The sequence below is a fragment of the Cervus elaphus genome, chromosome 21 (assembly GCF_910594005.1).
Source record: "Cervus elaphus chromosome 21, mCerEla1.1, whole genome shotgun sequence".
NCBI lineage: Eukaryota > Metazoa > Chordata > Mammalia > Artiodactyla > Cervidae > Cervus > Cervus elaphus.
In genome coordinates this window covers 80,971,711-81,088,702 of record NC_057835.1, presented here as the reverse complement: position 1 = coordinate 81,088,702, position 116,992 = coordinate 80,971,711, and the positions used below count along the sequence as shown (strand labels likewise).

The 116,992-nt window shown below is 42.7% G+C and overlaps 4 protein-coding genes across 6 annotated transcripts; 1 reads left to right on the top strand and 3 right to left on the bottom strand.

The window, feature by feature from the left end:
• Window positions 1-707: 707 nt before the first annotated feature.
• IMPA1 (inositol monophosphatase 1) lies at window positions 708-25,081 on the bottom strand. 3 transcript variants are annotated; one of them, XM_043879331.1, is made up of 9 exons: window positions 25,059-25,081; window positions 19,829-19,891; window positions 19,320-19,453; window positions 17,496-17,600; window positions 16,211-16,256; window positions 13,902-14,010; window positions 10,768-10,876; window positions 3,293-3,444; window positions 708-2,282 (listed from the first exon to the last, which is right to left on the bottom strand). In XM_043879331.1, the coding sequence occupies exons 2-9, from the start codon at window positions 19,889-19,891 to the stop codon at window positions 2,167-2,169; spliced, it is 834 nt and encodes a 277-aa protein (XP_043735266.1). In that variant the 5' UTR covers window positions 25,059-25,081; the 3' UTR covers window positions 708-2,166. The 3 variants fall into 3 exon arrangements, with proteins under 3 accessions (XP_043735266.1, XP_043735265.1, XP_043735268.1); XM_043879330.1 differs by lacking the exon at window positions 25,059-25,081 and adding an exon at window positions 22,722-22,819; XM_043879333.1 differs by lacking the exons at window positions 708-2,282; window positions 10,768-10,876; window positions 25,059-25,081 and adding an exon at window positions 22,722-22,819 and having other exon boundaries at window positions 3,295-3,444.
• A 1,829-nt stretch (window positions 25,082-26,910) lies between these two features.
• Window positions 26,911-32,543, bottom strand: SLC10A5 (solute carrier family 10 member 5). The gene has a single exon (XM_043879329.1). The coding sequence runs from the start codon at window positions 31,554-31,556 to the stop codon at window positions 30,240-30,242; it is 1,317 nt and encodes a 438-aa protein (XP_043735264.1). The 5' UTR covers window positions 31,557-32,543; the 3' UTR covers window positions 26,911-30,239.
• Window positions 32,544-35,925: 3,382 nt separating this feature from the next.
• Window positions 35,926-55,849, bottom strand: ZFAND1 (zinc finger AN1-type containing 1). The gene is made up of 8 exons (XM_043880020.1): window positions 55,769-55,849; window positions 52,592-52,634; window positions 51,629-51,668; window positions 48,691-48,818; window positions 48,514-48,605; window positions 47,295-47,416; window positions 36,477-36,632; window positions 35,926-36,381 (listed from the first exon to the last, which is right to left on the bottom strand). Exons 1-8 carry the CDS (start codon window positions 55,821-55,823, stop codon window positions 36,211-36,213), a joined length of 807 nt encoding a protein of 268 aa, XP_043735955.1. The 5' UTR covers window positions 55,824-55,849; the 3' UTR covers window positions 35,926-36,210.
• Window positions 55,850-67,193: 11,344 nt separating this feature from the next.
• Window positions 67,194-95,493, top strand: CHMP4C (charged multivesicular body protein 4C). The gene is made up of 5 exons (XM_043880324.1): window positions 67,194-67,562; window positions 87,421-87,598; window positions 90,568-90,682; window positions 93,838-94,000; window positions 94,576-95,493. The coding sequence occupies exons 1-5, from the start codon at window positions 67,211-67,213 to the stop codon at window positions 94,638-94,640; spliced, it is 873 nt and encodes a 290-aa protein (XP_043736259.1). The 5' UTR covers window positions 67,194-67,210; the 3' UTR covers window positions 94,641-95,493.
• The last annotated feature ends 21,499 nt before the right edge of the window (window positions 95,494-116,992 follow it).

The window sequence follows — 116,992 nt, the reverse complement described above, 5'->3', positions numbered from 1 at the left end:
CCGTGAGATTTCCCAGGCCGGCACACTCGAGTGGGTTTCCACCTCCTCCTCCAGGGACCTTCCCGACCCAGGGACTGGACCCGGGTCTCCTGCGCTGCAGGCGGCTTCTTTACTGACGGAGCCCCAGGGAAGCCCAGGTGTACGTTACGTGGACTTCCACCCCAGTATCCTTGCCTGGGGAGGGATTGGATCTGAGAACAGGATTTCTCCGGCTGCGCTGGGTCTCAGTCGAGCACGCAGGCCCCTCTGTCGTGGTGGGCAGGCGTCCCTCTGGTGGTGGACTCAGCTGCTCCACAGCAGCGGAGATCTTAGCTCCCTGACCAGGGCTGAAACCCGAGTCCCCTGAATTGCAAGGGAACTTGGAGATTCTTAACCACCAGACCACCACAGAAGTCCTTTATTTTCTTTTTTTTTCATATTTATGTGAGGGATTAGATTTTAAGTGAGAGATCTGGGCGTTAGCGTGGAGGAGAGACTGGAGGGGCAGTAGTAACTCAAGATTATTGTAACAATTCAGGAGGTAACTGTCCAGGTGTTGCAGTGGAGATGTGGAACTGGAGAAAAATTCCAGAGAGACTTCCTGATACATCTGAACACAACTGGTGGCCAACTGCGTAGGAGGTGAGAGGCACGGGAGGGAAAATATCACCTGTCTGCCTGGGAAAATACTATGAACTAAGAGAAAAAAATGTAAGGAGAGGAAAGGATGGGAGCAGGGATTGAGTTTATTTGGAGACACGTTCAGCATGAGACATCTGCAACACATTGAGAGAGATTTTACTTGGCTTTTGGAAGCATAAGTCTGGATCTCAAGAGAGAGAATTCTAGAATGATGCTATCTATTCAGGGAATTCCCCAGCCTTTGAGTGTGGCTGACTTAAAGAGTCACATCTGCTGAACAGAAAAGAATGGAAGTGAGAGTGACGACTTGAGAGACCAGGTTATAGGAGGCACAGCGGTCTCCTGCTTGCCTCCTCTCTCGGTTCACTTCTTCTGGCGGAAGGCCGTCGCCACGCAATGAGGACCCTCAGCTACGAAGACGGACAGGAAGGCAAGCCTCTGGCCACCAGACAGCAAGGAGCTGCTGCCAACAGCCACACAAGCGAGACTGAGGAGGAGCTTCAGCCCCAGTCAAACCAAGATGCTGCAGCTCCGTTCAACGTCTTGACTGCAAGCGCATGGAAGACCCTTGGGACAGGATCCTCGCGAAGGCGCCCGGGACTGCTGCTCCCAGACTGTGCCGTGGTAAGCAGGCACCATTGGACGCTACTGGGCTCGGGGACCACGTGTTCTGTGCAATAGGAAACCGACACAGGCGGCCACGAGGGTGCGGGGAGAGCGCTGTCTCTGGCCCACTGGTTTCTCCTCGGCTCCAACTGCCGCCACTGTCGATTTAAAACAAACGCACAGCGAGAGTGGTGGGGGGAGTTTTGTTTGGTGCAGTCACTGGAATGGCATGGTAATACGAAATGTTAACAGGAACAGTAACGTGAAATATAAAAAGGATGACCAGATGTTCTTACGTCCAAACCTGAAGTAAAATTACAGAGTGATCAGCTCATTACTTTCCATAGCAACTAGGAATTACTACCTTCAAAATACTCATTCTTTCAATGCTTATTTTTGGATTGCCTCCCATTTGACAGGTACCATGTTTGGTGCTACACTGATGAATAAAACAAGGTTTTCTGCAGAGAAAGAAATCTTGGTCTAGGCAGTATTCATTATATACATCTTACAAATTTACTATGGCTTTTGAAACTAAAGAAAAAATTTTCCAAAAAGTTAACTGTCTCATTAAGAATGCATATGCACAGAAATAGTAAGCCAAAATTTCACAGGCTCATAAATACTTAGAAACTCTAAATTGCTAACTGGCTATTTCAGCTGATGTGATAACCTATCTCACCAACTGCCTGTGTACTTTCCCAAAGTACATTCTTACCACACAGACATTTTTAAAACAATGAACTACTTCATCCACTCTTGCACACCTACTCTTAGTAAAACACAGAACAAGTTGTAGTTTTTAAATATGGACTCTGAAAGCAATTTACACCAATCATATTTTTCAAGTGAAACAGAAGTCCTGAATTTTGTAACACCACGAGCACATCAGAAAACCTGGGGAGACCAACTGTGACTGAATGTGTGAAGCTGTCAGAGTTAATCTTCATCATCTCTTTGAAGAGGTATTATCTGAATTTCTTTGGCTATCCTTTCTGCTAATGTTTTACTGCTTGAAGCAATTACTCTTCGTGACATCAAATCAAATGGTCCACCTAAAATCAAATATGGAAAATGGTTATATCTTGTAAAAAATAATTCCTATAAAACAAGCATAGCAGTATGTACTGTGGTTGATCATAACATTATATATTTTCTATTATCTTGAAAAAAAACTACACTGTGTCATAACCACAATGTTTAAGCTTTGCTAATACATAAATGAGTTTCTCAGCATCTTTTAGAAATCCCAGTTTTGAAGGAAGTAGGGGGTCTGACACACATCATCTTTATTTCATGTTTGGAACCTATTGACAGAAAACCCGAGACCAGGGATCTGCACGCTGCTCTCCTTCCCACCTTCTTAATTCTTTGCTGCTTTTCTCCCAGACAGCTGGTGAACTATTTTAACCCAGGTTCACTCTTTACTTTTAAAAATTTCATCATCAGTGCAGAGAAAGTATGAGACTGCCCTGGGCCAGGGCAGAACGGGTGGTGGAGGAGGCGCATGCTGCCACCACAGCCACCGCTCGAAGCGCTCCTGGTGCAACCTCAGACCCGGTGCCCTTCCAGCCTTTCTCTGTAGCCTCTCAAGAGTTCCTGGTACTCATAGTTGAAGAGGCTTGAAAGTGAGAGTGAAAGTCGCTTGTGACCCCATGGACTATACAGTCCCTGGAATTCTCCAGGCCAGAATATTGGAGTGGGTAGCCTTTCCCTTCTCCAGGGTATCTTCCCAACCCAGGGATTGAACCCGGGTCTCCTGCATTGCAGGCGGATTCTTTACCAGCTGAGCCACCAGGGAAGCCTTGAAGAAGCTTAGCCATTTATTATTATTAATTACACACTACCATTAACTTCTCATTTTTGCCTCTGTTTCCCAATATATGCTATTTTGATTCTGCAGAAAATTACATGGTTTGTGTTGCCTTGAAGAGCTGAAGTGTAAACATTGAAAAAATATTAAAGGGAAACATTAAAAGATACATCTAAAAAAAAGAGGCCATATTTGGAGGACAGTCCCATAGATATGGAAAGAAAACAACGCATTCTGGTTCCGCGGTTTTACCTGTGACATCCAGGAGCACACCGCCAGCTTCAGTCACAATGATGCCAGCACCTGCGACATCCCAGCAGTGAATCCCCATTTCATAATACGCGTCCGCAGCCCCAGCGGCCACCAGGCACATGTTCAGAGCTGCTGTTCCAACACCCCGGATCCTAACAGACAAGACGGGAAAATATAATTATTCAAGTAAGGCATTCCTCCTTAGCTTCAGTTTCAAGTGTGGACTGAGATCACTTGAACCAATCTACCAAATGTTAAAAAAAAAAAAAGGTGGCACTGAATTTTAAAATCAAAACACGTGAAACCTAATTATCATGATACACTATATAAATGACAGAATGAATCCTAACAAACCAGTCAGGTGTGAGGTAGACATTAAAGCGATGACACTTTGGGAAGAAAAACACTGAAGAAAACGCTGTAACTCTGCTGCCACAGCATGCATGCCTCGTCACTGTGGTCAAAACCCGGGGACGACGGCCCCACGACACAAGGAGTCTGTCGGACCTTCGTGCGAGAGCGCCCCTGGTCACCCCCAGTGGCATGGGCATCGGCACGTGTGGCCAGAAGGTGGCAGCCCTGCCGGGCTCTGCTGACATCGGGGCCTTCTCACTGAACCTTGTCCTTGGAAATACACCAAGTCAGGGTGAGTACAGACATCATTTTATCAGCTATTGTAATAATAACTGATTCAGGAAAGAATCATCAATAAATGCTAAAATGATTGATATTTACACATTGAAGTATCTCCCTATAAGATACACAATAATTACAATGGGAAAGATGGCAAGATCACTACTAAGTGATCAAAGTTAGCATCCAGTAATGGGACAAAGGGCGGGCCTGGTGGCTCAGCTGGTAAAGAATCCGCCTGCAACGCGACCTGGGTTCAGTCCCTGGGTCGGGGGATTCCCTGGAGGAGGGCATGGCAACGCGCTGCAGTATTCTTGCCTGCAGACTCCCATGGACAGAGGAGCCTGGCGGGCTACAGTCCATGGGGTCACAGAGAGTTGGATACACACACACACACACACACACACACACACGCACGATGGAACAAAGGTACCCTGTGTCTCCAGACAGAATGCACTGAGGAGGAGGACATAACAGTACTTCTGTTGCATTCCTGCCAAAAATGCATAACCCAAATCTAATCAAGGAAATCCAACAAACTCAAATCAAAACACATGCTATAAAGCAACCGCCCTACATTTTTAAAAAATGTCAAGGTCATAAAAGATAAAGGCTAAGCAACTGTTCCAGATTAAAAGGCATTGATGAGGGCTTCCCTGGTGGCTCAATGGTAAACAATCTGCTTGCCAATGCAGGGATACAGGTTCGATCCTTGGTCCGGGAAGACCCCACGTGCCAAGGAGCAACTAAGCGCAAGCACCACAACTCCTGAGCCAGGGCTCTGGAGCCTAGGAGCGGCAAATCCTGCGCCTCTGCGGGGGCTGTGCTCCCAGAGCAGACGAGCCCCCACAGCGAGGAGCCCCCGCCGCCGCAGCTCGAGAAAGCCCGCGGGCCACAACAAAGACCCAGTGCAGCCAAAGTATACAAATCTTTTAAAAAAAAAAAAAAGGCTTGATGAGAATAACACTTAAAGTGCAGCATATGATACTGGCTTGGACCTTGGATTAGAATTCTTTCAAAACTTAATTGTCACTATATTAGACAATGTATCAAAGCTAATTTCCTGATTTTTATAACTGTGTTGTGGTTATCTTAGAGTATGTCCCTTTTATCAAAAATATACACACTGAAGTATTTAAGAAAAAGGAGTCGCCATGTCTGTAAATTAACTACTTTCAAATGGTTTTTACTCAAACGTCTTCTTTTAATTGTTTGAAAGTGAAAGTGAAGTCGCTCAGTCGTGTCTGATTCTTTGTGACCCCACGGACTGTAGCCCACCAGGTTCCTCCCTCCATGGGATTATCTGGGCAAGAATATTGGAGTGGATTGCCATTTCCTTCTCTAGGGGATCCTCCCAACCCAGGGATTGAACCCAGGTCTGCTGCATTGCAGGTAGATGCTTTACCCTCTAAGCCACCAGGCAAGTCCTCTGAAAATAACACAGTCAGGTCTGTTCACTGAGACCCTTCGTTATTTTTTAAGAAATAAGAGGATTTCACATGTCAGTGATATTGTATGACACATGGAATCTAATTTTTAAAAAATTGAGACAAATGAATTTATTCACAAAACAGAAACTGTACAGATACTGAAAGCAAGCTTATGGTTCACAGGGGAAACATGGGGGAGGGATCCATCAGGGCTTGAGATGAACACACACACGCACTATATGTAGACAGACAACCAACAAGGGTCTACTGTCTAGTACAGCGAACTCTACTCAATATTCTGGGACAACCCATGTGAGAAAGGAATCTAAAAAAGAATGAATATGGATGTACATAACTGAATCACTTTGCTATACACCTGAAATAAACACAACACTGTAAATCAACTATACTCCAATAAAATTAAAATTAAAAAAGAAATAATGTGATATCTGTTTTGTATCTAAAAAATAAATATAAACTAGTACTGTGCCTAGTACACCCTTCATGCCAAAGCAATTTAACAACAAAAAAGGACCAGAATTACATGATGCCCTTGATTTTAAATACATTTTACCACCTACAATTTTACTATATATCAAAATTAAGAACTAGCAATTCCAAAAATGTCCATAGATATATAAACCCAAATTAACGTTATGGCTTTTTTCAGTTTATCAAGAATGGTGTACTTTCCTCCTTTCTCAGGGGATATGTGATAGTTCATACCTCACATCACAGAAAGAAAACACCAAGATCTTCCACAAATCATCTCTTGGCATTCTACTCAGACACTGAACCCTGGGCTGGAAGACCAACGCTAGATGAAATGCTTCTGTCTACTTCTGATGTATCTCAATAGCTCTCTGGCAAAAGGTCTTTTGATCAGTAAGTATATTCTTTTATGGGTAAGTATTACTAAAGATAGTACTTAATCACCAAACAATTGAGGCTGTGGCCTAGATTTTGCAAATGTGTTCTGTCTGAATCCCATGTTAGTCTGATCCTCCTTTACAGTTAGGATGGTATAGAGCTAAAAAGAACCTATCCATCTTCAGAATCACAAAGATTTGAGTTTGCTTCCCTGCTCAGCTGCTTAAAAACTGTAATTTTGAAAGAAGTTTCTTCTTCAAATTTTAGTCTTCTTGTCATCGAAATAGGGATACCAACTTGGCTACAGCTGCAATGATCAGAAACAACAGAAGCAAAGCACCCCGCCGAGGGCCTAGCAGATTAAAGGGTCTCAAAAGAGGAGCCAAGTCATGATCAAATCATTCCCTAAAGCAACACACAAGAAACATCATTGAAGTAAACAAATATAGTGCATTTCATTAAATGAATCTCCCCAAAAAGGGAAATGGGATCCATAATGATTTACTTTGCCTCATAAATGTCATTTACAATTAATATACAATTATACTTCCACTTAAAATAAAGGAGGTGGTGAGGTTCCCTGGTGATCTAGTGGTAAAGAATCCACCTGCCAATACAGGGGATGTGGGTTCAATCCCTGGTCTGGGAAGACCCCACACTCCATGGAGCAACTAAGCCTGGACACCACACCTACTGACCCACGTTCCAGAGCCCGTGAGCCACACTCCTGAAGCCCGGGTGCTCCAGAGCCCTTGAGCCACACTCCTGAAGCCCGAGTGCTCCAGAGCCCGTGAGCCACACTCCTGAAGCCTGGCTGCTCCAGAGCCCGTGAGCCACACTCCTGAAGCCCGGCTGCTCCAGAGCCCATGAGCCACACTCCTGAAGCCCGGGTGCTCCAGAGCCCGTGAGCCACACTCCTGAAGCCCGGGTGCTCCAGAGCCCGTGAGCTACACTCCTGAAGCCCGGATGCCCCAGAGCCCGTGAGCCACACTCCTGAGCCCGTGTGCCCTACAGCCTGTGGCCCACGGTGGAGAGCAGCCCCCGCTCGCCACAACGAGAGAAAGCCTGAGCACGGCAACAAAGACCCAGCACAGCCAGAAATAAATAAATAAGTCTTTAAAAAGTAAAAGAAATGAAAAATCCTGAGAAATGAAAGAGAAAATGACATGCCAATCCCTGTCTCCTACACCTAACAGGGATTCCTAACAGAAATTACACAGAAGAAGAGAACTAAGGGAAGCAGAAACTCTGAAACCAGGAACCCAGATCACAAAGTGAACAGAAATGGAAAAAAGTAGACACAGCTGCACGTAACTACAGTGAAACATCAAACATCATTAATAATAAAGTGTTTGGGTTTTTTCTGGCTGATAAACTTTCTCTGCAAAAGGAAAAGTAAGCACAGAAGTGAATGAAATAAAAGAAGGAAAAAATAACATAAGAGATAATAGAACTCAGAAATGAAGAGGAATAAAAAAAGACAAAACCTTATCAAAAATTAAGACTGAATCACAAGGTACCCTTAAAGAGAAGAGATGCAAATGAAAACTTGAAAAAGGGCAGCGAGAAAAAAAACAATAAAAGAAAGTAAAAGGGGCCAGAGAGAAAGTAACAGAAGAGAAGATACAAAGGAGGTTGAATGTTCCTGCTGGTGTCTTTGAAGAAGAAAATGAAAGCAGCATAAGTGAACTAATATTTAAAATTCAAGAAAACTTGCTAGAAAAAAAGAAAGAGAGACATTAATCTATCGATGAAAGGGAGAAAACCATCCCACAACAAGCAACTCTAAGAATTCCAAGATATATCCTTATAAAAGTGTCAGCCATGAAAGATTAAAAGAAAAAAAAATTTCTCAGAGACTCCAAACAAAACATGAAATAATTCAAAAGTCAATTAATCAGACTGGCATCAGATTTCTCAAAAACAACATACAAAGCAAAGCAACAGTGAAACAGCATTTTTAAAGAAATATTCTTCATACTTTCTTTCACTAAGGATGTTCTATCCAGCCAAGCTGTCCTTGGAGTTTTAAGACCATAGGAAAACAGTTAGGAATATGCCAGAAATCATGGAATACCATGCACAGGTGCCCTTCCCAAGAAATCTACTAGAGGATGAGCTTCACCAATACAAAGGTGATAGGTGTTAAAGCAAAAAAAAAGAGACCAGTCTTGAAAATTCCCTGAGCAGACCAAATCAGTTTAGTCATGAAAACAAAGGTTAATTTAGCACATTTTACAAAAGTAACTAGACCTGGATCATCTCTTGCTTATGCTTCTGAAAATTACAAGCAAACTTAAATTGTTTCTCAAGGTGGATATGAGTTAACCACTAATCAATTCCCTATCATTTAAGAAAATTCTATTATAGTCAATCATTTTGAAGAATAACTAGTCACTGCCTTCTTACTGTATAAGCTGCTTTACAACAATGCATGGCTGAGCCTCATCCCATGTTTTGGTCTGGGTGTTCCTGGTTTGCAAAGTGTCTTTTTGTGCATAATAAAAATTGAATTCAGTGATTCAGTGGTTTTACTTATTTCTGAACTTCTGACACCAAGAAAACTTCACAGGACAGTGACCATTTTATAAAGGAAAAACTAAGACCACAGGATGGGACTATGCGTGAAACAATATGTAGTAATAATATGCCTGATAAATTAGAAAGAATGCAAGTTAAATAACTTAATAAAAAAAAAAAACTAGATTGAGAGGGAGAGAAAAAGAGAAAAGCAGAGTAAAATCACTGAATGTTATATAGGCAACAGGCTAAGCAGTTCTGGAGTCTTTACAGAACTAACAGAATGGTTAAGTAAGAAAAGAGAATATTAAGGGCATTATAAACAGTTTTAATATAAAAGAAACCCATGAGAATAAAATTGAATCTTTTATAAATAGAAAAAGAGAGAAAAAAAAGAGGATACACTAAATAAGTACAGAGTACTTAACATAAAACATAACATAATATACAAATCACAATACAATTACAACATAATACAAAATTGAGACCAAACAAAATGGTCATATAAATAAATGAACAAGCCTAACTTTTTTATTAAAAAGAAAAGATTTTCAAATTGATTATAGAGCAAAACTCCACTCTATGCTGTATTCAAAAGGTGCACTTAAAATGCACTGATTTCAAAAACACTAAAAATAAAGGTGGACAAAGATTAACCGGACAAATGCAAACAATTAGACTTCAAGTCCAAACATCAAAGTACAAACTGTACTTTTTTCCAGTGTATATAGAAGTTCCACAAAAACTGATCATATACTAGGCCCAAAGGGAACATAAAGCTCCATAAAATTTATTTATTACAATGTAATAAAACTATAGATTAAAAAAAAAAAAACTAAGAAAACACAAAAAGCATTTCCCCATGGAAGTTTAAGAATACAACTCTTGGGTAAAAGGGGAAATACAAACAGAAGTTACAAATTTTGTGAAAAATAATTGCAATGAAAACACATCAAAATCTGTGGGATACATTTAAAGCAGCAATCAGATAAAAACTCACAGCCTAAATACTCACCTCAATAAAAATCAAAGCATAAAAATAAATTCTCTACTTAAAAAGGAAAAAAAAAACCAGGAAACAACAAAATGAATGACAAGAAAGCACAATGATGAAAACAATAAAGCAGGGAGGATAAAGACAGCAGACCAGATTAATAATCAAAATCCTGGTTCTTTCTTTAAAAAAAAAACACTGACAAACGGCCAAGTAATTTAATCAAGATTTAAAAAAAAAAAAAACAAATAACATAAAATAAGAAATGATAAGGGGGGGAGAAAACTACTGACACAGACAGGTCAGAAATGAACTGTAAGAGTCTACCTTGCCTACCTTGTGCAAATAACTTGAAAACTTAGAGAAAGTGGGTAACGCTCAGGCTACGGAAATGTTCCAGGTTAAAGGTGGTGAAATAGACACGACAACCAAATGTAATGCTAACCCTAGACTGAATCTTGCCCTGGAGGAAAAAAATGCTATAGAAGACATAGATTAGCTGACAAAACTAAGTATGTGTGGATAGATAAAGCTATGAAGTCAATAGTTGTACTGTGGCTACAGAAGAGAATATCCCTATTCTTAAGAAATAACAAACTGAATTATGTAGGGGTAAAGAGCCACACACTAAGTAATTTATCATGAAATTGCTGAAGGGGAAAAAAGGAGAATATTTACACAAACACACACACATACACAAAGAAAGAGACAGAAAAGAAGGAATGAGAAAATGATAAAGCAGTGGGTACAATGTTAACAATAGCTGAATTGTTTCTTATAGGTTTTTAACTGCATACTGCTGTTTCTTATAGGTTTTTATTTCTGCAAGGTTTTTAAAATTTCAAATTATTTTCAAATAAAGGTTTTTAAAAAAATCACATTTTAAAATTAGAATTACGGTACTGACTCCATGTCTATTAATTAAAAGTTCATTTCTAAATAAAAATTCATTCCTTAGAATGTCAAATTATCTATAGCATTAATATAATAGAATATTCAACTTCAGGGGTAAAGTAAAAAGAGCTTACCCATGGATGGGAAGGCAAAGAAGCCTTTCCATATTAGAAAGAATAATTCTCACAGTTTCTGGTGTTCTGGAAGAGCCCAACTCTGTCACCAAGAGAGATTTGGTAACATCTAAAAGAAAAAGTTTCAAATAATTACTACAGTTTATAAATAAGAACCTGACAAAAAAATTTGACAGTGTAGCTCAACAAATTGGACATTTTTATCCTTCTTCCTAGTTGAATCATATTTGTTTCTTTCTAAGGCTTTAAATATTTATGAATTCTTCTTCTCTTCTAGTCATTTTATCATCATTTTTATAATCATCAAAAGGCATCTAGCTTCTTAGCCTACCTCCCCAAAAGTGCAGAATATAACCAGTTTGCCTACACGCATGATACATTTAGCCACCAAATGCCTTACATATGTTTTTAAAAAGTAGAATTTAAAAATAATTTATATATAGATTTGAAATAAAACAAAAATTAAAATTAAATGGTACCACAGTTAAGTGAAGAAGAACTAAAGAGGCTCTTGATGAAAGTGAAAGAGAAGAGTGAAAAAGTTGGCTTACAACTCAACATTCAAAAAAGGAAGATCATGGCATCTGGTCCCATCACTTCATGACAAATAGATGGGGAAACAATGGAAACTGTGAGACTATTTTCTTGGGCTCCAAAATCACTGCAGATGGTGACTGCAGCCATGATATTAAAAGATGCTTGCTCCTTGGAAGAAAAGCCATGACAAACCTAGACAGCGTATTAAAAAGCAGAGATATCACTTTGCCAACAAAGGTCCATCTAGTCAAGGCTATGGTTTTTCCAGTAGTCATGTATGGATGTGAGAGTTGGACTGTAAAGAAAGCTGAGCACCTAAGAACTGATGCTTTTGAACTGTGGTGTTGGAGAAGACTCATGAGAGTCCCTTGGACTGCAAGGAGATCCAACCAGTCCATCCTAAAGGAAATCAGTCCTGAATATTCATTGGAAGGACTGATGTTAAAGCTGAAACTCCAATACTTTGACCACCTGATGTGAAGAACTGACTCATCTGAAAAGATTCTGATGCTGGGAAAGATTGAAGGCAGGAGGAAAAGGGGATAACAGAGGATGAGATGGTTGGTTGGCTTCACCGACTCAGTGGACATGAGTTTGAGTAAGCTCCAGGAGTTGTGACGGACAGGGAGGCCTGGTGTGCTGCAGTCCATGGGGTCGCAAAGAGTTGGACATGACTGAGCGACTGAACTGACTGACTGACTGTTGGTAGAAATGTAAACAGGTGTAACCACTATGGAAAACAGTACGGAGGTTCCTCAGAAAATTAAAAATGGAGTTGCCATATGATCTAGGTGGACATATATCCACACAAAACTGTAATTCAAAAAGATACATGCACTCCTACCTTCACCGCAGCACTATGTACAACACCTACGATATGGAAGCAACCTAAATGTCCATCAACAGATGAATGGATAAAGAGGATGTGGTACATATATACAATGGAATATTACTCGACCACAAAATAATGCCGTTCGCAGCTACATGGACGAACCTAGAGGTTATCATACTAAGAGAAGTGAGAAAGATAAAAACAAACAGAGTCTAAAACATGACACAAATGAACATACCTATGAAACAGAAAGCGGCTCAGATACAGAGAATGGCCTTGGGGTGGCCCAAGGGGAGAAGAGGTGGGGCAGGGGAGGAGTGGGAGTCTGGGATTGCGAAATGCAAGCTACCACATATAGAACAGATAAACAAGGCCCCATACAGCACAGGGCACCACGCTCAACATCCTGTGATCAACCACAACGGAAAAGAATGTGGAAAAGAATACAATGTGTACAATGGAACCACTCTGCTGTATAGCAGAAATTCACACACTGTAAATCAACTATACTTCAATAAATTTAGTCATCTGACCTCCATTTACTAACTTGACAAATTATCCAGTGCTTTCCATTTTCTCTTTGAAGCACTGTGACCAAAGCTCAGGACACACTCAACCCTCCTGGCTCACAGGCTACTCTTGGGACACCTCACACTTCACCTCCGCCCACAGCTGAGATGTGCCCGCCAGCTTGTTCCAAGCCTTGTTTATAACTGTGAACTCTTCTAATGATCACATAACCTGTTTAAGTGAAAGAAATAACAGAAGAGCGGAAAGAGTTCTTTCTATGAAAGCTGCCACATTCCTTCAATTCTAAGATGCACATTTTTTTCACATGTTAACATCTCGAAAATTAGAATGTATCTTCTAATCTCTGGGGTCTTAGAGTTCAATAAAAAGAAAACAAATTCAAAATCTGCCCTCAAATTAAGAGTCTGAGGAGAAAAATTATAAAAGCGGAGGAGGATTCTAATAAAGTTTTTGCTGCACATAAAAGAATCTGAAAAAAAAAAAAAAGAAACGAAACGAACCTGCAAGTGTAAACTGTGGAAAATGTTGGGATTGCTTTAGGGAAGGTAAGTGCCTCTAAAACACAGTGAGCTGCCCCAGAGAAAGCAGACTTAAAAAGGCCAATCACTATGCTCATTACAAAAAGTTTTATGCCTCATTTAAAAAAAATTTATCGAAGTATAGTTGATTTACGATGCTGTGTTAGTTTCTGTTGCACAGCAGAGTGATTCAGTTATAGCTTTATATATATATGTGTGTATCTAGGTATTCTTTTCCGTATTCTTCTCCATTATGGTTTACCATGGGACCCTGAATATAGTTCCCTGCGCTATACAGTAGAAAGGTGCTCTTTACCCATCCTTATATATAATAGCTTTATGTCCCATTTTTAATGATTCCCAACTTGAAGGGCCTTTTCTCTTTCAATTTACTAATAACTAGTCCCAGTGGCATCAGAGCAGAGGAATTCTAGAAAGAATCTGAGACGCAGGGCTGAAGCAATGACCCAACAGCGCCGTGCGGTGGGAGGCACGCTCGCTCCCCAGGGCCCCTGACAAGGCCGCAGCCTTGCGTACACGCCATCTGCTCGCTGTACTTGCCTCCCCAGCTTCCATGACCGCGTCCACAACTGTGGTCACGATGAGAAAGTACAGAGAAAACACACACACTTATGAGTCAGGTCACACTTGGAGAACACCAAGGTTACCGTACGAGTGTGTGGTCTGAATCACACCAAACATGAGGGTGAACCCACCTTCTTGGTGTGAAACCTGCAGTTTCTGCCCATTACAAAAGGCACCTCTTCCTTTCCGGCCAGTGTACATCTTATCCTCCAGGCAACTGTACACAATTCCAAACTCCATCTGTGGAAGGAACAACGCAAGCTTTCTTTACCAAACCTGAGCATTTTTCTTCATTCAATCAATACTTTTTCTAAGAAAGCAGCAAGAATATCTGGTACGTTAATGTTTTTAAACGGCTAGACTGTGGGCTATTTGAAATGCTAATTCCCAGCTGAGCCGAGGAAGAGGTCATCAGGTCTGAACCCTGAGTCTCCTCCCATCAGTTTCCAAACTCAGGGCGTACATTTTGACCTCTCTCCTTCCCGCCTCAGATGAAGGCAGATCTTCCCTGTTTTCTAAGGTGACTCCTTCCTCCTGTGTCACACTTCTCTGAAAACCTGCTCCATCAACGGATCTCTGTCTCTTGGGCTCTGATTCTGGTACTTTCTCGCCAGAATGACCCTCCCTCACCAGGCCTTCATTACCTTCTCCTGTTCTCCTCACTGCCACAGAGTGGTCTAGACTTTGCGTCTCTCATTCTCTTTCTACATCACAATCTGGCTTCTGCTCTGATCATGCATCTCTTGAAACTCCCTGCAAAGAGATCGTGAATGGACTCTCATGGACCAAGTGTCTTCTCTGAAGATCTGGAGGCTGCGGACCACCAACAGTTAACCCCATACTCTGTGCTCCTGGTGCTGTCCTCCTCCCGCTGCTCTCTCTTGGGGTCACTTTTTCTTCTGACTTTCCTCTCTGCCTAACCCCCAACAGTTGTGTGTCTCAGCCGTTTTCACCCTTCCTTTTCTTCCAATTCCCTTTTAGCTCTCTTGATTCTTACAGGCTTTTTCTTTCCAGTCCACAAAGTCAACTACCCTTATAGGTGTGGCTCCCACCAACCCCATCAACGCAGGTCAGGAGCTGTGCTTCGGAACCTAGGCTTGCAGAAACCTCACCCACAGAGGTCACGCTCCCTCGCAACCTGATCGTGCATGCCTCAGTCCTTCCCCATGAGTCAGTTTTATCTTGTAAACACTTCCTGATTTTGGCTATTTCCTCAGTTATTCTCACCACCTCCATCTCAGTTCAGAATTGCCCACCCCTCTGGTGTGACCTCGAACGGTGCTGGAATTATCTGGCACTCTGCACTGAAAAACCTCTCCTGGTTTCCAACCACCTCAAAGCCACTAAGTGTTCCGGCACAGACAGACCACATGGCCTCATGGCCTGACCACAGCAAGCTCACCTCGCCAGTTCTGCTGCAACCATTTCCAGAGTTTCACTCACAACGATCATCTCACTGTCGCCCATACACATCCTGCCCATCCCCAGACTGTTCTTTCTGATTAAAATACTTTCCTTTTCTTCTTTACCTGGAAAATTCCCAATATGACCCAACTCACATGACCAAATTCTAACACCCCTTCAATTTATTATGAAGATTTCCTCAAACCGCTGCTGACAGGATGCGTTACACCCTCTTCACGTTCTTACTTTTTATTTTTTCGTAGTTCGACGTCTAACTTTTGCACTGAACTGGGAATTCAACAGTCCAGAATGGATAATAAGAGAAATGCTCACTTATCTCCTTTTGAAGGTTCTCACTGATTAATACAATCCTGTGCCTAAGATTTCATTTGCACTAATTTATGGTTTTTTTTTTTAATTTATGTTTTTATTTTCAGGGTTTTCTTAACTCTTTTGTGTACATGTTGATCAAATATATCGCAAGCTCCTTGAAGACAGTTATGTAAGGTGTTATGTAATGTTAAATATCATTCATTTTTTTATTAATCAAATACTCAAACAGCATGGAAATGCAATAGGTGTAGAGTGTACGCTACTGGGCTTTAGATATAGTAAGTATTTAGGTTCCTGAATATACTCTGTATTTTCTCATTACACTTGGCCCCTACCACTTCCTGGTCTTTCCCTTCACTAAATGTCTACTAAAGCATTCCTAGCTCAGCACCCAACTCTTCCATTAAACATTTCAGATCCTATATCAACTTCTATCATATTCACATATATAATGGTGATTAAATACTGAATCATATTTCAGTTACTTGTGCATATTTTTTCCTTGTAAAATCTTCTCAGAAGACACTACATTTTCTTCACTGGGAAAAAGTATCACAAGTTTAGCAGGTCTGTACTTTATTTCAAAATAATGGTACTACATATATTGAATAGAGACAACCTAAATTTATCATGGAGACTCGTTTACTCTTTCTCAGAAAACAACAGGAAGGCATTTTACCAACCATAAATTTAAACAACATACCTTTTTATTTACCACAAAGCCAATTGAAACAGCTACAAAAGGAAATCTTAAAAAAACAAAACAAAACAAAACACAAATTTACCAAGGTAGAACTTATTTTCAACAAACTTTTTTTCATGATATAACTGCTTACAATTTTTCTCCTATCAATAGTCTCATCCCTTCCCAGAACTGTGTGTATAGTATGCAACCCTCTGTATAAGTGCAGGGCAGGGGTAGAGGAATACACAGATGCATACATGCAGAATGCTTCTATAGGCACGAGACAGCTCTGAAAGGATTCACAAGAAACTGATAACAACAGCTGCCTCCGGAAACAGATTCTGAGAAGCTGGGGTTGGAAGTGGGAAGGCCACTTAGCACCACATGCCTTTCTATACTTTTTGAATGCCAAGTTCCACGAATATAGCTTAAAGGTCAACAAAAATGGGATCATACTATCCACTGTACTATAATCTTCTGTATGTTACCTCATATCATGAGCATCTTTCTGCAGTAACATTCTATCATATATAGATCCTACCTCTTAGCTTTATGGCTTTAACAGTTCTATTCGTAAAGATACATACAGCCACATACGACAACTTCAAATATAACAACTATGTGTCATCCCACCAAACTCAACTACTTGTTGAAACTCTTAAATCCATCAGGCTTTCTTCTATATATCTGGACTTATATACTTAATTTGTGTCTATATATATATATTTTTTTTTTCCCCTACATATTCTTCTCAGCATATACTGAATTACATACTTACTTTGTGCCAGGCACTATGTTAAGTTTTTATATAAATGTACAACTCATTAAGCCCCATTAACAATTCTATGAGGCAGGTACCATCAATGTGCCCATTTTAGGGAATGAAAAAAATAAAACTGAGGCTTAAAAAGATTAAGTTAACTTGCCCAAGGTCACAAGGTCACATGTTCTAAACCCATGCTCTTTCTAAAGTTTTTTCTCCTGGATTAAGTGTACTCTATAAAGGCACACTCTAGTACTGAGTTAGTCAGTTCCTTAATTGATTTCAAAGCAGCAATGTTGCTTGCATACATCTTTATGTGGTTTCAACAATGAGAAAAAGAATGGTGAACAGAGCACTTGACTGCACATGTCTATAACATTAATAGTTCATTACCTCATCCACAGCTGAGGAAAATTATGCATAACATATTTTACAACTACAGAATTCTCTAAAGTATATGTGGTAATGAAAACCATATTGAACAGTTCATTCAGTTAATACACGAACAGTAATTACAATATTAAAATTTTAAAAACATACCCGTGTACAAAGTTAGTTGTTCCATCAATAGGATCAATGATCCACGTAGGGTTGTCAGTTAAGATACTTTTTTCCCCAGCTGCCACAGATTCCTCACCAATGAAACTAAAAGCAAATATGACAAATTCTGAATCTTTACAGTTTTCAACAATTTTCAAACCTTTAGTCTACTATAATACAGAACAAAAGTCTACACAACTACACTTTTCTATTGTTTTTCCCGCAGACAGATGAAAGTGAGAAAATTTTATTTCCCCCAGAACAAGTCATGTGAAATATGACAGAATTCAAAATTCTCAAATGTATTACTAAGATAAGAAAAGACACATGCTGAAAAAGGCTTTTATTGCAGATGATAACTTACTAAGGAAATGTGGAGGTTTAAGTCTACCAATTCTCTCATAACCCTCTCTTCAAGAGGTAGAGCTTAATGTCCCTTGCCTTGAGTGTGAATCTGGACTTAGTGACTCGTTTCTAACCAAAAGAACAACGTGTACGTGACAACGTGCAATTCTGAAGACTCTTTGACAAAATGACACTGAGGTTTCTGTCTTATTCACTCTATTTTTCCACCTTCCCCTTCCCTCTGTTTTCTAGGTGAAGCCGCTCACCACACTATGAGCCGCTCTGTGGAGGGGCCCACATGGTGAAGAAACTGAAGGAAGCTGCCAGCAGACAAGCCATGAGGAACTGAGGTCACCAAAACCATAAGCAAATGGATCCTTCAGCCCCGGTTGAGCCTTGAGGAGATCGACAGTTTGACTATAACTCTATGAGACCCTCGCCAGAACCATGCAGTCCAGCTACTCCCGTATTCCTGATCCTAGAAAACTCTATGTTATCTAGAGCTGCTAAGTTTTTAAAGAGTAACTTGCTATGCAGCAATAGATAATACAGAGAACATGAAATAAGTTAAAGAGAAAGAAAATCACCCACCAAAATCACTGTATCAATATGCATTCCTAAAACACACTACACAGTAAATGTCAGGTGAACTCTGTAAATGATGTCTGAATTCATTGGATTTCTTCTTTCCTTTCCTACTTTCTCTGTTATTTATGTCCTTTATTCAAAACTGAAAAGTCCTAATAATCATTACCATGAATTTCTTTTGTCTTTTTCTCTTAGCTATAAACCTTTTTACTAAGAGAAAGCATATGCAGATTTAAACAATTTTTTTTCTCCTCAGTGGCTAAAATACCAGGAAAGGCCAATGGCATGATGAAGATGAACTGGCAAATGACAATGTTAAAACTTTTAAAACGATGACAGTATTTCAGTTATATTTCTGTGTCCGTAAGAGAGACAGATTTTAGTATTTTCTCTCAAACTCAAAGCTACCACTCCTTTAGCACCTAAAAATGTTTGCAATATAGAGAATAAAACTGAACTTTCAAATCTTCTCTATGACAGACATTTGTCACATTAACTTCCCAGCATCCAACACTCCTCTTTCTATAAAGGAATCCAAATATCCTCTGTTCACTGCTCCCTGGAAGTTTGTGCTTAGGGAAAAAAACCTAAGTTCAGCAAGTGATGTTTTTGCATATGATTTGTAACCTTGAGCTAATGGGGTAAGACATCCAAAGAGAGTAGTCAGGAGTGAGGCAGCTTCTAAACGATGGCGCCTAACACTGACCCAACCCTAACCAGCTCTGCCTTCCTTCCTGGTTGCTCAGTCCTACTCTCAGGGATTCTGACACCCTCCAAATAAACTCCAGTTCAGCGTAAATTAAGGACAGTCAATTTCTGAGTCTAAAGTAAAAAGTCTTGGACTCCAACCTAGATTTCATTTTTATCACATGAAACTGACATAAGCAATACCTGTGAGATGGATATTTTTCCTTTATGGATGAGATAAGCATTTTTTCAACTTTTTGGTCAGTAGCAGTTACCAAATCAGCCGGAGAACTTTTAACCATAATATTCATTTCATTCTTGAGAGCTTCACGAACCACCTAAAAAGATATGTTTTGGTAAGCAAATAAGAAAAGCATATAAGTCATTTTAAATCAAATTAAAAGATGAATAATAGAAATGATCTGAAACAATCAATCAGTCTGGAATGGTATTCTTAAATATTTCTTGCCACAGTGTATATAAAATAAACCCTTAGTGGTTATGACTTTCTACGTATAAAACCATAGACTCTTACAACCAATTTTAGATATACAACTGTTACTACAAAACGTTTAATGACATAAAATGGAAGTATTCACCCATTAAGTAAACTGAAAACAAATCCAGATCAATAAAAATACATTGTTTTGTTTAAGAAGGCAACCACATACTGCCCACATCCATCACATCATAGCTGAGATTTCAGTTCGTACCTCACCAGCTTGTCCTGCTAGGGTTACTGCATAATCCATGCATTCCTGCCAAGGATCAGCCATCTTCTCAACAAATTCAAAACATACAAAGACAAAGCAGTTACAAATTGCTTAAAAAGTCTTAATTACAGAAGTTCATTCACAAAAACATCTCAATTTGCAAAATACTTCCATTCAGGATTCACCCTCCTCCGGATTCTAGAATTCTCTTTTTTTTTTTTTCTCAATATTCATTCACAGGTCCATTAAGAAACATTTTTAACCTAGCCTCATTCACTTCTATTGTAGAAACAGTTTCATAACAAAAAGTATTCTATGAAAGTGTTTCTCAAAGGGCCCATACCATATCACACTTTAAAAAAACAACAATCATCTGAGGAATGGAGAAGAAATGACACAATAAATATTCTAAAAGATAGATGCATATTTGGGTTTAAGAATAAAGTAAAAATTAGAAAAAGAATACAGAGAACAGTCAGCCCTCAGTATCTGCAGTTTTGGCATCCATGGATTCAACTGACTATGGATGGAAATTAAAGAAGTTTTAAAGGGAAGGGGGAGAAAGCACTAATTGAGTATGGTGCTTTGTACATGTAAAATTATTTTTAAAGATATTGTAAAGATGAAGAACTTAAAGCTCAGTGAATATAACTAATCTGCCTAAGGTTTTGTAGACAGATGACACAACCAGAATTTGAACTCAATTCTGAATCGAAAGTCCACTGCTCTTTCCACTGTGACATTCTGAGGAAAGAAAATTCCAGGACTAAAAAAACATATAAAGCTAAAAATGAATTGCCCCAGGTTTCAGAGAGGGCAAAAAATACAACAGTTTTGTCTTCGGAACTGTCCAACTTTCCACTGACTTTTTACAGAGAAGACTAAAATAACTCACCACAGGCTTAACCACACTCCAAAATCTGTACCTAGGACAGTGAAGCTTTTTAAGCTGTCAGACTCAGAAATGTGTGGCATCATTTATAAAGCAACCCTAATTGTTTAATCTTTACAGTTGAGAATAACTGACAGAGTTTCACCCTGGAGACTGGTCTGAAATCCCAATCATGGTGTTCACAGTATCGGAATGGGGATGAGAGGGGATGGGGGTGGGGGCAAAAGACAGATACTTTCAGCTGTTTCTGCTAGCTCTTTCTTCTTATTATATATATTATATGCGTGTGTGCTCAGTCGTGTCCGACTCTTTGCAACCTTATGGATTGTAGCCCTCCAGGCTCCTCTGTCCATGGGGTTCTCCAGGCAAGAGTACTGGTGTGGGTTGCCACTTCCTTCTCCAGGGGATCTTCCCAACCTAGGGATCAATCCAGGGTCTGCTGCAACTCCTGCCTGGACTAGCAGATTCTTTTACCACTGAGCCACGTGAGAAACCTGTTTCTTAATATAAGCATTTAAATGATTTTAGAAGGAAGCCACTTTTTGAGTTACTCAGAGCAGTTCAAGAATTGTTTCTAAGATCTTCTTTCTTCTTTCCATTCTTACTCCCGTCCCCTTCTTCTAGGCTTCAACAGAACTGGATGTTCTCACGGTGAATCTGCTTTCTAGAGGGAAACTGTGCTTAAGCCACTCATATCTCCCCCTTCTCACAGCACTGATATGTGTAACTCCTACCAATTCTTCCAGGCTCATTTCAAAAGTTACCCTTTCTTCTGGGGGTTCTCCACCCAGAGGCTGTACTTGTTCAATCAGTTGAGAGCTATGCATTGACTATTTATTCAACGAGAAGCACCTAACAGGAGAACACTGACCTGGTCTTAGGTACCAGAAATGATTTCCCTAAGAACACGATTCAACCAAGATTTGAAGGACTAACTCAACTGCAGGACTCCTGGTATGTGAAGAAGAACCAAAAGGCCTAAGTGACAGCTCAGAGATTAAGAGGAACAGGAGGAGGGATGTGGCTGGGGGTCGTGCCATGGTGATTACCCCTTAGAGGCATGATTTCGATTTGAGAGCCATGAGGCATCATTACTTGTGGGCTGCAGAACAAGACGGACGGGAGGGTTGAGGGAGGAATGGACGGTAGGGAAACGCTCTGGGAGGAAAAGGTGAGGGCACTCAACAATAGAGTGGATACGGACCATGGAGAAGGGGGAGAGTTTAATGAGGCCCAGATTTCCCACTTAGGCAAATGAATGGATAACGGTGACATCAACCGAAACATGGAACGATAGAAGACAGGCAAATCTGAGATCTGGGTAAGAGATGGGGAAATCAAAAGTTTAATTAGGAGAGCGTGAGGAGCCTTTGTGAAGCCAAAAGGAGAGGTCCATTAGGCCGCTGACCACACGGATCCTGACCTCAAAAGAGAAGTACGGCCTGCAGATACAAACACGTAAGTTACGTGAGCAGGCAGCCACTGAGCGCCGCCTCTGACTGACATTCTGAGGAGGCCGCCCCGCCCGGAAGCCCACCGGCCGCCGTCCGTCATTCCTGGCGCACTCGGGGGTCTTCCCCACACTTCTCAGCTGTGTGCGCGCCTTTGCCTTCCAACCAGTCTTACGACAAGCCCAAAGGCAGCACCGCCTTCGTCTGCTCGGAGACGAACCCCTGAGGCGCGGTGGACGTCTCTGCCCCGCTCGCCGCCTCCTGCCGCCCGTCCGCGGCGGCGCGACACGCGGTAGGGGGCTGGCGGAGACCACCCGCCCCGGACACGGCCGGGCCTCTGGGCTCCTCTGGGATCGGCGAGGCGAGAGCCAGTGGGTCACCCCGCACCCGCCGCTCAGAGGCCCCGCGGCGCGGGGGTCGTCCCGGGCTCTCAGCCGGGGCCTCCGCGCCGGGCGCCCCCGGCCGAGCCCACCCCCCGCCCCGGCCCGCGGGGCCGTGGGCGCCAGCCGCCCCCATGCCCGCCCAAGTGCAGCGGGGAGACCGGGCTCACCTCAGGGCGGCGGGCGCACCAGCCTGTCAGACGCTCGTCGCTTCCGCAGCGAGAGGGCAGCGGGAGGAGGGGAGCTGGAGCGTCCGCCCGACAGGAAGTCCGGTCCTGGGCGGGGCCTGCTCATGCCCCGCCCACACCGTGCACCCCTGCGCCCAGCCCCCAGCCCCCAGCCCCCAGCCCCCAGCCCCCAGCCCCCAGCCCCAAGCTCCGCGGCTCAAAGCTACCAGAGGCGCCCCGCCCTGCCTAGGCCTTCGGGGTCTGGCACCTTCTCTTTCATTTGTGCTTCTTTCTCCTGTCCATACATTTGTCTGTAATTAAAAGAAAATTCCTCTCTATTTTGCCATCTCTCGCGTCTTTCATTCCTTCCCGTTTTCCTATTTCCATTTCTTTCTCCCTGTCTTTTATTCCATCCTGTGGATGTCTCTAGCTTTACAGCTTTTGTTAAACCTATGCTGCGTGAAAGAGGAGAGTGAAAACGTTGGCCTAAAACTCAACATTCAGAAAACGAAGATCACAGCATCTGGCCCCATCACTTCATGGGAAATAGATGGGGGAACAGTGGAAACGGTGAGAGACTTTATGCTTTTGGGCTCCAAAATCACTGCAGGTGATGACTACAGCCATGAAATTAAAAGACGCTTGATCCTTAGAAGTAAAGCTATGACCAATCTAGACAGCATATTTAAAAGCAGAGACATCACTTTGCCGACAAAGGTCCGTCTAGTCAAAGCTATGGTTTTCAGAGTAGTCATGTATGGATGTGATAGTTGGACTATAAAGAAAGCTGAGCCCCGAAGAATTGATGCTTTTGAACTGTGGTGTTGGAGAAGACTCTTGAGAGTCCCTTGAACTGCAAGGAGATAACCAGTCCATCCTAAAGGAAATCAGTCCTGAATATTCATTAGAAGGACTGATGCTGAAGCTCCAATACATTGGCCACCTGATGCGAAGAACTGACTCACTGGAAAAGACCCTGATGCTGGGAAAGATTGAAGGTGGGCAGAGAAGGGGATGACAGAGGATGAGATGGTTGGATGGTATCACCAACTCAATGGACAGGAGTTTGAGTAAGCTCTGGGAGTTGGTGACAGACAGGGAAGCCTGGCGTGCTGCAGTCCATGGGATCACAAAGAGTTGGACACGACTGAGTGACTGAACTGAACTGATGCTGTGTAAACCTACACTATATGTTTGCGTGTTGTAGGGGTTCATAAGGAGCCTCTTCCAAATGTTCCACTTTTGCAAGAGGATTATTTTGAGCTAAAGGCAAAGGAGACCTGGTGAATGCAAGAGAAATTACTGTCCCTCCCTTAACTACCCAGAAGAATTTAAATTGGGGGGTTTTCTCAGAAAACAGTTTATTACTGGAGATATAATTTATCTAAAGGGCCCTTCTAAATGGTAGGGCAAATATCTAATTACCAAACATCTACTTTTCTTACCATTCTCCTATCCTTGGAAGCTCCCAGGACCCATCCCATTCCTTAACTCAGGATGGTATATCAGTTCAGTTCAGTCACTCAGTTGTGTCCGACTCTTTGCGACCGCATGAACCTCAGCACGCCAGGCCTTCCTATCCATCACCAACTCCTGGAGTTTACTCAAACTCATGCCCATCGAGCCGGTGATGCCATCCAACCATCTCATCCTCTGTCATCCCCTTCTCCTCTCACCTTCAATCTTTCCCAGAATTAGTGTCTTTTCAAATGAGTCAGTTCTTCGCATCAGGTGGCCAAAGTACTGGAGTTTCGGCTTCAACATCAGTCCTTCCAATGAACACCCAGGACTGATCTCCTTTAGGATGGTATATAGTCCTCATTTTGCTTTTCTGCCTCTGACCCTCTCCTGCATGTGGGGTCTCTGGCCCTCTTGTGTTTGTGGAATTCTCGTAAGTATAAAACTAAATTTGATTTTCTCCTGCTACCTCTGTCTCATGTCATTTTAGGGCTTCCCTGATGGCTCAGCTGGTAAAGAATCCGCCTGCAATGCAGGAAATCTGGGCTCGATCCCTGGGTTGGGAAGATCTCCTGGAGAAAGCAAAGGCTACCCACTCCAGTATCCTGGCCTGGAGAATTCCATGGACTGTATAGTCCATGGGGTTGCAAAGAGCCAGACATGACTGAGCAACTTTCATTTTCATGTCAATTTAATTCTTAGTCCAGCCAGAAGAACTTAGAAGGTTTCCTAGAGTCAAGTTTTCTTTCTTCCGAACAATATATTCTAGTTAACCCATGATTAATAGAGAGTTGAGAGATAGACAGATAGGTATTTCTTGGCCAGAACCAACTGCCCCTATTAAGAATTCTTTTGGTTACTTACCGTTTACTGAGGACTTACCAAGCGCCAGGCACTTGTGTTTTCACATGCATTATTTTACTTGAATGTTGCGACAGTTCTGTGAGAAGATATATTCAGCTGCATCATATGGATGAGGAAACTGAGGCTCAGGGAGGTTATTTATCCTCAAGTCACACAGCAAGAGGAAAGCGTAGAAAACACTGACTCCAAAGTCCACACTCAGGGAATGTGGAGTGTTGGCATGATGAGGTTGCATCACATGAGGTGCAAGGACTAGTCTACGGTCCTTAAAATGTTTCCTCTTCTTGAAATAACACATCTGGCATGATACAGTCTTACCATCTTAATGCATATGGCAATGCACAGATACAAGATGTCACAGCAGGATCAAGGAAGCAGGTTATTTGGCTTTTTGTATTTGCAGTGATTTCTTCTCTTAGCTTGAGCAGAAGATGGGATACTGTGACCAATGTATTGCAAATGAGAATTCTCAAAGGTGAATGACATGAAGCATGGGACCAATCCTCAAACCTCACAAAGAGCCAGAACTTTGTCTCCTTCGAAAGAAGGATGCTGTATCTGATTTGACAACCTTGATTTGTCTAATAAAAGTTGCTTTTGTTTTCTTGATGAAAAAAATAACTTCAGCAATTAGATTTTTGGCTCTTCATTGTCAGTTATCTTAAAAGAATAATCTTGCCAACTATGTGATGACAAGTGTTGGGTTTTAACCAAATAAAATTTTCCAGGCATTTGCAGAAATGTCATGAGTCCTCTTTAAACCTCATTTAAATAAATATGGTCCCACTGCTTTGGCAAGGCTGCTAAAATCAGAGTACTGGAAGTGAAATAAGATGGATGGACTATCTCACTCCTTCAAATTAAAACTATTTCAAGCTCCCTACCTCAAATGAGTAGAAAGTACAGCCTTTTTCTAGGGGCCTCAGCTGCTACTTTACAATTGTCAAGTAACTTGGAAATTTCTCAGTCCAAGGAAGCTGTTCTGCTTTCAGATGCCTGACCGAAAGTGAAATGAAGAGTCCTCTAGGGCACAGGGAGGTCTGGTGCTCAGATCTGGTTTTGGCGGCATTGCACACTGGCTCCCCGCTATCCACAAGGCTTTTGTCCAGCGCTGAGCAGTTTAGATAGCTGCGGAGACCTGGTGCCTGGTGCATTGCTCTTGGCTTCCCAAAGGGGAAATTTTTAAAGTTACAGTCACGCCTGCAGGCTTTGTTCCGAACCCTCGATTGTGTACTGCTGTGCCAGAGTGCTTGGGGGTTACGGAGGGCTCAGCTTCCACTGCCTCAGGACAGAATCTGCTCCCTGGCATGGTGTCCAGGTCACCACTACAGGTTTCCCTAATAAGGAGATCCCTCTTAGGGCTATTGATACCTTTTCCTACTAGCTGATTTCCATCCATGAGAACCTGGAGGAGAGGTGAGATCCAGTGCCGCTGACACCTGCCGAGACCTGAGTGTTCGTGGAGAGGTGCTGGGAAGGATGGCCTCTGTCAAGCGGAGCGCTCAGTCGTCACCTGCCTGAGTGATGGGCGTCCAGCTGCACTCTATTTGCGTAGTCGAGAGTGACCTTCATCGTGATTCCTCCCCAGTCCTGGCTATCTTGCTAACTCTATTTAGTCTCCGGAGTGGATTTCTTTTAAATGGACTCTCCTCTCTCTCTCTCACACACACACAGAGAGAATCTGATTCTACATACCAAGATTTTCTTAATAATTAATTGTTTAGTGGACTTTGATTAAAAATGACAAGAATTTATAAACACACAATGGGGGTCTTCATGAGTGGAATCTTCAGGATACCTAACAAGGTTTTATGTTTTGACATAACATAGGCTGAAATTTCTGATAGAGTCTTTAGTTGTGAAAAAAAATATATATATATATCATAGAATCATCTCTATTAAAAATTGGATTGAAACTTTTCTTAAACACGACTTACCCCTTTACCCCTGGATCTTTTGTCTAACCAATCATGGCTGTGTGAAATGTGTGAAAAGAAAATCAAGATGGAGCTGGTAGTTAGGATGCCATCGAGGAAGTGTGATTTATGTCTCAGCCCAAACACACCTTAATATCTTAACACAAGCACCCAGAACATCTACCCAGTGCTCCAGAAACTCAAGATATTATCGAGCCCTTAACCTAAAATGACAAACGACAGCCTGTCCCCTAAGGACAATTATTTCCTTTCTTTAATCAAGGTCAGTCAAAATTCGTGAGCATCCTTATAACTGGCACCTGTACAAGCTCCTGACTCTTTCTCCCCTGTGATACTCTTTCAGGTTTACCCGAACCTGTGTCTCTTGAACTGCAGTTATGAAAACCTCAAATAAAGCTCTTTGTTCTCTGTAGCCTTGATACTGATTATTGCTGGACAAGTTGTTGGTCTGAACTCAAGCAATTAGGTAGCCTGCTTTATGTCTCTCATTCTTAAAGAACAAATAAGGAGCTTGAATAACTTCATCCCCATCTAAATTAGACAAGCTTTCTCAGGTAAAATTTCAATATGATATATCTGTAAGATGAATGAAATACATTCCAAGTTCCATTCATACACATTTGTCTGCTTTTAAGTGCAAGATCAAACATGCATAGAGTAACCATAATAATTACAGAGTTTACTGTATGTTAGGTGTTATTCTGAGAATCTTACTAATGTTAACTCATTTACTCCTCACGAAAATACCATTAGGTATGTATTATCATTATCCCCACTTTCCACATCAATTTAGGCACAGAGAGACTAAGTAACTTGACCAATGTCACCCAGTTGGTGACAGAGCTGGAAATGAAGCCCCAGGCACAACCTGGCCTCTGAGTATATGATATTGACTTTTATAGACATTAATGATTAATTAACTCAATGTTTTCTGAGCACTAACTTGATTAAAGGCATTGGTTAAAAAGTACAAGGAATTCAAAGAATAACATGTGGTCTCCGCCTTCAAGAAACTCGTACTTTGGTTTTTGCCTCCAGGAGAAAGCAGCTGCTGTGGGTGGTTATTACTGTCAACCTGAATCCATCACCGTCTGTGGTGTCAGTGACCCAGAGTTTCATGCCAGAATTACAGGCGTAGGAGTTGAGCAATATTTTAGACTTCAATTGAATCTCTTCCTTTTACAAATCTGAAAACTGAACTGCAGAGAAATGTCTTGTTTGAAGCCACAAGGTTAAGGATAAAGTACAACTAGAAAGGCGATTTCTTGTCTCCTGATCAGTAAAATATGTTCATGAAAATGTGCAAAAGTCAAATGTATGCAAGCTTAATTATAATTTAATGCCTTGAGATTTCTGTTTTAATAGAGTCAACAGTAAAGTGTTTCATGTAGGCAATTATCATTTTATAAAATGAATAATAACCATCCATCACCATGCCAAACCAGGGCTTTGATAAATCTTGGTATTCAAATACTGAATACAAATAAAATAAGAAAAAAAGAACTATGGTTGTCTTGTCAGTTGGCAAACTGAACAAAAGTTCCCTAATACTGTAGTAAGATGGTGAATGACACTGATAGGAAAATGTTCAAAGTTTTAGCCTCCACACTAAAGTTATCAGATTGGTATTTCAAAACAGTAGTAGGTACACAAGGGTCAAAAGTTTGAAGTGTAGTAAAATAATTATAGCAGCTCACACTTGAGGAGCATGTACCCTGTTCTAAGTACACTGTCCATAAGATCTCAGTTAACTCCTATGACAATCTGATGGCATTTACACTATTATCTCCATTTTTTAGATGAGGAAATGGTACTACAGGGTGATTAAGTAATTTGCCTACAACTACAGGCCTGTGAAATGTGGGAAGCAGATTTATTTAGAGTGGTATTTCTCTTTCTTGATGCCCACACTCTCTTTGGAAAAAAGTGAAAACTGAAACTAGATACTAGAAATTGCCTTTGAAAAACTCAATGTTAGTATAAAAACAAGCATACTGTTCATTTGGGCCCTAGTCTGTGCTTCAACACTTTATCTGAATCAGCACATAGGAAATGTGCTAGACATTATGTATCAAAATAAATATTGTTTCCATTATCATATTCTACTGTTTATATTATACTGTTTATGCTATTATATTATACAAACTTATTATATTGTATTGTTTACACGTTATGTTTATAAAATGCATGTTCAAAGACTTATAGCAAAATAGGGAGAATACAATAGGAACACAAAGAACTGTAATGCAAGCCAGACTGGCTAAATACTATGAATGTAAAAAACTGTGATGAGAATTTAGAGGAAACTTCAATTCCTGGTAGCTAACAGGGATTAGTTAAAGCTTGTGTTTGAGCCAGGTCTATGAGAATGGTCAAAATTTAGACAGAGATGATATGGGCCCCTCAGGTTGCAGGGACAATGTGAACAAAGGGCACAGTCATGAGTGACCCAGTTATCTGCTGACTGGAACAAAGCCTGTGTGTAAAAAGTGGGAGAGGAGATAAAACCGGAAAGCTAAAGTCAGCAGAGAGTAGGAAATACCTCACTAGGAATACAGACTTTATTCAAGAGGTGACAAGGCTTTGCAGCAGGGAAAGCACATGATCAAAGTTAAGTTTTAGGAACATTAATCTGCCAGTGATTGGAGAGTAGACAGAGAGGCCAAAAGCTGGGGAAGAAAGGTTTAGGGAGGCAGAGATCTAGGGCAGAACCAAAGTGGGACTGAGAGTGGAGAGGAGACCGATAGAGAGGTATTACAGGAGATTGTCTGTAGGAAACAGTTCTACTGCAATGAAGGAAAGAGGAGGGGAGAATGGAGAAGAGTGGGGAGAGAGGACCCCATGCTCCAGGGCAAACGGCAGCATCTCCGGTGGAGACGACGGGAGGGACACCAAGGAGACCAGAGATGCTGCATTTAAGACAGACTGGTCTCAAATAGGAATTTACATGTCCCTTCACTGTGTGAGTGGTTACCAAACGCCTATTGTGGAAGGGCAGCCCTCCTGTAAATACTTGGGATATATCATAATAAGGTATTATATTCCAATCCAATGCTATAGTAGTCTCCTTCTTCTGAATTCCTGCACATTTAACAGTCTGGACTGTCCACTGGGTATTAGGCACATATGACTGTATTTCTCCCCTAATGTCAAGTTATCAATCAGATCATAAGTGAGTTGAGAGCAGGAATCATCTCAGATATTCTTCACATCTCACACAGTAACTCATTCAGAGTAGGAAAATTCAGGAAAGCTTTAACCGTTAGACTGGGGGATTTTTCACTCTTTTTTCTTCGATGTTAAGGATGCATCTTTTCTTAGCCTTGTAGAACAGAAGGATCAGTAACATTTCACATCCAGAGCACATGGCCACAGTAAACGGAGCCACAGAAGCTGAGTCTGCATCAGACTGGGGAAAGGAGAGCTGAATGATGGCAAGCGCTAAGAAACTATTCAGGACCCCACCTTCAATAGCGACAGTTTTACAAACAGGAAGAGGCAGCATAGAAATTTTAGCGAAAAAGTACCCGAACAACAAACCCAAAGCAGGAACTAAGACACCCAACAGAAGCACCTCGAGGTTCACTGTTTTCAGAAACACCGATCCCATGCTGAAAGTCAAATAAATCCCTATAAACATTAAAATAAAACTCAGAGGTCTGATGATCCTCTCCAAGAAGTTGGCTTTGTTAGGCAGTCTACGCTTGATGGCTATTCCCACTGACATTGGTGCGAGGATGAAGAGGAGGGTTGACATAATTCTAGAAATAGGAATATGCAGTGTACCTGATAACCCTAAGATTCTACTGTATATGTACGAATTGGTAGGCATCGTTACCAGGGCCAGAAACGTTGATGTGCAAGTCATGAGGATGGCCAAAGTGACATCTCCTTCTAGAAGCAGAGCAAAGAGGTAGCCCCCACCACCACCTGGGCACGTGCAAGTGACTATAAATCCAAAAGCCTGTGCCTCAGGCAAGGCCAAAATCTGTGTCAGAAGGAATCCGCAAAATGGCATAAGAAAAAACTGTATAACCGCCCCAAGAACTACTGGCAAAGGTCTCTTCCACACTGTTTCAAACACCTGGAACTCAATCTTGCAACCAAACGCACATTTATTTAACAGTATCATTGGCAGAAAAAGCATTAGGATGTTTCTGTCAATGAGGTTTGATGCCGGGAAAGGACTGTCTTGTCTCTGTTTGAGCACTCTGACTCGGACATTCTTTATCTCTTCAATGAGGCTTTCGCGCCTACCTTCCAAATCCCACAGCTGAACGGTCAGATTTGTCTCTCCGTCTCCATCTGTCACCAGATTTATGGTAAAGCTGGTCACGTCCGACAAGGTCTTGGTCACATTCACCACTTGGAGCATTTTATCATCTTCCAGTTGCACGAGGAGGTAGCTGGAGTTTGGCTGTTTATCTCTGTAACTTGACCTTACAACAACGGTTTCTTCCGACTTTGTGAAAAACAGTACTTCAGTCTTTTCTATGTTCAGCAAACTGAGAAAGGGTTTCCTGGCTTCTCCAAGAGTCACGGATGACAAAAGCAGGACAATAAAAAGTTTTCTAATCATTTTAAAAGTTTAAAAGAAATCAGGTACACAAAACTAGTTAAACCGAAGAACATTCTTAGTACAGGTGTTCCACTGATGGTCTGAAGTTAGGTAACAGTTGTTTCCGCTGGATCAAAGTTCAGTAGGAGGGACTATTGTACTATTCAAACAAGTACAGAGCTGTCTAAGGAGTGACACAACCGGTTTAACCCAGTTACGAAACGTAAAAGGCACAGCATTTAACAGGTTCAATTTATCACCATCGAAACCTAAGCTCTTTCCCCCGCTTCCTCATTTCTGCCACTGGAAAAACAGCCTCCCACCTACCTGAATTTAACACCTTAGTGCCATTGTCTTTGAGTTCTGTTCCCTTCTATGCTAAAAGCAGACAGGATCCAAAAATTTAAATAGATGTTGAGGAGGCCTAAAGTTGAGTACTGTTATTTTATTCATTCAGGTCAAAATCAAATAAAAATTTACTAAACGCATGTGATGGAGGCCTGGGCTAGGAGCAGGGTACACCACAGTAATCAAGCCAGATGACTCTTTTCTCCTGGAGCTTAGTCCTGGAGGCTCTTTATCATCACTTAGGAAACTGCGGAGCCCATAAACTGGCCTTGCAGCAACCTTAGGCTAATAAGTTTTCCCACAACTCTAAACAGTGATCAAATCAGTTAGGCAAAAACTGAAAGTGTCTGTGGTGTCCTTAGGTAGAAAAACAACTTCCTGGGTGGTGACCAGACAGCTTGGCAACCTAGAGAAAGCACACAGCCGTACCCACGGCCAAAGAAACAGTGTGGTTAGCGGCCACTGCTGCTGGACACTCGGACTCTGACCCGATGGGGCAATGGAGGCCACGGGGACTAATTCTGAACTCTTCTTCCTTCCTTGTAACACTATTCCTTATTCACAGTTAGGGGCAAAGATATTCAATTGACCCAACTTAGATCATATGCTTGAGGACTGCCAGAAATAAGGAAAAGTATCAGGCTTTTTGGACTTCAATCCATAGACTCACAAATGCTTTCCATTTCCCAGAGAAGAGGAAGGGCTTGTGATGCTAAGCAGGAAAAAAAAAGACAAAACAACAAAAAACCCATTATAGTCATTTACTGCCAAGCCTACAGGTCTAGTAGTCTCTGATGATACAACCATTTCAGCAGACCCTTCACGATACTGTGTCTCATCCAACAATGACAGTTATGTATTGACTATTTCAGATCATAAAATGTTTGCTCTTCAAAAACTGTCCAAGCAATTTTTATTGGACATTTTTACAAGTTTTTGAAAATTTGATTTATGTATGTTAATATTTCAAATGCAATACATTATAGTTCATAAATTTTATTTCCATGTATCACAATAAGAAAAACAAGATACAGTGTACTAATACTGAAAATAGCAGCTGAAACTGTTTCTGTGATATCTCAATTAAATTCTCAGGGAACTTCCCTGGTTTAAAAAGACAAGAACAAACAGGAAGAACTTGAAACCAAAGCTACCTTTATGTTATGTGATCAAATATCTTAATTCACAATTACTGTCTCCCAGGTCAACGAGGTGTGAAATGTAAATTTTACTTTCCTCAGATCCTTCCATCTGCAGCCTCTCCCCTTCTCCTTAAAACTATCCAGAATAAAATCTGACAAAGCTGGGGAAAATCTAGTAGTTCATTATTCACGTGTATTTACTGGCTGCTTACATGACAACTAAACTCATTTCTATCATCATGTAGGTTAAATATTTATCTGAGTTTAAAATTTCTTTCAACTTGTGGGTTTTCTACTCTTAGTTCTAGTTGCCTGTGAGCAGTGAAAAGATTCTAAAGGGGAAGGTGGGTACAGTCAACCTTAGAATTATATTAAGCAGACTCAAAGCCTTAAAAGAAAGCCTGAGAAAGGGGTCGGATTTCAAGAGTCATTTGGAGTGAGACCCTCGAGGGACTTCCTCTCCTGCCCACAACGGTGCTCTTTTCAGAAGGTGCTCAGGCTGCAGGCCTCCCTGCACCCTGGATCTACAGCGCCTCCAAGATGCGGGCACCTGTGTCTTCCAACTGGTCCGCTCAACTATCTGAGATCAGATTTCTGATGATTTAAGTAAGTCCTTTCCTTCACACTGCTTTCTCTTTTCTAATCATGACAGGACCTCTTCTCTGGTCTCCTTAAGTTTAGCTCAATCTCTGCAGCCTTACTTCCTCTCTTTTCAACCCCCACTGGTATTTTTTCTGGTATATTTAGCTTTTGTTCAATTCATGAGACGTGTTGGTCAGCTTACTATGTGCAAGTAATTATGACAGATACTAAGGTATTAGTTGGTATTAAAACTTTCTGGTATATGGTAACATATTTAAGGATTATTTTTACTTCTGGTCTCCTGGTTTCTGATAAGAGTTATTAGAGTATAATGGCACTTACTATATATTCATTTGGCACTTGGCATACTGCTTTGTATTATAGTTTTAATTACGTATCCATCTCTTCATTGTATCCACCATGGCAGTTAGAATCAAATCCTTACATTGAGAAGGTACTTGAATAACTTGGTTAATAAATGAATGTATAAGCAGCGGATAGAAATCAGAACTTACCTCCATTCACTGCATGAAAACAGTATGAAGAAAGAATTAGAGATGAAATAAACATTCTGAGTTTATTCCCTTAAGTAAACCTAAAGCCACTATCCCTGTCTATTGCAAAGTAGGAAAGGGACAGATAACAAACAGAAATAATTTCCATTCCTTCTCTATAGTGGTACTTTGTTGAGTATAGATGGAAGACATCAATCAGGAGCATTAATTTTAATGTGTTGGTACAAGGTTGTAACTTTTGGCATGTGTTGTGCTTGGGTATATATAAAGGGCCTGTAATAAACTTCAGCTATCCCATCTTCCTTTTTACTGTAATATATCCATACTGACAAAATGATGAAGTCACTGGAGGGGGGTTTTATCAGAGATATACCCCAAAGCACTTAGGTGGCAACAAAAAAATAATTTCAAACAAAAAACAAACAAACAAAAAAAACCCCTTCCTAGGCCTGAGATTCCTCATTTACAAACTTTGTAGAGTGAATGAGATGACCTCTAAGTTTCTATGATTCATGTATACACATCAATTTACACATCATAATGGAGGCAGATACTAAGGCTATAGTTCCCCGCCCCATGAGGCTAGGCTTGGTCATGTGTCTTGCTTAAAGCAAAAGGTCATGTGTCTTATCTTCTAACAGCCATTTCTTTCTGCTACCATAAGAATGGTTCAGATCAGTTCAGTTCAGTCGCTCAGTTGTGTCCGACTCTTTGCGACCCCATGAATTGCAGCACACCAGGCCTCCCTGTCCATCACCAATTCCCAGAGTTTACTCAAACTCATGTCCATTGAGTCAGTGATGCCATCCAGCCATCTCATCCTCTGTCACCCCTTCTCCTCCTGCCCCCAATTCCTCCCAGCATCAGGATCTTTTCCAATGAGTTAGCTCTCTGCATGAGGTGGCCAAAATATTGGAGTTTCAGCTTCAGCATCAGTCCTTCCAATGAAAACCTAGGACTGATCTCCTTGCAGTCCAAGGGACTCTCAAGAGTCTTATCCAACACCACAGTTGAAAAGCATCAATTCTTCAGTGCTCAGCTTTCTTCACAGTCCAACTCTCACATCCATACATGACCACTGGAAAAACCATAGCCTTGACTAGATGGACATTTGTTGGCAAAGTAATGTCTCTGGTTTTTAATATGCTATCTAGGTTGGTCACAAGTTTCCTTCCAAGGAGTAAGCATCTTTTAATTTCATGGCTGCAATCATCATCTGCAGTGATTTTGGAGCCCCCAAAAATAAAGTCTGACACTGTTTCCACATCTATTTCCCATGAAGTGATGGGACCAGATGCCATGATCTTAGTTTTCTGAATGTTGACCTTTAAGCCAACTTTTTCACTCTCCTCTTTCACTTTCATCAAGAGGCTTTTTAGTTCATCTTCACTTTCTGCCATAAGGGTGGTGTCATCTGCATATCTGAGGTCACTGATATTTCTCCCGGCAATCTTGATTACAGCTTGTGCTTCTTCCAGTCCAGTGTTTCTCATGATGTACTCTGCATATAAGTTAAATAAGCAGGGTAACAATATACAGCCTTGACGTACTCCTTTTCCTATTTGGAACCAGTCTGTTGCTCCATGTCCAGTTCTAACTGTTGCTTCCTGACCTGTATACAGGTTTCTCAAGAGGCAGGTCAGGTGGTCTGGTATTCCCATCTCTTTCAGAATTTTCCACAGTTTATTGTGATCCACATAGTCAAAGGCTTTGGCATAGTCAATAAGAATGGTAATGTCCCCCAAAAGGGTCATAGCTTCTGGAGTAAAGATAACATAGAGCAGAGTCACGGCCCATCAAAGCTGACATTAACCAAATGAGAAATACACCTTTGTTGTTGTAATTACAGCATAAACTAATAAAAGTTAATTAGGTACAAGAATTTGTTAATAACTGGATGTCAGTTAATGGTTACACTTGAAAACACAAAAATTCAAATTCAATTTAATAGAAGACTAATAATGTAAATTATGACATAATGGAATTCAAAAGGAACTTTAAAAATATACATATATATAGTATTTGTAGTAAAAGAAGTTGACTAATGTTGAATTTTCTTCTTGATTTCTGGCTTGAGTCCCTGCATGGCTATTCCAAGTAAGAATCAACATTTTTTAAAAACTGGTCTTCATCACTCAGATATTCCAAGATAATATTTCCACCATTGTACAAAGGACAATCCTCCTTAGCAATCCAGGTTTCCAAAATATGATCCAAGGGTAAGGCCTCTCCTGAGACACTGTGACATAACCTCAATTTCTGTTAAGACAGAAATACGTCATAAGGCAGTAAATAAACATGCTTTTTATAGAGCATTCTAAAGCTTTCAGGGGCAAGTTATACCCTGTTGTTACCTTAGCTGTTAGTCTGTTGTTGTCATTTTTAAGGCTGGCTAAAGAAGCTGCAAAGTCTGTGGCCTTTCCGACGCTCCATCCTCGGCAAAAGAACATGGCTTTCCTCTTCTCTTTGCTCCCCTTAGGTAAGAAAACCTGAAAGTAAATTCTTTCTGTCTGTAAAGATAAAAAGTTAAAATACAGGTTATATACATGAGGTAGACATCTGGTTTTGTCTGGTGACATCTCTTCCTTGCTTCTCCTGGCCAGAGAACCATTATCCTCTAATGACACAACTTTGGGAAGACAATCATAGAATCCCAGCATCCATCTAAATGTGTGGGCAGAGAACCTAAGTCCATAGTCTGGATGATCTGTGCAAAAATAGGCATGTGACCTAAATTAGGCTAATCATTTCCTGGGATTTTGCATTCAAAACCTGGGGGTAGGGAGGAGCAACAATTTTTTCAGAGGTTTTTTTTAAAAAAGTCTTGCTAAATTAAATCCAAGGGTTTCTGTAGTTATCCCCCATGCCTCTCAGCCACTCCTGAACCAATGTGGAAAAGTTTCTTCAAAGGAAAAACAGTGAATCTAACACAGAGAAAGAGAGAAGTCAAGAAAACAGATGGCTTCTCTCAACAGCATTTGAGTCCTGGAATTCAGTCATCCTGTGAGACCAGATCAACGCATTACTTCCCATTATACGAGAAAAGAAATGGCTAGTGAGTTTCAGTCAAGTTTCTGTCTCTTACAACTGAAAAATTCCTGATACATATACATTTCTGTTCACCTGAAAGACCTCAGTACACACTTAGAGACAGCAGGGCCTTTGAGAAAAAAAGAAACTTTAAAAATCAGAAAAGTATCATGTCAACAAAAGAGAAAAACTCAGAAATTCAGAGATGGTTCTTCTAGTATTCTATACCCTATATGCCTCTTATATATTGTATTTTCTTGCAAAATTACAAATGTAAGAAACAAGAATAGAAGCAAGGGTATTTAGCTTCTGAGCTACCCTTCTTTTCTAAAATCACTTAAAAGAAATACTGGCTTTATAGACCAATTCCTGCTACAATAAATATTTTGGCATAACTGGAAGGTCTCTCAGTTATAGGGAGAGATCACAATTATTTTAAGAAACAATAGATTCAACACAATTTCCATCTCAGCACTAAGAAATTTAGATTTGTTAAAGACCAGTGGAATGCGTTATTACAGATAACAGGAAAAGAAGAAATTATGGGAAATTCAAACTTTGGGAAAACTCTGTAACCTCACAGTTCTTGCTCCAGTAACATGGCAATAAAAGCATACATATGAAAAGAGAAATTTTAAAAGATATACCCTCACCTAAAAGTAAAAAAATAATTATGCCTGAGTATCTAAAATGAAACAGAAATGCAGAGTGACAGCAGGCAGGCTGAGCCATAGGCCCCAGGGCTCAGAAGAGGCAAGTTAACAAGAGAAAGCAAGGCCACAGGGTGAGGGGCCCCTGCCTCTGGCCGGCTGCCTGGAGGCAGCGGCCAGCGTGGGACGGGCCTCCAGCAGAGGAGCCTCAGGGAGTCACTGCTGCTGGCCGACAGGCGACTGCTCACAAAGCCGACACTCAGCGGGGCACGAGAGCGGGATACAACCTCCGCAGAGGGGACAGAGCCAAAGCCTCCAGCCCAGTAGTGGATCTGCAGTGGGCCAAACATCTCTGCAGAGCAGAAGCAGAAACCGTCAGTCTCAGACTTGGGTTTGGAACAGAGGGCGTGGGTAGGTGGGCCTGTGGAAGAAAAGGCGAGACTTGGGGAGAGCTGAGTGAGACAGGAGAGACACAGAAAGAAGCTGCTCCTCAACACGAACATGCTGAAGCTTGAAGCTGAAACTTCGAAACAAATCAAAGCTTAGCTTATTATGGGCAGGAGAAACTAAACTGGAAAAAGACATTTTAAAGAGTTATTTAGGATATCTATGGGTGCTCAGTCACTCAGTTCTGTCTCTTTGTGACCCCACGGACTGTAGCCCACTGAGCTCCTCTGTTCATGGGATTCTCCACGCAAGAATATTGGAGCGGGTTGTCATTTCTTCCTCCAGGGAAGCTTCCTGACCCAGGGATCGAACTGGCATTTCTTGTGTTCCCTGAATTGGCAAACAGATTCTTTCACCACTGAGCTACCCGGGAAGCCCCTATTTAGGATGAATAATGAGAAAAATTAAAGAATATTCATAAAAACAGAACAAACAGTTATAAAACTGAAACAGGCAGAAACGAAACATGAAAAGCTATGAAGAACCAATTAGAAATAAAAAAACTTAAAAATACAGTTTCTGAAATAAGAAACTCAAACAACAAATTTCTATAATATTCAATAAAAAGGCTTAATTGATTGAAAGATGGATTTGAGGCTGTCATTTAGAAGGCAACACAAACAGACATAAAGATAGAAATTATACATCCCCAAAACATGTCCAATAAGAATTTCAGAAAAGAAGAAAAGGAAGCAATGTTCAGAAAGAAAACAACAATAATTTTCTAAGGGTAAGGATCAACAGCTAAAATGCACCTCAAGGTCAAGCTGTGTAATTAAAACAAATCCATACCTAGAAACCTTGCACTGAAACTGTAAAATATCATAGACAAAAATCTTAAGTTACAAAACAAGGTATAGATTACCCATAAAGCAACAAGAGTAAGATCTACAGCACATACTTCCCAAACAATAAACAAAAGAGGCCAATGAACTGTTTATTAGAAGAGCTGAGAAAGGCAAATAGACAATCCAGCTCAAGTGAGGGAAAATAAGGGCAGTTTCAGACAGAAAAGATGGAAAGAATTTACCACAAAGACCCTTGACGAATGAACTACTAAAGAATGTGCTTGAGCCAAAATAAAAGTGAGTCTTAAGAAAAAAAGAAACTCAAAAAATATACTGGCAAATTTAAAAAGCAACTGACTTGAAAACAATCATGTGCATAAACAAAGTCAATGAGATGGGAGATACTCAACTGCAGAAAACATGTCAAACTCTTGGTCTTATTCAAGAGGATACAATCTCAAGTAACTTTAGATTTTGAGAGAAGAATTGGTATTTAATTATATATGTCAAAAATTTTAAATATAAGCACATGCCTCTTATCACCATTATTACAAAACATTATATTGGAGATTATATATAATATAGTACAAGAAAATGAACTAATTATTGAAAGGTGAAAACTAAAGCTGTTTGCCAATGGGATGTAATTGTATACCTAGGATATCAAAGGTAAAAACAAAACAACTTCTAAAATAAATATAAGAATTTGATGCTGTGATTGAATACAATGAATATACAGAAATCAAGACCTTTTTTCCTATGTTAACAGTAAGTTCTGGAAACAGGTACAGGGAAATATTCTGTTCACCAAAGAAAGAAAACCCGTGAGATAACTGGAGATGTTTATGTGTGTGTGCTGAGTAGCTTCAGTCGTGTCCAACTCCCTGTGACCCTACAGGTTACCGGTAGCCCACCAGGCTCCTCTGCCCATGGGAGTCTCCAGGCAAGAGTACTGGAGAGGGTCGCCCCTCTTCCAGGGGACCTTCCAAACTCACATTTCCTGCATTGCAGGTGGATTCAACAAGGAATAAGACTTAGATGAAGAAAAATATATAAAATGTTACAGAAGGCAATAAAATATGATCTAAATAAAAGAGAAGACATAAAGTTTGTAGACAGGAAGATAATGTTATAAAAATGTCATTTCTCTCAAAATTAATATATATCATGTAAAGCAAATTCAGAGAAACCCTCAGGAATGATCCTCAGTCAGGACTTGTTAATAGACGCTGCAGGGAAATTGAGTTTACTTTACCTAACTTTGCAGAAATCACTTGATAATAGGAAGGAGGTTTTGTATCAGTTACTTAGACCTGGTGGGTAAGGAAGGAGCCAGAATCCCCAGCACAAAGAGGACGAGGCCAACAGGGTAAGAAATCCTCCTGAGAATGCAATCAGGCTTCTGTAGGCACTGTTATTCACAGCCTACATCCTTGTGGCAAACAGTGACAGATATAAGAAACTACATTCTAAGATCAAGCTGTGTTCTTTTTTGCTTTTCATAATGTTTTTTCTCCGTTTCTCCATTTTTGCTTTTAAAGAGCCTACGTCCTTCAACAGTACCTGCTAGAGTCTGTCACTGACAACCTTGTCCCATCATGACAACCACAGAGATCCCAAGATGGATTAAAAAAAAGTGTATATAATAATCATAAGGTCCATATGGATGAACAAACCAAAAGAGAAAAGAACTGCTAAGACAAAATATGGGAAAATATGGGTGAGACTTACATGATCATATGTTAGAACACTCTATAAACTTATTACATGAAGTCAACTTGGTATTAACATATGAGGAAAAAACAGATAAGGAATTAGAATAGGAAATCCAAAAACAAACCTAGTAAAGAATAAATCTTGAATTTAACATGAAGGTGATATTTGGTATCTCAACTTAATAGGACAAAAATGATTTATTTAATAATTAGTGGGCAAAACTAAACAACTGGAAGAAAATATCCTTAGCTCATATAATATGTTAAAGTCAAATTCCAGACCTATTAAAGACAGAGGAAAAAAAAAACTAAAACCCTAAGAAAACCAAACCAGAAATGAAAGAAAAGACAGACCTAGAAAAATTTAGAACACTGATATGTCAATAAGGTACATAAGCAAAATCAAGATTATTTGACAGATTTTGAAAAAAAAGTTTCCAAAGCAGACTGATTATAGAAAGGATCAATATCTATTCTATTCCAAGAATTTCCACAGTTGATGAAGCAAAACAAAAGTGAAATAAAAATAACAATGTAAAAGAAAAATGATCACAGGATATGCACGGGCAATTCAGGGAAGAGCATTCACACCCGGCCAATGAACATAATAAAAAGATACTTAAACTGAACAATACTTTGGCTACTGAACGCAAGGACACAAAGAGCTGACTTATTAGAAAAGACCCTGATGCTGGGAAAGATTGAGGGCAGGACGAGAAGGGGACGACAGGATGAGATGGTTGGATGGCATCACCGACTCAATGGAGGTGAGTTTGAGCAAGCTCCGGGAGACAGTGAAGGACAGGGAGGCCTGGCGTGCTGCGGTCCGTGTGGTCACAGAGAGTCAGGCTTGATTCAGCGACTGAACAGCAGCAACCTGAACAATGGTCAAGGAAACCCAAAATACAACAACTAGAAGGTATCTTTTCACAGCCTTTAGACTGGAATACATTTAAAAAGATTATATAAACAGTTACTGGAGACCTCGGGAAAGGAGAGGTATGCTCATGTATGACCACAAGAGGCAGCATACTAAACAGGGCAGGATGGCAGGGTCTGCCAGGTGAGTGATCTTAACAACACTTCAGATTACTCATCTGTGAAATGAGGATAATAATATATCACGGGATAGTCCTGAGTATTAAGGGAGATAAAAAACCCAGAGCCACAAGACCACGCTTGGCATGATATGATCAGTCAATAAAAGTTCACTATCATAATTACTGATGGTAGAAATGTAAATGGTTGCAAATTCTTTGTAAAGCAGGTTGACAACATCTATAAAGATTTAAAATAGACATACCCTTGGACACAGCAAACATACTCCAGGAAATCTATCTCACAGACACAGGAAATCAGAAACAGGAAACTAGTCACCAAAACTGGAAACAAAGAGAATGTTCATTAACAGGAAAAAGGTGATGAAACTCACGATACCTTGGATTGTCCATCTTTTGAAGAAAATGATTTAGAACCATACTAGTTCCCTTGGAGGAACTGCTGTCAGAAACTTATACAGGAATATATAGAGCTGAAAGAATATATTATCTATCTGAAACCTGCTTTATTTTTATATAGGCTTTATCACTATCTGAAAATTGTAGTATACATTAAATAATCATCTCATCCCACTGGAATATAAACTCTATATGGGCAGGGACTTTGTTTTAACAATTTACTGTCATATCCCCAGGGCCTGATTTATAGCAGGTATTCAAAAAAGTGTTGACTAAATGAATATAATGCCCTTTTAATGAAATAGTGGTCCTAAAGCACTCTATATTTTTGCATACATATACCAGTAGATACTTTCATTTATGTAAAATTAGACACTTATATTAATATATACATGGGTGTGGATATATAAAAATAACTTATGTCAATACATACATATATGTATAAACACACAGAAACAATGATGCAGGGGGAAAAGTTCTATCTACAGACCTGCATGCTCTGTGATAAAGTATTAACTGTGCTGAGAACATGGTTTCTGAGCCAGCCTGCCTGATTCAATTCGCAGTTCTCCACTTACTAGCTGTGTTACTGCCAAGTTACTTAACATTTTTGTGCCTCAATTATATCATCTATCAGGCAGAGATAATAGTATATATTTCACAAGCTGCTGCAAGGATTAAATGTGTTAAAAGAGGGCCTGGAACAAAGTAGGTGCTACAGAAATTTCTGCTATTATGTTTTAAGCCATAAAAGAACTGCACAGTAATGGGAATGACAGTACTGGGCACTCTAGAGCAGGCCCCCTCAATTATGTCACTGCGGACACCTCGCGCTGGACGATGCTTTCCTGTGGGAGCTGCCCTGTGCCCTGCGGGACACTGAGCGGCACGAGAGTGTTGCCCGGGGTGACAACAAAACTGTCTGCAGACACGGTCAGGTCTCCCCGAGGGGCACAACCACCCTCGGTTGAGAACCACTGCTTTAGTGGGATGAACGTGGACACGGGAGGGTGTGTTGGGCTTTTTTCCCTTATATAGTTTTTAAGTTACCCTTGTTAAAAGTATGCAGTATTTCTATAACTTAAAAATAAGGAATGCTTCAAAAAAGAAACATTAAAAAAATTATTAAAAGAAGTTTATAATCAATGGTTTCTAGACCAGCAGAATAGAAGAGAATATAGAAAATTCAATCAATACAAAAGACGACTGGAAAGAAATAAATAATAACAGCAAAAGGACAATCAGAAAAAAAACATAAGATAGAAGAAATGTATTTAAATGCTTGTGATCATAATAAATATAAATGGGTTCAACTCACCTATAAAAGAGAGATATTATCAGATTGGATTAAAAAAACAAAGTCCAGCTACATACAGCTTACAAGAAACACCCTAAAAATAAAACAACACAGAAAAGTTGAATACAAAGGAATACACACATAGTAGTAATTATTCACCAAAAAAAAGGCAGTGAAACATCATCATAAATCAAAATAGATTTAAGGCAAAAAATTCATACTGAAGACATAATGATGAAAAAACTAAATGTACCTGATAATATAGAACTCAGCAAAACTATTAGAATTATAGGAAAAAAAATTGACAAAACCACAGCTACAGTGAGAGATTTTATTGAATACCATCTGTTTCAGAACCTGATAGATCAAGCTGACCAAAAATTAGTATAAGCACACACACACATATACATATGGACAAACAGAATGACTGCACATTAAATAACGAATAGGGCAAAATGTAAGTAATTGGAACATCTGGGTAACCAGTATGAAAACACTCTTTGTACTAGTCTAGAACTCTTCTATGTTAGAAACTGTATTAAAATAAAGTTGCATGCATGTGTGCTAAGTCACTCAGTTGCGTCCAACTCTTTGTGACCCCATAGACTATAGCCCACCAGGCTCCTCTGTCCATGGAATTTCCCAGGCAAGAATACTGGAGTGGGTTGCCACACTCTCCTTCAGGGGATCTTCCTGACCCAGGGATCGAACCCACATCTCTTATGTCTCCTACAGTGGCAGGTGGACTCTTTACCACTAGTGCCACACAGGAAACCCAAAATAAAGTCACCTCCCCTAGAAAAAAACACCCAAGTAAGTAGGTTGAAAGGGTAAGCTCACCATTCAGTGTGAGAAGTTAGAAAAACAACATCAGAGACAATCTAAACAAAGCAGAAAAAGGAAACAATAATATAACAACAAAATCGGTAAAGCAGAAAGCAAAGAAACAATAGAGAAGTCAATAAAACCAAAACATGATTCTTTGAAAAAACTAAAATGCCAATTAAAAAAGTAAACACAAACCTCTAGCAAGTCCGTTCAAGGGGAAATCAAAGTACAATTGAAAAATATTAAGAATGACTAGTGAAAGACACAACAGAGATTTGGGAACATAACAATAAGCTGAAAAATCTGTATTAAACAGAAATTTTTAAGAAAAATGTTATTTCCCAACATATATTTCAGAAGACATAGATTATCCAAATAAACCAAAGAACTATTTAACACATTAATTAGTATTCAAAATTCTCCCCCTACAAAAGGCAACAAATCTGAAGGTTTTAACAACTATTACCAAACCTTCAAGGACAATATGTATCTATTTCAAAGAATAGGAAAGGGAAAGCTACTCAACTGATTTTTTTTTGCTACTAATGTCAGGACAAAACAGTAAATAATATATTAGTGAACAGTTTAGCAGTTCATTTTAAAAAAATTATATACCAGAGTCAAGTGGTTTATTTAAGAATATGTGGGTGATTCACAACAGAAGATGATCAATGTAATTTATTACATTAATAAGGAAAAAAACCTCTATATAATCATCTTACTAGATGGAGGAAAAAAATTATAGCAATATTTAATACCCATTCCTGATATAAATTCCTAGGAATAGAAAAATATTGTTAACCCGTGGAAAGCTACTATCAAAAAATCTACAGCAAATATAATATTTAGTGATGAAACTTTAGAATTATTGGAACTGAAGTCAGAAACAAGATGGAGACCCCTGCTATCACTTACATTATCTAACATTGTTGCGGAGGTTTCGACCAATACAGTAACACAAAGAATAATGAGGAGGAGGAAGAGTAATAAAGATAAGAAAATTTGAAAACAAAAACAAATACCACACAAAATTATCATTTGCAGAAGATGTGACTGCACGGAAAACTAGACAGGAAATCTACAAAATATGGGAACTATTAGAGTTTATTTGCTAGATAGAAAGACATTATACAACAATCAGCAATAACCAAATTAGGAAAATGTTAATTTTAAAAAGTTACCATTTATAATGGCAGCAAAAATTATGAAGAGCCAAAGAAAAAACTTAAGACCCCTAAATGTGTATGGTAGGCATTATAGAATGTTATTTAAAGACATAAATAAAGACCTAAATAAGTTGGGATAGACTATGGAGATGAAAAGGAAGAATGAAATTTTAAAGATGTCCACTGTCTTACTTAAAATTGAGCACAATTTCTATCAAAATCACCATTTCACAGAACAAGATGAAGTGATCCTAAAATTTTTACAAAAGAATAAATGGCCAAGAATAGACACAGTTGGAAGCCAAGAATGAGGTGGACAGCCTTGTCCTACTTACTACAGTAAAAGCTACTATGATTAACACAGAACGATATTGACGCAGAGAGACAGACCAAAGGAACAGAACTGAGATCCCCAGACCAGTCCCACATATGCAGAACAATCTGGTGTGTAACAGAAGCGACATTACAAGGATGAACTCTTCACTTTCTTTTGTTGTGACAATCAGTAACCCGTTGGGTAAGAGAGGGAGGAATAAATCTCTACCTCTACTTACTTACAATTAAGTTCCAGGTGGAATAAAAAGCTAAACAAAAAAATGCAATAAAACTTTTAAAGGAAAATGTAAGCAAAAAACTCATTTTAAGAATTACAATTCTAAAGAAATCATTAATAGATATAATGCATTAAAATTTAAAAAGTCTGGATCACTAAAGAGATCAAAGCCAAAATAAACACAAGCTATAGACTGAGAGAAGATACGTGCAACATATTTAATCAAGAAAAGATCAGAACTTAGAATATACAGACTCTTATAAACCTTTTTAAAAGTTCCAAACAACCTAGCAGACAATATACACACACAAAGGATGTGAACAAATAATTCACAAGAGAAAGTCAAAGAGCCAATAAATGTATGCAAAGTAGCTGAGCCTCACTAATCACAGGGAAAGTCAACTGTAAACCTCAGTGATGTATCATTTCAATCTGTCAGACTGGTGATAATGAAGAATGCCCAACACTGGCAGGAAACTCAGATGCTGCAAGGAGACAAATCAGTACAATTACTGACAATAAAAAACGGACGATATCTAATAACGCCAAAGATGAGCAAACCCCATTCTCCAGGTTTCTATTTCTAGGTATGTTCCCTGGAATAGCATGTTTCATTTTAATGGTCTCAATCCTGCAGGGGCTAGAAAGTTAATAGTCTTTAAATAGAATAAAAAATATCAGAGTAGATACACATCCTTGTAAGGCTAGATCTCACTTACTGGAGCTGTGTTAAGGTGTGTATGTGGGTATATAGGTACTGGGTGGTTACAGAAAATACAGGTGATAATATGGGGTTTGAAAGAAACTGCCTTAGAGAAATGTTCCCCTGTGTACACAGGGTGCTCACTTTTGAACTGTTTATAACAGCAAACAACTTGGAAAAGAAATCTGAATCGTGTTCACCAAGAGAATAGATAAGCTGTGGTATATACATACTATAGAAAAATGTAAGCTATCAAAATGAATGAAAGAGACTAAACATATCAGCACGGATATATGTTTAAAAAAAATGATACTAAGGGTAAAAGAAAAAAGTTGAAGAAGGATACATACGGCTTTCTGCCATGTCTATAAGGTAAAAAAAACTCGTAAGACTATTATTTATGCAGGCTTATACCTTGTAATATTTGAAATGATACATATTGAGTTCAGGTTTTGTTGTTACTAATGAAAGGGAAGCGTACAAAGGGGGCCCCAATTGTATCTGGAACTTTTTTGTTTCCTAAATATCTAAAACCAACCTGTGGCAATGATTTATCTCCAGCAGCATGCATCTTTAATTTCATCAGTGCTACCTTTGCAGCTGTTTCACTATTTTTTGCACCTTTCCGTCGTTTACTTGCTGTCTCTCCTGTCTTGGAATCTAAGAAGCAAGCATAAGGATATAAGCAAATAGGAACTTGCACATTTTTCAAAGTTTTATTATTACTAACTGTGGCCTTGAAACATACATAAATTACATATACTAGAGATATATGGAGACCACATTCATTTTTTAGATATTATATTTACAAGAACAATGGAAAAATACCACTGAGTGTATGTAAGTGAGCCACACATTAAAATACTTAAGTTATATGTGCTTTCCGACTTAAATCTATTTAATCCAAAGCAATCACTAGCACTTCTGCAGAGAAGTGTTGCAGAAGATTTTTACTTAATTAATAGAATTTAATTTAAATCACTATTCTTAATATAAAATGAAAATTCAGTTGAGTATGTTGGCAGTGAGACTGGTCAATGTCACAGATATATTCTTTCCACATACGTCAGATTATCAGCAGCATTCACAGGACAGCTGACTAGGCTTAAATTTCGGTCTTTTTTTTTAAAAGGAATCTTTCTCTTTCATTTTTTTAAAGGTTTTTTTTATCATTTTACATTTTGTTTTTTAATTTAAATTTCACTTATTTATTCTCGGCTGTGCTGGGTTTTCACTGATGCACGCGGGCTTTCTCTAGTCGGGGCGAGTGAGGCTCCTCCCGAGGGGCGGTGTCCAGGCTTCTCTTGAGGAACATGGACTCCAGGGCACACGGCCTCGGCTGCCCCACGGCATGTGGGATCTTCTCGCATCAGGGGTTGAACCCGTGTCCCCCGCACTGGCAGGTGGATTCTTAATACTGGGCCACCAGGAAAGTCCTAACTTTAGTCTTGAAGAATGTAAACCACTGCTTTAGCCTCATGAATGTAATTTCTAGCCAAGATGGTTAACCAGCTGATACAAGTGGTCCAGCAAAAGAGAATACCTGCCGGATATTTCTATGGAATTTCCAAATCCCCATTTGCTAGGTAAGACTTGTGAAGAATACTGTCACAAGAATGTCCTCAAAATCTACAGCAAGTTATAACCATCAGGGCGGCTAACACCTTCCATGACTGGCAAGCTGACACAAGCAGGGCTCAGGAACTCACGAGTATACAGCAGTAAGTAAACATCAGACACGCTGTCCAGATACTTGCCAATAACGTCTCTGACGAGTTTCTGAGAGGCAGCCATACGAGGCCTAGGGATTTCCAGTTTTTCACAGTTGTGATCTGACTGATGACGGTGTCTGCGAGCAACAAAAGAGTGACACTGGTTCATGTGCTTGCATGTGACTTAAACAGATACACAGTTTGAACGGTCACAGGGGTCACCTCAGGCAGAAGTTCTTCTCACAGTAAGGACACATGATGGGCACAAGCTCTCTCTCAGCACAGTCCCTGAAAGAGCACGGGTGAGATGTATGGGTGTCTGACTTCGGTCTCTCGTTGAGGACAGTCACCTGAAAAGGGAGAAGGGGGGCATGGCATCATATTTCACATTAAAAGCAAATCAACAAATCTATTCTAGATATCCAGAGCATTTTTGCTTCAACTTATAAAAGCAACCCACACAATCTTGCATAGATTATAATAATTGTGTGCAGAATGATTACTGTGCAGACTGCTCTACATTTTCAAAATTTCCCTACTGTGGTGTGTTTATCCTCTAAGTCAGGTTAAAATGACTACTCTGTCATTCTCCCTAAGTTTAGTCTTCTACTTTGTAACATACTACACAAGGTACCAATAATAGCTCAGTTGGTGAAGAGTCCTCCTGCAATGCAGGAGACCCCAGTTCGATTCCTGGGTCAGGAAGATCCCCTGGAGAAGGGAAAGGCTACCCACTCCAGTATTCTTGGGCTTCCCTGATGGCTCAGCTGGTAAAGAATCTGCCTGTAATGTGGGAGACCTGGGTTTGATCCCTGGGTTGGAAAGATCCCCTGGAGAAGGGAAAGGCTACCCACTCCAGTATCCTGGCCTGGAGAATTCCATGGACTGTATATAGACCACGGGGTCACAGAGTCAGACATGACTAGAGTGACTTTCACAGACGAGGAAATCAGCCCATCACTCCTCAAATGACAAGTCATATCCACTTTCCACACTGATTTTAGAGGCTTAAATATATGTAAAAGAACACTTAAAATTATATTTTTCCATGATACAGTTAAAAACAGTTTTCACAACGATACAATACTCTTTGTGTGTATGCTCAGCTGGTTCCAGTCTTTGCAACCTCAGGGACTGTGGATTGCCAGGCTCCTGTCCAATGGACTTCCCGGGCAAGATTACTGAAGTAAGTTGCCATTTCCTTCTCCAGAGAATCTTCCTAACCCAGGGATAGAACCCACACCTCTTACATCTTCTGCATTGTCAGGCAGATTCTTTGCCACTAGTGCCACCTACTGCATTACTAGCAAATATTATACCAGAGGAAAAAGATTTTATGAAATTAAAAAAAAAAAAAATCCAGATCACTTAGGCTATTTTGAGTACTAAGTAACCAGATTTCTAGAATTAAATGAACTCAGTTGACCCTTGAACAACTCAGGACTTAGGGTACAAACTCTCCACACTGTTAAAAATCCAAGTCTGTCTTCACAGGTAGCCTTCCAAATCTGCAGTTCTGTTGTCTGCAGGTTCAATGCTTTGTGCAGCATATATTTAGAGAAAAAAAAGATCCACGTTTGAGGGGACACACACAGTTCAAACCTGTATCATTCAAGGGTCAATGGTAATTGCTTGAAATCCATGAACAAAGGGTATCCTCTATAAAAACAGAGTTACATCTCATCGGAATTAATTTCTTAACCATTTTTCCAAATTTGTTTCAATGGTCTAAAGGTAGAAGATTTTTATTTCACTATTTAATTAATAAGATCTAACTGAGAGACATTCTATGAGACATTCATAGAAAGCAAATTATATCACAAGAAAAAAGAAAGCACAGAGATTTATTTATAAGCTACATGAGAAATACTGTTTACTATATGACTGAGTATTTCTCTCCAGTTAATCCTGAATAATACCAATATGTTAATTAATTTTTATTTCCCTCAAATCACCAAAACTTCAGAGGGCCAGATTTTGACTGAAGCTCATTTAATCTTAATTTTTATAATTGAGAGAACAGAGGTAAAAATTCTTGGTAAAGTGTCTGGTAAATGGTGGGAAGGAAGAAATATTAATTGCAAAATGGGAGGCAAATGCTTCTTTCCAAATGGAGTGAATTCAGTTTAACTTCCTGCTGATCTCTGACCCAGAGGAGGTAGAGCAACTTCTCTGATTACAAATTCAAGAAAATTAATTAGGCTCAGCTTTTTCTTTATTTCCTAAGAGGCCTAACCTGGTGCAACACTGCTGTGACAGGTGGCAAATCCACCGAATTCCGGATTTTCTCTGAAGATCTTTTTGGCTCTACATTAAGCTTCATCATTCAACTTATTCTTTACCAGTCACAAAGATGGTATTTTGGCTTTTATCTAACAGGTCTTTTTAATCTCTTGATGTGGGCAGAATTATGGTAGGGACTTTGCTGGACTACAGGTTTGCTCCTGATGATCTAAGGCTGATGGAGTCAGCACAATTTATTACCACAGAATCCTAACCCCAGGCACCGGTGAAAACGAACACAACAGTGAAGCAAACTGGAGGCAGCATATGATGAGGATGTCAATTCCATTACATAGTTATAAATACAGAGCCTGAAGCTAAAAGTGGGCTACCCACACAGGACGGTAGCATAAAGGAAAGAAAATTATAAGAATAAAAATTTATAAATACCAAGTAGACGAGTTTATTTTTAAAGCAAATTGAGAAAAAATATAAAGTAACAGCCTCTTATAGATCAATTTAGTATGCCAAATTTTAATCTGCAGTACCCTGGTACTAAATTGAATCAAGACTTCCCTGGTAATACAGTGGACAGCAGTTCGCCTGCCAGTGCAGGGGACATGCGTTCGATCCTTGGTCCAGAAAGATCCCACCTGCCATGGAGCAACTGAAGCTCGTGGGCCACAGCTACTGGAGCCTGCGCGTTCTGGGGCCCAGGAGTCACAGTTACTGAAGCCCATGAGCCCGAGTCTGAATGCCGCACCCACTGAACCCCGGTGCCTAGAGCCCACGCTCTGCAGCTGGAGAGGAGTCCCCGATCTCTGCAACTAGAGAAGGCCCGTGAGCAGCAATGAAGACACAGCACAACCAAAATAAATAGATAAACAGAATCAAATTCTGAAATACAAACACGTTTCACTAGGAGATAATAACATACCTCAGGACAGCTATGGGACTCTCTGCTCCTGTGTTCAAGGCTTAAATAACAACAAAGATAAGTATTTATTTAAATGTAATCAAACAATGTACTTAAAGATAACTGCAGAAATTTGAGCTATTTAATGGTTAGATCCTTAAGATTAATTACACTCACACCACATTAACAACTCTGCATGTAAGAATAAGCTGAAAAGACAAATAAAAGACAGAGCACCTGTAGTCTCAAAAGTTTTAAACCCAACTACTGTTCAAATTCAATGTGAGTACAAATAATTCACCTCTCAATTTCCTTTTTACTTTGAGTGTTTTAAGGTGCGTGAAAACACAGACTCTTTTGATTCCTTTTATTTCTCAAAAATAACCAATAATAATATGTCAAAGGAGTATTCTAGTTCTGAATGACTTAAAAATATGTACTATTTTTATTTCTTTCTAATAAGTCTTTCTGAACTACTGTCTGAAAAGAACTTATTCTTTCAGTGCTCTATTAAATAAATTAAATGCCTGATACTTGAAAGTTTAATTGAAATTACATCCAAAATTCTTATTTGTTCCCAGGTTTTACATTGCATGTAATGTATGCACAAAGTACCCGATTTAAGAAATATATAGGATGGGCTCTTTTCATTGTATTAATAAAAATAAAAACTAATAATCATAATTGGATTTTTAAAATCATATTCTTTATTTTATGGATATATTCTCTCCTTGTGATTAATATACATAAGTTTTACATAAAAGCACACACATAACTATAGAAAATTTAAAGACTAGCCACATATATGCGTAAGTAACCAGAGCCTATGACTAATCTATTTTTTTCTCAGGTGATTATTCTAGTGAATATCAAATATCAATGGCTAAAGTACAAACTATTTTAAATCATTCTGCTTTTTAGAAATAAATCTCATATTGTAAACAATAAAATTACTGCCAAATCCTGCATAAAACCTTAACTTACCAAAATACTCCTGAACATCCATCACATACAAATGGAAGAAAATCTAAAATAAAGGGAAAATGTTATATGTTCTGGTCAGTACTGATTTTGATTTAGGTTTCTTAAGTAAAAAAAAAATCAAGTACTGAACTGTGGCTACAGGAGAACCTTCCTTTTGAACAATATCCTAGTGCAGCAAGTAGTAGTTAAACAAAAGCCATCACAACCTCAAGTACTCTGAGAGTAACCAGATTATCAGGAGATAAATATTACTTGCAGTGACAAACTAAATCAGAAAAAAAGAAGTCCTGGGAGTGTTTTTCCCAGGTTTACCAGATGCTGCTTCTGAGGACCATATATCACAAAAATTCTGCATTTGAAGTGACAATCTTGGATTTCAATTTTGATTGCACTGCTTACTAATCCAGCAATGCTAGGCAAGTTACTTAAAGGTAGAGCTTTGGGTTTTGAATATATATATATATATATATATATATACACACACACACACAGAATATATATATATATATTTCTTGATACAGTATATGATATAGTGCATGTATATGTATACAAAATAAAAAATATATTATTAGGTAATATAGATAAAAATAGGATATAAGTACATTGTGTTTGTGTGCATCTGTGTGTGTATGTATATCTATGTGTGTCCATATCTGTGCTATATGCCACACTTACTTCATAGGGTAAATGAGATGTGTAAAAGATAAGAATAGTAAGATAAAAACTGTAATTAACAAGAATAATCACAACAATTCACTTGTTTTGAATATACTCAAACTCTGAGAAAAATCCTGGGGTGACTAGGTAGAGACATGTTCAAAGATATTCCAGAAATTAAACAGACAGATTGATCGCATAAAATTTAGTCCTGAACTGTTCCTTTCCTTGCTGTTAAGGAACAACTAAGTCAGGACTAAGCAACAATTAAGTCAGGAAGTGAATTTTTGGAAAGCACATTAAAGTATCTGTTTTTAGATTTGGCAATTGACCACAAATCACTGAATATAATCATTCACTCATTCTCCAATCTGTTTTCAATGTACCTCATAATAAATTACAGTACACACACAAGTGAGGCTGGATATATCTAATCACACTGCCTTTACAAAATGAAAACAGGAAGTACTGCACTTAAGAGAAAGCCACTATCACTCTAAAAGATCTCATCCTACAGGGTATCCTAACCCAAAAGAAAAAAGAGGTCCTATTTTAACCCAGGGCTTCCCTGTAGGTGTTAGTGGTAAAGAGCCTGCCTGCTAATGCAGGAGATGTAAAAGATGCAAGTTCAATCCCTGGGTCGGGAAGATCCCCTGGAGGAGGGCATGGCAGCCCACTCCAGTATTCTTGCCTGGAGAATCCCATGGACTGAGGAAACTGGAGGGCTACTGTCCACAGGGTCACAAAGAATCAGACATCAGAAGCAGAAAGAAGTGACTTAACACATATGCACAGTAACCCAAAGGGACCCTTGCCGACTTGCTGCTTGTGGGACAAGAGGACTCTAATATAGTTCTTCCCTCACCTGAGAAGTGAGCTTAATGCATTATCACTATTGTCCTGAAAGCATGATACTGTAAGCATCTGTTCCATACCAAGTATGTAGATATACATTTGTCAAAAAGAGAAGAAAACTGAAATATACATCACTCTGCAAAACCTGTTTGTCTCTTTAAAATGGGGAAAATGTACATGCTTGCTACTTTTAGAGACTTTGGTGACCAACTAAGTATTAGACGCAAACTAAGAGGACCCAGGGGTAAGAGTTAAGATTAAGGTAATTTCCTAACACTTGACACCATTCTTCTATTCAAGCTAAATGAAATTTAGTACACTCACAATATCCTCTAAATCTTAACTGCTCTCCACTAGAGTCTGCGAGAAATCTAAACTCCAAAAGAGCCAGACCCTGGCTTCATTTCAGTGCTTACACTTTAAGAGACACCTGAAGTTGGAAAAGAAGATTAACTATGTAACAGATGGTAGACATTATGGACTTGATAATCAGGTATACCAGAATGACACAACTTAAGCTCAAAACCCAATCGGCTAAGCTTCCCTATGAGTCTGCAAGGAAACATCGGTCCTTGCCTGCTGAAGGATGGCAGAGGACGACAGTCAGTGGTGAAAGCTACAAATCAGAGTCCTGTAAGTAACAAGAACCTCGTAGGGATTGTGCCCTTTAGCCCATCGTCCACAACATGTCATCACTGACCAACAGGGAGCACTCCCACTAATTCTGAGCTAGACCCCAGAGCCCTTCTCAACAGTGACAGGGTACCTGCTACCAAAGACTGAAGCTGCAATGGGAGAGAAAACTTGTTTGGCCCCGAGATGTGTAACAGCACAAGCCAGATGTGACAGCACCCATTTGGAGTGCAAGCCAGGTACCAGAGACAGATGGCATTCTGTGTGGCTCTCGGTTTCAGGACTTGCCTGCTGCAGTTCCTAAGGCCTGTGCCACATGCTCACTGGCCGTAAGGGTGGACTCCGAGTGTCACAAGGTCTCTCGGTTTAGCAGAGACAGAACATCACCTGACTAAAGCTCTAAAACGCAGCGAACTACCCTGAGAGCTTTTCTGTGGAAATGGCCATATCTTAGACCCTTACGTGGGCCAGAAGCAAAGCAGGTGCTCAGTAAGCGTTTACTGAGTCAGAGACAGAACCAAAGAAGACAGAGCTGAGAGAGCAGAGACGCTCTTGCCAAGACAAGGCTCGGGGCCTTCTCACTGGAAGTCCGTCCCCTGAGCAGCCAACAAAAACGAGGCTCAAAGCTGACCCAGCCCATCCTTCCCTGACAGACAACGGAAGGGCTGCGGACGAGGACCCAGGTCGCCGCGGCGGGCCGGGGGACTCTCCCGGTTCCCACACTGAAACGCGCTCCATCCCGGGCTCGTCAGACAGCGGCGGGCGTGCGCGGCTCCTCGGCGAGGCGGTCTCAGAAACCGGAGCGGGAGCTGCCGGCTGTGCTTCCAGGAGTCGCGCAGGCCCCTCAGGGGGACAAGCAGCTCCCAGGCCCCAGGGCCCCCAGAAGGCCTCCGACCCGGCCAACTGAGGGGCCCGTGGGACACGCCCTGCCCCTCCTCAGCCTCCGCCCCGCGCCGTCGCCCTCACGCCCCGCCGACCCGGAGGCAGAGCGCGGCCAGGACCCCCGAGGCCGGGGCTGGGGCGCCGCATCACCTAGCCGCCGGCAGCGTTCAACCTGGCAGTGCCGCCCGACGTCCAGCTCCGCCATCTCCGCGCGCGAGAGGTGGGCCGAGAGGCGGGGCGGCGGGGCGAGGGGCGGGGCGAGGGAGTAAGGCGGAGCGCGGCGCCCGCTGGGAATGGGCGGGGCGGGGCGGGGCAAGAGATGGGGGGCGGGGAAATGGGCGGGGCGATGGGGGACGGGCGCAGAGAGGGCGGGGCCAGAGGGCGCGCGGCGCCCACTGGGAACTGGCGGGGAGCGGGCGGGGCCTGCAGGTGGGGCGGGGGCGGGGCGAGGGGCTGGCGGGGCGAGGGGCGGGGCAAGGCGGCGCGGCGCCCGCTGGGAGCGGGCGGGGAGGGGGCAGGGCCTACCGGTGGGGGTGTGACCCGTGCCGAGAGGGACGGGCCGGTCCGAGCGTCCGGAGCCAGTGGGAGGGTTGTTGACTTGTTGGGCGTTTCTGTGGGTGGAAGTCCTGTCGCCCAGTCCTTAGAAAAAATACACAGTGTTCTGGGAGATTGCGTGCTTGTGTGCCCTCTGTGTTTATCTTCCTTCTGCGAAATTGGAGTTGCGGAAGGCTTCCTCAGGAGTGTGTGTGTGTGTTGTGTGTGTGTGTGTGTGTGTGTGTGTGGCGGAAGGCTTCCTCAGGAGTGTGTGTGTGTGTGTGTGTGTTTCAATTCCTGACTCATCCTACACCAGTACTTGATGGTATAAGTACTCCTTGCAAGAGAATCAGGGTTTTTTAAATGTAGACGTTTGTTTGTTTAACGTTCTGGCAGGCAAAAAGTCTCTAGCTCTTGAAGTCCTGAGGGGCCACCTAGGGCCACTCAGTTGCGAGAGCACAGACTCATTTAACACACATCCTGAAGAAAGCTTGTGGTCATTCCATGGGGAGGTAGGAAGCTTCATGTGCTTGATGAGTCACTCCAAAGGTACTGAGAAAAGAGAGGCTCTTCTAGGTGGGGTTAAATGGATGCCATGCCACTGACATGACGCCACACGACTCAGAGAGGATGAATGACAAAGCTGTGCTAAGGACAAGAACTGTAAAAGTATCCAACGCGTCATATATAACTTTGAATATTTCCCAACAAATATTCATTGAGGAAGGGGGAGTGTGGATTGGGAAACAGGTATTCTTACTTCAAGATTTGCTCTTCAAAAATCTGTTTAAAATTTTCATCTCAGGCTTGTTTGGGTCTGGAGAAAAACTAGATTTTAGAGCTGGAAGTAGCAGAAGATATCTAGCTATCCCAGCTGTTTTTTTTTTTTTTTTGTAGATAAGCAGGTTCAGAGAAATTCTTTTGGTGTGTGAATTTTTTTAAAATTTTAATTGGAGGCTAATTACTTTACAATATTCTGGTGGTTTTTGCCATACATTCGCATGAGTCAGCCATGGGTGTACACGTGTTCCCCATCTTGAACCCCCCCACCCTCCTCCCTCCCCATCGCATCCCTCAGGGTCGTCCCAGTGCACCAGCCCTGAGCACCCTGTATCATGCATCGCAGGTTCAGAGAAATTAAATGATTTGCCCAAGTTAGTGGAAGAGTTTGGACTAAAATCCAAGTGTCAACAGCTTCCGGTATTTTGAAGAACCAGTGGCTTGGAGGAGATTGGTGATTTAGTCACTAAGTTGTGTCTGGCTCTTTCGACCCCATTAACTGTAACCTACCAGGCTCCTCTGTCCACGGTATTTCCCAGGCAAAAGTATTGGAGTGGGTTGCTGTTTCTTTCTCCAGGGGATCTTCCCGATACAGGAATCAAAGCCCCATCTCCTGCATTGCAGGCGAATTCTTCACCCACTGAGCCACAGGGAATCCCAGCTTGGGGGAAGTGATAAATTGGGAGACTGGGATGACATGCTCATTACTATATATAAAGGAGATAACTAGTCAGAACCTACTGAATAGCACAGGGAACTTTACTCAATACTCTTTAATGGCCTATATAGGAAAAGAACCTAAAAAAAGAGTGGATATATATATAACTGATTCACTTTGCTGTATTCAGTTCAGGTCAGTCTCTGTCATGGCCGACTCTTTGTGACCCCATGAACCACAGCATGCCAGGCCTCCCTGTCCATCACCAACCCCCAGAGTTTACTCAAACTCATGTCCATTGAGTCAGTGATGCCATCCAGCCATCTCATCCTCTGTCATCCCCTTCTCCTCCTGCCCCCAATCCCTCCCAGCATCAGGGTCTTTTCCAATAAGTCAACTCTTCGCATCAGGTGGCCAAAGTACTGGAGTTTCAGCTTTAGCATCAGTCCTTCCAATGAACACTCAGGACTGATCTCCTTTAGGATGGACTGGTTGGATCTCCTTGCAGTCCGAAGGACTCTCAAGAGTCTTCTCCAACACCACAGTTCAAAAGCATCAATTCTTCAGCACTCAGCTTTCTTTATAGCCCAACTCTCACATCCGTACATGACTACTGAAAAAACCATAGCCTTGACTAGACAGACCTTTGTTGGTAAAGTAATGTCTCTGCTTTTAAATATGCTGTCTAGGTTGGCCATAACTTTCCTTCCAAGGAGCAGCGTTTTTTAATTTCATGGCTGCAGTCACCATCTGCAGTGATTTTGGAGCCCAGAAAAATAAAGTCAGCCACTGTTTCCACTGTTTCCCCATCTATTTGCCATGAAGTGATGGGACCGGATGCCATGATCTTAGTTTTCTGAATGTTGAGCTTTAAGCCAACTTTTTCACTCTCTTCTTTCACTTTCATCAAGAGGCTCTTTAGTTCTTTACTTTCTGCCATAAGGATGGTGTCATCTGCATATCTGAGGTAATTGATATTTCTCCTGGCAATCTTGATTTCAGCTTGTGCTTCCTCCAGCCCAGCGTTTCTCATGATGCACTCTGCATATAAGTTAAATAAGCAGGGTGACAATATACAGCCTTGAAGTACTCCTTCTCCTATTTGGAACCAGTCTGTTGTTCCATGTCCAGTTCTAACTGTTGCTTCCTGACCTGCATATAGGTTTCTCAAGAGGCAGGTCAGGTGGTCTGGTATTCCCATCTCTTTCAGAATTTTCCACAGTTTATTGTGATCCACACAGTCAAAGGCTTTGGCATAGTCAATAAAGCAGAAATAGATGTTTTTCTGGAACTCTCCTGCTTTTTCAGTGATCCAGCGAATGTTGGCAATTTGATCTCTGGTTCCTCTGCCTTTTCTAAAACCAGCTTGAACATAGCAGAAGGTAAAACAATATTGTAAATCAACTATACTCCAATAAAAAAATAAAGAAATTAAAAATTAAAAACCAGTGGCTTATCTAGATTTTTGTGTTTCTTTATCTGATAGCATTAACCGAGGGCAGATTTTCTAGAATTTTACTGTTAAATGTTCTAGATAGGTGGCAAATATTTGTCAGTGCAATAATAATGGAAATGTGTTTGTTCTTTCAGGTCTCTAGCGTGGGAGTATAGGAAGCATCAGATGGTTCCACAAGCTGGAGAACAATTATACCAAAGAAGTTCTCACACTGTTGTGGAAGTTCTAGGACCCACCGCAGATTTCCCAACCTGGGGATCCGGCAGAGGGACTGAGAACCTCCAGGGAATTTGACTTTGAAGGCCGGTGGGATTTGTTACAGAACTTGCACAGGACTGGGGAAGCAGACTCTCGGAGGGCACAAACGAAACCTTGTGGCCCCACAGGAGACTGAGCCGGACTTGCTGTGAGTGTCCAGGAGCCTCCGGCAGAGGCGTGGGTCAGTGGTGGCCTGCTGTGGGGTCAGGGCACTGAGGGCCACAGTCCCGGCGTAAGTCCTTTGGAAGGAGGTCGCCATTAGGTGCTGAGGATAGCCAAGATCACAGCTGCTAACTCTTCCATCCCCATTTAGTCTCTTTGCTGATTTCTCCTTGTTGCTGTTTAGTTGCTAAGTCGTGTCCTACTCTTTTGAGTCCCCATGGACTGCAGCCTGCCAGGCTCCTCTGTCCTGAGATTTCCCAGGCAAGAATACTGGAGTGGGTAGCCATTCCTCTCTCCAGAGGATCTTCCCGACCCAGGGATGGAACCTACATCTCCTGCGTCCCCTGCACAGGCAGGTGGGTTCTTTATCGCAGAGCCACCTGGGAAAGGTTTCTGTAAGTGCTACTCAAGCATGCCCATTTCCCCATCATTTTGTGCTTGGACCATTTATCAATTTACATCCTCATACTAGTGAAACTCCCATGGTTCCAGTGACTTCCACAACCATATTCTCTACCTTGAGAACTTCCTCCCAAATTGGAGGTTTCTCCTTCCATGTTTCTAAGTCTAAAATGGAATGCTTTCTTACCATAGCATCTGCTCCCTAACAAAGGCGCTCTGCCACATGAGAAGCCTTGGATTCATTCTCCACCTCTCCTTTCTTACTTCTCTCATAAAAGTAGCCATTAAGCACTCTCAATTATTTCTCAAAAATGTCTCTCAAACCTGTTTCCATTTCTTGAATAATTTCCTCCCCCAAAACTCACTTCCTTGCCTAAGATCTTCCATTGGTTCTCCATTATTCACAAGATTTTTTAGCTTAGTAAGAACAAACTTTACCAGTAAAGCTTTTCACAATTTCCAGCCTCAGTAACAACCACTTCCTCTCAGGCGCCCTATTCCCCAGTCATTTTCATAATATACCTCCTGGCTCTTTCAGATGTTCATAGTTTTACACATGCCTTTCCTTTGCCCTTCAAGGTCCTCTATACCAGAGTTTTCTAAACCTTCTTGAGAATAAGAATCAGGTAAAGTGCTTGTCAATAAATACAGCTACTCACACCTTTTCTGAGGTCTTGTTTACAGGGTCTAGGATGGGTCCTGGGAAGTTATGTTTTTAACAAGTGCCCTCACTGTCATTCTTATCATTGGAACAGTTTAGCAAACAGGTTTCACTCTTACTCCACCTTCAGAGTGTAATGCTTTTAACCTTTCACCTGGGAAAGACTTCTGAATGCACAGGCAAAAATTCAGTCCTCCAGGACATTAGCCATCTGCTATAGTAAGTGGGACTTGAAACATATTTTTCTTACTAACACTAACCAGGCAAAATTATGATTTACCTGGCCAAAAACCAACAAACAAACAAACTTCTGTGGCTTCTATTAGCTATAAAATAAAATCTGCACTTAAGTCGATTTAGCAAGTCCTTTGAATATCTATTATTTATCAAATATGATTCTAGGTTTGATATAGAATTGATTAAGACCCGATCTCAAGGAGCTCACATGATCTAGGAAGGAATGACTTTGCTTGGCATTTAAAGTCTTTTAAATCTTGGCACAACCCGTCTTTCTGTTCCGTTTGTCTCCCCAGGGCCTCTTCACACTCACAGTCTCCCCCCTTCACCCTTGGTGTTCTTGTACCTGGAATGCTCTTCCCTCTCCCGTTTGATCTGGTTCATTTCTGCTTTTCCCTTAGTTGTGACCACAAGTATGTTGTCCTTAGGAAAGTCCTCTTTGTTCTTCCTGTCTAGGACAAATCCTGCTTTTGTAACATTCACCTCGTATCCCCTCCAAAACATTTGTCCCAGATTTGATTTTCTATTTGTTTATACAATTATTTGATTAGTGTTTGTCTTCCCCTCTGTACTTCCCCTCTGTGCTCCATGAGGACAGGGGGCTGTGTTGTGGTTACACAGATGTTCCCTGTATGACTGTTTGTTAATCTGTCTCTATATGTTTATGTAACATTCAGTAGGTTTGTTGTACCCTAATACTTATCTTGCATAATATATTCAAAATCAAATCTTGAATATTTATTCAAACCTAACAATACTGGAGAAGACTCTTGAGGGCCCCTTGGACTGCAAGGAGATCCAACCAGTCCATCCTAAAGGAAATCAGTCCTGAATATTCATTGGAAGGACTGCTAAAGCTGAAGCTTCAATACTTGGGCCACCTGATGTGAAGGACTTCATTGGAAAAGACCCTGATGCTGGGAAAGATTGAACGCTGGAGGAGAAGGGAATGACGGAGGATGAGATGGTTGCATGACATCACTGACTCAATGGACATGAGTTTGAGCAAGCTCCGGGAGCTGGTGACGGATAGGGAGGCCTGGCGTGCTGCAGTCCATGGGGCCACAAAGAGTCAGACATGACTGAGTGACTGAACTGAACTGAACAATAATAACAGCTAAAATTTTGGATTATGTTATTATGTACCAGGCACTTAAGTGAATCATTTAATCTTTATAATGACACTTTAAGATGTATGCTATTATTACCCTCATTTCATAGAATGGCTTAAAAAATTACCCACCTCCTGCTTCCCTGTCCCTAGCACCTAAAACTACTGTCGTTCTCTGTCTTCCCACTGACCTAAGTACTTGTTCTTACCAGCTATTCTGCTCCACCGTGTGGGCTAGTCTCAGGCTGGGATGCTCTCTCCTTTCCTCACTTATTTAGTTTTCTCCTCCTCATCATCCAGCTCTCAAAAGAGTTTCTAGGACCCGCCCTAGATCAGATCAGCTCCTTGTTATATGTACTAGTTTTCTATTGTTGCCACAACAAATTCCCACATATTTAATGGCTTAAAACAACACAAATTTATTATCTCACAGTACTAGATGTGAAAACTCTTACAACCAACGTGTTGGCATAACTGTGTTCCTTCTGCAGGCTCTTGGGGGAGAATCCAATTCTCCAATGATCTTTTTTAAGAATCAGGGGCTTCCCAGGTGGCACTAGTGGCAAAGAACCCACCTGCCACTGCAGGTAGACGTAAGAGACATGGGTTCAATCCCTGCATCGGGAAGATCCCCTGGAGGAGGGCACAGCAACCCACTCCAGGATTCTTGCCTGGAGAATCCCCATGGACAGAGGAGCCTGGCGGGCTACAGTCCACAGGGTCACAAAGAGTCAGTCACGACTGAAGCGACTTAGCATGCACGTTAAGAATCAACTTTGGGAAGGTTATGTGATAAAGATGGTGCTGAGGTAGACGGGTTACCTCGCCTTTTATATTCATTAAGTGGCTGGTGTAGAAAACACTTTACAGCTCAATCTGATAACACTTAGATTCTTTAATTTCTTTGTAATCAGGGATGGACAAAGATAAGAGAAAATATGGATTCAAAGCTATGCAGGCAAAACTCAGTCAGAGGCACCATAGATCTTCATTATCAATTAGGGCAATAAAACTTTTATTTTTGCAAAATTATTGTTTTTCATAATGCCTGCTTTTGTATTCATTACTGTGATTGTGCTACATACAATGAATATCTAGTTCTGAGAAACAAACAAAAAACTGCTGATGGAAAGAATGTGTACATGCTGGCTGAGCTGTTTAATAAATAACTATTTGATGATGATTCTGCAGTATGTTTAAAGGATAATTCTTCTTCTGCTGCTTTGGAGAGTTCATTTGGCATTCTAAAAATGGATGTAATTTCAAGGGGTGACCAAAATGTATCAATTAGCCTGACATCTAAGTCTTTTTTAACAGATCTATAAATTTCCAATTTCCTTTGCCATCTTAACCGTGGTAAATCATTCTGAACAAGATCATTCTTTTGAACAACAGCCTCCTTATTAGCTGAGATCAATTGAGATTAAAAAATGAAAAATATACTAGATTCTGAGAACTCTTTATTAAACCACATTTGTAGGATGAGTATTGAATGAAGATTAATGTGTTATTTTCAGCTTCTACATCATTGATTTAAACATTTATTCTCTAAATCCCACTGCTGGATTAAACACTACTATATATTTGGATGGCTTGCTTGCTTGCAAGTGTTATCTGTTCCCTATTGAGATTATATATTAATGGAAGGGAATGATTTTTAATTCAAATGTAGCTTGCTTTGCACACCACATGTGTTTTTGAAAGTCTGACACACTAAATTGAGTAAAATAGATTTTTCCATTGAATTATAAATTAACGACTACATCCTTTATTTAAATTTCTGACTGATTTTCATTTGCTGTTTGGATACAAAACAAGCTCCTTAGAATATCAGGTGGCCCCTATGTGATCAGGACTCAGCTGACATTTAGAGACAATCTCATAGCACTCTGCTCTTCTGTCTTCTTTAGACTCAATGTTTTTCCACACATTGTCTGAGACGTTAATTCTCTAATACTACCTGCTTTATTTTTTTCATAGAGTACATTGCTTTCTTCATTAATTGTCCATCATTTCCTGACTAGAAAGTAGGCTTCAAAAATGCATGGATTTTAGTTTCTCTTTCTTCACTGCTGAATCTCCAGTGTCTAGATCTGTACTGGCTATATCATATACACTCAGAAAAAAATAATGAATGAATGATTCCTTATCTTGGAATACCGGTTTCCCTTCTCTATACCAAGCTATCCTCTATTCATCATTCAAATTCCAGGTTAAATGTCACTTTTTCAAGTCACCTTTTTTTAGCACCCAAGACAAAATCAACTTTATCTACAATTTGTTCTGACAGGTCTCTGTCCTTCCGAGTTCTCCACAGCAGTTAATAAAACTTTAACTTATAAAGTCTCTTATTTGTGGGATAAGTTGCTTACCTTCTGTCTTCTCTCCTAAGTTGTAAAATGCCTTCATCTTGTTCTTAATCATCTCCTCACTGTCTACCATAATGCCCGAAACAGAGATGCTCCATAAATAGCTGTTGAATGAAAATACGGATAGATGGATGACTAAGCAGCTCATTATAACTTTCTGTCCCTCTGTTCCACTTGTTCAGTGTTCTCTCAACAAAAATATAGTGTCTAGTGAGCCAGAAAGGAATGTTTTTTCTATAGTGGAGAGTTTCTTGTTTAAACATACTCCTCTATGAACTCAGTAATGCTTGTATGATCTCTGGAAGTTGATACCTCATACCACCCTCTATACTCCCCATGTTATTTAATTAAATAAATGCTCTGTGAGTTTCTCCTCTGGTCCAAACCACACAGAGGGAAAGGTCATGTAAACAGTAGAAAGACCAGAAGCTTTCAAACGTAAAGATCTTTTACACTCACTACCTATGTGAACTTGTCCAAGTCACCAGCTGAGGCGGGTTGTTTATCTGTCATGGAAGCGGCAGCACCTGTTTCGTGTGGTTGATGTAGGGGTTATTAAGTGGACGTGTGGTGTGCTTGCCATATGATAGGTGTTCAAATATGGCACCCGTTACTGCTATTACTATAAGGTAAGCTCCCAGAGGGCAGACTATATTTGCATTCCCAGTGCCTTATGTGTAGAATACTCTCAGTAAACTTTGGTTAAACTGACCAGCAGAACATGTGCTGTTTCTCCACTCTCACGGGGCTTAAAATCTAAGCAAGAAAATAAGTTCCAAAACAGATTTATGAAACATTTAGATAATAACAAAAGATAATGCTTATTATACACAAGATTACATATATTACAGTTCATAAGAGCTTTGGATGGCCAGGCAGAAAATGGTAAGAGGTGGCAGGCTGTAGTAATTGGGAAATTATAAGTTCACATGTTTGTGTGTCTAAGATACAGGACCAGTAAGCCTCTTAGAAACATATCCAATTTCTTTGTCAAAATGCAATGCTGGATCTACCAATGTTGGGTAAAATGGATCAAACTGATGCTTCTGGGTGGGTGTGATGGCAGACAAAAGTGGGTTACTGGTCTTGAGCACCAAGGCGTGTCTCTCATAGTAATGCATGCTTCCCCTCCTTTAATAACCAGTGGTTAGCTAATCACAAATAGCTCCTGATGGTGGTGGGTAATGTTGCTCAAATAGCAATGTATTATGTGGAGGACAGCATAGCCATGGAAAACTAGGACACAGACTCAGTCCCATATTCCACATCTTTGTAGCATGCTCCGCACAGATTTTCAGTTGAATCTCATCATCCATAATCATTACCTATTGCTGTCCTTTCATCTTACCAAATTCTTTGTTTGCAGCTCTAATAGATGGGACTGAGGTATTGAAAAGGAACAAAAGAATGTTGCTTTTCTCTAGGACATTCTTTCCCTTTTGTTACTGAGGTGTCTCTGCAAAGGCATCTGACATAGATCCAAATTCAAGGACGCCCCATTAAAGACTTTGTATATATTAACAGCTGGAGAAGGAAATAGCAACCCTCTCTAGTATTCTGGCCTGGAGAATTCCATGGTCAGAGGAGCCTGGCAGGCTACAGTCCATGGGGTCGCAAGAGTCGGACACGACTGAGTGACTAAAGATAGAGAGATACTAACAGTGATGCTGAATTGAATGCGGCCACCGAACACACTCCAAAGCCCCCACGTTAGGAAAAGAGATGGTCCTCGCCTCTCACCACTTCAAACCGTGTGAGGGTGATCTAGAATCCACCCGTGCCCACTGGCAGCCAGCACACATCAAACTGCCCAGAGTCAGACCAGGTGTTCGGAGAATAAGCCACTTGCCATCACACCTGCATCACAGAGGCAGACAAGTGTCCCTGCAAGCTGGTGCCCCCCACCCTCCTAACCCACACCACGCACACAGGGACGAACCTACCTGAATACTCTTTTTCACAAGGACAGGGACCTGACCCTGTGCTCACACGTGATCACAGACAGAAACACGCAGAACGCATGTGTGGAACACTAGCATCTTGTCCTTCCAGCCCAGGTCAGCAAGGTGCATGTGCATTACACACCGTCTTTCAGGGGAAACAGTGGAAACTGGCTGACTTTATTTTCCTGGGCTCCAAAATCACTGCAGATGGTGACTGCAGCCATGAAATTAAAAGACGCTTACTCCTTGGAAGGAAAGTTATGACCAACATAGACAGCATATTAAAAAACAGAGACATTACTTTGCCAACAAAGGTCCATCTAGTCAAGGCTATGGTTTTTCCAGTAGTCATGTATGCATGTGAGAGTTGGACCATAAAGAAAGCTGAGCACTTTAGAATTGATGCTTCTGAACTGTGGTGTTGGAGAAGACTCTTGAGAGTCCCTTGGACTGCAAGGAGGTCCAACCAGTCCATCCTAAAGGAGATCAGTCCTGGGTGTTCATTGGAAGGACTGACGCTGAAGCTAAAACTCCAATACTTTGGCCACCTGATGTGAAGAGCTGACTCATTGGAAAAGACCCTGAAGCCGGGAAAGATTGAGGGCAGGAGGAGAAGGGGACGACAGAGGATGAGATGGTTGGATGGCATCACCGACTCAATGGACATGAGTTTGAGTAAACTCTAGGAGTTGGTGATGGACATGAAAGCCTGGCGTGCTGCAGTCCATGGGGTCGCAAAGAGTCGGACACGACTGAGCAACTGAACCGAACTGAACTGAACTTCGGGCCCGCACTAGACCCCCGACAGCGGTCTGCGCTTCTCTGAGCCGGCATCAAACCGGTCACTGGCCCCGGGTGAGTCCCCAGCGTGGGTGCAGCAGCCCCGGCCTGCGGCCCCGGCGGCCTTTCCAGCTCTTTCCTTCATCTTTCCTCCCGATGCCCGGGGACCGGGCGGCGCCGGCTGCGTCCGCCTGCGGTGCCCTCCCCTCCCCGCGAGCGGGGCGGGCCCGGCCGCCAGGAAATGCCCGGGAGAGGGAGTCACCTGCGCCCGACGGCGTGTGGACTCGGGGGCGCCGCCTCCCGGGCCTGGCCGAGACCCGGGCGGAGACGCTCACCTGCTCCCCGGCGCGTCCGGAGCCCCGAGCCGCGAGCCCCGCGGACGACTGCCCGGCCCCCCATCACGATGAGCAAGTTGGGCAAGTTCTTCAAAGGCGGAGGCTCTTCCAAGAGCCGCACGGCCCCCAGCGCCCAGGAAGCTCTGGCCCGACTTCGGGAGACGGAGGAGATGCTGGGCAAGAAGCAGGAGTACCTGGAAGGCCGCATCCGGAGGGAGCTCAGCCTGGCCAGGAAGCACGGCACGCAGAACAAACGAGGTAGGCACCCAGCCCCGGCGCGGGGCAGCCCGGCCGCCCGGCGCCTGGCCCGGCCTTTCTGGGAACTGGTGGTGACCCCCGGGCCGGACTGGGAGAGGGCTGAGCGCAGCGCCATGCTCGAGGGCGAAAGAGGAAGACACGCCAAAAGTCCCAGTGATCAAGATGTACAGCGTTTTTAATGATATCTTTAGAAAGCTCAAAGTTGCCACAGAAGCATCTGTAATGAACAAAATATCAACATCTTAAGTAAAGACTGGATTGGTGTTATTGGTTCTTGTCTTTTGCAACTGGCTCCTAAGTATTCTGGAGAAGGAAATGGCGACCCACTCCAGTATTCTTGCCTGGAGAATCCCATGGACAAAGGAGCCTGGTGTTCTCCAGTCCATGGGGTCGTAAAGAGTCAGACAGGACTGAGCGATTAACCCACACACCTATGTGTTCTGTACAGCCTTTTTTTTTTTTAATTCAAATTCATGTAAAAATGTGATGTCTTCTTCATCATCGAGTTTTTTGCCTTAATTTTGAATTTCAAAAATATTCCAATAAAATCTTACTTATCTTGATTATAAGATAATCTTTTTTTGTGTGTGTGTGTGCCACTTTAAAGTCTTCCCCTGGCTTGTGTCACCCTGGTCCAGTCCTGCTGGCTCCAGCAGCACATACCAACTCTTCGCCCTGCGTTTGTTATTTGGAATCACAGTGTAACTTGCCTGTGAGTCTCCAGGGGAGCATATTCTGCTGTGTTCCGGCTTCCCTTTGCTGTTGAAGGCTTTAGCTGGCGGTGGTGCATTGAGATATGAAAAAAAAAAAAAAAACTTCAGACATTTAAATATTAATTCTACCACTGGCTGTTGCCGCTTGGGAAGGACTTTGAGTCAGTAGTGGTTCTGGGCACTTCTCTTGCACCTTGAACCCTTTGTTCTTTGCCAGGGTGACTTGCTTTCCTCAATGAACAGCTCTCTCTATAGAGAACAATTTTAAACAGCCCCGGGGGCGCATATAAAAACCCAGCAAGTTGAAATGATTTGCTCTTGTAACACAAGGTCGATGGCAGACCCAGAAATTGGGCTGGCAGTTCAGGACTCTGCTCACCACCAAACCCTGAACTTGCATCCTCAAGAAGTTGGGCTTCTTGAGTCATAATGAAGCCTCGGGAAGGTTTAATTCGCCCTAAATGACCCTGCCATTGTTTAATGCTGGAAAGGAATCATGTCTCTTGGAATGGACCTTAAAAGTCTTGCTCTTCCCCCCAAAATGTGCCCGCCACATTTGTGCCCATTTTATGACCAACAATAAAAAAACCAAGTTTCATTTTCCTATGCTCTTTTGTACAACTTGTGTCCACATTATGGCCTGTTTTAGAGTTAAGTGTTGGTTTCTATTTTTACTTCATGTCTGAAAATATTTTGGGATGTTATTCAATGGCAGTTTCTGACGTTAAGACTTGCTAAAAAGCCATTGGTTGTTCTTTTCCTGGGTCCTTCCTCTTTGGTTTGATAGGCACTCTGACATTTGCTTAGTGTCTGTCAAGGGTTTTTTTTTGTTTTGTTTTGTTATCCATTTGGATCTGTTTGTAGCTTTATCCACAGTGGTTGTTAAGTAAATATTGGCTTAAAAAATCTGAAAAATGAAAAAACATCTGCTTTTGTGACATGGTGGAAATATAGATTTGCTTTCAGAAGAAAATAATGTAAAATAATATAGAAATGTTCTTGAGGTGGCAATACACTAAAGTGTCTATAAGTAGACTTTATAAAGATACACACAAAGACAACACTAATAAGAATGTCAATCTAACTTCCTTAAATCAGAGTATCTACAGATGTAAGTCTCAAGTTCAAATATTAATAATCAATTGATTTCAGAAAGGCCATTTACCTTTTGTCATTTATCCATGGGAGCTTCATTGGTGTGGCCCTCACCTGGTTCTGCAATGGCCTGGAATAGGACGAGTGTGGTTGGCGTGAGGCCATCTGTAATCTAAGCTATGAAAGAATCCCGTCATAGACCATGCGTTGGAAACACTGTCAGTGTCAGCATCTTGCAAACAAACCAAGTAACTTCACATGCTCATGGCTACTATTTTCCATTAGCCACTAAGAAATATTTTCACACACATAATAAAGTCAAATATACTTAGTGCTAAAAGGGTCTTGTGCCACGCAATGTCAGTGCTAGGATGGCTGTAAGTTACCTGGTAATCAGAGTGATGTGTGTACCTGCAGTGAAGGTTTTACTTCTAGAGGCCGTTAGTCAGCTAACATGCTGTCAAGAACACTTGCTGGTTGTCCAGTTAACATCATTTCAGAAAGGGCCACACTCCCAGACAGAACAATTAAAAGAAAAAAAATCTTTTTATTTTGCATTGGAGAATAGCTGATAACAATGTTGTGATAGCTTCAGGCGGACAGCAGAGAGAGACAGCCATACATACACATGTATCCATTCTCCCCAAACCCCTCTCCCCTCCCGTCCAGGCTGCGACGTAACATTGGGCAGAGTTCCCTGTGCCCTACAGCAGGTCCCTGTTGGTCGTCCACTTTAAATATAGCAGTGTGTACACATCATTCCAAACTCCCTCACTATCTCTTCCTCCTATTCTTGTGCCCCTGGCAACCATAACTGCAATCTCTAAGTCTGTGAGTTTCTGTTTTGTAAATAAGTTCATCTGTATCATTTCTTTTTAGGTTCTTTTTTAGATTTCTTTTTGTATTCTGCATATAGAGAATGTCATACTATTTCTCCTTCTTTTTGTTACTTCACTCACTATGACAATCTCTGGGTCCATCCTTGCTGCTGCAAATGGCATTATTTCACTCTTTTTAACGGCTGAGTAATATTCCACTCCAGAAGGAAATGGCAGTCCACACCAGTGTTCTTGCCTGGGAAATCCCGTGGACAGAGGAGCTTGGCAGGCCAGAGTGCATGGGATTGCAAAATAGTTAGACACAGCTGAGTGACTAAACAACAAGAACAATATTTCCTTGTATATCTGCACCAAGCTTCTTTATCCATTCCTCTGTCAGCGGCCATTCAGGTTGCTTCTATGTCTTGGCTGCTGTAAATAGTGCTGCAGTGAATGTTGCACATTCCTGGCCAGTTCACATTCTTCCATGATCTCCACAACAGAAGTTTTGACAGTTAGCATCATCAATGTCAAAAATGGGTTTTATTGGTAAAATGAGTAACTGCTATATTAGCATAATAAATGTTAGAAATGGGATCTCGTTGGTGAAATTGTGGATATTCTAAACATGTGGATTGGCTAAGGGTTTAGAGGTGCTTCCTTGCTCGCAATGTAAGGACAGGCATTAAGAACGTATGAGGTGTATAACTAGCATCAGGATGGTGCCTGGGGCTTGGTCAGATCAGTGCAGTGTCCAGCCCTGGGTTCAGGTGGGTGTCTGGCCTTCCATAGAGCCTAGCACCCTGCCAGTGAAGGTCACTGTCTGTGTTCAGTGAGCCTTGCATATCAGGTATATTGGACCTAAAGACATGGAGCTGGGGCTTTAGTGAGCTCATAAAACTGGTGGACAAACTGTTTTTGCCTGCGTGGCCAAGATGTGTTTGTTTAATAAGTGTATCTGCAGATATGAGTCTGAAACTTGCTTTCATTGTAACTCATAACAAAGCCGTGCAGTGGTGGCTAATGCTTCCTTCAGACTTCTCTGGCAGTTACCATGTTCTACCTAAACGATCCTGAATGATAACAACCGTGGTATCAAGGCCCTGTTGATCTGAAAGAGTAACATTTGGAAGCAAGGTCTACAGTTTGGTTAAAAACTTGAGAAGAGTAGAAATTCTTTAGTACAGTTCATTTCAGTTACTATGATAGAACTCCTTTATAACTAGCAACCTGCTTTGTGGAAAAGCACAACTTTTAGATACCACTTAATTCCTTTTCCTGCTTCTGCTGAGCACTGTCCTGAGAGCAGTCTTCAATCCTGGCTGAATGTGAACGTCGCCTCGATGCCCGGAGGAGCCCATCGCCGCAGATTCCAGCGCAACTGGCTGGAGTGGGGCTGGGACTTCAGTTTTTGAAAGTGCCTCCGGGGGTGACTCTGCCCTGTGGTCAGGGTTCAGGATGAGGAAACCACATCCATGGTCATGTTAATGGGGTGGAAATACAAGTGCTTCCTAGCCGTGTTCATATCATGGCATCCGTGAGCACTGATAACATTTGTATGTGTCCCTGGGATGACCAAGGACCAGCGCTGCTTGAGAACTTTTTAAAAGATGCTTTTATTCATTTATTTTAAGGTTTTTATTGGAGTTTAGTTGCTTTACAACGTTGTGTTTCTACTGAACGGCAAAGTGAATCAGCTATATGTGTGTGTGTGTGTGTGTGTATACATATACATATATTCCCTCTTCTTGGGATTTCCTTCCCATTAAGTAAAGTTCTCTGTGTTATTCAGTAGGTTCTCGTTAGTTATCTGTTTTTAAACACTTGTTTTAACTGGAGGATAATTGCTTTACTGCGTTGTGATGGTTCCCGCCGTACATCAGCATACACCTTTTCAGTTTCCATCAAACATGTAAACATTTGACAGAAGGTAACTTGGTGTTGCATTCGGGAGCCTGGGCTTCCGAGCACGTAGCCCTGGGTGTGAGCCTGGCCGCGTCCTGCCGCTTGGAAGCAGGTGATTTTGAAGCGTTTGCTGGGCCGGCCTGAGTCTCAGCCTCTTCACCCGCGTGAAGCTGTTGATAAGGTTGATCCTCAGAGCTGAGGGCGCTTGACTTTAGTGTGTAAAGCCCTTAACCCGGGGCTCTGTGAGTGTCCGCCTCTGTGACACCGCGGCGCTTTTTGAAGGTGAGGTCGGCTGCGCACGGGCTTGAGTCCTGCTTCCTGAGACGCGGCTAGTGCAGGCCGTGCGCGCCTGGAGGCCGCGGCCAGCCCCGGGCCCCTGTCTGCAGCCCCACGCCCGCGGCTCCTGGCCGCTCGCAGACGGCCGCTCGCGGCGGGCCCGTCGGGCGAGGTCAGCTCGGCCCGAGAGCGGGCCCGGGCGTCGTCGGGGCCTCTCTGCCCTCTCCTCTCGGCCCCGGGGCGGCCTCGCAGGAAATCCAGGCTTGTCTCCATGCGGGAAGCGGGGCCGGGCCGGAGCTGCGGGGAAGGGGCCCTGGGCAGGCAGAGGCCGAGGGGCTCGGACCGCGGCCCCTGCGGGTCACAGGGCGGGGACCGCCCCGGGGAGGCCGGCGACCCCTTCTGCAGGCGCGGGTGACAGGAGCGAGCCCGGGTGGGGAGTCTGCTGCTCAGGCCGAGCCGCGCGCTGCTGGGTGCAGGCTGACTTTGCGCAGTCAGGGTGCGGGCTGGGGCTTCCGCGGAGTCGGGCTGTGCGCACAGCCCCCCGGGTTAGATCGTGCTGGGCTCTCCTCGGGCATTTTGTGACACTTGTCCTGCAGCCTCACCCCGGGGACCCGAAGAACTGGGTGACGAGAACCACCCCAGCGCCAGTGGTGAGTGCCAGGGCCTCGGGTAACGGGAGACGGCCGGCCGCGGGGACGGTCCCCGGGGAGGCCTCACCCACTGGGCGGCCTCCTTGCTGAACAAAGCTTCTCTACACGCGGGCCTGAGCCCCTAGAGTGGAGGCGTCGGAAACCTGAGCTCTGCACAGACAGCGCGGTGACTCGGATGCCGTCTGCGGGCCTGTGACTCGTTCAGCGGCCGGGAAACGGGCGCACTGTCTTCGCTCTGCTTTTCCGTCATCCCTCCCTCTGTTTCTCCCATCCTCCTGCCGCGGCTCGGACAGTGGGAAGGGAAGCGTCCACCGCCTCCCGCATGAGGACTGTAAGGGCTCGTTTCCCAGGCTCCGGCAAGGCCTTTCAGGCCTTTCAGGCACCGGCATTGGAAAGTCACAGGGTCCTATAACTCCACAGTCATCGTGAAGGGTGCCAGGGTCCCCCAGTATTCAGAGTGCCCCCAAGCATCTCAGAATGAAGCGTTCTTTTTGTCTCTGGTTATCTGATTATTTTCACCACACTGAATTCCGAGTCAGGGAAAAGAACTTTATTTCTGGAGCACTGCACAATCGCCTCCGACTCTGTGACCCTGAGGACTGTGGCCCGCCAGCTCCCCTGTCCATGGGATTCTCAGGCAAGAATCCTGGAGGGGGTTGCCATTTCCTCCTCCAGGGGATCTTTTCGACCCAGGGATTGAACCCATGCCTTCTGCATCTCCTGCGTTGGCAGGCAGTTTCTTTACCGAGACCTAAAATACCTGAACCAGCCCTGGGAGCTCTGTTGACTTAAGCTGTAACTCTAAAAACTTCTTGCTTTCCTAATACCTCCTTCTCCCCTCGGGGCCCTGGCAAGGGTCCTGCATAGATTTACACACTCACTTACACACTTAGGTACTGACCAGCTCAGAGTTGTGTCTCTTTTTTGCTGACACAGTTTGAGTTTGTATCTGCTTTTTTCAGATGCCATATTAGTTGCTTTTTGTTCAACTGGACTTGGAAAGAGTTAAAAAATCCCAGCCAGATTTACCCTTGCCCCTTTATGTAAATCAATATGTTAAGCTTGCATTCTGTGTTTTATATTTATGTCTATTCAATATCGTCTTAATTTCAGTTGTCTTAAAATTAAGATTTTTAAATTTCAATTTCATTGTCTTATGAATGAGACATAAGACATATTGACAAATCAGTCAATCTTAAGGGAAAACAACCCTGAATGCTAGTTGGAAAGACTGATGCTGAAGCTGAAACTCCAGTATTTTTGTCATCTGATGAGAACAGCTGACTTATTGGAAAAGTCCCTGATACTGGAAAAGACTGAGGGCAGAAGGAGAACAGGGCATCAGAGGATGAGATGGCTGGATGGCATTACTGATGCAATGGGCATAAACTTCGGCAAACTTTGGGAGTTGGTGATGGACAGACAGAGAGGCCTGGCGTGCTGCGGTCCATGGGGTCACAAAGAGTCGGACATGACTGGGCGACCAAACAACGAAAACTATGAGTGATTTCTTTTAGTTGAATTGGTCGCCTTTTTTGTTGTTGTTGTTGTCAAAGTATTTGTTAAAATATACTGAATAAAACTTCCCAGGTGGTGCTAGTGGTAAAGAATCATGTGCCAATACAGGAGATGCAAGAGATTAGATCCCTGGGTTGGGAAGATCCCCTGGAGGAGGAAATGGCAGCCCACTCCAGTGTTCTTGCCTGAAGAATCCCATGGACAGAGGAGCCTGGCGGGCTACAGTCCGTGGGGTCGCAAGAGAGTCAGAGACGACTGAAGCGGCTGAGCACACACGCAGAAGGACAGAGCCTGGTGGATGCGCCTGGAGACTTCATTCCAGGATCATGTCTGCATGAGCAACGCTGCTTCATGTGAGATTCAGCTAAGGCGAGGTTACCCGTTCGACAGCTCTCGCTGGGAATACACCTGACCTCTATCTCTGGTCCATATACCGCACTCCTCTACTTTTTTCTCTTTCCCTAACAATGCCTCAACATACTTTGTGAATTATCTTCCTAAAACCAAACTATATTCACACGCCTCTGGTTCGCAAATGCCAGTTTATGAACAGATAGTGTGTTAGCTTCATCAGATTCACCTGGAGAGCTTTTAAGCTGCCCCAGCAGGAGATTCTGTTTCAAGAGATCTGGGATAAGCCTTTGAATTGTGGTACTCATAGCTTTCTGGGTGATTTTGATATATTTAAGGTTAGAAAGCCAGTGGGTGGTCCATATTTTTTCTTAGGGTCAGCTTTCAGTAACCCAAAGAAAAGAAGCCTATGAGATTAGTTTTGAACTCACTTTTCATCTTTGTGAACTTGAATTGACTTCTAGTTACCACTGGCTTCTTTTCTACTTCCTTGGAAACTAGAGTATATAGTTTTTCTGTTCTAGAATCATTCTTTCAAGTACCTGTGGCACAAAATTTGACAGTTTGCTGATGTTCCTTATATGAGTTCCTTATATGAGGCTAATTGTTACTATTTTTTGTATTGCATAACATTTTGTATATACAGTTAACTTTTTCCTTCACAAATTTGAAGCAATATTATAAATATAGGATCATTCATTTGTTATTATTCTTCATCTAAATTCCAGAAAGCTGAAAAAAATAGCAGCTTACTTTAGGAAATATATCCATTCAGCAAAAATATCATTTTCCATGATTTATGCTATCTTACAGTTTATTGAATCAGCCACAATAAAATAGAATAAGATAGAAAAGTTACTACTAATACCATGATTATGCCAAAATCCCATGACCTGTGTAGCTTTAAGAAACTATGACAGGAGAAGACTGTGAGATTGCCCTCAGGTGTAGTTAGTATTATTAGTATGTTTCTCAGTATGTAGGACTACTTACTTCAGATCAGATTTTATTTTCAAGATAACAGAATAATACCACAACTCAAAACATATGAGATATAAGGCAAGAGCTCCAATTCTGAGTTTTAAAGTTTATGATGCTTTGCTTTGGGGCTCTGGTTTGGAAAGGACATAACTAATCTATTTTGGCATTTAATTTTTGTTACATGCTTAAGTACACGTGAATTTATTTGTGCAGACAAAATTATCACCAATGCTTAAAATATATAGATAATATTGAGGATTTATTTTTTAAAGTCACACTGTCAGTCCTCTGCTTTAGCAAACTGTAGTCAGAACTTCTAGTATATACTGGTAATTTTAGTTTCTCCTACTTTTTCTAGCATTTGATAGAAGTTCTAACATACACAGTTGGCTCAAAAATTTGCAGAAGGTGAAGTAACCAAAAAAAAAAACAAGAGTATGGAATAGATATAAAGCAAATAGTAAACTGTTTCCTGAGTAACTTTCTTATACCATAGATTTTAATTACTTACCTCAAAGAAACGGTACTAATAGGGAATTGTTGTTCCATTGCTAAGTTGTATCCAACTCTTTGTGACCCCATGGGCTACAGCACATCAGGCTTCTCTGTCCTTCACTATCTCCTGGAGTTTGCTCAGACTCATGTCTATTGAGTTGCTGGTGCCATCCAACCATTCTATCCCCCGTGACCCCTTCTCCTCCTACCCTCAATCTTTCCCAGCATCAGGGTCTTTTCCAAACTCACTGGAAATATCTAGGACTCAGTCCGAAGTTTATATGGTTATACTTTAAAGCAGTAAGAACTCTTAAACCTGGACCAGAGGCTTTCTCAGCCCATGCTAAGCCTTTGTCTCCGATGTTTCTACCCTGTGGGTATTTCCAGTGAGAGGATGGGGGAGGATGGGGAAAGCTAAAGCCCGACCCACCAGCCATCTGCTCTGTGCAGCTTCCGGCAGCTCTTCTGAATCCAGCAGTCTAGTGATGGAAATACCAACAGTGTAACTGCTACCCTCAGACAAAACAAGCTCTCCAAGAGCAAGCAGGCAGGAGTGGTGACTTGAGAAGTATAGGAACGGAAAAGTGGGTTATTCTCTGCTAAAAGTTGGGAATCCCTGCCTTAGAAGTTCTGTTTTTGCAAATTAAAATTTAATGTCAGCCATCTAGTTTAAATGAATGAAGTTTACACTTTTATATTTGGTCACACATGAAAGAGACCATTGTGTGGCCAAACATTTGACAAGCACTTTGGATATTTCATTCTCTGTTTGAACATGAGTTTCTAGCGAATCTGTTTGCCTTTCTCACGTGGTGCTGTATGTTGTCCGTCATAGTGAGTGTGGCGCCTTTGCTGTAGCCGGAACATTGTTCAACAGGCCTTTCTCAGCGAGCAGTGCGATTTACATCGCCAGTTCTTCCCGTCTATTTCATTCATGTAAGGGGAAAGTCAGTACAACCTTGGAGTTTGAATAAAGATATTATCCTAACTCAGAACTTCTACTGTGTTAACCGCAGAAAGGAAAAAAGTTACGATTATGTTAAACCAATTTATATTGTGTAGCTCAAAGATCATACACCCAAGAACCTATGTTTTATCGTTTTTTGAGCAATTGGACTGCTTTATTTATGTGAACTATATTTGCTGAGTGTTTTTCTCTCACATTTGAAAAACTAAAGAATAGTGCATATCGTTCATCAAGTTAAATGTATTATTTAAGAATTAAAGGTATTGATAGTGATAGCTTGCTTTGGGGTAGGAGCTATGGAGTCCTCCAGATTCGCTGATCCCTGGGGATCCCTGGGGAATAATCATGGAGTCACAGGCAGTGGGAGCTGAAGGGGGCTCTAGAGACAAGGTTTGTGCTTGTCAGCAGCACCTACAAGGCACAGCGACAGTAGTTGGAAATATCGGTACATCATGTGAACAAGGAATGCTTACTTACAAGCAGAAAAGAGAGGCACATCACACACACACGTATATACACATACAGACACATACATGCATATACATGTATGCACATGCACACAGATGTACACATGCATGTATATACATACACACATGCGTTCGTATATACAGACACAAACGTACACACACACCACACAACATTACACCCACAGGTGCCTGTGTCTACCCTGCAGAATGAAGCGTACTCAGCTGTTTCAGAGTTTGCTCCATATTTGCTGGTTTCAGGTTTATTCTTTTCTCTCTGTATCCTTGGCAATAGCAGGCCCACAGAGGTTACCAGTGTGTGAGGTTACCAGTAATACTAGCAGCAAGAAGAAACCATTCATTCAATTGGTTATATATTCTGCCTGGTCACTTAATTGGGTTTTTACAAAGAATATCAAGTAGACCTTAATGAATAGTTCAGTATCATGTTCCAATATCAAGTTAATTTACTTGCCTGGAAATTGACCTTGGAAGCAATTAATTATTTAAAAAAAATAGGAATTTCAGTGGATATTTAAAATGAGTCTTTTATGCAAGACTTTCTTCCTTTTTCGTCAACTCAAGCCTGATGGCACTTTGAGGTCATGACCTTCTTCTCTCAGATTTATCTCCTCTCATGATCTCTTGGGTGACATCCTGACAGTAAGCACCCGCTCATCTCTGAAAGAGAGTCTGAGCTTTCTAGGATGATGAGATGAACATTTCTACTGGAAAACAACTTCCGCTTCCCTTGTCTCTTTCTGTCTTTCTGCGGATGGGTGAGGACACCTCACCGTAATCTTTCACACTGTACAATGTTAATCAATACTCTTTTTTTTTTTTTACACAAAATTCAGCCCAACCTTACTAGCTGCTTAGTAACATTCCTCTTCCAAATGCCCTTCCCTGGGAACGTCTCTTATTTACTTTGTCCAGTCTCATTCCTTTTTTACTGCTTTCTTGGGCATCTGCTTTGCCACTGTATAATCTGCTACATCATTTCCGTGGTCTAGTCTCCCTTTAACTTGCTAGTCATCCTTTTTTTATGACATTTAATATTGGTGAGACCTCTGAAAATGGGATCTTGCTTATAAGTTTCAGCTAGTGTGGCCAGCTGGTGTGATTTGCTCTGGTGTCTTCCCTGGTGGCTCAGAGGTTAAAGCCTCTGCCTGCAGTGCCAGAGACCTGGGTTCGACCCCTGGGTCGGGAAGATCCCGTCCCCTGGAGAAGGAACTGGAAACCCACTCCAGTATTGTTGCCTGGAGAATCCCATGGACGGAGGAGCCTGGTCCTCCATCCACAGGGTCGCAAAGAGTCGGACACGACTGAGCGACCTCACTTTTTTCCTGATGTATCTCAGCTGGAAACTTTGCATCACTGAGTAGGAGGCTGCAGTAGGGGAGAGGGCGGAGGGCCTTTGTGTAACACCTTTGCTCGTGGTCTCTAGCGGGTCGCGTGTTTGAGAACCCGTGAAGACAGTCACCCTGACCCGAGCTCCATCTGCATCACCTCCTCTGTGAAGGTGCCTGTCACCCTCCAGAGAGTCGATGTGTTCCTCTGTGAGGGTTTCCCTCTCCCGTTTTATCTCTTCCTTCCTCAGATCGTAGCCTTCTTTCTTCGTCCCTGCAGTGGCCTAACGCAATGATGGGCATGTGGTGATGCTTCAGTACATATTTGTGAAGTGACTGAAAATGAACAGATGAGGAATATATACATTATATAAGTTAAAAAAAAAAAATATATATATATTAATGAAGAAGGCCAGAGAGAATTCATTAAGGCCTCGCCCTGGACAAATAAATGAGTGTTAGAATTCTCTAATATTTCACTGGCTGTTTCCCATCTAACCTGTGACTTTGAAGAGAGACATTTTGTTTTTATTCCATTTATGGAATGCTCGTGGCGGTGCTTACACAGATTGTGTTTTTTGAGAACAATAACAAGGAGCCATTAGTTGAAGGTACTGGGTAATGACTCAAGTGAGTTTTATGTGAGTCACAGGACTTGCGTTAAAGTTTCTCATATAAAGCAACACGATTATGAGACTTCTCAGTTAAAAGAGAACCATAACCAGTTATGTGTGGCGTATGTCACTTAAGCGCTGTCTAGGATTAAATCTTCCAGGCTTCGTCTTTTTAGGCCTTCTCCAGAAATCATCCATTCCTGGGAGAGAGAGGAGCTGTCATAATGCAGTTGCGTATTTCACAAACAGTTTTGTCTATAGTCCCTGGGTATGATGGTTCCAAAAAGGTTTTTCCTTTTTTGCCACCTGATGGATGAACAATGGACACATTTATACGCCTTGAATGAGCAAAGAACAAATCGACCTTTCTAACCAGGATGCCCTGTACTTTATCTGAGCAATGAAACTGCAGCTCTTTCCTGTTGTTTGAAGTATCTTTTTAACGGGTGACTGAAAGCCTTCCTCCTCTGGCAATGTGATAAAGTCGCACAGGGCCAGTTGAATTTTGGTTCAAGTGGGTGATTCTTACATTTCAGCCCCAAATCCTCGGTGCGCTGGACAGTAATGGGTCTTCCTGTATCCCTCGGCGGAACACGTACGGCACGTTGTTCTGCAACAGGCGCATCCCTGTCACACAGGGAGACAAAGCCCCTGCGAGCCTCTCCCCCTCGGTGGAGTACAGCAGATTCCTTTGTTTTCAAAACAATGTTCCCCAGGTTTCATCAGCTGCCGAAAACCACATGTAGGAGCTTGGAAGATTGAGTTGCACATTTTACACAGCTTAAATTACAGGATTCTAAAAGTGTCCTTCTTTGCAGAATCCGGAGGCATGCTTGATTTGCAACACTAATTGCATGTCTTTGAAAAAAAAAATACAGCTGTTTCTTTCCTAGATTGGTTATTAGGAAACAAAGTTAAAGCCTGTCCAACTCATGGTGGGCCCATGGCCTCATCATTTCATGAGAAACAGTTCACAGAGTGATTCCTGACATGTACACCTCTTGGCTCTTTGAAACAGAAGCCTCTTGTCTTACTGTCTTAGCTTACTGTGCCAGATAGAAGCTACAAGGAGTGTCAGTTGTCCTGGGGCTGGGTCCAGCCATGCAGACCTCATCAATTTGGCTCACACAAGGTTTTTTTGAAAATGTAGCTCAGTTTTTAAATTTGAAGGATGTGGGATGCAAACCCAGACATCTGGCTCGTTTTGAGCCTGTGGAGGGCTGGGTGTGCAGCTTCACGGCGGCTTCACACATGTTGCTTCCATGGGTCAGGCTTGACCTCTCCTGGTGGCCAGAGGGCCCACTTGTTCCTGCTGGCCCCGATCCCAGAGCCAGCGTCCACTGCCGTTTATTGTCACTCTTACACTGTCTTTTATTGTGACAGTCTCTTTCTCAAAGGTGAGAAAATAAAGCCTTTCCCCTTAACATCTCTTTCTTGGTCACTTTCCTTCATTACCAGCTCGCTTTCAGAATTTAGAATTCTGATTCAGGCCACTGTGTAGCTTGTGGTATGTGGATTATAGTGTAAGTTGAGACCTCACATTTTGGTGATTTTTCACATTTCTCCCAATTATTTTGAAGAGCCAAACCCATATGTGAACACAAACATTCAAAACTGTGTCCAAACCAAAACTTATTATTAATAAAAAAATATTGGCAAGGTTGGGCGTTACATCATGTGGCTTCCACCATATGGTTTGACATCTTGTGAAGGAGATGATGATAATGATGAAGGTTTCTAATATTTATTAGCCACTCACCAGGTGCCTAAGTACTTTACATACATTATTTAATATAATCTTCAACAACAATGTGAGTTTTATTCCCATTTTCCAATAAGCAACTATGTAACGCTATGTAGCAGTGGACGGGTGGAGGCTAGATTTGAAAGGAGGCAACCTGATTCCAGAGTACAATCTTCTATTTTCATCTTCTGTATGTTATTATTGTTGTTTGTGGGGACTTCCTAGGTGGCTTAGTGGTAAAGAATCCGACTGCCAATGCCGATGTGGGTTTGATCCCTGAGTTTGAAAGATCGCGTGGAGAAGGGAGTGGCAGCCCACTCCAGTGTTTTTGCCTGGAGAATCCCATGGACAGAGGAATCAGGCAGGCTACAGTCCATGGGGCTGCAAAAGGGTTAGATGTGACTTAGCAACTAAACAGCAACAAAAACAGTTATTGTTCAAGTGAGGAAGCATCATTTAAGGAGAATTAAGGTCACATACTAAGGGTATTACACGCAGGTTTTAATTGGTATAGGTAGGATTAAAATGTTGATCTAGTGACCCCAAAGCCCTGTCTTTTATACCAAATTATATTTCTCAATTTGCAGAAAGTAATCTACAATTAATTCTTCCTAGGAAATGTGGCATATTTTTAAATGAAAAAGTTTTGTAAAGTTCTCAAAATATAAAGAAAATGCCTTGGGGTTAGTGGTTCCAAAAAAGTATAAACACTGAGGCTGCTTGGCAAGGCAGGGAGGAGATGTACTTTGACATTCCACTTCTGGGTCTGCTGGGTGGAGATGTGTATTTAGAGTTAACTTCTTAGGATACTCTGCTGTATTATCATATTTTGTACTGCACCATTGAAATGTAGAGCTGTTTTGTAATAGTATATTCCTGTTACGGTGAGCTATGGTGAAAAAACAGGTAACTTGTTGCCCAGAGGGTCTCAGAAACAAGATATCCATGGACTGAGAGTTTCAGATTAGCGGATGCAAGCTATAATATAGGATGGATAAACAGCATGGCCCTACTGTACAGTACCGGGGCTATATTCAACACCCCGAGGTAAATCATAATGGAAAAGAGGATAAAAAAGAATGTGTCAAGGTATAACTGAGTCACTTTGCTATCCAGCAGAAATTAATGCAACATTGTAAATCAACTGTTTTGTTGTTTAGTCGCTAAGTCATGTCAGACTCTTTGCTACCCCATGGACTGTAACCCTCCAGGCTCCTCTGTCCATACTTTAAAAAAAGAAACAAAAAAGAAATAAGATATACAGTCTCATTAATTAATGAATGTTATATAAATCACTGTTATTAGTAACAATACTTAGTTGCTCAGTCTAAGGCGGTTTCCATAAATTATCCCTAATTCTTAGAATAATCACCCAGCCTCTGGGGGATTCTGTCTTCCTTTTCCAGCACAGCAGACTGGAGCTCAGAGAAGGGAACTGACTTATCCAAGAATATACATCTATTAAGTCAGGGAAGAAAAATTCACCCTCTGGCCTTGAAGGTCATGCTCTTTCCATTATACCGTGCTGTGACAGTGCACAAAATTATCAGATTTATTTGCTTAACATTCATTCATCCTGTCTTCTGTGAAATGGATCAATGATAGTGTTTACTCTTGCAGTTTTTGTGAGCGTTAACAATATCACATGATGCACACGAAGCACTTCACACCTGTTGGTGTGTAACAAATTGTTGCTCAGCTGGTGCAGAATCCGCCTGCAGCACGGGAGACCTGGGTTTGATCCCTGGGTGGGGAAGATCCCCTGGAGAAGGATAGGCTACCCACTCCAGGATTCTGGCCTGGAGAATTCCGTGGACTGTAGACTCCATGGGGTCGCAAAGAGTCGACACGACTGAGCCACTCTCACTTCACTTCACTTCAAGTGCTCCAAAAAGTTGGTTTTTGTTGTGTTTGGCCGTGTGCCCTGAGCTGGGTCAGGCGCTGGGGAAGCAGGTGAATGAGATGCTGTATCCTTCTACAAAGGGCTTACCCTCAGGGGCGGGGAGATGGGGTCGGACAGACTTTACTAACACAGGACTGCAGTCCCGCGGAGGCCCGCGCGCAGCGTGGCCCCCGGGCGGACCCACAGCGCTGCTGGTCCGCCGTGCGGAGCCTCTGCGCAGAGCCGCGCTGCGCGATTCTGTAGGAAGGCCCTTGTGCCAGAGGCCTCTTTGTTTAGTTTCCTTCCTAAAGGACAGATTAAACAAACATAAAAACTGTTGTTAAGGTTAGGAGTAAGTGCTGCTCAATCGATCCCGGACACTGCGGTGTTGCCCCGGGGAGGAGGCGGGATGACCCTGGGCCTTCCCCGCGGGCGGAGGGGACGGGAGGAAAAGTTACCACCGCGCGGGAGACAGGAGAACGTCCACACCTGCCGCGTCCTTGGCAGCTGCAGGAACGCCCGGCCTGTCTGCTTCCTCCCCACCCCAGAGCAGGCCTGCCCGCCGGCACGCCCTGCCCGGGTCTACGGGAGGCCTCTGGAGAAACACACCTCTGTGGCTGTGATTGCGGCAGCTATTTACATCTGCTGGCTTATTTCCTTCATGTTGCTTCCGGTATCCTAGATTGTCCTCAGACTTTTTTTCTTTCTTTTTAGTTTTACTGGAGTAAAAGGTAAAGAATTCTTTTTCAGAAAGGGTACATAAATATAAATTCTCTAAACACCTATGCGTCTCAAGATGACTTCATTTGTTTCACGCTTAAATAATTGCTTGGATTTTTTTCAGAATTCTAGCTTCAACACATTGCCAAAGTTGCAAGACACTATGCCGTTGGAGAGCCAGAGTTTCTGAGGTTTACTGATAGTACTGTCTCATCCCTTGGTCAATGGTCATTTCGTTTGTTTCCTCTCCGGAGACATTGAAGAGTTTTTTTTTTTTTTTTCTTTTTTACCTTGGAGAAACGAAATTTCACTGGTGGAGGTCTAGGCATGTGCCTTTTATTTTGTTTTTCCCATCTACGTGTTCAGTGAGTATTCTGAAGAATCATCTTCCTTCGTCTTGGGGAAACTGTACTCTTTAATTTCTTTTTTCCTTTTCATCTCGTCGTCAGCAGTAACTGTCTTTGATTTATTTACTTGGCCACGGGACGTGGCTCGCAGGGTCTTAGTTCCCCAACCTGGGATCAAACCCTGGGCCCTCTGCAGTGGCAGGGCAGAGTCCTGAGCGCTGGGTGCTCAGAAAGTTCCAGCGCATTCTGTAATTTCTTTATTGCTTCTTCCCCCTCCGTTATTTCTGCCTATTTTTTCCTGAAACTGCTGCTTATTTTTATATTAGTATCCACACTTCCCCTGAAATATTCTGTCTTTTTTTCTTTTGAACTTCCTGTAAGCTGGATGTTGGATTCCTTGGTTCTGTCCTCTAATTTATTAAATTACCTGTCTTTTTGTTCTTTGTTCTGGTAGAATTCCTTAACTTTATATTCCAGGTTACTGCTTTAGTCATCAGCTATATTTATTATTCTACTTTTTAAACATTTATTTTTTAGTTATGTTTTTAATTTCTAAGAACTGTTTCTTATTTTCTAGTTGCTCATTTTTTAGGATAGCCCATTCTTGTCTTATAACACAAGAGCCTCTTGCTCTCTCTGTAGACACTAATGTAAGTTTTGCTTCTAACAGATTTTTATTTAACATATTTTATTCTCTACATTCTCTCTTCTCTTGGGTTCATGATACTATAGGATACAAGAAGGCATAGTAGGAAAACAAGCCAGCAGAAACTCTCAGTTTAGTGTAAATAACTGTTGAAATTGTGTCTGTGAAGCTTAATGCAGTTGTTAAGAAATATTTCCTTAAAAAATTGAAAGAATAATTTTTAAAACTGGTAGTCATCTGGAACTGATAAAAGTAAGATATTTCAGTACTTGGGGTGTTGGGGTGTTAAGACAATTTTGTTTAGGAACAATTAGTTTTATAGATACTGATTAATTTTCAACATGAATAGAAAGCTTAAGTTTAATTTCATGTGTATATTTTAAATACAAGAGTATCCAGTAGGAGAATAAATTTAGTATGTATAACTATCCCACAATTAAAGGGGAATAAAATGAACAAAGGGAAATTAATCTATATATAGAAAAGAAAGCAAAAAGAAAATAAAAAGCATAACAAACAGAAGACACAAAAAAGATGATGGTAAAAAGACCATTTTTGGATAACATATCAGTTACTACAATAAATAAAAATAACTTAAAAGCTTACCTTAAAGGTTGGAGAGTATCCAAATGGTTAAAAATAATCATACACATTAAACATTCAAATATATTCTACCTGTTATAGGCATACCAAAAAAAATTTTTTTTAAAAATTTGAAATTGAGGCCCACATAGAAGTATTGCAGGTAAAATTCAACAAAAAGAAAGCTGAAATATTAATTTTCTTTAATGCTAATATATAGTATTGTAAGTACTAATTTTATATTAAATGTTAATATGAAACAAAATGGAATTTAAGGTAAAGAGGATTAAATGGATAGAAAGTCATATGGCAGCCCGCTCTAGGATTCTTGCCTGGGAAATCTCATGGGCAGAGGAGCCTGGCAGGCTATAATCCATGAGGTCGCAAAAGAGTTGGACACAAATTAACGATTAAACAACAAACAATAACAACAAAGAAATATTTATTTATTGATCACTAATAAAAATCCAGCAAGAAAGTATAATGGCTAGGAGTCTTTGTGCACCAAACAAAAAGCATTGGAATAAATATACTAAATCTGTTGGAAGTGCAAGAAGAAATTGTTCAAAAGAGAGAAGAGCCTTCTCTCAGGAATCTGTTGCAATCACGTTTCACTCTGAAACCATAGAACCACTTGAGTTCTTTCGTCAGTTCCGTTTGATTTTCTTCGTGTTGGCATTCTTCTACTGCTCTTTCCTGTACTTTCACTAAGTGCCTCTTCAAAACTCACATTTTAAGGCCTGTTTTTCAGGGTGCTTTCAAAGGTGCCATAGTCAAATGGACTGGCTAGCTTTGTGATTTATGAAAGATGTGCGTTAAGATTTTGCTGAGGCTGATGGGAGGGAATTTGGATATCATTTTTCTGAACGCAGCAGTCTTTTCCCTCAGCAGTATGCCATCTAATCCTTGAGTGTGACTCTGTTGATTTCATGACATTTATGATTAGGTGTAACCTTACTGACTGTCTCATAGTCACTTCAGATCACGACATGGTTGGCTTGCTAGGTTTTGGGCTGTTATTAACGTCAGACAACTCATATAACTTCTCTGGGTCTCAACTAACTTGTCTTTGAAATAAGAATAACTTTGCACAGTGGCAGTGTCATAACCAGTGAGGTTTATTCACGGCACAATCATTGCTAACTGAAGTAAGAATATAGGGCTAAAATAGATAGTCCTTCAGGCTCTTTCTTTCTCTTTATTTTCATAAAAATAAGCTTTATTTTCATCTTACACAATATGTACTTCTATTTTTACCTAGTCTTTTTCTAAAATCCAACATTAACAAAAATGTTTCTGTGGTATGTATTATAGAATATGGTATTCTGACTTTTCATCCTCTGACACCTGGCAGAGTTTTGGGAGAATAACAAAATGTTTTAGGGAGTGACAGTTTGTACAAGCGATTGCAAGAGAGATGCTGCCACTATGTTCCTCAGCTTTGTCTGGGTCCTCTTTGTGGGTTTCTAAAGTGCTGAGTCCGTGGTTCACTCACTCACTCACTCATCTGGCGCTCGGTCATGTCCGACTCTTATGACCCCATGGACTGTAGCCCGCCAGGCTCCTCTGTCCATGGGATTCTCCAGGCAAGAACACTGGAGTGGGATGCCATTCTCTTCTCCAGGGGTCTTCACCACCCAGGGATCAAACCCGGGTCTCCATGGTTGATGCTGAGTAAATATCTCTTGAGTAAGTGAGTTTACGTAAAGCTTCTTATAAATGTGGCTTCTCCCTTATTTAGCTGCATTACAGGCCCTGAAGAGGAAGAAGAGGTATGAGAAGCAGCTCACTCAGATTGACGGCACACTTTCCACCATTGAGTTCCAGAGAGAAGCCTTGGAAAACTCATACACGAACACGGAGGTGTTAAAGAACATGGGCCTTGCAGCAAAAGCCATGAAAGCCGTTCATGAGAACATGTGAGTGACTTCAGCCTTCCTCTGAGTCCTGGGTTCCCTCAGAGCTTTGGAACTCTTTGATGGCTTGGGCAGGGATGGGCTTACTCATCTGAGACTCTTTGACATGTTGGAATGGAATGCTCCCACAGAGAAAGAGCAGAAGTTTTAATGTATTAGCAAAAGAAGAAAAGACCATGAGAAAATAAAGGGCACTCATTTTGCCTTTCATGTTTTCCAGGCCTCACTGTTCTCTGATACTCCACCTGCCAATATTTTCATCATATAATTTTAAAAAGGCTTAAGTGGTAACATCCGTGAGGGTATTAGAACTGTACCATAGTGGCTGTCAAACTTTGCAGAAGTGAAGTCGCTCAGTCGTGTCTGACTCTTCACGACCCCATGGACTGTAGCCCACCAGGCTCCTCCATCCGTGGAATTTTCCAGGCAAGAGTACTGGAGTGGGTTGCCGTTTTCTCTTCCAGGGGATCTTTCCCTCCCAGGCTCAAACTTTGGGACGGCTCAGAAATCACCACTAAAGAGAACCGAGATGCCCACGCTCCTTCAAGAAAGGTCTCAACTGGGCCTTTTTGTTTTCAACCAAGTTCTCCAGGTGATTCTGATCCTGACCGATGTTCGAGAACCACTGGCATACAATATAATAGATACAAACGTGGATTTGGGGCAGATTTTCTAGATTGTAATCCCAGATCCTGGCTGACTGCCCTTGGACAGTACTTTGTCTCTTCCCGATTCAGTTTCCTTGTCTGTAAGTTGAAGATAATAATCGTACTCACCTCACGTGGTTCTTGTGAGAGTCGATGAGAAATGAGATACTTTGCCATTAGGAGTTCCCAGCGCAAAGTAAGCGCTCAGTCATCAGTATTCATAGTGGTAGTGGGGCTCCTGACTCCTTTTTATCTGCACTGAGAATCAATGCCTGGGACCTAATCCTTTCCTGAGCTTAAATATGATGGTGAAATTTGGGCCAAGGGTGTACAAGGGCCACGAGTGCCTGAGGGATGTGGAGATGGTTCCGTGGGTGGGAGAAAGGCGGGCAGAGAGAGGCTGTGGTCAGTGAAGGCGGCTTTGCTGACATTTTCCTGTCCTGATAACCAGCTGACCATCAGCCGTCGCTCTGACAGCTTCTGAGGGATTGTTAGATTCCCTCTCAGAGTCACTACCCTCTGTCATTGCTGTGACTTAGATGCTGTGTTCCAGAATCACAGCCTTTCTCCCAGGCAGTTCAGCCGCATCCTCCCCGGGTGTTCCTTTTGGGAAAAATTTACTCCTGGGCCCACATTTTAGCTGTACCTTTCACATACAATTTTTAAATACATGACCCTAATGTATTTGTTATAAATATAAGAAGTGGAAATAAGGGGTGGTAGGAGGGCGGCTGGAGGAGGAACTGGCGGCCCAAGCCCGTGTCCTGCCCGGAGGATCCCGGGACAGAGGAGCCTGGCGGGCTGTGGTCCATGGTGGAGACTCCCGTGGACAGAGGAGCCTGGAGGATCCCATGGACAGAGGAGCCTGGCGGGCTGTGGTCCATGGTGGAGACTCCCGTGGACAGAGGAGCCTGGAGGATCCCATGGACAGAGGAGCCTGGCGGGCTGTGGTCCATGGTGGAGACTCCCGTGGACAGAGGAGCCTGGAGGATCCTGGGACAGAGGAGCCTGGCGGGCTGTGGTCCATGGTGGAGACCCCCGTGGACAGAGGAGCCTGGAGGGTCCCAGGGACAGAGGAGCCCGGCGAGCTGTGGTCCGTGGTGGAGACCCCCGTGGACAGAGGAGCCTGGAGGGTCCCAGGGACAGAGGAGCCCGGCGGGCTGTGGTCCATGGTGGAGACCCCCGTGGACAGAGGAGCCTGGAGGGTCCCAGGGACAGAGGAGCCCGGCGGGCTGTGGTCCGTGGGGTTGCAAAGAGGCGAAGACGCCTGAGCGACTTAGCACAGCACAGCAGGATGTCGACGTTCTCTTTTTGATTACTACATGAAATGCTGTCAAATATTCAGCTTTTCCTATATGTGGAGTTTGGAAAACATGCAAAGTAATTCCACTGGGGATGACAATTTCAGCACAGTGACTCAGTAATGAGTAAACTTGTCACTTCCCCGGTACCCATCAGCGTGGCCTGGCTTCAGAGCTGGAGGGCTGACGTGGAGATGGGATGCGGGGGGCACTCGGACCCGAGCCCACGGGGCTTCAGGGGCCAGAGGGGCTCAGGGGAACTGGCTTGAGAGTCGCCGTCGGCCGTGGGCCTGTGATCCCTCTGCTGACACTGTGCTTCTTCTCAGGCCTTCACAAGCCTGACCCTGCTCTCACCCATTGTCTCCCGGCCCATCAGCAGCCGTGGGGAAGTTCTCAGGAAGTCAGGATCTCACGGCCACGTGGCATTCTGGAAAATAGATCTCTGGTCTCCAGAGTCCATCTTCTACAGAAAGCAGCTCTGATGGCGGCCCCTGAGTGCCACCCTAGCTCATCTCACTCACTGTGGTCCTTGATGACCCGTGGCATCACTTCCTGCAGAGTTAATACATAGCATGTATTTAACCGTTTCATATGCCCTTTCACCCTGGAGAAGGAAATGGCAACCCCTTCCAGTATTCCTGCCTAGGGAATCCCGTGGACAAAGTCTGAGCCTGGTGGGCCACAGTCCATGGGGTCGCAAAGAGTCGGACACCACTTAGCCCCTGAGCTACCACACAAAATTTCAAAATGGGTCTACAGGTATGCCCCCTAGTGACTCCCAAAGGTAATGGCTATCCATTTTACTTACATAATTTAAAATATATGTGCACATACAGAATTATTAATTTCTTGAAGTGTAAATTCTTCTTAAAGTTGATAAATTTTATCATCAGGTATGTTTATTGTCCTACTGAAATAACTAAGAGTTTATGTTAAATTGACTCACTTTTCATAGGGGATTGTATCTAAATTTATAATTTTAAAGTAAAATTCTACAATATTTCAACGAAACATTGTTTCCCAGGGATCTGAACAAAATAGATGATTTGATGCAAGAGATCACAGAGCAACAGGATATTGCCCAGGAAATCTCTGAAGCATTTTCTCAGCGGGTTGGATTCGGCGGTGACTTCGATGAGGTGGGTAGCACAGTGTAAAGAATGGAGCCCATGGCCACTGAAAAGGGCAGCTCTTCCTGGGACTTCCCTGGAGGTGTGCTGCTCACGGCTTCACCTTCCAGTGCAGGGGTTGTGGGTTCCATCCCTGGTTGGAGAGCTAAGATCGCACATGCTTCAGGGCCAAAAACCCAAGACATAAAGCAAGCGATACTGTAACAAATTCAATAAAGACTTTAAAAGTGGTCCACCTCAAAAAAAAAATCTTAAAAAAAAAGAGAGCTTCCCACCATGAGAAGCAAGCAGGCTTCCTCACACATGTCCTTTAATATCACTAAAGAATAAATGGTCTGTTAGAAAAACACCTGTCTTAAGAGGGGAATGAAGTACTGGCAGCTCTGATTTAAAGGAAAGATTAACACAGTTTGGCAGATAGCCCCCTAATTAAGTTCCCAGCTATTAAAGAAAAGCAGCATGTGATTATGTAATGTCAGTGACGTTTAATTGTTGACGGGTTCCTAAATAGCCCCATCACGAGAAATGGAGTGCTCACACATCTGGGTGAAACAGGGCAGACAGTGTCCCTCTGCACGGGACAGACAGAGCACGCTGCTGCTAAATCAGGGCTCGGGCGGCCTCTGTTTATTACCCGGATATGAAACAAACGTGGAGTGGCTTTATTAGCACACACATTCCATTGAGATTCATCAGTCCAGCAATAACAGACTATCATTATACTGGTGAAGTCTGTGCTGTGAATTTCAATTGTCCTCCTCAAAGCACACACAGGAAAGCCTGGTGCGTGTTTTGAAATGTTTCAGATTCGAGTGGGAAAGAATCTGACTTCCTGCGTTCATGTACTGTGAAAAACAGCACATCTAGTAAGGAAGATGTCCTTCCACAGAATCCTTGAAAGTGAGGACTGGGTGTCAACCGTTTTTTGTTTCTATACTTATTTTATTTCATCTCATTTTTCTCCATTCTCCTTTTTAAAAACTTGAGGTGTAATTGATTTACCAGTGTTGTCTAGTTTCGGGTGTCCGGCAACATGATTCAGTTAAACACACACAAAGCTATTGTTTCAGATTCATTTCTCTTATAGGTTATTATAAAAAACTGAGCAGAGCTCCCTGTACCGTGGTCCTTGTTAGTTATCTATTTCATTCATAAGTGTGTGTATGTTAATCCCAAAGTCCTCATGTAACCCCGTCCCTTTCCCCTTCAGTAACCATGAGCTTGTTTTCTGTGTCTGCTGGTCTCTTTCTTCAACAGCTTTTGAAATGATGTAGGCCACGGCTTGGGAAAGGGTGGCTTTCAGGCCAGATCTCTCCCGAGGTCTGTTTTTGTTTGGCCTGTGGAGCAAGAGGCTTTTTATATGTTTGAATGACTGAGGGATGAATGCAGCAATGACAATAGCAACAGGGGAGGCCACTCGACAGAGACCGTCTGCGGTCGGCCGAGCCTGGAATATTGCTGTCTGGCCCTTCCCAGGAGAAGTCCGCCTGCCCCGGCTAGCTAGTGAGCGTCTGGAGGCTTTACGACGTGTTGAAGGGGGCCCTGGGCTCGTGAGGACGCCCGCTCTGCCATGCACCACGAGCTCTGTGAAGTCTTCACTTTTGGACCCTCAGTTTTCTCATTTATAAAATGAACATGACGATCACTAGACTGTTCTAAAGTTCCTTACATTCTAAAATTCCTTTCCCAGTGAATAATTGTTTGGTACCTGAAATCTGAAAATGATGGAGATGGTTATTCTGTGATCACATACTTGTTGTAGGAAATACAAATCTCTTCAGTGCTGTTAATAGCCATCAAGCACTGTTGGCGATTCTGGGCACGTTCAGTGTAGGGTGGCGTGTTCTGCTGTTACTACATTTGCTATATTTGTTTCTAATTGTTCTTTTGAGCAGAAATAGGATGTCAGAATAGTCATTCTGAAGGTATTTTATTCATTCGGCCTGTGGAGAACTGTGAAGCCAGCAACTACCCTGGGGCACTATTTCACATGACCTTGTGCTATACATTTTTGTGTTTATTTCCTTTTTTGAGGTAGATATAACAGTTCTCAGACAGTTCAGCTCACTGTATGTCTGGTACATGGTGACTTGATCCAAAGTTGTGGTTGACTTCAAGATCTCCACTCTTGGCCATAGTATGGTTACTCTCATTTTTTAAGATAGAATAATTATTTGTTTGTGAGCCTTTCTCCTGCATTCAAAAAGCTCCTTAAATGTAGGGACTGTTGATTGGACTTTGTGTCCCGAGCCCTGAGCTTAGGCCTGGCCAGGAGTGAGCTCTCGATAAATTTGTTCAGTGACGAATGAATACATGAAGAAGTCTCCTTGGTGGAATATGAGTGCCTTAGGTCATTTCTAATGACAACGACCTCAGAATTATAATGATGACAAGTTTAGTTTTGACTCCCAACCTCACTCAGGGGGTTGGACTCAACCTGAGGACTCTTGGGGCCAGTTAGGCCTGAGCTAGTCATCTCAGGTCATACCATTTCTGTCATAAGGTGACTTTACCCTCAAAGTCTCAACCTGCACTTGCTTTTCTAAGGTTCTCGGGACAGAGTAGTTTAAGATTAAACCAGACTGTGTGGGACTATTGCTAACAGAAAGAAATACAATGTACCTACCTGGAGTTATTCTTAACTCAGACACACAGCATGGTTTTTATTGGCTTTGGCAATTTAACAAAGGAGCCATAGAATCTTTGATTCTTTTTATTTTTGGTATGTTAAGGTTTTGCTATATCTGTTTTATTTTCAGTAGCATTAGCCAAAATGAAAATATATATTTCCTCTAATTAAAGTTTCACAGATTCTGAATTCTTAACAGTAGAACATAAAAGTTACATTGCAAAAATGACAGGCAAAGTGTAAATTTTCTAGAAGCTCTGGAGGTTATATATTCAGCTAGCACAAATTACTTAAAAAAAAAAAAAGCTGTTGACTGAAGTATTATAAGATTAGCTACAACAAATTTGCACAACCCCAAATATTCATATTTTAATTATTGCTCAGTGTTGCAAAAAAGACTTAGTCTTAAAATAAATATTCCATTTCACTGGGTTCTCACATATCAATTGGGTAGCAGATGTTTTTGTTATTGTGTTTGAGGAAACCCACTTCTTGAAACGTTAACTCCATAATTCTTTCTTTCTCCTATGTTCAGGATGAGCTGATGGCAGAACTTGAAGAACTGGAGCAGGAAGAATTAAATAAGAAGATGACAAATATCAGACTTCCGAATGTGCCTTCCTCCTCGCTCCCAGCTCAGCCAGACAGAGGGTCGGGTAGGATGCCCAGCGCGTCCTCTGCACACCACTCTCGAGCAGGTCTGTGCCTCACCCCAGCCCCCGTGGTCAAATACTGACCTGAAATGATGGCCAGGCCTATCTCAAGGGGACCTCTCCTGTAGACTTCACTGTGGTCTAGTGGTTCAGACGCAGTGCCTCCACTGCAGGGTGTGGGTTTGATTCCTGGTCAGGGAAGTAAGATCCCTCAGGCCCTGCACAGCCAAGAAAAAAGAAACTTTCAAGAGTAATGAGCGTGTATGGGCTTCCCAGGTGGTGCCAGTCGTAAAGAGCCTGCCTGCTAATGCAGGAGACGGAAGAGACACAGGTTTGTCCCTGGGTCAGGAATATAGAGCCCCTGGGGGAAGGCATGGCACCCCACTCCAGTATTCTTGCCTGGAGAATCCCATGGACACAGGAGCTGGGTGGGCTACAGCCCATGGGGTTGCAAAGAGTCGGACATGACTGAATCGACTTAGCACACACATCTCTTTTAGCATTTATTTTTAATTTCATAAATATAGACCTTTTAATAAATAATTCTTACTTGTTTTCTGTGCTGAAGGTGTGAATGTCACCAGTGACTGATTTTTATCCTTTTTTTTTTTTTGTTCCAGCATCTTCTAGGAGGACAGAAGGAGAGGATGATGACATCCAACATTTGGCAGCTTGGGCTACTTAGAACGGAAGTTTTGGACACAGCTGTACATAAGACATGACGATGTTTTTGCCAAATACCGAAGCCATCACAGAGTCTGTTTTATATTTATACTGGATGAATAATTGTCTTTTAAGCCTCATAGGTAAAAGTTAAAGGAGTCGTGTGTAGATTTAGGATCCCTTTAAGATGAAAAGGGACTTCCCAGTAGCATTTTGGAGGATCTCTTCATCCCAATGGAGGGACCACTCTACCCTGTTCCCGGCTGTATTTCCAGTCCTGGCACATGGTTGGTACTCTCTGTGTATCTGTTGAAAGAAAACTGAATCCTATTACATGTGAAACATATAATCAACTATAAGCCACTTAAGAGTGACGTGTTCAGGGAAGACGGAGGAGAGAACTGGCCTCCCTGTGAAGGTGGGTTTGCAGTGTGTGTCCATGTTAGATTTGTAGCCCAGGGTAAATGTTCAAGAAATACAACTCTTCCTAGGCGAGGCTTCTTGTAAAGAAGTCTTGTGTGAGTTTACACATAAATAGTTTCATTGAGTTTTGCAATTTAAAATCTTAAGGGAGTTTTAATTGACATTTATTATGCCAATTAAGCCTGGAATGGGGCAATGGCTGCATTTCCCAAAATGTCTGGAAGCACTAACAGCTTCCACTGCTGAGCGAGAATCTCCTGGGTGTCATTGAGCCGTTTAGGGAGCTGCATTTCTGTTCCCAGGCCATTATGATGCTATTGTGGCTTCAGTGTGCTAAATGTGTGTTCATTCTTTTATGTTTTGGGCTCTGTCGTTCATTTATTTACAGTTTGCGTCATCTTCTTTGTAAATACATAGAAATATAGGCAATTAAAAATATATCTTAGATAAAATTTGGCCATAATGATTTTTAAATGAAAGTAAAATTCAAAATTATGTGTTGCCCATAAATGTATCACGGACCATAAAATGACAAGTATCATTATAGAAAATGATCTAGTAATTCCCAACATTAGCTTAGGGAATACAAGGTCCAGTGGAATGGAAACAACACTAGACTTGGAGGTAGGAGTTCTGGATCCTATTCCTGCTCTGCCACGAACACAATACAACTAGGCAAGTCATAAACTCAGTCTGTGTTTTTTCACTGAGAAATCTAAGGGTTGGACTTGATACGGCTGACGGTTCCGTCCTGCCACAGGCCTTTGGCATGTGACGCCCTTCTTAGCAGTCTTTCTACCCACCAGAGCACAGATACCACATCTTACTTAGTTCTTCAATCTCAGTTAAAACGTCCTTTGTTTTGGGAAATATTTTCCTGATTGCAGACTAACTGGGGTCTCCCTCCTAAATGCTCTGGTAGCCATCTACTTTCTCCCCTGCCGCCTATCCCGGTTTATGTTGCATATGTGCTTAAACGATCACTTTCTTATTGCTTCCCCTCTTTTGCTGTTGCTCCCCAGTCCCCGAGTCGTGCCGACTCTCTGCAATCCCACGGTTTGTCTCCTGGGGTTCTCTCCCCGTCCCCGCTCCGGTGGGCCAGGCTTCATCAGAACTCTCGTTCGCCCGCCCGACCCGGCGGCGGTGCCCAGCGGCTCTCAGCGTGACTGAGTCCCCCAGGCCCCTGCGCCGGGACACGGCGGTGACCCACACAGCTTCGTCCCCGCCGCACTGCGCTGCGTGGGGGGCAGGGACGTGCCTCCCTCCTCCCGGTCAACCCAGCCGGTGTCCCTGCAGCCTCTCCTGCAGCTGTCGTTTAATGGAGATTTATCAGTATCGCCTGAAAGACGGTTTTCACCTCTTTTGGGTCATGATAGAGTAATAGGAAGTGGGTTTACCTTCTACTCTCAAATAACTAGGAAACTGAACGGAACATATGAAGAGACGGTTTTCAGACACTGGACGGAAGGCAATAGAGAGGACGGGGGCAGATGAAGCGCGTGCTTCCGGTTCCCGCTCGCTGCCTCCGGGAACCTGCTGGGCTTACGACGGGGGCAGACGGAGGCCTCCGGTTCTGCTCGCTGCCTCCGGGAGCCTGCTGGGCTTACAGGGGCAGGGAAGCCAAAGGGGAGATTTCTGGAAAGCAGCTTGCTCCACGGGGAGGGAGAGCGCGCTGGAGGTCCGCAGAGGGGCCCCGTCAGAGTTTTTGGCTCAGGACGGATCTGTGTGCACGTCTGAGGAAGTGAGTGACACGAAGGGATCCCTGGAAAGAAGCAGCAGGTCAGTCCCGACAGCTCACACAGGGCAGGGGAACGCGTCTCCAGCGGCCACGGGGAAGACCTCCTACTAAAGGGCATCAGATTGAGTCCTTGCAAGGATATTGCCTTATTAGTGACGTCAAATTATGCCTAGACTAAAGGCTGTTCCGGGTCCACCCTAAAGAGCTTAAAAGTGAAAGTGTTAGTCACTCCGCGGTGTCCGACTCTGCATCCCCATGGACTGTAGCCCCAGGCTCCTCCGTCCATGGGGTTCTCCAGGCAAGAATACTGGAGTGGTTAGCCATTCCCTTCCTCAGGGAATCTTACCGACCCGGGGATCAAACCCAAGTCTTCCGCAATGCACGCAGATTCTGTACTGTCTAAGCTACCAGGGAAGACCCATAAAAAGGTTAAAAGCAAGCTGCAACAGGATGAAACGATTCCAAGTAACTTCACTGCATCCCATAACAAAACCCCCAGATGCTTAAGTGAAAGTGAAGTCGCTCAGTCCTGTCCGACTCTTTGCAAGCCCATGGACTGTAGCCCACCAGGCTCCTCCGTCCTTGTGATTCTCCAGGCAAGAATACTGGAGTGGATTGCCATTTCCTTCTCCAGGGGATCTTCCCAACCCAGGGATCGAACCCGGGTCTCCCGCATTGCGGGCAGACGCTTTAACCTCTGAGCCACCAGGGAAATCCCCAGATGCTTAAAGGAATACAAAAGCTAATAATTAATAACAACAGAACAAATAAAACTGGCACCCAACAGATAACATTCCCGAAGTCTGGCATCCAATGTGAAAATTCCAGGCAGGCAAAGAAGCAGGAAAATACAACCCATAACCAAGAGAAAAGTCACACAGTAGGAACGGACTCAGAAGTGACACAGATGATAGAATTTGAAGGCAAGGGATATTAAAACAGCTACTATAAATATATTCTGTATGTTCATTAAAATTGCTATAGTAAATATACTCCATATGTTTGAAAAAGAAGAAAAAAACATGATAACAATGAAGAGAGAAATGGCAGATCTAAGAAAAAAAGACCCAAATTGAAATTCTAGAGATGAAAAATACATTATCTGAAATGAAAAACAGAATATAGTAGATGGGAGTAACATCAGATTAGACATTGCAGAAGGAAAGGTTAGTAAACTTAAAGACATAGCAACAGAAATTACCCTAAATAAAACACTAAAGAAAAAAATGGAAAAAATAAAGCAAGAATAAGCTTTGAGACCACATTAACCTGTCTAACATGCAGGTTATTGAAGTCTGGAATTTTGGTGGTGGACTGGATGAATTTTGGGAGGAGGTGGCTTGTTTGGGGTAGGGAATCGAATAGGATAGAAAAAAAACTTTGTAGAAATAATGGCTGAGAAATTCCCAAGCTTGATGAAAACAATAAACCTACAGTTCAGTGAAGCTTGTGTGCATGCGTGCTGAGTCACTCAGTCGTGGCTGACTCTCTGTGACCCCATGGACTGTAGCCCACTAGGCTAGAGCTACCTGGGAAGCCTTCAGTGAAGCCTAACATACCTCAGGCATCGAAAGCTCATAAACGAGACCCGAGACATGTTTGGACATCTCTCCCCAGCCAGTTAAACACACATTCCCAGATAGTTCTGCTAGATCTGTGAGGTCCAAACAGTATCCACTAGCCATATGAAATGAGCACATGAAACATGGCCAGTGCAGCTAAGGGGCTGAATTTTTAATTTCATTCAGTTTTAATTAATTTAAATGTAAAAACTAGTCCAATCCAGTTATTTGACAAGATTAAGCATGCTGGAAAAACTTGGGTATTTAGTTTTTCAAGTACTTAGTGTATATGCATGCATTAAATATATATGCATATATATACAGTCAGGTAGCGCGCTCCTCTATCCATGGGATTCTCCAGGCAAGAACACTGGAGTGGGTTGTCATTTCCTCCTCCAGGGGATATTCCCAGCCCAGGGATTGAACCAGGGTCTCCTGCATCTCCCGGATTGGCAGGAAGATTCTTTACCACTGAGTCACCTGGGAAGCCCTATACAGAGCAAGTATTTCTAATTAAAATTTGCATCTGAATTGAGATGTGCTCTGAGTGTAAAACATAGATTTCAAAGACAGTATAATAAGAATCATTAATACCTTTATATTGATTTTATATTGAAATATTGTTTTAAATGTATAAGTAAAATATATTATTAAATTAATTTCAGCTGTTTCTTTTCACCATTTTAAAATGTGGCTACTTGGAAATTGAAAATTACATATGTGGTTCACATTATATTTCTATTGGTTAGCCTTGGGCAAGAAGATCAGTTTCTCATTATCAATGAGTGCACAGATAGATTTGAAGTACTAAAATGCCTGTGTTCAAAATAAATTTTGTAAAAGGTGACCTCTTATTCTAAAAAGAAACAAAATACATTGAAATAAAATCATAATGCTACCCCTCTGTTGACAATAAGGAAGGAGTGAAAGAAATTAGAGAAAAGGTATAAATCATCCTTAGATTGAAGAGATATTCAAAAGAATAAAGGTACTAATCAGTCAGCTAAATATGTTTCCAGCAAGGCATCTTAGAATGGAAAAACTTCTGTTTGGAAGTTACAAAGTCCGGGATGTTTGCTAATAGCTGGTTTCACTGCATTCAGTGGTACCCCAGGGATGGATCTCCATTTGGTCAGGGCTGTTTTGTATTTTTAAATAAAGTGTTTTCCAATATATCTCTCAGGCTTTTCTCCTTCTCTTTGGCTATAAGAAACACCTGGTGGCTCAGCGGTAAAGACTCCGCCTGCCAGTGCAGGAGACAGGTTCAATTCCTGGGTCAGGAAGATCCCCTGGAGGAGGACATGGCAGCCCACTCCAGGGTTCCTGCCTGGAGAATCCCGTGGACAGAGGGGCCTGGAGGGCCACAGTCCGTGGGGTCAGAGAGTCAGACCCGACTGAGCAACTGGCATGCATGCATGCAGCACACTCAGCACAACTTAAGAGACAAACCTGGATTCTTTAGAAGTGATTTGGATAGTTTCCATAATCAAAGAAAATGCTGGAAGTGCAAATCAGAGGAATGAAACCAGAGGCCCTGGAGCTCAGACTGAGGGACCCCGTCTTCTCAGTCCCCAACAACAAGGAAAGGTAAGCTGCGGCCATTGTGAAGAAGCTGGTATCCCGTTCAGGATCAAATTTCAAAGCCAGAATATTTGATTGGCCAAGCTTCCTGGATGCTCATGAGCTGAGAAGCGGGAAGGGAGGTTTGCTAAAGCGTAATCAAGGTTCTCTTACCTGAAGAAGACAGAATGGATGTTGGCCTTCTAAATCTAAAATACTACCTCAAACAGCAAATGCCCACTCACCCACGGAGAATGATTAAGTTTAACTGCAGCATTTCCTCCTTCTTGGCAAACACTGAGTCTGAGCACTGATTTATTTAGTAGAAACTGGAGTAGTAGATACTTTACACACCACAATCGTTTACGTCTTACTAAAACAAACTGAATAATCTGTTAAAGTTAGGAGTCCAAGCAAGAAGAAAGAAAAAGAGAAAGGAAAAATTCCAGAGAAGCTAGGACCAATAAGGATACCTTGGTAGCATTTCATTACAGCCCAGTGGAACCAACTTATAAACTGTTGGTCAAAGTCTAGTTCATGTCTCTACTTTTCATTTCTTCAAGATACATACTGATGTTTCTGCTGGAGAAGGTATTTCTTGTTGCTGTTCAGCCGCTAAGTAATGTCTGACTCTTTTTGACCCAGACTTGGCACGCCAGGCTCCTCTGTCCTCCACTACCTCCCAGAGTTTGCTCAAATTCATGTCCATTGAGAAGGTGACGCCATCCAACCATCTCATCCTCTGTCGTCCCCTTCTCCTCCTGCCTTCAATCTTGCCCAGCATTAGGGTCTTTTCAAATGAGCCACTCTTTCCAACAGGTGGCCAAAGTATTGGAGCCTCAGCTTTAGCAATAGTCCTTCCAGTAAATATTCAGGGTTGATTTCTTTTAGGATGGAATGGTTTGATCTCCTTGCTGTCCGAGGGACTCTCAAGAGTCTTCTCCTGCACCTCAATTTGAAAGCATCAGTTCTTCAGCATTCAGCCTTCTAATTTATGGTCCAACTCTCACATCCGTACACAACTACTGGAAAAACCATAGCTTTGAATATAGGGATCTTTTATCAGCAAAGTAATGTCTCTGCTTTTTAATATGCTATCCAGGTTTGTCATAGCTTTCCCTTCAAGGAACCAGTGTCTTTTAATTTCATTGCTACAGTTACCATCTGCAATGATTTTGGAGCTCAAGAAAATAAAGTCTGTCATTGCTTCCACTTTTTCCTCTTCTGTTTGCTATTAAGTGATGGGACTGGATGCCATAATCTTAGTTTTTTGAATGTTGAGTTGCAAGCCAAATTTTTCACTCTCCTCTTTCACCTTCGTCAAGAGGCTCTTTAGTTCCTCTTTGCTAAAGTCCTAGTGGTATCACTTGTACTTGTGGTTGTTGATACTTCTCCAGGAAATCTTAATTCCTGCCTGTGCTTCATGCAGCTTGGCATTTTGCATGATGTATTCTGCATATAATGGGCTTTCCAGATGGTTCAGCCATTAAGAATCTGTCTGCAGTGCAGGAGTGGTAGGTTCGATCCCTGGGCTGGGAAGATCCCCTGGAGGAGGGCATGACAACCCACTCCAGTATTCTTGTCTGGAGAATCCCATGGATAGAGGAGCCTGGTGGGCTACAGTGCATGGGGTTGCAAAGAGTCGGCCATGACTGAATGACTGAGCAGGCACTCTGCATATAAATTAAATAAGCAAGGTGACAATATATAGCCTTGTCATCCTCGTTTCCCAATTTTGAACCAGTCAGTTGTTCCATATCCGGTTCTAACTGTTGCTTCCTGACCTGCATACAGTTTTCTCAGGAGACAAGTAAGGTGGTCAGGTATTCCCATCTCTTCAAGAATTTCCCAGTTTGTTGTGATCCACAGTATTTCTTAAATTAGCTAAAATACTTCAACTTCAAATTTACTTTACATTATTTGTTTCCTGGCTGACCAGAAGTTTTATTGCACTTTATAGAAGACATTGGAGCTATTGTTTTGGAAAAAAAAAAAAGAAAAGACAGTATATATTGACAAAGTACAGACAGGGCAAAACAGTAAAACTGTTATTCAGAAGAGAGATGTTCAAACACTGAGCAAGTAGGCAATGCCTCTGATTATGAATCCTTCTCCTGAACATTTCTGATATTCACAGGCTACTGAAGGCTGTCTTTACAGTATTACTTATGATATCAGGAGGGTAAATGTTTCTTTTCAGCATCCAGAAAAAATCTCCAATCCAGGCTTCTCTGTGAAGCACCGAAAGGGTGACACATGGGTGGCATTTGGCATGGTTTTATGTAGTATGTTTATATGTATGAAATGTGCCCAAGTGGGTCATATATGCTTAAGTACAAATTATACACGTGTGTTAAGACATGTATAGCTGCAGTCGTGTCCAGCTCTTTGTGACCCCATGGACTGTAGCCCACCAGGCTCCCCTGTTCATGGGATTCTCCAGGCAAGAACACCGGAGCGGGTCACCACCTCCTCCAACAGTCGCACATACTCTCTACATGAATACAGTATGTGTCTGTCCCCTGCTCTTTGGAAAGGCTACTGATTGTCACGCTCCACCTTTCTCCCGTGCTCCGTCAGTCCCAACTCTTGCATCTTTTTCTCTTTGGAGGGCTCAGTCTTCTTCCTGACTCATAAATGTGTATCTTTCCCAGATTTTTAATAATTCAGTTATTTGCTCTCTCTTTTCTATACTATTCATAGGTATCATTTTAAATTATAGCTTCAGCTATGCTTTCTATGAGAGAATGACTTAAATTGCTCATATACATTTATTCAATCAACTAATATTTAATAAACGCTATCCTCTGAGCTCTGAGTCAGCATGGGGATTAAAGTTGAAGCAGTCCTGCTGGCATGTGTATTTCTAGCTGTGACCTCTAAAGCTCTATTCAATTAGAGGCTAGAGGTTCACTTTAGTTTTCCTGCCGTCACTTCCACATCAACATCTCTGTCTCAAAGTCTACTTTGGTGTTTGTATAGCTACTCTCCTCAGCTCTCTTTTGATTACATTTTGCATGGTGTATCTTTTCCCATCTTTTTATTCTCAACCTATATTTGTGCTTTAATTTACCATGAGCCTTTTGTAGATAGCATAAAATTAGATATTTCTTTTTTTAATCCATTCCCCAATCTCTGCCTTTTCATTGGAGAAGTTAATCATTCGTATGTAATGTACTTACTGTATTTGCCATTTTGGTGCTTGTTTTCTATAATATATGTCTTATGTCTTTTCCCCCTTAATTTCTCCATTTCTTCTTTCTTTCAAAAAGTTAGTAGATAAATAGCAAATAAATACATTCTAGTGTACTGTTTTAATTCCCTTGCAGCTTCTTTCACTGTGTGATTTATTTTCTTAGTGATTTCCTTGGGGATTACAAATAACACTTTAATTATAACAAACTAGTTCAAATTAATACAAACAACTTGAATATTATATAAAACTTTGCTTCTATATATCTCCCATCCCCCTTTATAGTGCATAAACTACATCTTTAGGCATGTGTGCCTGTAAACACAGACTTACAGTGATTACATCATATACTTGCCTTTTAAATAAAAAGGAAAAAAGAGGAGTTACAACTAAAAATACTCATGCTGGTTAACCCTTACCTATGTAGCTACCTTTACTGCTATTCTTCATTATTTGCGTTGGTTCAGATTACAGTCTGGTGCCCTTTCATTACTGCTTGAAGGTCTCCTTTTAGCGTGTCTTGTGAGGCAGGTCTACTGACAATGAATTCTTTCAGTTTTTCTTTATTAGGGAGTTCTTAATTTCTCCTTCATTTTTTTAAAGAATAGTTCTGCTAGTTATAAATTTTGGGTAACAATTTTTTTCTCCTAAAAATTTGAATATGCTACTTTCTTCTGGGCACCATGGTTTTTGATGAGAAAACAGCTGTTAATCTTATGGAGGATTCTTTGTACGTGATGAGTCTCTTCTGTCTTGCTACTTTAAAGATTCTTGTCTTTTGACAATTTGATTAAAATGTGTGTAGACGTTTTGAGTTTTTCCAGCTTGAGTTTCATTGAGCTTCTTGGATTTGTTGATTCATATCTTTCATTGAAGTTGAGAAGTATTTGTCATTATTTTTTCACATATTCTTTCTGCTCCTTCCTCTTCCTCTCTCTGTCTCTTTCTCTTCCCTCGGGCATCCAATTACATGTGTTACTTTGCTTGGTGGTCTCACACAGGTCTTTTACACTCTGTTCATTTTCTCCCCCCATTTTTTCTTCTCAGACTAGATAATCTTAGTTGATCTGTCTTCAAACCCATTGATTCCTTCTCTCTGCCTGCTCGTTTGTTGGTGGTTTTCTCTAGTGAATTTTCATTTCAGTTATTATACTGTGTTTTTCAACTTCAGAATTTCCAACTAGGTCTTTTTTCATGAAATCTCTCTCTTCATTGATATTTGCTGTTGGTGAGAAATTATTCTCATGCTTTCCTTTAGTGTTTTAGAAATGGTTTGTTTTAGCTGTTTGAAGATATTTTAAAATAGCCAATTTAAAATATTTGTCTAATAAGTCCAGCATCTGGCTTGTTTTAAGGTCAGTTTCTACTGACGGCTTTCCCCTTGTGGAGCTCCCCTTGGAGCACACTGTCTCATTTATTTGTGTGTGTCAGGCTGTTTTGTTGTTGAAGACAGGACATTTTGAATATCATATATGTGAATATTATAATCCTTCCCTTAGTGTTTGTTGTTTCTTGAGCTTGTTTGCTTGTTTAGTTACTTTTCTGAACTATTTATTTTGTCTGTCGTCTTTGTTGTGTGTGTCCAGTGAAGTCTCTGTTCCATGGTAGTCAGTTAATAACTGAACACAGATTTCCTTAAGTACTTGGAACTAAATGTATAAAACAAAATATCCTGCACAAAGTGGTATGCAGAGCTCTCTGTGCCTTTTACGAAAGCATAATAACAGTCCACGTGATTTGTTAACGTTTCAGCAAGACTCCTGTTTCCTTGAGGGTGACATATGCACAGTCTGCACTGCCTGGGAAAGAAGGTTCATATTTACTTTATGCGTTCCCCAGATTATTCATTTTTTCATATATTCTTTCACCAAAGACTACTTGGTGACAGACGCTGTGAGCTTAAGCAGGACACAGACCCTGCTCTGAGGTAGGCCACAGTCCAGCTCTGTGACCTTGGGAAAGTTTCCTAACTTCTCTGAGGCTGAAATACCTTTATGACATAATGGGATGACTATATACTTGACATCACTGGATTATCGTGAGAATTAAATGGGAATATATATGTAAAACTAGTACAGTACCTGATACAAAATTAATGCTTAATAATTACTTTCTTCCTCCTCTTGCCAATTCTCAAAGCAACAGAGGCAATTTAGGTAACAATTGTCACCACCTGTCATGTGCTAATTCTATGCCAACTGAGTGCAAAAGGTCTTACTCAATATTTCACTAGTTTGTAAAACATGGCTTTGAATTAGATATTAATTAATTAATATATGTAGTCATTAATAAATCTGAAAGTGGCTCAAGAAGATGAAGCAACTTTCTGAGGTCATACAATTGCTAATTAGGATGAAGAATTTGAAATCAAGTTTTCTTGGTGGCTCAGACAGTAAAGAATCTTCCTGCAGTGTAGGAGACGTGGGTTCCATCCCTGGGTTGGGAAGATCCCCTGGAGGAGGGCATGGCAGCCCACTCCAGTGTTCTGGAGAATCCATGGACAGAGGAGCCTGGCGGGCTACAGTCCATGGGGCTGCAAAGACTTGGCCACAACTGAGCGACTAACATTTTCACTTAGTTCAATACCTATATCCTTAACTTCTTCCCTGTATTTCTGCTGATACAAGTGCTTCCTTCACGAGATGACATGTGCATAAAAGCCTTAAAAAAAAAAAAAAAAAGTTCCAGGCAAGTAGAACCTAAGAAAAGATCATTCTTTGTCTTTCTTTGGCTGTAGAGGGCAGCAGAGGTCCAGACTGAGAAAAAAGTGCATGTGTCCTACTAGTATATCTCCTAGAAGGTTATTTTGTCCGCAGAGTCTGACACGACTTAGTGACTGAACAACAACAAGAAGATTATTTTACTTCGGGCAATGCAAAATAACAAAATTACATAAGCCTAAAACTGTATCAGAAGCTCCTGGGAAACTGGGCCAGATTGGTTACATTTCTAACATTTTTCTGACAGAGGTTTTATTTTAATGAACATGTATGCATTTTGCAGAGAAAGAAAGCAAACTTTAGCTGAGAAGACTGAGCCAATAATAGCTCAAACGCTGACTCCCGAGTCCCCTTGGAAAATGTAGCCCCTGTGTAGTTTTTAGTCAAGATTGACAAGTTCAAGATCATGTTTTCAAAGGAAGGCTCAAAGGCATTTGAGTTGCTTTCGCTCTGACTTCTTTCCTGAAGATGCCTGTGCAGGGTCTGGGGCATGGAGCCATCCCGTGGCTTCTGACGCCTGCACACGTGAAGTCACTCAGCGCCGGTCACACAGTGCAGGACAGGACGCGTGTGACACACACCCTCCAGGCCCAGGGTCAGCGCTCGTGAGTTCTCTCTCCTTCTCTTAAAACATTCCCTTCTCAATGGCTTTAAAGATACTTAGTAAAATAACATCAATAAGACTTGGATCAGGCTTGGTTATTTAAGGAGGAGAAATATAACTGCTAAATGAGTTTCTGAAAACATTATAATAAAGAAAACAAAGTCGAACATTAGAGGGTTTCGGTATTGCAACTAAGTTGACCACTTCTGACCTGAGCCTAAGTCATGAGTTGAGAAGATCACTTGCCTGCCCCTTCGAGGCAGCAGACTTCATTGTGAGGTTTCCGAGGGCGAGAACTGTCAACAAATGAGCCTAAGCAACCAAGCCAAAAGAGCAAAAGCTGACTGACAGATGCTTGTTGAACACCTGCGCTGAGTACCGCGGACACAAAGGAAAGAAAGGCCTGATTACCACAGGAGGGGTGCAGTCCAGGGACCCACCAGCAGAGCCGCTGAGGTGGGCCGCGGTCTGGTCCACGCGGTCCATCAATGACTGGCCGCCGGACTCCTCCTGGCGAGGCTCCCTGGGAAGAGAACACAGCAAGCTGAAGGAGGCCGACTTGGGGCATCCATGCCCCAGGACGGGATCAGACAGAGAAGCTGAGGGGCGGTGCGGGCTCACGGGAGGCCTTGCTGACCCCAGAGGGCACCAGGGAGCCGTGCCTGAGCGCGGGCAACCCCGAGGCGCTCACTCAGAGTGCGGCTGCCTGGCAGAGGGCATGGTCCTGGGGTGAGGAGAGCCACAGGCCACGCTGCCAGGGGGTGAGCCCGTCAGTCCTCTGCTGAAGGGGATTCGGAAGTTACGTTATAGCTTCCACCGCAGTCACCTTCCATCATTGAACTTTGTTGGTCTTTATTTCCTTCGTGTGTCAGATAAGTATTGAAGATATCTTTACACGGTCAAAATTAGGATTAAATATAACAATACAGGCAACATCCATGTTGTGCCCGGCACATGAGAAGTTGCAAAAATTCTCCATTGTTCCCTTGCTCACAGCTTCTCCAGTGTACGCAGCGACCACTCTGGCGGGCACTAGGTTTTCAGAAACGGGTAAGCACAGTTCCGTGCCCTCAGGAAGTCTGGTCAGGGGACGCGGGCACACCCAAGGCAGTGCAGTGTGATGTGTGAGGGTTCCAGCCTTGCCTGGCTGCCTTGGGCTGGCCTTCCGGACCAGCTGTTGCCGGGTTGAGTGCTGAAAAGGTCTGGTCTGCGCTGCCGATGGGCATCGTGAAAGAGAAGGCCGGGCTCCAGGGGGACCGGCACAGCGGGAGGGGAAGGTTAAGGACGGCGCCTGGGGAAAGGTGAGGCCCCTGGGAGCGGGTGCCGAAGGCCTCCGTACCCTAAGGGAGGGTTTGGGTCACGCTGAAGGTACTGGGAAGGCAAGGGAAGATTTTTAAGTGCTGCTCAACTTGCGGTTTACAAAGCGCAGCCTGTCACAAAAACAGAGACACAGCTAGAGGGGCCAAAGTGAGCTGAGGAGACCCACCCGGGCTTCGGGGACTGGGCGCAGGGAGGCCAGAGGCGCTCACCTCGGGTTCGAGAGGCTCGGCGGACGCGGGGGCCTTTCTGGGCAGAGGGTACCAGGAGGCGGGCGGGCCAGGGGTGGGGCGGAGACCGGTGTGGGTGTGCGGCCCGTCGGTGACCCCAGGGCTGCGGAGGGCGGTCTGCGGGAGGGTCAGAGCATGCAGCTCGTGACTGCAGCCGTGGAGAGAATGCGGCGGGCTGGGGGCTGGGAGAGGACTGGCCAACAGCCGGGCGGTGGGAATCGCAACGAGGAAGGACTGGGACCACGGGAAGTCCAGGAGGCTTTCTAGCTTCTACCGTGTACTTTGACAGTGTGGAAAAACCTATTTCCACGCAGTCAGGAAGCAGCTTTCTTTTAATTATTTGAGCAAAGCCACTTCTCTCTGAACGTCTTCTTCAAAAGCAAGACGTGGAGTAAAGAGGAAGAATTTCATTTTTTCAAAATAAGGTGACAAAAGTTATCGAGCATACAGTGTTTAGAAAACTAGCTGAAGTAAAAAAGGAGTTAAAGCCCAAGAAAAGTTTTGAAAACAGAATAAAGAGAATGTGAGAAAAAGGTAATATAGGGAGTAGAATTACGAAAAACTTTTAGAAACAGGCAACTTTCAACCTGTGTAGCTGGCATCCTAAGTGAAAAATAGGTCAAATAACACAAACGGATACACTGAAGTCGGCTACAATGAAAAAGTAGTTGATAATGATTTTTGGAATTTCAGATATAAGTGTGAGTAAGGCAAAAGTCAGTTTTATGTTCCTCCCTTGTGAAGGTAACAATTGACCAAAAATTCTACAGTAAATGAAATGCCTTCCTCTTTGGCTCTTGAAGATCTGGCTGGGATGGTAGCCCAGTTTTCTCAGATGAGACAGTCACTCAAGAAGACGCCTCCTGGGCTTCACCTCCTTACAGTCAGACAGACCCTGGAACAGCGGCCTGGCCCAGACCCGCGGGCCTTGGTTCCCCGGACTCGCTTCCCCGGAGGCCGCGATGCCACCCTGGGCCACGGGCGTCACTCCCGCCACCGCCCCGCCGGCCGGGGCCCCTCCCGCCGGCGCCCCTCCCACCGGCGTCGCCCCCACGGGCGCCCCCCCCCACGGGCGCCCCTCCCACCGCCGCCCCGCCCACCGGCACCCCTCCCACCGCCGCCCCGCCCACCGGCGCCCCTCCCCGTCGCCCCCCCCCCCCACCGGCGCCCCTCCCACCGGCGTCCCCCCCACGGGCGCCCCGCCCACCGCCGCCCCGCCCACCGCCGCCCCTCCCCGTCGCCCCTCCCACCACGCCCCTCCCCCCACGCCCCTCCCCGTCGCCCCCCCCCCACCGGCGCCCCCCCCACCGGCGTCCCCCCCACGGGCGCCCCGCCCACCGCCGCCCCGCCCACCGGCGCCCCCCCCCGTCGCCCCTCCCACCGCCGCCCCGCCCACCACGCCCCTCCCCGTCGCCCCTCCCACCGGCGCCCCTCCCACCGGCGTCCCTCCACCAGGAGGCCCTCCGAGCTCAACGCCAAGGCCAAGACTAGCAACCGGCTAAACTCGGCCAGAGGCAGCCCCTTTCGTGAAAAAATGCTGTTTGGATTTTATTCATCGACATTTTAGAACGGATACCTGCTTCTTTATAGACCTAGGCAGCAAGGCCACCTGTATGATTTAACTGAGCCTGAAAGTCGGTTGTCTTTGGGACCCTGTTTTGCTTCGTCTCACGCTCCGTTTTGTGCACCGGTGAGGTGAGGCGGCCGGTGACCACCCCAAGTTTGCTGCAAGAGCGCTGGGGGCTCCTCCCCAGCACAGGGGCCTGCGACGGCGCTCCCTGGGGGTCGCCTGGGCTGACTGCTTCTCAAGGGACTGGTAGGAGCCAACGTGCTTGCTCAGCCATGCGAGAGGCACCAGTAACCTCTCCAGCAAGCGGCTCCCAGGGGCGGGTTTTTCAGGGCTCAGGGCAGAGAGGAATCGGGACAAGATTGCAGCTGTGACTGAGGGCGCAATACTGAGTAAATTCAGAGCCACAGCGATCCTTAGCTGCGAGCTTCCAGCGTTGGAATGGGCAGCGATTCTCAAGGCCTTCAGGAAGGAGGATAGGATGCGCGCAGCCAGGCTCAGTCTGGAAGCTATTGACCCTGCTCGCTGACTGTGGCTCAGATCATGAACTCCTTATCGCCACATTCAGACTGAAATTGAAGAAAGTGGAGAAAACCACTACACCATTCAAGTATGACCTAAATCAAATCCCTTATGACTATACAGTGGAAGTGAGAAATAGATTGAAGGGACCAGATCTGATAGAGTGCCTGATGAACTATGGAGGGAGGTTTGTGACATTGTACAGGAGACAGAGATCAAGACCATCCCCAAGAAAAAAAATGCAAAAGAGGAAAATGGCTGTCTGAGGAGGCCTTACATATACCTCTGAAAAGAAGGGAAGCGAAAAGCAAAGGAGAAAAGGAAAGATATTCCCATTTGAATTCAGAGTTCCAAAGAATAGCAAGGAGAGATAAGAAAGCCTTCCTCAGTGATCAGTGCAAAGAAATAGAGGAAAACAACAGAATGGGAAAGACTAGAGATCTCTTCAAGAAAATGAGAGATACCAAGGGAACATTTCATGCAAAGATGGGTTCAATAAAGGACAGACATGGTATGGACCTAACAGAAGCAGAGGTGGCAAGAATACACAGAAGAACTGTACAAAAAAGATCTTCACAACCCAGATAATCATGATGGTGTGATCACTCACTTAAAGTCAGACATCCTGGAATGTGAAGTCAAGTGGGCCTTAGGAAGCATCACCACAAACAAAGCTAGTGGAGGTGATGGAATTCCAGTTAGCTATTTCAAATCCAGATCTTCCCTGATGGCTCAGATGGTAAAGCATCTGTCTACAATGTGGGAGATCCAGGTTCGATCCCTGGGTCAGGAAGATTCCCCCTGGAGAAGGAAATGGCAGCCCACTCCAGTACTATTGCCTGGAAAATCCCACGGACGGAGGAGCCTGGTAGGCTACAGTCTAAGGGGTCGCAAAGAGTCAGACACGACTGAGCGACTCCACTTATTTCAAATCCTGAAAGATGATGCTGTTAAAGTGCTGCACTCAATATGCCAGCAAATTTGGAAAACTCACCAGTGGCCACAGGACTGGAAAAGGTCAATTTTCATTCCAATTGCAAAGAAAGGCAATGCCAAAGAATGCTCAAACTACCGCACAATTGCACTCATCTCACACACTAGTAAAGTGATGCTTAAAATTCTCCAAGCCAGGCTTCAGAAATACATGAAGCGTGAACGTCCAGATATTCAAGCTGGTTTTAGAAAAGGCAGAGGAACCAGAGATCAAATTGCTAACATCCACTGGATCATCAAAAAAGCAAGAGAGTTCCAGAAAAACATTTATTTCTGCTTTATTGACTATGCCAAAGCCTTTGACTGTGTAGATCACAATAAACTGTGGAAAATTCTGAAAGAGATGGGCATACCAGACCACCTGACCTGCCTCTTGAGAAACCTATATGCAGGTCAGGAAGCAACAGTTAGAACTGGACATGGAACAACAGACTGGTTCCAAATAGGAGAAGGAGTACTTCAAGGCTGTATATTGTCACCCTGCTTATTTAACTTATATGCAGAGTACATCATGAGAAATGCTGGGCTGGAAGATGCACAAGCTGGAATCAGGATTGCTGGGAGAAATATCAATAACCTCAGATATGCAGATGACACCACTCTTATGGCAGAAAGTGAAGAGGAACTAAAGAGCCTCTTGATGAAAGTGAAAGAGGAGAGTGAAAAAGTTGGCTTAAAGCTCAAAATTCAGAAAACTAAGATCATGGCATCCAGTCCCATCACTTCATGGCAAATAGATGGGGAAACAGTGGAAACTGACAGACTTTATTTTTTTTGGCTCCAAAATCACTGCAGATGGTGATTGCAGCCATGAAATTAAAAGATGCTTGACCACTGGAAGGAAAGTTATGACCAACCTACATAGCATATTAAAAAGCAGAGACATTACTTTGCCAACAAAGGTCTCTCTAGTTGAGGCTATGGTTTTTCCAGTGGTCGTGTATGGATGTGCGAGTTGGACTGTGAAGAAAGCTGAGCGCCAAAGAATTGATGCTTTTGAACTGCGGTGTTGGAGAAGACTCTTGAGAGTCCCTTGGACTGCAAGGAGATCCAACAAGTCCATCCTAAAGGAGATCAGTCTTGGGTGTTCATTGGAAGGACTGATGTTGAAGCTGAAACTCCAGTACTTTGGCCACCTGATGTGAACAGCTGACTTCGTTGGAAAAGACCCTGATGCTGGGAAAGATTGAAGGCAGGAGGAGAAGGGGACGACAGAGGATGAGATGGTTGGATGGCATCACTGAGTCAATGGACAGGAGTTTGGGTAAACTCGGGGAGTTTGTGATGGACAGGGAGGCCTGGCGTGCTGAGGTTCATGGGGTCGCAAAGAGTCGGACACGACTGAGCGACTGAACTGAACTGAATTGACTGATCTATACTGAGCTCCCCAGGGGGCACTAGTGGTGAAGAACCTGCTTGCCAAGGCAGGAGATGTAAGAGACGCAGGTTCGACTCCTGAGTCTGCAAGATCCCCTGGAGGACAGCATGGTGCCCCACTCCAGTGTTCTTGCCATGGACAGAGGATACTGGTGGGCTATAGTCCATGGGGGCCACAAAGGGCCGGAAAGGACTGGAACAGCTTAGCACACACGCATCACACTTACTGGTATTAAAATGTGATGCATGTAACCCAAGGAAGAGGGAATATATGTATACATGTGGCTGATTCACTCTGATGCACAGCAGAAAGTAACACAACATTTTAAAGCAACTACACTTCAACTAAATAACTAATTACTTAAAATATGTTGATGACCTTTCTTCACTAGTCTCTTCGATAGATGTAAGCCTAAACGGTAGAACTGGAGTCTGGACTCAAGGACAAAATTGAGAACCTCTCTCCGGTGGCTGTGAAAAAGTTAACACACAGATAGCGGCTATGATCCAACATCCATGCCATCTTTATGGATAGAACCAAACACAACAGCAGCGGGCGGGGTATCAGAGCCCTGTTTTCCACAGCATTCTACCGCTCGGTCAGTGTTCAGGTCATCTTCCTGGAGTGAGGTTTTACCTGTAAGATGAGGGTTTGGAGCAGAAGACTTACTTGATGGGCCCCATCAGCCATGACAGTTCTAGGATTTGGAGCTAGTGAAGTAGAGTCTGTCTGCAAACTTGCACCTCTCAGCCGCTGTGGGAGAGCTTTTCGAATCATAGTAGCTTCTGGGGGAAAGGCAGATTTGCTACTTACGGGATTATTGCTGAGGGTCAGTTTAAACCAGCTAATTATCAAAGTACTTCTAGTTATAATAGACCCTCTGAGTCCATATTAATTATAAGGCATTAATTGTCTGAGGGCTAAAAGGTTCAGATACCTTATTTTTAAATTATTTTTAATTTCCAAGATTAGGCCATCCATTCATATGAATCACGTTTCCGTAGAACCTCTGGTGTGCGTGTGCTGAGCATCTCCGTGGGGAATGGACTTAAACAAGTACCACCCAAAGCAGTCAGTGCCCTGCTAGAGGCACGCACACGGTGCTGGGGGCCCCCCTTCCGGGGCGTCCCGGTGGAGACACGCCATGCAGGGCTGGGAGACAGGATGTCTGGGGTCCGGGGCCCTCAGAGGGGCCTGCGGAAGTAGCTGGGTCAGGAAGGGCCTTGTTCACTGCACACGTGTCCAGAGCCGGCCCTACTGTTCAGGTGGGCATACAGACCACAAAACGTTGGGTAACTGAGAGCAAAGTCTAAAATGTTCCTGTCATATTTCTGTAGACAGAATCCAAGGCCAGCGCAGACTGTGTTTTCGTTGCCATCATTTTTCCAGAAACGCTATAGATGTGGGCAAGAATTTCATGAGTAAACTGGTTAAATTTAAGGAAGTTCTTAGAGCTTCCCAGGTGGTGTGAGTAGTAAAGAGCCCGCCTGCCAATGCAGGAGACATAAGAGATGTGGGTTTGATCCCTGGGTCGGGAAGATCTCCTGGAGGAGAAAATGGCAATCCATTCCAGGATCTTTGCCTAGAGAATCCCGTGGACAGAGGAGCCTGGCTGGCTACAGTCAATGGGGTCACAAAGAGTCAGACACGACTGAAGTGACTTAGCATGTACATGAGGAAATTCTTATTTACATATCTCAAAATACAAATTTCTTAGATGATGTCACTTCTTAGCAGAAGCTTGTGAACAAAGAATGGAATAACATTACTCAAATAATATTTACTTTCAAACATTTTAAAATTAAAACCTCTCTATGCAATTGAGTAAGGCATCGACCAAGGCACAAGGCATGCTGTCTGGTCAGGATGGCTGTTCTGTACCTTGAAAATAAATTTAGGAAGTGACTTCTGTATCAGCTTTTTATGCCTTGACAGCACACTGAATCAATAGTATTCCTCTGACATATTTGAAAGGTGAGACTAGACCAAAAGAAAAACGCTTCCAAGAATGTTTGAAGGAATTTGATATCTGACAACAAATACATCAACTTCTCTCATTTCCCTATTTCTTTGTGTCCTTAAACCACATGCCTATTTGCTTTATGTATTTACATTTTACATTTCAATGTTTATAGAACAGTTTGTAAGCATCACTCATAAAACAAGACTTATCGGACAGACTGCAGAAGCAGGAAGTTGAGGTTTCCGTCGGTTTTGGCTTTATTCTTCTATTGAAAGAAAATGTAGCGATAATGTCGTCCCTGAAGGTTTGAGGCAGGAAAGTAGAGCATTCCAGGTGCTGAAAAGGCTAGTGTGACTGAGAAGTCGGAAGCAGAGTGAGAGGTGACCTTGAGGAGGTGACCTCAGATTAAGTGTCAACTAGGGTGCCTTAAACGTGCAAGTCCGTGAACATGCGCAGAGATCCCACCATCACCAAAGACAACTCTGACTGGTAGGAATATGGACAGCTCCGCGTCTCAGGGAGCTTCCTCTGCTCCTCCTGCGCCTCCGGCTGCGGCTGCACTCTGAGCTCCCAGTGGCACAGCCGGTGGGCACTGCGTGAGGCGGAAGTGACTCGCCTGTGCACAGACAAGCCCGCTCAGCACCCGTGCAAGCCCCCGCTGCCCTGGGCTCGGCTGTTCCCAAGCCTCGGGAGATGCCGGGTCCACACCTGCACGCCCGACACGCCCTTCCACGTGTCCGCCTTTCAACACAACAAGCTGGTGAGCACTCTCATTATCTCTGTTTCAAATGAGCACCGAGGCTCAGAGAGGCGAGGTAATCTGCTTTACTTGGTAAGAAGCAAGAACCCAAGCGTAGGTCTGTTTAATTTTAAAGTATATTCTTAACTAGCTTCAGATTAAGGGGTAAGTGAACTTGGAAGGTTCTGGGGTTCCAAGAACTGGAGAAAATAAGGAAACATTTTGTAGATATGACATATTCAGAAAAGTAAACCCCACAGATTTTTACACAATATTTTGAGGATGGCTTTATGAATATATCCACGTAAACTATATCAGGGGCTTCCCTGGTGACTCAGATGGTAAAGAATCCGCCTGCAATGCAGGAGATCTGGGTTCAATCCCTGGGCCTGGAAGATCCGCTGGAGAAGGGAATGACAACCCACTCCAGTGTTCTTGTTTGGAGAATCCCATGGACGGAGGAGCCTGGTGGGCTGCAGTCCATTGGGTTGCAAAGAGTTGGACACGACTAAGCAACACACACACACACACACACACACAAGCTGTATCAGCCACAAAGTTTCCTCTGTAAAGGAGAAATTAATGTATTACCTAGCTAAAAAACGAAAGACATTTCTAAACATATTTAAATCTTTCAACACATACAGTAAAATCTTACTTGGACATAAAGCCGTTCACGTATTATAAAACCAGTTTCTCCAAGATCCTGCTAAATAAATCATTGATGGAGCATCTGAAGGATTGAGGTCTGAAACGGAATTATCAGCCTCCCACACTGAGTGCCCTCCCGTTTTTGTCTGTTCCACTTTTATCCACCGTATTTTTCTGCTCATCTTTCCTGCATTTCTGGGGCATGAGCCCAAATGCTGCTGTAACTTGCTCTTCCTCATTATTCATACTTTCATTAGTTCACCTTGGGCCATCTTTCACTTCTTCCTCTGTCTTCCAATTCCTGTCCATAATCATAAGTAAAGCATTATTAATCCATTTTAAGCAAAAGCACAGCCCTTATTTTGATTAATGAGTATAAAATTAGAGCCGGTGATTGACAGTCTTTTGTGGAACATGAATGCATGAAGACATCAGAAATAGAAGTAACTCTAGGTGATGGTGGCGCGGCAGGGGTTCCTTTGTTCGGCAGGAGGTGGGCTGACGTGCTTCCACTTCAGCTGGCAGACGGAACACGGGGAGGGAACCGGTGGTTTCTCTGCGTCCGTGACTTCGTGTGGTTGTTGCCCCGAGTGTGCTGCATGAGTCGCCAGGCTGGAGGCTGGCTTGGAAGCGATCTGTATCCTGGCAAACCGTTAGCACTGCTTGAGGGCCCATTTAGTTGAGGTGGCCCGACGTGTCATTTTTGAGCAAACTCCAAATCTGTACCATCTCTTTGTGTTTGGCCTGGCTCACTTGGAAATCTCCCATTATTTCTTTACAAAAGTCTCCACTTACCTTTCATCTCTAACTAATCTGCCTTCCTGAAGCCCCATGCATGTGTGCTAAATTGCTTCTGTCTTGTCCAACTCTTTGCGACCCCACGGACTGTAGCCCGCCAGGCTCCTCTGTCCATGGGATTCTCCAGCAAGAATACTGGAGCGGGTTGCCGTGCCCTCCTCCAGGGGATCTTCCCAACCCAGGAATCGAACCTGAGTCTCCTATGTCTCCTGTGTTGGCAGGTGGGTTCTTTACCACTAACGCCACCTGGGAAGCCCCCTGAAGCCCTGTTTGTCCACACAAATATTTGCTTTAAATTATTCTTGCTTAATCACCAGTTCAAACTTTATAAATTGCCCCATTGCAATCATTATGCAGATTTCCATTATCCTATATATTGAAAAAGCATTTTAAGATTAATCTGAAGGGCCATCCTC

Coding starts and splice junctions, on each gene's coding strand:
- IMPA1 (XM_043879331.1), bottom strand. CDS start 19,891: ATGGCTGATCCTTGGCAGGAATGCATGGATTATGCAGTAACCCTAGCA. Junction 16,257..17,495: donor ACAACTAACTTTGTACACGG/GTATGTTTTTAA, acceptor TGTTTTTTTAAG/ATTTCCTTTTGTAGCTGTTT. Junction 10,877..13,901: donor GCAGGTTTCACACCAAGAAG/GTGGGTTCACCC, acceptor TTTTTCTTTTAG/ATGTTACCAAATCTCTCTTG.
- CHMP4C (XM_043880324.1), top strand. CDS start 67,211: ATGCCCGGGAGAGGGAGTCACCTGCGCCCGACGGCGTGTGGACTCGGG. Junction 90,683..93,837: donor TCGGCGGTGACTTCGATGAG/GTGGGTAGCACA, acceptor TCCTATGTTCAG/GATGAGCTGATGGCAGAACT. Junction 94,001..94,575: donor TGCACACCACTCTCGAGCAG/GTCTGTGCCTCA, acceptor TTTTTGTTCCAG/CATCTTCTAGGAGGACAGAA.
- SLC10A5 (XM_043879329.1), bottom strand. CDS start 31,556: ATGATTAGAAAACTTTTTATTGTCCTGCTTTTGTCATCCGTGACTCTT.
- ZFAND1 (XM_043880020.1), bottom strand. CDS start 55,823: ATGGCGGAGCTGGACGTCGGGCGGCACTGCCAGGTTGAACGCTGCCGG. Junction 51,669..52,591: donor GGATGTTCAGGAGTATTTTG/GTAAGTTAAGGT, acceptor TTGTTATTTAAG/CCTTGAACACAGGAGCAGAG. Junction 36,633..47,294: donor GAGATAAATCATTGCCACAG/GTTGGTTTTAGA, acceptor TTATCTTTACAG/ACAGAAAGAATTTACTTTCA.